The following is a 144,179-nucleotide window of genomic DNA, read 5'->3' on the forward strand; positions in this document are numbered from 1 at the left end:
GTCTAGGTAGGAGATGACAAGTGTACACTAGAATTTTAGTTGACTCAGGGATGAGAAAGGAGGGAATATTTGAAGTGTTCTTGACTTGATGTGTGGCCTGAAGGACATGGCAGAATCAAATGTTGTCCCAAGGCAGCAGACCTGGAAGACTGGAGAGCGCATGGTGCTGTTAACTGTAATAGATAGGTTTGGTAGGGCGCTGTTTTTTCTATGTTGAGTTTTAAAAACTCAACATGTTGAATTTTTTTTTTTTAACACCTCAATCTACATTTTACTAAGCATTCTGTATTAAGAATGCTATTATTTTCCCTTATAACCATGTTATAAGGGAAAATAATACAGGGAATACACTTTAATGGGGTCCGGGGTTGCTTTCATCCCTATCATCTCCTAGCAACCATGTGTGAAAATCGCACCGCATCCGCACTTGCTTGCGATTTTCACGCATACCCATTCATTTATATGGGGCCTGCGTTGTGTGAAAAACTCATAATATAGAACCTTCTGAGGTTTTCACTCAACGCACAAATGATTGAAGTGAATGGGTCCAGATTCAGTGCGGGTGCAATGCGTTCACCTGCACCCGCGTGGAATTCTCGCCCGTGTGAAAGGGGCCTAAGAGGAGATCCAGGTCTCTTATGCTGAGCACTTACCTTCCCAGTCCCCTCCGATCCAGCAGGAGAAGGCCAGGTCTCTGATGCTAAGCACTTATCTTCCCAGTCCCCTCCGATCCATCAGGAGAGGGCCAGGTCTCTGATGCGGAGCACTTACCTTTCCAGCCCCCTCCAATCCCCCAGGAGAGGGCCAGGTCTCTGATGCAGAGCACTTATCTTCCCAGTCCCCTCTGATCCACAAGGAGAGGGCCAGGTCTCTGATGCAGAGCACTTACCTTTCCAGCCCCCTCCAATCCCCCAGGAGAGGGACAGGTCTCTGATGCTGAGCACTTACCTTCCCAGCCCCCTCCGATACACCAGGAGAGGGCCAGGTCTCTGATGCTGAGCACTTACCTTCCCAGCCCCCTCTGATCCACCAGGAGAGGGCCAGGTCTCTGATGCGGAGCACTTATCTTCCCAGCCCCCTCCGATCCACCAGGAGAGGGCCAGGTCTCTGATGCTGAGCACTTACCTTCCCAGTCCCCTCCGATCCACCAGGAGAGGGCCAGATCTCTGATGCTTAGCACTTACCTTCCCAGTCCCCTCCGATCCACCAGCAGAGGGCCAGGTCTCTGATGCAGAGCACTTACCTTCCCAGCTTCTCCAGTTCACCACCACTGTTCCTTACTTTTTCCTGGGCTGGAGCCAATCACTGATTAGAACCAACATATACCTCAGATATAACAGTATAAGATAACAAGGGGGCAGTACCCGAGGCAGAAGTTGTGCCTATGCCCCAACGCGCGTTTCGCCACCCTACTGGCTTCGTCAGTAGCCAGTATGCGTTGGGGCATAGGCACAACTTCTGCATCGGGTACTTCTCTCAACATGGGTAATTGACAATGTTCCTCACAGTATTATTGTTTTATTTACATGCAATGGTTGTGTGGTTTGTGGGTTCCCCACTGGGCCATGACATATGACCTTATAATTGGATACCCTTCTCACAGGCCACTGGTTTTCCCAAACCACCTGCATGCAGTTTTACCTTTACTGTATGTTCACTCATATATCCACCGTGGTTACTTTGTTGTTGTATATTGTATCAGTGTCTATTGCAGCCAGCAGCTGTGGTCACTAGTAGCCCTTGTATACACACTCTGATATGCGGACCCATTGACACACTATTGTGTCATCTTTGACTGGACACGGCTCCGGCCTGTTATTGGTCCCCATTCATTGTGTGTATATACTAGTTGTATTATCAACCTTCATTCCTTTTTTTGCACAGTGTTAGTTTAAGGCCTCATGCACACGACCGTTGTGTGCACCCGTGGCCGTTGTTCCGTTGAAAACTCGGAAAATGCACCGTTTGTCATCCACCTCCGTGATCCGTGTATCCTGTCCGTCAAAAAAATAGGACATGTCCTATTTTTTTGACGGACAACGGTTCACGGACCCATTCAAGTCAATGGGTCCGTGAAAAAACACGGATGCACACAAGATTGGCATCCGTGGGGACGCTTCAAGTTAGAATATACTTCGAACTGTGTACATGACTGCTGCCTGGCAGCCCCTGATCTCTTACAGGGGGCTATGATACGCACAATTAACCCCTTCAGGTGCGGCACCTGAGGGGTTAATTGTGCTGATCACAGCCCCCTGTAAGAGATCGGGTGCTGCCAGGCAGCAGTCATGTACACAGTTCGTAGTATATTCTAACTTGAAGCGTCCCCATCACCATGGGAACGCCTCTGTGTTAGAATATACTGTCGGATTTGAGTTTTCACGATGTAACTCAAATCCTATGGTATATTCTAACATAGAGGCGTTCCCATGGTGATGGGGACGCTTCAAGTTAAAATATACCATCCGATTGGAGAAAACTCCGATCCGATGGTATAATAGGGACTCCTGACTTTACATTGAAAGTCAATGGGGGACGGATCCGTTTGCAATTGCACCATATTGTGTCAACGTCAAACGGATCCGTCCCCATTGACTTGCATTGTAAGTCAGGACGGATCCGTTTGCCTCCGCACGGCCAGGCGGACACCAAAACGACTTTTTCCTTCATGTCCGTGGATCCTCCAAAAATCAAGGAAGACCCACGGAAGGAAAAACGGACACGGATCACGGAACTACGGAACCTGTTTTTGTGGACCGCGGGAGGCCTAAATCATCCCCACTGTGTATCTTGGGGGCTATATATGCATGTTGGGCTATATATGCATGTTTTACCCAGGGATATTTATACCATCATTAAATTGAGCTGAGTACCTGTGCGATTCCCTCTATCAGATGTATCAGGAGTGAGGAGATTAGCTACCTCCTCCTCCTCTTCTTTTGTTTTCACCTTGTCTATGAATTTTTGTATTAATAAAGATATATTTCATATTACATGTTATATTTTGGTATCATTTATGGGGGCTATTGGGGTGGTCTGGTTAGGCGTTGCCAATCACTGATTGCCTGCAGTAGTTTACCAGACACCACTGCTGCAGTCAAAACAATACATCACTAGCTGCAGGGGGGAGCGGAGGTGCTGTATTGGAGGGGGCTTGGAAGGTAAGTGTGCTTATTTACTTGACAGGTCCCTGACAGTTTACAGAAATAAGAATTCGTTTGGACAACCCACTCCCAATAAGGCCTCATGCACACGACTGTGCCGTTTTTTGTGGTCCGCAAACCGCGGATCCGCAAAAGCCGGAAGGCGCCCGTGTTGCCTTCCGCAATTTGCGGAACGGAACGGGGCGCCGGCAATATAAATGCCTATTCTTGTCCGCAAAGCACGGACAAGAATAGGACATGTTATATTTTTTTAGCGGGGCCGCAGAACGGAGCCACGGAAGCGCACACGGAGTGCGGCGCCATTGAAATGAATGGGTCCAAAATGGCGGCTCGGATGCGGACCCAAACAACGGTCGTGTGCATGAGGCCTAAAAGCCACACTACAGATGTGTTCATGAAACAACCAGAAGGATAAAATAAAGGTATTATAACACATAATAATAAGACATACAAGGGGCGCTCCCTAAAATGAATAAAAGACAATTTAATAAAAAAAAATTCAGTGAAAACCACAAAAATACTGTTTAGTTTTACGTTTTTAAGAAAAATGTCATTTACAGCTGTAGGTAACGTCTCACTAATGTCGCGCAACAATTTTTATAATGATAGTCTATGGTGTCGCACTGCGACATGCTGCAACTGTCGTGTCGCAGTTGCAGCATGTCGCAGTGCGACACCATAGACTATCATTATAAAAAATGTTGGAGTGTAGTTGTGCCCTATGTTTCGCGCGACACATATCCTCATGTAGACCTACCCTCAGACGCTCCTCTGTGAGGGCTGTACCTAGGCTAGGGCTACACGGCGACATGTCGCGCAACGATTTTTATAATAAGGCTAGGTCTACACGACGACATTTGTCGCGCAACATTTTGTTGCACCAATGTCGCGCGACAATTTTTATAATGGCAGTCAATGGTGTCGCACTGCAACATGCTGCGACTGCGACGCAACAGTCGCAGAAAATCCATCGAGATGGATTTTTCTGCGACTGTTGCATCGCAGTCGCAGCATGTCGCATGTTGCAGTGCGACACCATTGACTGCCATTATAAAAATTGTCGCGCGACATTGGTGCAACAAAATGTTGCGCGACAAATGTTGCGCCCTAATTGCCGTGTGACAAATGTCGTCGTGTAGACCTAGCCTTATAGTCTATGGTGTAGCGCTGCGACACTACAGTAGCAAAAAATCTATCCAAGATGTGGCAGTGCCACACCAATGACTATCATTATAAAAATTGTCGCGCGACAGGCGACACATGTCGTCGCCCTTGCCTCACAATCCACTCCACTCCACTCCACACCGGTGTTCTGCCAGCCCCGCCCCCTTGCCTACTAGCCGCGCACTCAATAGAAAGGAAACGGCAGAGGGGCGTCACGTGACCGCTCGACACCACGTGACTCCTACGTCACCACTACCAGGTGCAGCTCCATTCTAGACGCGGCCGAGCACCGAGTGAGGGAGCGAGTAGACAGTTCGCGGCGTCGTGGGACACGGCTCACGTGAGTGCCCTCCCCTGCCACTGCCCCCGAGAGAAGCTGGCTGGTGCCCTCAGCCCCCACAGTGGCCGGCATGTCCCCGGCGCACATTTCACCCAGTAACCGCGGTGTGTGCTTGTGTGAGGGCGCTGCTGGTAAGGAAGTGTGTGCTCCTTAGTCACCGGGTGACTCTCCCTACCACTCCTTGGCGGGGGCTGACAGTGCACCTTGTCATTGGGAGTACCCTGTAACCAGGGTGCTGTTCATTGGGAGGAGGAGGGCGATGTCTGTAATCTCCTAAGTATCCCCGTGATGCGTCACATGGTGAAAGTTGTCATTTTGTCCCATCCTGAACTGTCCTGCATGGACACCATCATGTCACCGTCCATTGCTTGCACTCATACAGCACTGTATTATACAGGTCGCCGGTGGGATTAAGACCCCCCCCCCCCCCCCATTATATTAGTCATTATGAGATCTATTAAAAAAAAAAATCTGAATTTGTACCGTGTGCATCAGTGTCCAGCACTGTGCTCTCCAATGGTGGTAGAACTACAACTCCCAGCAGGTGGCTGTCAGGAAGTTGTAGTTTTAGAGCCACAGGTTGTTTTGATACAATCCCACCAATGCGAAAAGTAATATTTCTGAGCATTTGGCGCATTTTCAGGCAGCACTGGCAGTGAGAACTCGACCTACAGCAAAGGCCTGCCTCAATGTCTATAGGAGTGAAGGTTTGTATGTTTGTTCTCCATAGGCTCCTTCCTACGTGTCTTGATGGATCCCAACCAAACTGGGTACATATTCTCTAAATGATCCAATTTATACCGGGGGGCTGTCACGTCCATCCAACATGGCTCTGGAGGCTTATGAAGTAATGTGCTGAGGCACCGCTTCTCACTCTGCCTCCCTGTCATCCCATAGCAGCCAATCGCAGCACAGCTTTCATTTTACTACAGCGCTTCTTACTAGACTTTTCTGGTCAGGGGCCACATTGTCAGACTGAACCAATCCTAAGGGCCAAATATAAAATTTAAAGGGATATTATTAATTTAAATACTGTATAGCATACTGTACATACCATAAATGTCTGGTTACATTTTTTCATCTAATGGGAGAATACATGAAAAATACCTATGAGCAGCCGCAAGACATACCTGCCCTTTAACAGATGGTTGGGAGCCGCACAGAATGGTATTGAGGGCCACGTGGCCCCCGGGCCGCAGGGTGTGTACCTCTGCTGTAGACATATGTTTACCAACCTGTGGCTTATTAGCAAACTGTGGCTTTGTTGCAAAACGACAACTCCGATTATACCCTGATGGCTGCAGGAAGTTTTAGTTTTGCAACAGCTGGAGAGCCATAGGTCTACAGTATTTATAATCCCATAGCGCCCCCTACACAGTATTTATAATCCCATAGCGCCCCCTACACAGTATTTATAATCCCATAGCGCCCCCTACACAGTATTTATAATCCCATAGCACCCCCTACACAGTATTTATAATCCCATAGCGCCCCCTACACAGTATTTATAATCCCATAGCGCCCCCTACACAGTATTTATAATCCCATAGCGCCCCCTACACAGTATTTATAATCCCATAGCGCCCCCTACACAGTATTTATAATCCCATAGCGCCCCCTACACAGTATTTATAATCCCATAGCGCCCCCTACACAGTATTTATAATCCCATAGCGCCCCCTACACAGTATTTATAATCCCATAGCGCCCCCTACACAGTATTTATAATCCCATAGCGCCCCCTACACAGTATTTATAATCCCATAGCGCCCCCTACACAGTATTTATAATCCCATAGCGCCCCCTACACAGTATTTGTAATCCCATAGCGCCCTCCCCTACACAGTATTTATAATCCCATGGCGCCCTCCCCTACACAGTGCTCTATATGCAGTATTTAAACCTCATTGTGACCCCCCCCTGCTCAGTAGTTGTGTTTCCTGTTAATAAAAAAAAAAAATATATATATATATATATAACACTCACCTAGCCCTTTTTTCCCTATGAACGAGGTAGATTCTGCGCTCCCAGCAGACGTGATTCGGTGACACATTGTGCCCGCTGGACTATAAAGGAGGGGCACAGAGGCAAATTCCCCAACCTGCACGATTCTATACACAATGAGAAATTCCCTGAGAAGACATTAGGGAGCATTCACACGACCGTGTTGGTTTTGCGGTCCGCCAATCACGGATCCGTGTGTTCCGTATGTCCTCAGTTATCTTTCCGTTCTGTAAGTCCGTATAATACAGATGTGGTGCTTCCGTGTGTCATCCGTTTTTCACGGTCCGCAAAAAACTGAAATGGGGTTTCCTAGAATGTTTTCAGTCCAGGGGTCCGCAAAAATTGGATGACATACGGATGCATTTCCGTGTGCTATCCGTTTTTTACGGACCCCTGACTTTCTATGGGGGCCACGGACCGCAATTTGAGGCCAAGTATAGGACATGTTCTAAAATAAAAGCAACGGACACACGGAACGGACAGCACACGGATGACCATGAAAGGCATTCCGCAATTTCTGCGGACCCATAGAAATGAATGGGTCAGTGCATTGTCCGCAAAAATTGCGGAACGGGCGCGGAAGAAAAACACGGTCGTGTGAATGCTCCCTTACAGTGAGAGGACGGTTAGATTTGTCTGCCACTGTTCCATGGCTCTGAATGTGGTATGTGAAAACCCGTGCTGACCAACAAGAAGACTGTGATGTGCATGTAGCACAGTTCTCCAACCCTTTGGCGCGGTGTGAAATACCAAGTTATTAAATGGCTATCGCTTTTAGAATAGTAACTTATGTGGAAGTTAATACTAATTCCCTTATTTTATTTTTTTTATAGGTCGGGAAGATGGTACGTGAAGAAACCATTACTGTTCCTGAAAGGATCTGTTAAACGGTAGATCGTCATTTTACCTGAGAAAAATAATTGTCCCTCATACAGAATGGCAGCAGGCCCACCGCAAAGTGGGGGAGCCGTAGGCCCATCGGGACCCCCTACAGTGACAAGCCAGTGGAATCCGGCATCTCTTGCGGTGGCTGTATGGGAATGGCAAGATGAACTTGGTAAATGGAGACCATACAGCAGTAAAGTAAGCAACTATATTGAGCAATGTATGCAGTCTTACCAGCAGCAGAAAAATGCCCGCGCTCTTGGGAACAGCAATAGTATCGCACTAGGACAAGCTGATCCAAAGCTGGCGGCGTACATTATCGATATCGCAACCCTTGCACAGTTTCGCCAAGACACAGGTGAGGTTCTGCGTTATATGGTTTTTGGTAAACGGTTGAGAATTTGATTGAATTGCTTGTCGGGAGATCCTTGAATATTTTTTTTTTTTTTTCTTTTTATCTTTTGTTTGATTCACGATGCATTACGTGTAAAATGTGTGGTCTCCTCACTAGAAAATGCATTTATATTAGGCAAGTAAGATTAGCTAGAGAGCATACAGTAATTCAGCCTGTTGAACTCTACAGAGGTGTAGTCTGGGCCTCAAAACCAGGCTCACTGTGTGCCCAGCACCGAGCTCCCAGGGCAAATCATACCCAGGCATGGCCAACCTGCGGCTCTCCAGCTGTTGTAAAACTGCAACTCCCACCATGCCCTTCTGTAGGCTGATAGCTATAGGCAGTCTGGGCATGCTGGGAGTTGTAGTTTTGCGACAGCTGGAGAGCCTCAGGTTGGCCATCCCTGCCCTAGACTCATTCATAGCAGGAACCATTTAATTTCGGCCCTTGAACTACGGTCGTGGAAGTGGTTTAGGCCGTACTCGTATCATGCTTATGGCTTCATTTTAATGTATGTGCCATACAATGTCATATATCACCCATAGGGTTCTAGTGTAAAAAATATATATGCTATTCCATACAGTTTTTTTAATTTTTTTTTTTTTTTTTTTGCAGTATTCTGATGTATACCAGCCAGATAGACATGTTTAGCTTTATATATTAGGAGCTTTCCAGTGTATGGTCCAGACAGGCCTCAAGTGATGTGGATATGGTTTTAATGGTACATGAGGGCATCTTGTAAGTATTTTAATGTAAAGGCATCTGCCCAGATGCCACATTCTCTTAAAAGGCATGTTCATGTACATGTCAAATTTGTTGCAGATTTTTTATTTTTTTGTGGATTTGCAGTGCAGCAACAGAAGTACATGTCACAGGAAGTCTATACGCATACCACAGGGAAATTCTGCATGGATTAAAGGGAACCTGTCACCTTTACTATGGCAGCATGGTGTAGTAATTTCTGAGGAATATCAGAGCTGTGATGGCAGTTCATATTTTTAGTGTACTGACCTGCTGAACCCAGGAAGCAGATGAGTCCAATGAGGCTCACTGGCCACACACACTTCCCCGTCTTTGGACAATAAGGACTCATGCACACGGCCGTAGCTGTTTTTGCGGTGTGCAAATTGCAGTTCTGCAAAACACGGATACCTGCTGTGCCTTCCGCATTTTACGGAGCCTCCTTGCCTCTACAGAACAGTCCTATCCTTGTTTGTAATGAGGACAAGGATAGGACGTTCTATATTTTTACTGGGCCATGGAACGGATGTGGACAGTACACAGTGTGCTGTCTGCATCTTTTGCGGCCCCATTGAAGTGAATGGGTCCGCATTCGACCCACAAAAATTGCTGATTGGATGCAGACAAAATACCTTTGTGTGCACGAGTCCTGACAGGTTTCTTTCCTGTAGTGCATAGAAAAGAAACCTATCATTCGGAGGTGGGAGGGCAGGGAGCCTTATCGGACTAAGGGTCCATTCACACGTCTGCAAAATGGGTCCGCATCCGGTCTGCAATTTTGCGAAACGGGTGCAGACCCATTAATTTTCAATGGGGCCGCAAAAGATGCGGACAGCACAGTGTGCTGTCCACATCCGCACTTCCGTTCCGCAGCCCCGCAAAAAAAATAGAGCATGTCCTATACTTGTCCGCATCCACGGACAAGAAAAGGCATTTCTATTATACTGTTGGCCATGTGCGTTTAGCAAAATGCGGAACGCACATGGCCAGTGTCTGTGTTTTGTGGATCTGCAATTTGCGGACGTGTGAATGGACCCTTAAAGTACTAACTGCCATCACAGCATTGACAGGCAGCTGAACTCAGCGGGTCCATCACTACACTGTGCTCCTGTAGTACAGATGACAGGTTCTCTTTAAAGGGCATGTCGCAGATTTTCAAGTATATAGGATGCCCTGCTTCTTGCAGACTTGTCTAGATTTGCAGCTGATTTCACCCATTTGGATGGTTTTACATGCAGTAGTTTTTTTTTTCAAAAAGATTGTTTTGATGTTTTTTGAACCAAAGTCAGAAGTGGATTCAGAAGGAATGGGCAATAAAGAAGGAATTATACTTCCCCTTTCCTGTTGGATCCACTTCTGGCTTTGGCTCAAAAAACACATAAAAAACACAGGCGCAAACAACTCCACTAAAAGCGCAGAAGACCAGTAAAAATCTAGGTGTCCCCCACCCTTAGGCCTCATGCACGCGACCGTTGTTCTGGTCCGCATCCGAGCCGGGTGCGGACCCATTCACTTCACTGGGGACACAAAATATGCGAACAGCACCCTGTGTGCTGTCCGCATCCATTGCTCTGTTCCGTAGTCCCGGAAAAAAAAAAATAACATGTCCTATTCTTGTCTGTTTTGCGCACAATAATATGCATTTCTACAATGGGCTGCATGTCCCGTTCTGCAAATTGCGGAAGGCACACGGGCAGCTTCTGTGTTTTGCGGACCCGCAATTTGCAGACTGCAAAAAACGGAACGGTTGTGTACATGAGGCCTTATAATGCATTTTGCCTCAGATTACTTGTAGGTTTATCCACGGCAAATCTGCCCTGTGAGAACGTGGCCTAAATGATCTGAAAAGAGCTCTTTATTATGCTGCACTGAGCGAACAAAAAGGAGGAAGGAGCAGTGCTGTAATGTTTGTATACCGCTTGTGATGTTATTTCTTTATGACTAGAGAATGAAGAGAGGTGTAAGCTGCATCACATCTTCCTTATAGGGGCTTATGTAATGTTTCATGGATATTGACTGCTGCGACCAACACAAGCAATCCTGAGGGTGGGGGTCCCGTGCTCTCTGTAAGCATAGCAATGGTTATAATCTATAGGATAGGTAACACCCAAGTATGCATGCTACAGCAGTTTGTGTATAGCCCTAACCTGAGTTAAAAGAACATATCCGGTTATCAGTCTTAAAGGATAACTGTCATATTGTCATCAAAAAAATCTATTTTAGCATATGTTACTGCTGCAGCAGCATTATGCATAAAGCAATCTTTAGTTTCTTCACTTTACCACTGTTTTCCTTGAGTTTTCCTTTTAGTTATGGCTGTTTTGAATCCTACATTATGAGGATCTTCTCAAGATGGCTCCTCTGCCAGTTCTCTGAGGCCAAAACTGCATTCCCTCAGGTCACATACAAACTTGATGTAGTCAGCGGCTTCCTGCCAGCCAATCAGATTGGATTACTGAGAGACACGCCTCCTCACTCTGAAGACTAATGCAGGCATGCAGTGTGAAGGACCGCCCCTCTGTCTTCCTAGCCGGAGACAGATGAGCCATAGCAATGGTCTTTTAAGGGAGCAGTGGAAAGGGACAGAGGACGTTAACCACCTCAGCTCCGCTAGCTTAAACCCCCTTAATGACCAGACCACTTTTTACAATTCTGCACTACACTACTTTCACGGTTTATTGCTCGGTCCTACAACTTACCACCCAAATTAATTTTACCTCCTTTTCTTCTGACTAATAGAGCTTTCATTTGGTGGTATTTCATTGCTGCTGACATTTTTACTTTTTTTGTTATTAATCGAAATTGACCGAAATTTTTGCAAAAAAATGAAATTTTTCACTTTCTGTTGTAAAATTTTTCAAACAAAACTACATTTCTATATAAATTTTTCTCTAAATGTATTGTTCTACATGTGTTTGATAAAAAAAATGCAATAAGTGTATATTTATTGGTTTGGGTAAAAGTTATAGCGATAACAAACTATGGTACAAAAATGTGAATTTCCGCATTTTGAAGCAACTCTGACTTTGTGAGCACCTGTCATGTTTCCTGAGGTTCTACAATGCCCAGACAGTAGAAACACCCCAAAAATGACCCCATTTCAGAGAGTAGACACCCTAAGGTATTTGCTGATGGGCATAGTGAGTTCATGGAAGTTTTTATTTTTTGTCACAAGTTAGCGAAAAATAATTATTTATTTTATTTTTTTTCTTACAAAGTCTCATATTCCACTAACTTGTGACAAATTTTTTTTTTTTACATGAACTCACCATACCCCTCCCGGAATACCTTGGGGTGTCTTCTTTCTAAAATGGGGTCACTTGTGGGGTATTTATACTGCCCTGGCATTTTAGGGGACCTAAAGCGTGAGAAGTAGTTTGGAATCCAAATGCGTAAAAAATACCCTGTGAAATCGTAAAGATACTCTTTGGAATTTGGGCCCCTTTGCGCACCTAGGCTGCAAAAAAGTGTCACACATGTGGTATCGCCGTACTCAGGAGAAGTTGGGCAATGTGTTTTGGGGTGTCTTTTTACATATACCCATGCTGGGTGAGATAAATATCTCTGTAAAAGACAACTTTCCCCTTTTTTTTTTATTAATACAAAGTTGTTAGGGCCCCTAAAATGCCAGGGCAGTATAAATACCCCACAAGTGACCCCATTTTGTAAAGAAGACACCCCAAGGTATTCCGTGAGGGGCATGGCTAGTTCCTAGAATATAATTTTTTTGGCACAAGTTAGCGGAAAATTATTTTATTTTTTTCTCACAAAGTCTCCCTTTCCGCTAACTTGTGACAAAAAGTTCAATCTTTCATGGACTCAATATGCCCCTCAGCGAATACCTTGGGGTGTCTACTTTCCGAAATGGGGTCATTTGTGGGGTGTGTTTACTGTTCTGGCATTTTGGGCGGGGCTAAATTGTGAGCAACCCTGTAAAGCCTAAAGGTACTCGTTGGACTTTCGGCCCCTTTACGCACCTAGACTGCAAAAAAGTGTCACACGTTGTATCGCCATACTCAGGAGAAGTAGGGCAATGTGTTTTGGGGTGTATTTTTACATATACCCATGCTGGGTGAGAGAAATATCTCTGTAAATTGACAACTTTGTATAAAAAATATTTAAAAGTTGTCATTTACAGAGATATTTCTCACATACAGTATGGTTATATGTAAAAATACACCCCAAAACACATTGCCCTACTTCTCCTGAGTACGGTGATACCACATGTGTGACACTTTTTTGCAGCCTAGGTGCGCAAAGGGGCCCAAATTCCAATGAGAATCTTTACGATTTCACAGGGCATTTTTTACGCATTTGGATTCCAAACTACTTCTCACGCTTTAGGGCCCCTAAAATGCCAGGGCAGTATGAATACCCCACAAGTGACCCCATTTTGGAAAGAAGACACCCCAAGGTATTCCGTGAGCGGCATGGCGAGTTCCTAGAATATTTATTTTTATTTTTTTTGGCACAAGTTAGCGGAAAATGTTATTTTTTTTTTTCTTACAAAGTCTCATATTCCACTAACTCATATTCCCTCACGTAATACCTTGGGGTGTCTTCTTTCCAAAATGGGGTCACATGTGGGGTATTTATACTGCCCTGGCATATTAGGGGCTCTAAAGCGTGAGAAGAAGTCTGGAATATAAATGTCTAAAAAAATTTACGCATTTGGATTCCGTGAGGGGTATGGTGAGTTCATGTGAGATTTTATTTTTTGTCACAAGTTAGTGGAATATGAGACTTTGTAAGAAAAAACAAAAAAATATTAATAAATTTCCGCTAACTTGTGCCAAAAAAAAAAAAAAAAACTTCTATGAACTCGCCATGCCCCTCAAAAGTGATCTTTATATAGCGCCGCAGCGATTTTACGGTGTTTTTGCAGTGATCATAAAAAAAATTATTTCTGTCACTGCGGTGGGGCGGACTGAACGCAAGTGTGCACACAAGATCAGGCCTGATCGGGCGAACACTGCGTTTTTTGTAGAGCCTATAGAACATGTCCTATTCTTGTCCGCAATTGCGGACATGAAAAGGCATTTTCTATATAGTTCTGGCAATGTGCGGATCCGTGCCGGTGTCCGTGTTTTGCGGATCCGCGGTGTCCGTGTTTGCGGATCCGCAAAACACATACGGATGTCTGAATAGAGCCTTACAGGGGGGTAATCAATGACAGGGGGGTGATCAGGGAGTCTATATGGGGTGATCACCCCCCTGTCATTGATCACCCCCCTATAAGGCTCCATTCAGACGTCCGTATGTGTTTTGCGGATCTGCAAAACACATACGGACGTCTGAATGGAGCCTGACGGGGGTGATCAGGGAGTCTAATATGGGGTGATCAGGGGTTAATAAGTGATGGGGGGGGGGGGGGGGGGGGGGGGGGGGGGAGGTGTAGTAGTGTTTGGTGCTACTTACAGAGCTGCCTGTGTCCTCTGGTGGTCGATCGATCCAAGCAAAAGGGACCACCAGAGGACCAGGTAGCAGGTATATTAGACGCTGTTAACAAAACAGCGTCTAATATACCTTTTTGGGGTTAAAAAAAAATTGCATCTACAGCCTGCCAGCGTTTGATCGCCGCTGGCAGGCTGGAGATCCACTCGTTTACCTCCCGATCCTGTGTACGCGTGTTGACAGGAAATCTCGCGACTCGCGAGATGACGCGCCAATGCGTATAGGAGGAATAACCCGGCCTCCCGCAGGACGCATCCCTGCGTGAGGTGGTTAAAGAGGACGTTTTGACATAGGCTAATTATAGTATTACCTTGTAAGCCCCCCCCCCCCGATGATTTGGCGCGCTGTATTATATTGAGCAGTAAACTCGCAACGGGGAGGAGACGCAGTCTTCTGCTGCGGGCCTCTCCTTCTCCCTGGCTGTGAGTGCGATCCAATCAGAGCCGACCGCTCACGGCCAGGGAGGAGACGGCTGCAGCAGAAGACTGCGTCTGCTCTCTGTTGTGAGTTTACTGCTCAATATAATAGTGCGCCTAAATCATCGGCGGAAGGGGGGGGGGCACAGCATACGAACGGGGTGCTTTTGAAAAAAATAACACACCCATGGCATCAGTGGTGGGCCGTCCTACAAGGTAATACCATAATTAGCCTATGTCAAAACTGATGAAAGGTCCTCTTTAATAAAAGCTGTTCTTATAAGGCAATTACAGATCTTTTGACAGTCATTGACAGACTAACTCAGGTATACATGCCTAGCTCTAATAAACTAGCAAATAAAAGAAATATGACAGTTATCCTTGAAGTTCTTGCAAAGTCGTGAAACAGTTTTGCTGACCTCATGAGGTAAAGAGAATTTTCACATGAAGAAACTTCCCTGCAGGAAATAAGACTACATAAATCTTTAAAGCAGAAGTATCTAGCGAGTGGTGAATGCCTAAGATCAGTGGATTTCCAAGATTTTGTGTAGTGAAATGTTGCAGTACCTTAGCAAGAGGCCAATTGGAGCTAAATGGGGCTGTCCGTGAATGAGGGGCGAGCAACTCTTCAGTAGGGAAACCCATAAATGTGGTCACTCTTGGACTTCTACCAGGGCTGTGGAGTCGGTAAGCCGGAGTTCTAACTCAAACTCCTGCATTTTATCCAACCCTTCATAAATGTATTGTAATAAAATAGTAACATCTGCCTTTTTCTGACCATTTTGTAAGTGATCAGGCTACTTAGATGGAACTTAAAGGGGTTCTCCGGCTTTTTTCTATTGATGACCTATCCTCTGGGTAGGTCATAAATATCAGATTGGCCGATTCGCTGAGCAGCTGTGTGGGGAGACTGCGTGCGCAGTGTGCTTTGCCATAGACAGCAGCGGTGAACAGGAAGAGATAAGGGAGACCGCACGTACGCACTTCGCGTACCGTCTCTCCCCCCCCCCCCCCCCCCCCCAAATCTGATATTGATGACCTATCCCGAGGATAGGAATGCTATTCCATGCATCCACTACTCTCTCAGTAAAGTAATACTTCCTGATATTACTTTTAAACCTTTGCCCCTCTAATTTAAAACTATGTCCTCTTGTGGTAGTTTTTCTTCTTTTAAATATGCTCTCTTCCTTTACCGAGTTGATTCCCTTTATGTATTTAAAAGTTTCTATCATATCCCCTCTGTCTCTTCTTTCTTCCAAGCTATACATGTTAAGGTCCTTTAACCTTTCCTGGTAAGTTTTATCCTGCAATCCATGTACTAGTTTAGTAATAATTTTAAGAAATCTAAGAATGTGTCCTCCAGAAAAAGTAAAAAAAAACAAAAAAAAAAAACTATATATGAGTGTCCTGGAAATGCACAGAATCATGTGCAAGTCTAAATGAGAGTAATAGAAACCTGTAAAAAGTTCAGCTGCTATATTCGGTGTCCTAAAAAAGGAGCCTCCGCTATGGAAAGACTCATACTTACCTGCAGCTCCGTTCCTGTACACTGGCTCCTGTGTGTCCATCTTCCTCTCCGCCATGGGCATGATCGTCTGCTGTGCTGCATCCAATGTCTGGACTCGTAGCCACAAAAGACACATCACCACTGATGCCAGTTATTGGCTGCAGCAGAGTAGATTGACTGTGTCGGGGATGAATTAAATAAGCTGTGGACCGGAAGATGGGGACACTGGAAACGGCAGCAGAACCAGAATGGCGGGGTGTAGGAAAGTAGGATTCTTTCCATAGAGGAAGCAAGCTGTGAGCACATGTGAAAAGTTACTTCTACTCAGACAGCCCTTTTAGGGTCCATTCACACGTCCGCACTTTGAGTCAGGATTCGTTCCGCAATTATGTGGAACGGTTGCGGACCCATTAATTTTCAATGCGGACGGAAAAGATGCGGACAGCACACAGTGTGCTGTCCGCGTCCGCATTTCCGGTTCGCGGCTCTGCCAAAAAATAGAACCTGTCCTATTAGGCATAGTTAGTAGTAAGTAGTACAGCGCTGGATTTAAGAGGATTTAAATACTTTAACAATACCCACAAGTTAGATATGATTATACTACAGTGAGCGGGGCCCGGTGTAGTAGAATACAGTGACTGCATCGGGCCCCGCTGCCATTACAGAACCAGATGCCAGCCCCCATTCACTACACAGGGACATAAGATGCTATATATATGTGTCATCCACAGATGCCCCCATAACAGTGCCATCCACAGACCACCATTAGTTCAAAACCCACCAAAAGCAAACATTTTGGTTAAAAAAAAGTTTTTTCTTATTTTCTATTTTCTTATGGGCCGGTGCGTCTTATAGGGCGAAATATACGGTAAATAATTTTTTTAAAAAAAAATCTAGAAAACCCAACAATATTTGAATTTGTTTAAACACATCTAAAACAAAGCAAACTTTCAAATTGTCTTTATTATTTCCAGCTCGTATGGAGATTCAGATGTTGTCATGGTAACAGACTGCACACTATCTCTGTGTAGTCTGAACCTAAAGTCACTTTGGCATCCATCTCCTGCTTCTTGTTAACTTGCTGAATGTACTGTATGTTTGAACACATGGAGGGGCATATGACTAAAGGATCAGACTACAGGGCTTGTTTGTTGTCTGTTACCATGGAGACACAGATCTGCATAGGAGCTGTAGAGGCAGCAGTAAATGGTGTAGACTGGCATGTCTCAGCATGCTAACTATTTCCTGGTGCCAGATACCATTATGTTAATATGAATATATTCTGACATGCTGCTGTAGTTTATAGACCTTTCCTTTCAGCTTTTCATCATGATTCAAGCACTGTCTGTGAATTCCCCTAAACAAGCTGTGAGCTGGTCACTATGCTGGTTTCCTGCGAGGCAGTGAAGCGATATGGAACAAGTGTGGTATAGATCATTTCATTCTGTAGAGAAGACTTCATGTGCACTAACCTATTTTCATTTCTATTAGAAAGGTAACAAACACGTTTTGAAAGGTTGTAAACTATTAGTGTTGACAATAGGTGAATGTTTGTGTTGACAATAGTTGGCAGCATATCAAGGCACATTTATATTAAACGGTTAGTGCAGGCATACTATCCCACCTGATCTGACAGGGTGTGGATAGACGCCACTGCTGGGAGGGATAACTTCCGCAGCAACCAACCGATGCCCAACGAATATCGTGTACTGGTCTTATTAATTTGAATAGGACTCGTACATAGTGCTCACTGGATGGCAAACTGTTTCCTCTGTCCTGCTCCAGTGGTGGATGAAATGGAAGAATATGCCCAAACCCTTTTAACGTTTTTCCTTTTTTTTTTTTTTTTTTTTTTCTTCTGCCTGTAGCCATAACTTATTTACTTTTCTATTTTTCCGTTTACAGTCCTATGAGGGCTTGTTTTTTGCTGGCCAAGGTGTACTTTCTAATGGCAGCGTTTACTATTACATACAATGTAGTGTAAAGCTGGGGAAAAAATCCAAATCAGTTAGAATTGGGGGGAAAAACATATTTTTTTATTTATTTATATACTAACGTCATCGTATTTCTATTTAGCAATAGGTTTTAATGCATTGCTGAATAAAACATTTAGTATATTACAATTGTAGTGCTGCCACCTGCAGGCCTACATTGTAATAGGCATTGGAGCCTCCAGTAGGCTCTGTCCTATCATTACCAAGGAACAGCTTCCCTGATCTTGGCAATGGGGAAACTTTTCCAGGTGCAGCAGCGCAGCTCTCTGATTTCCACCACTCATATGATGTGTACAGCGCTCGTTGTCAAGTGGTTAAAGGGAAACTATCCATATTTTTATATACAGCAGCATATTCCACAGTGCTTTACAGACATTATCATCACTCACTGTCCCCAGTGGAGCAGTTTAAGTTTCCTATCTGTATGTCTTCAGAGTGTGAGGGGGAAACCCATGAAAACACAGATGTTGTCCCTGATTGCAAGACTCTGTAAGGCACCATTGCTAACCACTGAGCCACCATGCTGCCCAATGATGAAATGTATCCCATTGTTACTTATTAGGGAATACTTGGAGCTCCTAAACAAGTAATTCCAGCTACTACTTCTGTTTTTGCAGTGCAGCCCATATAAGTTTGGTTAGCTGCCTACCCGTGTGAAAAATCACTAGATCTATTTGCAGCATTTGGAGCCGCTACCATCTGAAGTCAGGTTTCACGCAGTATAGAGCCAAAGAGACTGGTGGTACACAGGCTGCCAGCACCTTCACCCCTTGCACTGTTCAAACTCTTGTTCTGCTGACAGCTATCTGATTTCCCCATAAACATGCATGCTCAGATTGCATGTTTATTTCAGTAGGGAATATGCTGCTGCCCGGCACCTCCAGCGTATATCTCATGGAAACAAGTAATTGGAAATGTTGAAATCCAGCATGTTCCAGATGTCAAGGAACGGTCAGGCTGCCCTCATACTGATTGTAATAGGAGCTGGTAGCATAGACATGTAAGTACTGACAGGGAAAAGTTTTATGCCTAAACTCATGCAGGTTTTATAAATGTTATCTATGCCTGTAACTATGCTCCTGGTGTGAGGAGTTGGAGTCCTTGTACAGAGCTGTAGGCTGCAGTTCAGTAAGCTAAGGAAATATATCATAATGGTCCATTAACAAACGGGCCTGCATATACAGTGCCTTGCAAAAGTATTCACTCCCCTTGACGCTTTTGTATTTTGTTACATTGCAGCCTTAAGTTCAATGATTTGTTAATCTGAATTTTATGTGATGGATCAGAACACAATAGTTTAAGTTGGTGAAGTGAAATAAGAAAAATATATAAATAAAGCTGTTTAGAAATAGAAAACAGAAAATTAGCATGTGCGTATGTATTCCCCCCTCTTTGTTAGGAAGCCCATAAAAAGCTCTGGTGCAACCAATTATCTTCAGAAGTCACATAATTAGTGAAATGACATCCACCTCTATGCAAACTAAGTGTCACATCATCTGTCATTACATATACACACCTTTTTTTAAAGGTCCCAGAGGCTGCAACACCTAAGCAAGAGGCATCACTAACCAAACACTGCCATGAAGACCAAGGAACTCTCCAAACAAGTAAGGGACAATGTTGTGGAGAAGTACAAGTCAGGGTTAGGGTATAAAAAAAAATATTCAAATCTTTGATGATCCCCAGGAGCACCATCAAATCTATCATAACCAAATGGAAAGAACATAGCACTACAGCAAACCTGCCAAGAGACGGCCGTCCACCAAAACTCACGGACCGGGCAAGGAGGGCATTAATCAGAGAGGCAGCACAGAGACCTAAAGTAACCCTGGAGGAGCTGCAGAGTTCACAGCAGAGACTGGAGTATCTGTACATAGGACGACAAAAAGGTGTACGCTCCATAGAGTTGGGCTTTATGGCAGAGTGGCCAGAAGAAAGCCATAACTTTCAGCTAAAAACAAAAAGGCACGTTGTGAGTTTGTGAAAAGGCGTGTGGGGGACTCCCAAAATGTAAGGAGGAAGGTGCTCTGGTCTGATGAGACTAAAATTTTGAACTTATCAGCCTTCAAAGAAAATGCTATATATGGCACAAACCCAACACATCACATCACCCAAAGAACACAGTGAAACACGGTGGTGGCAGCATCATGCTGTGGGGATAGGACTGGGAAACTGGTCAGAGTTGAGGGAAAGATGAATGGTGCTAAATACAGGGATATTCTGGAGCAAAACCTGCACCACTCTGTGATTTTAGGCTAGGACGGAGGTTCACCTTCCAGCAGGACAATGACCCCAAACACACTGCTAAAGAAACACTTGACTCATTTATGGGGAAACATGTAACGGTGTTGGAATGGCCCAGTCAAAGCCCAGATCTCAATCCAATAGAAAATCTGTGGTCAGACTTAAAGATTTAAAGACTTTTTCTGTTATTTTGTCCTATTGTGTTTTCTTCACAATAAAAAAAACAAAAAAAACATCTTCAAAGTTGTGGGCATATTCTGTAAATTAAATGATGCAAATCTTCAAACAATCCATGTTAATTCCAGGTTGTGAGGCACCAAAATACGAAAAAAGTCGGGGGGGGGGGGGGGGGGGGGGGGTGAATACTTTGCAAGGCACTGTATGTACTAGAACAGAGCTACCCTTCTTATAGCTTTGAAGTCAGGTGTCCACTGTTTTCAATGTGAAATCACTGGGATCTCCTAAGTGATTCGGATGCTGAAGACATGATAGAGTGCGGGTTATATTGAGACATGCTCTGTAAGTGCTTGTGGAGATACTGGAGCAGACTTTTTTTCTGCTGCCAGTCAAGTGTATATAAATATAGGAATTTTTGTCAGTGTCATCACGGATGGGTGTGTAGTACCTGTTTTTGTTATTCCTTGACATGATTATCATTTCTTGGAATGTGATCACTTAGCAAGGCGTTGTTCATTTCCATTCCCAAGGGACATTCTACTTGGTTCTTCCTCACTTAAAAGGAAATATCACACGTATGCACTCAGACATTGCAATCTTGTTCACTTGGGAAGAAGAAAAAAGATGGTTTGCATATAATTGTCACCTAAAGATTAAGCTTATATAGAGCACTTTTATTCTAACTCTATTTTTATTATAATAAGTTTGTTAAAAGGGGGTTGTCAGAGATTGATTAACTCCGGCAGCTGCAGTGAATATCATAAAATAAGTCCTACTCGCCACTTCCAGCGTATGAGAGCGGTCCTGTAGTGCTGACATCATCGTCTTTGAGGCTGCAGCAGTGATGTTCCGTACACCCCAGGTCCTTGTGCAGCAAATCACTGGCCTCAGCAGTGACATCACGCATAATGCTGAGGTGATTGCTGTAGCCAGGAAAACAAACACCTGCAGGGAGGACTGGAGTGCCATGCTGGAAGTGGCAGGGGAGGAAAGGGGTGAGCATGACTTTCTCCTTTGCATGCTGTATCTGTTATTCTCAGTTGTCTCTGAGCTGGTGGGTAGAAACTAGCGGCAATAATGTCTGTCTATAGACTACGCTTGGCGTCAGCAGACTCTGCTCAATCACTCACAAGCACCATCTGGGACATTATATAGTACTGAGGAAAGTAGGTTTAGAAAGGTGTGTGGGGAAGGGGGGGGTTTGCATAGGGGGCTGCAGCCAACAATTGGCGAACAATGAATTTTTCTCTAATAGGATAACAAAGTTCCTTATTTGCCTATTCTATTCAGTTACTACCAAGTGCTTTCATGCACTTCCTACCCCATCCTGTAGTCCTAGGAGAATCCGAGCATACACTACATAGCATAGTTGATATCTTTGGATCACCTCATACAATCTGTTGCTGTTTTACTGCACAGTTCTCTTGACTATTAATATTATTATTCTAAAATGTGAATAAAATCATAAATATAAAAACTCACTTTGAGCAGGTGTGTGCCCATACATTTGACTGGTAATGAAGCTGGGCGTCAGTGGCTGATCCTCTTGAAAGCAGACCTCCAATGCACATATCCTGTGAGCATTTTATGTATTGACTGCGGTTAATATTAATCCCCTACACTTGTTTAACCTTTTTTGCCTACCACCGATCGACTTTTTAGATGTCGCAGCATTCGGCGCAGGCGCAGTAAGTGAAGCCGTCGGCTGGCGAGCATCCTTCACTCACTGCACCTGCGCGGAATACTGAATAGGACTGCGTAGGCGCGAGATTTCCATGGCAGACGGGGCGGGCAAGAGGAGACCAGCGCTGGCTGCCCCTGTCAATCTAGTGTAGCAGGGTGTGGCCAGAGGTGGGAGAACGGAGCCTCATTTGCATATTAAGTTTGTTTTTGTTTTTCTCAATAATGGCGGCAGGCATTGAGATGGCACTAATATAGTTATGTTCAGATGACATTAGTACATCACTAATGTCAGCCAGGTTAATACCCATCTTCCTGCTGACAAACCCTTTGAGAAGAGTGAATGTTGTCGTGATGACTGCTTGTGACTTCACATCTGGACGTTGAGCCTTCAGCAGCCACTAATCTCTGACAGCGTCTGATTAAATGATCTAATGTATTGTGGAGAACTAATCCTGGCGTGCAGTGAACGAGGTACCGACTGCTGCTTGTGCATCTTTACAGAGCTGAAATCAGACCAAGCATGTCTGTGCTTCCTTCCTGTCTAAAGAAGATATGGTAGATTTATTTCCGCACTGCGTTCTGTCGTGGTTTACGGTGTGTATATATATATTGGTCAGTAATTTCGATCGTGTGATATTTCTATGTAGCTTACAAAGAACCTGTGCATGGAGGTAGACCTCCCTGAAAAGCAGTTCATATAGAGACCATCCAAGTGGTTCTCAGGAAACCATTGTACACGATACAATAAAATATGAGGTCGTATTTCTATGATCTAGTGTGTGGTATGCAGCATGTGTCTGACAAAGCTGAGGGTTTGTTGGAGATATGTCTCGGTCGCTATCGTAATAATGGCATTGTTTCTGGACAAAGCAGCCTTAGGTTTCTCTGCTTTTGTGCTGATAGGATCCTGAGCGCTAAATAATCAGCTTCTGTATGCTGCGGCACCATATTACAGCTATCTGAATGTGACCTTAAAACCAGATCACTGTGCAGCAGAGCAGCCATTGAACTGAGTGGGGTCACAGTGTGACGTGAAGTTACTACAACTCCAGAATTGCTGCCACCCCATTAGCTTCAATGGCTGTATTGCTCCACAGCGATCTTTGGTCGTATGATCGTGTTGCAGCCAAGATACCCGCTAACAGCGGGTCCGCAGTATATGGGCACTGGCCATGTGCACTCTGTGGTGTAGATGCGCTCCCACTGACTTGAATGGGGCCACAAATATGAAATGTCCTATCTTTTGTGGAACAGAGGCACAGATCAGAAGCCCATGGAAGCAATACAAATTGCTAGGCATGTATACCTGAGTTAGTCTGTCAATGATGGTCAAAAGATCTGTAATTACCTTATAATAACAGCTTTTATTAATGTCCTCTGTCCCTTTCCACTGCTCCCTTAAAAGATCGTTACTATGGTTCGTCTGTCTCCAGCTAAGCAGACAGGAAGACTAAGGGGCGGTCCTTCACACTGCATACCTGCATTAGGCTTCAGAGCGAGGAGGCGTGTCTCTCAGTAATCCAATCTGATTGGCTGCAGGGAGCTGCTGGCTACAGCAAGTGTGTATGTGAAGTGAGGGAAAGCAGTTTTGGCCTCAGAACTGGCAGAGGAGGCATCTTGAAAAGGTCCTCATATTGTAAATGTTTAAACAGCCGTAACTAAGGGAAAAACTCAAGGAAAATAAGTGGTATGTGTAGAAACTAAAGATTGCTTTTATGCATAATGCTGCTGCAGCAGTAAGGTGCTAAAATCGATTTTTTGATGAAAACATGAGTTGCCCTTTAAAAAAATAAAATAAAAGCCATGCATGTGGTGTGGTGTTTTTTTTTTTTTTTTTTTTAAATACAGGTAAAAACACCAGAGCAAATTTGTGTGTGAAGGAAGCCTTAACCACCTCCGGAACGCCTAACGCAGATTCGCGTTCCGGAGGTGGCAGCCCTGCGCACAGTCACGCATATATGCGTCATCTCGCGAGACGCGAGATTTCCTGTGAACCCGCGCACACAGGATCGTAAGGTAAGCGAGTGGATCTCCAGCCTGCCAGCGGCGATCGTTCGCTGGCAGGCTGGAGATGTGATTTTTTTAACCCCTAACAGGTATATTAGACGCTGTTTTGATAACAGCGTCTAATATACCTGCTACCTGGTCCTCTGGTGGTCCCCTTTGTTTGGATCGACCACCAGAGGACACAGGTAGCTCAGCAATATGTAGCACCAAGCACCACACTACACTACACCCCCCCCCTGTCACTTATTAACCCCTTATTTGCCCCTGATCGCCCCTGATCACCCCATATAGACTCCCTGATCACCCCCCTGTCATTGATTACCCCCCCTGTCATTGATCACCCCCCTGTAAAGCTCCATTCAGATGTCCGCATGATTTTTACGGATCCACTGATAGACTGATCGGATCCGTAAAAATCATACGGACGTCTGAATGGAGCCTTACTGGGGAGTGATCAATGACTGTGGTGGTCACCCCATATAGACTCCCTGATCACTCCCCTGTCATTGATCACCCCCCTGTCATTGATCACCCCCCTGTCAGGCTCCATTCAGACATTTTTTTGGCCCAAGTTAGCGGAATTTTTTTTTTTTTCTTACAAACTCTCATATTCCACTAACTTGTGTCAAAAAATAAAATCTCACATGAACTCACCATACCCCTCACGGAATCCAAATGCGTAAAAATGTTTAGACATTTATATTCCAGACTTCTTCTCACGCTTTAGGGCCCCTAGAATGCCAGGGCAGTATAAATACCCCACATGTGACCCCATTTTGGAAAGAAGACACCCCAAGGTATTCCGTGAGGGGCATATTGAGTCCATGAAAGATTGAAATTTTTGTCCCAAGTTAGCGGAAAGGGAGACTTTGTGAGAACAAAATAAAAAAAAATCAATTTCCGCTAACTTGTGCCAAATTTTTTTTTTTTTTCTATGAACTCGCCATGCCCCTCATTGAATACCTTGGGGTGTCTTCTTTCCAAAATGGGGTCACATGTGGGGTATTTATACTGCCCTGGCATTTTAGGGTCCCCAAAGCGTGAGAAGAAGTCTGGTATCCAAATGTGCAAAGGGGCCCACATTCCAAAGAGCACCTTTCGGATTTCACAGGTCATTTACCTACTTACCACACATTAGGGCCCCTGGAAAATGCCAGGGCAGTATAACTACCCCACAAGTGACCCCATTTTGGAAAGAAGACACCCCAAGGTATTCCGTGAGGGGCATGGCGAGTTCCTAGAATTTTTTATTTTTTGTCACAAGTTAGTGGAAAATGATGATTTTTTTTTTTTTTCATACAAAGTCTCATATTCCACTAACTTGTGACAAAAAATAAAAACTTCCATGAACTCACTATGCCCATCAGCGAATACCTTGGGGTGTCTTCTTTCCAAAATGGGGTCACTTGTGGGGTAGTTATACTGCCCTGGCATTCTAGGGGCCCAAATGTGTGGTAAGGAGTTTGAAATCAAATTCTGTAAAAAATGACCAGTGAAATCCGAAAGGTGCTCTTTGGAATATGGGCCCCTTTGCCCACCTAGGCTGCAAAAAAGTGTCACACATCTGGTATCTCTGTATTCAGGAGAAGTTGAGGAATGTGTTTTGGGGTGTCTTTTTACATATACCCATGCTGGGTGAGATAAATATCTTGGTCAAATGCCAACTTTGTATAAAAAAAAATGGGAAAAGTTGTCTTTTGCCAAGATATTTCTCTCACCCAGCATGGGTATATGTAAAAAGACACCCCAAAACACATTCCTCAACTTCTCCTGAATACAGAGATACCAGATGTGACACTTTTTTGCAGCCTAGGTGGGCAAAGGGGCCCACATTCCAAAGAGCACCTTTCGGATTTCACTGGTCATAATTTACAGAATTTGATTTCAAACTCCTAACCACACATTTGGGCCCCTAGAATGCCAGGGCAGTATAACTACCCCACAAGTGACCCCATTTTGGAAAGAAGAGACCCCAAGGTATTTCGTGATGGGCATAGTGAGTTCATAGAACTTTTTATTTTTTGTCACAAGTTAGTGGAATATGAGACTTTGTAAGAAAAAAATAAAATAAAAAATCATCATTTTCCGCTAACTTGTGACAAAAAATAAAAAGTTCTATGAACTCACTATGCCCATCAGCGAATAATGGGGTCATTTGTGGGGTGTTTGTACTGTCTGGCCATTGTAGAACCTCAGGAAACATGACAGGTGCTCAGAAAGTCAGAGCTGCTTCAAAAAGCGGAAATTCACATTTTTGTACCATAGTTTGTAAACGCTATAACTTTTACCCAAACCATTTTTTTTTTTTTACCCAAACATTTTTTTTTTATCAAAGACATGTAGAACAATAAATTTAGAGCAAAATTTATATATGGATCTCGTTTTTTTTGCAAAATTTTACAACTGAAAGTGAAAAATGTCATTTTAATTTAACAATTGTCATTGTTAAATTTCGATTAATAACAAAAGTAAAAATGTCAGCAGCAATGAAATACCACCAAATGAAAGCTCTATTAGTGAGAAGAAAAGGAGGTAAAATTCATTTGGGTGGTAAGTTGCATGACCGAGCAATAAACGGTGAAAGTAGGGTAGGTCAGAAGTGTAAAAAGTGGCCTGGTCTTTCAGGGTGTTTAAGCACTGGGGGCTGAGGTGGTTAAAGGGGTTTGTCAGGGACATAAATGGGTCACCAATTTTTGATCTGTGGGAGTTTGACTCCTGACACCCGCATCGATCAGTTCTTTTTGGTTAGTGCTGGGGCCTCTTGTCCATCTGTCAAATGGCCTTTGTGCAGCTCATTCCCATTCAAGTGAATAGTATTCACCTGTAATACCAAGCACATCTGCTGTACAATGTATGGTGCTGTGCTTAGTATGCTATAAAGAGGTCACAGCGTATTGTCAAGCAATGCAGCCCTTTCAAACAGCTGATTGGCAGGGGTGCCTGGAGTTAGGGTCCCCCGTGAGCTGATATTGGTGAACCAGCCCGAGGATAGGTAATAAATAATTATGTAATGGGATGGCGACAATTTTCTGGCAATTTTCTTTTGTCCCATATAATTTTTATTTTCAAATCGCAGCATGCGTTTTTTTTTTTTTTTTGGGCATTTTCACATAGACTTCTCTGTAGGAAAATCTGAACAAAAGCAGGTTAAACGCTTTGGGACTAAAGTTTTTATTTATTTTTTTAAACTAAAATCTGGTATGGATCATAAAAGAGAATGTATTAAAGGGGTTATCCCATGACTGATGTAAAAAATGAAAATCTGACATCTTATAGTACAGCACAACCTCTTCTAACAAAGCTAGAACCAGCCCTGTACCTCACATGGGTCCAGAGATCTCCCCATTCATTGCTCGACTAGATTTACAGTCCGGTCCATAAATATTGAACATGGACACAATTCTAACATTTTTGGCTCTATATACCACCACAATGGATTTGAAATGAAACAAACAAGATGTGCTTAACTGCAGACTGTCAGCTTTAACTTGAGGGTATTTACATCCAAATCAGGTGAACGGTGTAGGAATTACAACAGTTTGCATATGCGCCTCCCACTTGTTAAGGAACCAAAAGTAATAGGACAGATTAATCATAAATCAAACTTTCACTTTTTAATACTTGGTTGCAAATCCTTTGCAGTCCATTACAGCCTGAAGTCTGGAACGAATAGACATCACCAGACGCTGGGTTTCATCCCTGGTGATGCTCTGCCAGGCCTCTACTGCAGCTGTCTTCAGTTTCTGCTTGTTCTTGGGGCATTTTCCCTTCAGTTTTGCCTTTTTAGCAAGTGAAATTCATGCTCAATCGGATTCGGGTCCGGTGATTGACTTGGCCATTGCATAACATTCCACTTCTTTCCCTTTAAAAAACTCTTTGGTTGCTTTTGCAGTATGCTTTGGGTCATTGTCCATCTGCACTGTGAAGCACCGTCCAATGAGTTCTGAAGCATCTGGCTGAATATGAGCAGATAATATTGCCCGAAACACTTCAGAATTCATCCTGCTGCTTTTGTCAGCAGTCACATCATCAATAAATACAAGAGAACCAGTTCCATTGGCAGCCATACATGCCCACGCCATGACACTACCACCACCATGCTTCACTGATGAGGTGGTATGACTAGGATCATGAGCAGTTCCTTTCCTTCTCCATACTCTTCTCTTCCCATCACTCTGGTACCAAGTTGATCTTGGTCTCATCTGTCTATAGGATGTTGTTCCAGAACTGTGAAGGCTTTTTTAGATGTCGTTTGGCAAACTCTAATCTGGCCTTCCTGTTTTTGAGGCTCACCAATGGTTTAAATCTTGTGGTGAACCCTCTGTATTCACTCTGGTGAAGTCTTCTCTTGATTGTTGACTTTGACACACATACACCTACCTCCTGGAGAGTGTTCTTGATCTGGCCAACTGTTGTGAAGGGTGTTTTCTTCACCAGGGAAAGAATTCTTCTGTCATCCACCACAGTTTGTTTTCTGTGGTCTTCCAGGTTTTTTGGTGTTACTGAGCTCACCGGTGCGTTCCTTCTTTTTAAGAATGATCCAAACAGTTGTTTTGGCCACGCCTAATGTTTTTTTTAGCCTAATGATGGCTTGCTTCACTGATAGTGACAGCTCCTTGGATCTCATCTTGAGAGCTGACAAACAGATTCCAAATGCAAATAGCACAGTTTAAGGCCTCTTTCACACGGGTGTTGCGGGAAAAGGTGCGGGTACATTGCGGGAACACTAGCGATTTTTCTGCGCGAGTGCAAAACATTGTAATGCGTGATTTTTCTCACGAGAGTGCAAAACGCATGTTTGGTACCCGAACTTCACAGAAGTTCGGGCTTGGGTTAGGTGTTATTATTTTCCCTTATAACATGGTTATAAGGGAAAATAATAGCATTCTGAATACAGAATGCTTAGTAGGTGATCAATTGAGGGTTAAAAAAAAAATAATGAACTCCCCTTCTCCTCTTGTTCGTGTAGTTCCCGGTCTCTTCTTTACTTCTTTAATGATGAGCTGTGGGCTAAAGGACCTTTTGTGACGTTGGAGCATGTGATCTGACGTCACCACAGGTCCTAGCCGGTAGTTCATCATTAAAGAAGTAAAGAAGAGACCGGGAACTACACGAACAAGAGGAGAAGGTGAGTTCTTTTTTTTTTTTACCCTCAATTGATCAACTACCAGGGTGGATAAAAATAAATGATTTTTAAAAATAAAAAATAAAAAAATAAAAAAAAATCAGATTTTTTTTGATTTTAAATCATATTTTTTTTTTTTTTATATAAAATGCTTTTTTAAGGAAAATATATTACCATCCAAAGGTTATTCCATCATGAAATAAAGATTAGTTTTTTAATTATGTAGAATAAGGCTGTACGTAGACTCCCATATTGTTGAATGGATTAGGCAGTGGCTGAGGGACAGACAACAGAGGGTTGTAGTCAATGGAGTATATTCAGACCATGGTCTTGTTACCAGTGGGGTACCTCAGGGATCGGTTCTGGGACCCATATTGTTTAATATCTTTATCAGCAAAATTGCAGAAGGCCTCGATGGTAAGGTGTGTCTTTTTTTCTGATGACACAAAGATTTGTAACAGGGTTGATGTTCCTGGAGGGATACACCAAATGGAAAAGGATTTAGGAAAACTAGAGGAATGGTCAAAAATCTGGCAACTAAACTTTAATGTTGATAAGTGCAAGATAATGCACCTGGGGCGTAAAAAACCCAAGAGCAGAATATAAAATCAGTGATACAATCCGAACCTCAGTATCTGAGGAAAGGGATTTAGGGGTCATTATTTCAGAAGACTTAAAGGTAGGCAGACAATGTCATAGAGCAGCAGGAAATGCTAGCAGAATGCTTGGGTGTATAGGGAGAGGCATTACTAGTAGAAAGAGGGAGGTGCTCATGTCGCTCTACAAAGCACTAGTGAGACCTCATTTGGAGTATTGTGCTCAGTACTGGAGACCATATCTCCAGAAGGATATTGATACTTTGGAGAGAGTTCAGAGAAGAGCTACTAAACTGGTACATGGATTGCAGGATAAAACTTACCAGGAAAGATTAAAGGACCTTAACATGTATAGCTTGGAAGAAAGACGAGACAGAGGGGATATGATAGAAACTTTTAAATACATAAAGGGAATCAACAAGGTAAAAGAGGAGAGAATATTTAAAAGAAGAAAAACTGCTACAAGAGGACATAGTTTTAAATTAGAGGGGCAAAGGTTTAAAAGTAATATCAGTAAGTATTACTTTACTGAGAGAGTAGTGGATGCATGGAATAGCCTTCCTGCAGAAGTGGTAGCTGCAAATACAGTGAAGGAGTTTAAGCATGCATGGGATAGGCATAAGGCCATCCTTCATATAAGATAGGGCCAGGGGCTATTCATAGTACTCAGTATATTGGGCAGACTAGATGGGCCGAATGGTTCTTATCTGCCGACACATTCCATGTTTCTATATGTGTAATTTTTTTGGTAAATAAATTCCATTAATCCATTCACAATGTCATGCTCTTCCAGAGGTTTTTGTAAGATTATTGGGCAGTTTCTCTGCCTACAAGATATCACAGATGCTTGGTTTACTTTTGCAGTTCTCAAAACTGAATTTGACTCAGCAGAGATCACATGCCTCTTCTTCACAGCAAAAATGTTATAACATGAACAGAGTTGAGAAAAATACCTTAATCCTAACTTCTACAAACCTATGAATGCAGAATCAACCTAATCAAACTAATATGAAAAGTTGTTTAAATCTTCATCTACTTGCATATTATAAGTTATACCAGCAAGAATTAGTCTTTATGTAGAAAACTATGATTTAAATCAAATCCACCCTGTCACCTACTAAGCATTCTGTATTCAGAATGCTATTTATTTCCCTTATAACCATGTTATAAGGGAAAATAATACAGTGAATAGACTGTCACCTAGCAACCATGCGTGAAAATCGCACCGCATCTGCACTTGCTTGCGATTTTCACGCAACCCCATTCACTAAGAATATAGAGCATGCTGCGATTTTCACACAACGCACAAGTGATGTGTGAAAATCACCGCTCATCTGAACAGCCCCATAGAAATGAATTGGTCGGTATTCAGTGCGGGTGCAATGCGTTCATTGTAATTGGGATAATGAGGGGATAACACACCTGGCCATGGAACAGCTGAGAAGCCAGTTGTCCCATTACTTTTGGTCCATTAACAAGTGGGAGGCACATATGCAAACTTGTAATTCCTACACCGTTCACCTGATTTGGATGTAAATACCCTCAAGTTAAAGCTGACAGTCTGCAGTTAAAGCACATCTTGTTCATTTCATTTCAAATCCATTGTGGTGGTGTATAGAGCCAAAAATGTTGTTGTGTCGCTATCCCAATATTTATGGACCTGACTGTATATAAAGCTGACAGCTCAAGGGGTGTGTGTTTTCTGCTGCTGCTCAGGGGCCGTGTCTCAGCTCTCCCTATCACAGCTCAGGAGGCAGTTGAAGGATGAAACTGAGCATGTGCGGCCTTCTCATTGAGCAGGTCAAAGAAATAAGGAAAAAACAAACAGCAGGTCGCGCTATACAGATACATTTTATTGAATAAATCAGTGGCTATGCTAATTAATTACAAGATTACAAAAGTATTCAGATCCAAGGTGCTGGTTTAAAAACTGTAGCATATTTTACGTGGGACAACCACTTTAAAGGGACACTGACAGGCCGTTAGAGCATATAAAGTCACATATATTCTTCTTTTGGTCTTAATATGATAAATTAAACTATACCATTATCACCCCTCACTGCCTTTCCGTTACTTATAAAAAGTGTTTTTATCAAAATGCTAATTACCTTACTTTGCGCCCAAGGGGCTGTCCCTCATTCAGTGCTGTGCCCAGCCGTGCCCCAACTGCCGTCTCCTAGTGCCGCCCAGCTCATTAGTATTCACTGCACTGGGCGGCTTTTTTTTCTCCCGACGCGGCGAAATCCTGCGCATGCCCAGTACTATCTTCTACTGGAGCTAGAGGGTGCCGGGGACCTTATCCGGCGAAGGCACTGAGCGACAAGATGAGGCTGATGCCAGGAAGATAGTACTGGGCATGCGCGGGATTTCGCCGCGTCGGGAGAAAATAAAGCCGCCTAGTGCAGTGAATACTAATGAGCTGGGCGGCACTAGGAGACGGCAGTTAGGGCACGGCTGGGCACAGCACTGAATGAGGGACAGCCCCTTGGGCGCAAAGTAAGGTAATTAGCATTTTGATAAAAACACTTTTTATAAGTAACGGAAAGGCAGTGAGGGGTGATAATGGTATAGTTTAATTTATCATATTAAGACCAAAAGAAGAATATATGTGACTTTATATGCTCTAATGGCCTGTCAGTGTCCCTTTAAAAACAGATACTACTACTGCTACTACAATTTTTTTAAAACTGCATAAAAAACAGAATGAGGCTGTTCCCTGAATTTGGAAGTACCCTCAGGGTATATGTACACTGAAATTTCACCCCATTTGGAATTTTTTTCGCTGCTTCCCACTACATCAAATGCAATATTAACCCCTTAAGGACTCTGCTATTTTTCACCTTAACCACTTGAGGACCGGGCTCATTTTCACCTTAAGGACCAGGCCATTTTTTGCTAATCTGACATGTCACTTTATGTGGTGATAACTTTAAAACGCTTTTAAAGTTGCACCCCTAGAGTAGAAACTCCAAAAAAGTGTCCCCATTTTGGAAACTACGGGATAAGGTGGCAGTTTTGTTGGTACTATTTTAGCGTGCATATGATTTTTTGGTTGTATCTATATTCCACTTTTTTTTTGGTGAAGCAAGGAAACAAGAAATGGCTGTTTTGGCACCGTTTTTATTTTTTGTAATTTACAACATTCATCTGATAGGTTAGTGGCGGGCATACGCCTTTTTGATCACTTGGTGTTCTACTTTTAGTGATTTAAGGTGACAAAAAAATGGTTTATTTAGCACAGTTTTAATTTTTTTATTTTTACAGTGTTCATCTGAGGGGTTAGGTCATGTAATATCTTTATAGATACGGACGCAGCGATACCGAATGTCTACTTTTCTTTCCATACTTTTTAAAACCTTTTTTTTCCTTTATTCGGGGGAAAATGCCGTGTGTTTGAATTTTTTATTTTTTATTTTCGTGTTACTCTATTAAAAAAAAAATAATAATAATAATAATCCGGCAGCTTTCACACTTGCCTTTAGGCCTAAAATATTAAGATTTCCTTTTCCTTTCTTTTGAGAGCAGCTACATGGGCCATAGACACAATGGGCAGGAGGAAATCCTATAGACTTTTGTAGGTATGCCCTGTGACATGTGCAGAGTTCAGGAGGGAGCCGATAAGCTGTTATATCACCTATTTTGAATGGCGGATCCTTTATCGCTATAGAGGTGTTAATTGTCATTGTAATTCTGCCTGTGGTGATAACTATAATAACTACTGAAAAGTTTCTTGTACCATGCAGGCAATCATCATAACCGATGAGACCTAGTGGCCAGTGTAAAAGTTGCAGTATGAGATACATTTAAATAAATAGAGACAAGGGGGAAACTCATCTAAAATTCAACACAAAAAAATTCAACACAAAAATGTGATTTATACATTAGGTAATTTTTTTTTTTTTTTTTTTTTTTTTTACCGACATTCCCTTTAAGTCTCTACAAATAGAAGTGTAAATGTCATGCCATATGGCTGTGACTGCTCAAATTATTGATAACTTAAATGGCTACTAAACCTATAATCTTAAAGAGGCACTGAGGTTTCACAAATCTTTTTAAGTGTCATAGCAACATATCAAAAGTTTTGATTAGTGGGGATCTGATTGCTGAGACCCCCACCATCAGTAGAACGAGAATAGAGAATCGCTTCCACACCACGATCTCTCTCCTCGCTGGTGGAGACTGAAGTGAGGCAGACACCTAAACTTTATAATGAGTCAATTTTGCTTCCCTTTCCTGCAGCGAGTGTGTATGCTATGCGAGAGCTTCTCTGTCCTCGTTCTAGTGATCAGTAGGGGTCTCTGCACTCGGACCCACAATCAAAACTTCTGATATGTTGCTCTGACATATCAAAAGTTTTGTGAAGACTCAGTGACACTTTAAAGGGAATGTGTCATAAATCAGAAAATGAACTGTTTAAATTTTGAACGTATTATTTTTTTTCTCATTCTATCTGTATTAAAAAAAAAAAAAAATGGTGCAGTTTTCGCACTAACATAAAGTGTTGAATAACAGCTGCTAACATCATTCACATGATGTGAATATTTCTGCAGATATGCGAGAAAGTAGTGCTGCAGAGATCAAGATTTCATTTGGATGTCTTGAGAGTAATCCAATTGAAGAACATTACCGTCGGGCTCAACTACACATGAATGCACAATGCGAGTGTTGTTCGTGTTTTGAAGAGTGTTTCCACTGATGCTTTTCAAATGTTTTGGGATGGGAAGCTCAGTATTTAAATGCTAGTTTCTTATCTAGAATATAAAAATTATTGCTCTGTGCTGTTTCATTTACTTGCAGACTTTACATTCATTTCAATATGGGGCATAGGAGGAGACTTGAACCACACCATCACTTTACTTCCTGCTGAGAGAGAAAAAAAAATAACTTTTAACATCTTACCCAGACAGTGAGTTAAAAGTGGTCTGAAGAGAGAATTTAGGCTATGGCTACACGGCAACATGTCTCGCACAACATTTATTGTATGATAGTGTACAGTGTCGTGCTGTGACATGCTGCAAGTTGGATTTTTGTACTACTGTTGCGTCGCAGCGCGACACCATAGACTATCATTGCAGTAGATATCGCGCAACATTGGTGTGACACATGTAGCCCTAGCCTTATTGCCTAATAAAGTCCTGTGATCACAGCAGCATCTGCACTGTTTTAAGCAGCATGGAAAAGGAATATATGAATAGGTTAGGGATAGTAGGCTTGTAGAGCTAGTAGTCGTCATGCCTGGTCTCTGTAAGATGACAGCCAGTGATAAATTAGGAAGGAGAGTCCTGCGGCACACCCTGCTCAGCTTTCAAAGGAATGACTGTACAAAGACAATGTGGATCGAAGCACAAACTATAGGTAAAATGAGAATTAGGGCAGTCAAATCAGCTAGTCTGCTTGTGCTCTGTTTCTACCTGCTGGTACATTTGTGGGAACAATTGTTGCTAAGTATAATTGAAAAATGAACGTAGAAACGTATTCCATAAATTTGCTGACAAAATCAGTTCAAATTTGAGCTTCACATTAAGTAGGAACAGCCAAAATAGTCTGGTTCCTGGATTAATCTGTCTCCTGACCTACATTATTTTGTTCACCACTGGTATAAGTAGTTAGGGAAATATATGAACCTAATCACCCCCCCCCCCCCCCCTTCCCCTTCCTTTTCCAGCTGTCAGGATCCTTTTGTACAGCTGCTTAGCTTGTTAAAAATATTACATCCTGTTATTCTCATCATCTTCCTGGGAAGCGTCTACTGTCTGTCTAGCATTATTATATGCATGGCTATGGAGCGTAAACTACTTGATGCACGTGTAAACAGTGTTTTAAATAGTTACGTGAAGTAAATAAACCATATTTTACGACTTATTGTAGAAAAGTGAACTTTCAATTGTCTTTCAGCAGTTTGTTTAGATGAGTCTTGCTCTGTTAGCCATCTGTGTGCAGCTGTTGCCAACAGCCAGACTATGTAACTGAAGGCTCATAGAGACTCATCACTGTCACTAGTAAAGACTGATTCTGAGACCAGATACTTTCCTAGAGCAGATGCTGAACTCGAGATTAAATAGCCTCTTTTGAAAGTTTAAGGGGTTGTCCAGGTTCAGAGCTGAACCTGGACATATTCCCTTCTTCACCCAGGCAGCACTCTGAGTGAAGCATTTCATGCTCCGATGCTCTCCCTTGCCCTGTGCTGGATTGCGCAGGGCATGGGCTGTTTTGTTTATATTTTTACACTGCTAGGTGGGGGCATCCGCCTAGCAGTGTTCCCTCTAGCTGTTTTACAGGCTAGGGCAGTGCTAAACCCGCCCATTGACCTCACCGGGAACACTGCTAGACGGAAGCATCCCGGTAAGTTTCCGGATCTAAAGAAAAATCCCTTGCCTTGCAGTGAATGGCATAGCGGGGGAAAAAAAAATGGCCAATTTGTCTTTTTTATTTTTTTTAATTATTTTTTTCATTTCACCTCCAGAAAACCAAATTGGATAAATTTGAGCCAAATAAAATTAAAACTGCAGATTGACCCACAAAAAATGAGCCCTCACACAGCTCCGTAAACATAACTATAAAAAAGTTGAGTCAGAATATGGTGATGAAAAGAAGAAAAATTAATTTGGCCAAAGTATTTTTACCGTATTAAAATACAAGAAAAGCTATATAAATTTGGTTATCGCGGTAATCCTACTGACCTGGAGAATGAAGAGCACAGGTCACTTACTGCATGCTGAATGCCATAAAAACAAATCTACTTTTTCATGCGTTGGATGTGGACCCATTTATTTCAATGAATGCGCGATGACTGCTGTTTTGGATTTCCGTCCTGCTAAAAAAAAAAGTCTGTTTTGCAGACAAGAATAGGCATTTTGACAGTGGAGCCCATGGAAATTGTGGGATGCACAAGGCCTGTTCTGTATTTTGGGGATCCGCTGCTTCCAAACTGTAAATTGCATATAAACGTGTGCATGAGGCCTTAGTCATACACTGTAGATTGAGGCTGTGTTGCAGTTCTGCTGCTGCCGCCTAAGGGTTCATGCACACTAACGTGTGCCAGCTGGGCCCGTGCTGTGGACCGCAAATTGCAGCCTGCGATACATGAGCACCGACCGTGGCTGCTGTATGCGAACACAGGACTGATTCACTTGAATAGGATCTGCGTTCCGCACCGCAAAAAAGTAGTGCATGCAGTACATTTTTGCAGTGCAGAGTAGGGTTGCACCGGGTATCGAATTATCGATACCCAATCGATACTTTTGTACCAGTATCGATTCGATACCCGGATTTGCCTTTTACCGATACTAGACTGCGCTGCGCTGCTCTTAGCGTGTGCCATGTTGCCTCAGCAGAACAGTGGAGAAGATAAGTCTCTCCCTCTGCTGCCAGTAATGAGGGGAGGAGGGGACCCTGTGGCCACTGCCACTAATGATTATTATACTGGGGGTGTTGGAGGGAGGGGGCGCACTGCGCCACCTATGAAGATAACTCGCCCATTAATACAATTACAGGAAGCAGGTGCCGGCTGCAGAATCACATAGCCAGCACCCGACCTCTGACAGGGAGCTGCGATCAGCGGCTGCCATGGTAATTTCCCTGCTGCTGTGTGCACAAAGCCCAGGGAAGCAGGGAGAGTGTTAAGTCCTATTCACCTGAGGGGTTAACTGCCGCTGATCGCAGATCCCTGTCATAGAGGTCGGGTGCCGGCTATGTGATTCTGCAGCCGGCACCCACCTCCTGTATCTTTATTAATGGGTGAGTAATCTTCATTGGTGGCGCAGCGCGCCCCCCTAGTATTATAAATCATTAGTGACCGTGGCCACAGGGTCCCCTCCTCATTGGTGGCAGTGGCAGCTTCTGATCGAAGCCCCAGCAGTGTAATCCTGGGGCTCTGATCGGTTACCATGGTAAACTCCCTGCTGCTGTGTGCACAGAGCAGCAGGTAGACTGTGAGGTCATATTCACCCTAATAGAGCTCTGTGTATAGGTGAATAGGACAAGATCCCAGGTTCTAGCCCCTAAGGGTGAAATAGTTATTAAATAAAAAGTAAAAAACAAAATATTAAGTATAAATCACTCCTTTTTTTTCTAATTTTACTTTTAAAATATCTAAACAATAAATAAACATATCACATCGCCACATCCAAAAAGTCCAAACTATTAAAATATAAAAAAAATCTGGTATGGCGTAAAAAAATAAATAACTGTGCGGTTTACCTTTTTTTTTTTTTTTGGTCACCTGGTACCCCAACAAAATAGGATAGGACTGTTCGATTATGGGCCGGACACTCCATAAAATGTGGAATGCACGCTTGTTTTTATATCGAGTATCGCAATACTTTTTTATGGTATCGAAATAGAATCAAAATTTTATCGTGACAACCCTAGTACAGAGGCACGGACATAAAACCCTCTGTCCGCATGGGTCCGCATCAGTGATGCAGTGCACAAATGGACGGTGCCTGTATATTGCGGACTCGCTGTTTTGGGTCGCAATATCTGCACCGGCCGACAACAGTTGTGTGCATGAGCCTGGAGGATAAGTGCTATCTAGGAAAAAATCTGAAGAGACTTTACCTAGCACTGCGGCTCTTTGTTCTGTGGATGTCTCAGATACAACTTGACTTCAAATATCAATTTGATATTTCTGGAATACTCTAACAATATGCCATAAACTTCTGTGATGTCAAAACCCCTTTAAGTGTCCTTATATGCTTTATTATTGTTTCATGTTCCATTTCTTCTACACAGCGAGCAGCAATGGTCTGCTCCCAGATGACATTTAAGTGAGGAAACAGCATGGGAATTATGAAAATTATAGATCAGCTAGGACTAGACCAACGGCGCTTTTTAGATTTGAAATAGAACACTAAATCCTGACGATGCGTCTTGCAGACGGAACACGAGGCATGTATGAGCTCTCCACTGAAGACAAGAAACCCCAATAACCCACCAGTACTAACAAGTAGCCATTACCTTGTAGGTGCCTAAGATCCAGTTTTCTTGCCCCTGATCATCCTAGGAGTGAGCAGTCCATTTAGCAAATTTGAATGTACTGTATTCCTATAAAAAGCAAGGGTCTACCTCCCTTTTTTTTTTTTTATCCATTCTGCCCTTTGTTCAAAAGTTGAACACCCCCTTAAATTCCCCTGTCTGGCCACCATCATAGACATTAATGCATATTTGGGCAGTTTAGAATTGAAAGCATACATTAGATTTTTATTTTTATCCGCTCTCATCTTAGTGGTAAAGTTATTTATTTTTTTTCTTCTTTTGAGTGCATTTTCTAAGGAAAAACTTTTTTCCCATGCCAGGCTGTTACGTAAATAGGTGTCTGTTTGAAGGATGAGCCTTGGGAATAGTAAGCAGCATGCCTCAGCTGTTTCACTGAAGGAGCTGAGTAAGCTTGGATATTAACTGGCATGAACCATTGCACTAACAGCAATGATGGGAAATTCTGCATCACATCTGCACTTCTGAAGTAATGAGTCTTGGAAAAGTTGCCAAGAAAACTGGCTGTGTGCATCTTTGTTTAAATTTTACATTTGGGATTGTTAATTAGTTTCAGGCATCAAGAAAACGGGTTCCTCATGTAACAGCACATCATAAGGCAATTCAGGTCACATCCTTTGGAAAAGTTGTCCACGAAACTTTGAGGGCATGCTGTCGTTTTAATATAAAGCAGCAGAACCACATAGCATTACAACTTATGATGATGCCGTGCACTCCTACAAGTCCAGAACGGAGGATCACACTCACACATGGAGCATGACTCCCACATTGGACTCGCTAGTGTGATACAGCCCTAATAAGTTACCCCCTATCCTGTGGATAACTTAATCTAACCGGAATACCCCTTTAATTCTACACCAATCTACTCGATCAAGAGCAGTTGGAGTCTACCTATCGTATGCTAGTGGCCTAGGTGCAGCCTTCACCAGCACTTCTCCGTGTTCACAATGCAATTTGAGCCTGCTCTTTTTTGATACACAAGAAGAGAAGTTGATTTCCTTTTTTTTTGTCCTCTTTGAACTCCACGTTACACTTGTGCGCTGGAACCTTTTATGCTGTAAAGTAGGCCAGAATCAGCACCCTATCTGATAGTTCTTTCATGGAGAAATCGACATTTGCTTACTGATACCAGTTTGTGTTTCACACCCTACAGACATAGTCTATGTAACTCTATGGGGTTTCCAGAATTACCGCCCAAAAGAAGGAGGAGGAAACACTCTGTTTCTATGTGACCATGTGACTATAATAGCACTTCTACGAGGGCTAATTTGCTTGATGGTATCTGACAGTTACATACTTCCAGTCCTAGAAACTGGAACTATATAAGTGACTGAGAGACTGTACACCACTACTGCATTTGGGATCTCAGTCAAGTTTTTTTTAAATTTTAACTTTTACCATAACTTCACTCGACTCTTAATAGCCCATAGGCATTGCTCTGCTTCTTTGAACTGGAGCTGGCTTTGGTTGCTTTCCAGGGTTCATGTAGCCTTCACGCAATTGTTCCTTATTTCTTTGTGCCTACAATATCTTTGTACTAATCATGGTGTACACATAAGGCTTAGTAGTGGGAAATATCAGAGAGGCATGAACTGAGTATGAGGTAAGGGATGGAGGGAATTGTGTGCGTACTTAAAAGCACCTTATATTACTGAGCAGCAAATAGCCTCCCAAACAGCTACTTATGGTGGCAAATTCTGTACTTGGTTATAGACCAAGAACTGTGAAGCCCTCCAAGGCTTGACAAAGGCTCCACTGAGATGAGCTGAAATGTTGCATTGGGTGTAATAAAGGATCCACTTTCCTTCACTAAGACCGGGGTGCTGCCTTGTTTCATTTTACATTAGTCTGTGGAATCTTTTCCCAATTTCCATTTGGTGTGTAATATGCTCATGAGAGAACTTGCATTTACAGTACCCCAAAGTTTATTTTATAGGATCATGCCTAGTCGCAATGCCTTCAGTCATTTCCTTGGAAGATATCAGCTTGCAAAATATAGCACATTGGAAACTACACTCATACATTGGCACAGAATGATTGCAAATGTCTATTTAAGAAATGGGGATTTTCAAGGAGATAGAAATGAGGCTGTGGCGCTGATAGTATTACAAAGCTGATTAAAATGTGAGTAAAAGGACAGCGGCTAATCTGGTGGGAAACTGATCTGTCCTCACAGTACCAGTCAGTGGAAGGTGGATGGGAATGCTCTTGAAACTCAGGTAATTAAAATGACTGTTTGGTTTCTGTAGCACGATGGCACCCATTTAGTAATTCTGTCCAATGGTTAGATTGTCTAAACCTACATCAGACAGTCAGTGGTCCACACTTCATGATAGATTTGGTGCATCTTGTTAGAGGTTAAGCACTTTACGCTTGCCTTCTCTTCGTTTAGGCTTACTTTAAACCATGTATTAGGTTACAGTGATACATTGAACACTTAATTATGATTTCAAAAAATTATTTAGCGTCAAGCTTTCTGCACTCTGTAGTATCCAAAGGATGGGTCATCAGTATAGGTCTCTGAAAACCCCTTTAAGCTGTTTGAACCCACTCTTAAACCTGGGGACTGAACAAAGAAAATTGGTGTCCCAGTGTGCATCTTTAATAAGTATTATAATCAGGGACAAACTGACTGGGCATTATGACCGTGTATGGCGGCCTATGCCTAGCCCCTAGTGAGTTAAAGGAGTCTTTAAAGGGGTTGTCTAGCCTAGTAGCTCACAATCCCAGTGGTCCTAACGTGCACATTAAAAAAAATCAATCTACAGTCCCACTGTGCTTGTGCCGCTGCCCCATTCCCTGGCACTTCTGGTCCCTGCATGACCAGTAAGTAGATTGACACCATTCTCTGCGGTCGCATCTGCTTGAATGGCACATCACACTTTGGACAGGGTTTAAACCTCAGATGACATGCATCATCAATCCATTGGAACCTCCACCTTCCTCATTAGACAACTGCATTGAGATGTTCAAATGGAGTCAAGCATGTGTGGTGCCACTGAATTCAATATCTATGGGACTGATGGAGAAAAGAGTACAATGCTCGGTTGTTTGTCAGCTCCATAGATGCTGAATGGAACAGAAAGGAACATGTTAGAATGTCACCCAGAAACTTGGACTTGTATACAGGATGATCTTGCGAAGCTTCACATAAACAAATAATTATAAATAAATCTAGGTTCTAAGCATCGGACATTAAATATCCCTAAAATGTTCTTTTCTTTTTTTCTTCCCCCCCCCCCCCCCTTTTAGGAACCATGCGGTATGTAAGAAAAAGCCTTTATTCACTAAACTCTGCACCAGCCAAGGGAATTTGTTGGGAGTGGTTGAATGACGATGGCCGTTGGACAGCTTATGAAACACAAATTTGTATGTTTCTAGAGGAAAACTTTAGCAATGGCAATCCAACCGTAGATCTTGGAATATTTGGACTCTGCTATCATGTTGACTTTCTCACACTCATTCAGACAAATCAAGTGACTGGTTTTCGACGGCAAGTCCAGAGACGTCTCGATACACCTTATCCAGTAACTACAAAGGTGGGACCCGCACATAAATCTTCTGCCTGTGCTTGCCACCAGTGTCTTGCAAGTAGCGGTGCAGGACCTATTCCCGTTCGGTATAGACACTCAATGATTAACTTGTCTGCTTCCTCTAATTACCCAAACGCCAGTCGGACATCAAACAGTAGTACTAGTTACCTACCTTATCCAAAACCAACAATAACTAGTGCAAAATCTGCACCAAAGCTCAACAACACTTGGTTACCCCCATCAACATCAATGCAATTTCCTGGTCCCTCTTCTGCCAACGGAATGCAATTTCCTGGTCCCTCTTCTGCCAACAGAATGCAATTTCCTGGTCCCTCTTCTGCCAACGGAATGCAATTTCCTGGTCCCTCTTCTTCTGCCAACGGAATGCAATTTCCTGGTCCCTCTTCTGCCAACGGAATGCAATTTCATGGGCCTCCACCTCCTAATGGAATAAGGTAAACACTCCATTGAAAAATGCTACTGTATATCTGTGAGCCTGACACTTCTAGTGGCCAATCTGACTTTTCTAGCATGTTTTGTAGACTCTAACAGAAAGTAGTGTGCACCAAGAAGGCCTCTGTGGCAAATTTTTAAGCATATTAACTTCTGGGATTTGTCTAGCCTCCCTAAAGGAAGACTAGCTCTAAATTGTCATACTTTTTTTTTAAAAAAAATATTTTTTTTTTCCCAAAAGAACCTTAACCGTTTTGTCATAGAATGATATTTAAAGCCCGAGCAATCTTCAGGAGATGCTGGAGCAAAGTGCATTTACCCACGCCAACTAAGCAAGCAGTGTTTGGGAATAACTGCCTGCTTGTCAGAGGAGGTGAGAGCTGCATTCATGTGGTGCAATCTCTCATCTCCATACAGAATCATTGTTTCTGTTTACACAGCACGTTTTTCTGCCCACAAAAATGTTTTTTGTCAGTATAAAAGATGAATTTACCTAAAAGGGGTTGGCCACTATAATTTTTATAATGAGCTCAGCCCAGGCTCTGCGTGCAACCAGTTCGTCCGTGGCTGTACGCGACATGGAGGAGCTTTAGAGAGAGCTCGTCCATGGCTTTATTCTAACTGCACATGCGCTGCTTTTCCTAATAAGAGCAGCGCATGCCCAGTCTTCCCCTGCCACTGGTGCGTTCCCTGCTCCGACTGTCTCTACAACCGGCTTATTCCTGTCAGAGTTCGGAGCGGTAAGAAATAAGAGCGCGTAGGGGATCAGATGCACTCTTACTTTTCTTCCCGCTCTGAACTATGACGGGAATAAGCCGGTTGTAGAGACAGTCTGAGCAGGGAACGCACCAGTGGCAGGGGCAGACTGGGCATGCGCTGCTCTTAAGAAAAGCAGCGCATGTGCAGTTAGAATAAAGCCATTGACGAGCTTTCTCTAAAGCTCCTCCATGTCGCCTACAGCCATGGACTAACTGGTTGCACGCAGAGCCTGGGCTGAGGGGGCGGGGCTCATTATAAAAACATTATAATTACATTATAATTTTGGATTTTTTTAAATAAAGTGTGTGTGTGTGTGTGTGTGTGTGTATGTGTGTATATATATATATATATATATATATATATATATATATATATATATATTTTTATAACCCTACCTCCCACTATATAGTGGAAAGTACTTGTATAGTGGCCAACCCCTTTAATAACTGATTATCAGGAATGAGATTTAGCTCACTGCCAATAATAGTCCTGTGTAAAGGTACCTTTAAATAGGCTGTCTAGACATCCATTGCATTTATCTCCGTGTTTCAGGTTGGGTAATAAATGTGGTGCATTCCAACTATTGGTTGGCCTACTTTGCAAGAGAATTTTATGACAGGATTGTGGTGCAATTTTGTCATGATATAGGCCACACCCTCTTGGCAAGTTGGGTGTTGTAATTTGGAACATCTAATTTAGAAAAATCCACAACAGTTTGCAGCAAAATTTGGTGTAGTTTATGGTAAGATCTAGGTGTACTGACATTAGTAAATGTAGGCCATTGTGTTTGTGAACTGTAGTTTTAGGCTAGATTTATAATTTTTTTTATTTTTTTATTCTGATGGATCAGTAGAACGAAAAACAAAACTGATGTGAACATACCTTTTAATAATGAAATCTGCTACTTCAATTTTTGTTCTGTTTTTGTGGTTCTCTTCTGAACTCTCTAGTCTGTGTGGAGGAGACCTTACAAGTTAAGATTTTAAACAAATGGAAGTACAGGCAAGACTTTATTCTTTTGTCTTTAGTAACATTCAGTTTTTGTTTCAATTTTGGACTTCTAGCATGCCGTCCCTTCCTGTACAGGTTGCGAAGAACAGTTCCTTGAAGCAGGCTCTTGCAGGTAACATAATACTGTTGGTCGAAACCTAAAGGGATTGGCCATTCTCAGACATTGATGGCATATTGCAAGGATATGCCATCAAGTTCAGATGGGTGTGGGTCTCCAGAACAGAGCACACCTCGCATACACGGCACGCTTTCTACTCACTACTATGGGAATTCAGAAAACTGCTGCAGAAGCAAGCTGAGCTATTTTCAGAAGTAATCTATAGAGGTGAATGGAGAGCGCTCTGGCCACCTCTCTTTTCACCACTATGGAACTTTGGAAATAGCCGAACTTACTCATAAATCCCATAGCGGCGGATGGAGTGCAGTCACGCTTGTGCAGTGCATTCTCCTTCACTTCAGGGACCCGTTCTGGAGATGGGTGCAGTTCCCACCTTTGGGACCCACTCCTATCTGACATTGATGGCATGTGTTGGTGACATACCATCACTGTCTGAGATGGAAATGCCCCTAAAGTTTGAGTATTAAAATGTTTAGTTTGTGTGATTCAGCTCTTTACATTAGACATTTCTCTTAGGGTCCTGTTCACAAAATGATGTAGCATGTTGCATTATTCTGCCCAATTAAAAAAAGATATAAAAACACAGAAGCTTTAAAAAAAAAAAAAACACTTTGTAAGGCTACATGCACACGACCGCATGTGTTTTGCGGTTCGCCAAAAAAAAGATGACATCCGTATGCCACCCGTGTTTTTTAAATGTTTTTTTGCGGATCCATTGTAACGCCTAAAATAAACAAGAATAGGACATGTTATATTTTTTTTTGCGGGGCTGCGGATCGGACATACGGATGCGGATAGCACACTGTGCTGGTCGCGTTTTTTGCGGACCCATTGAAATGAATTGGTCCGCATCCTATCTGCAAAAAAAACTGAACGGCCACGGAAACAAAATACGCTTGTGTTCATGTAGCCTAATTCTCACTGGTGTCTGTGACATAAGGATGATAGCAGATCATAAACAAAAAAGAAGAAAGAAATGCAGTGATACCAGTGTGAGCAGAGCCTTTTCTGCTTCTAAGCGGTCTACTAGTATTTGGTTTATGTTCTTTAAAATGTTTGTATTTCTCCTTTTATTAAATGTCTGCTTGCCTAATATCTGCCTTTACTAAACTGCATTGTTGTGTCTCGGCTCATTAAAGTTTGATACATCTCTGGGTTACTTTTGAGTTGTTTTGGGGAACTGTAGAACAACTATTCTTGACCTAAGGTTATGACTGCTTTGATACCATTTATGAAAAAAGTGACCATATCTCTGCATCTTTATCAAGTAGTTGGTTCCAAAGCAACCCCAAATAGTTCTACTGTCAGTCCTGCAGCGTTAGCTTGTGGCACTGCTGGCAAAGATTATCGAGCTAGGTTTGTATCAAGAAAGCTTGACCTTCTTAGAAGTGGTATTAAGATAGGTCTGTTTCACCTTCCCTTCTACTTGTAATATATAAAACTGAGGCTACCTGCACAAGTTGCAGATATTGTACTACACTGGTTTTTCCGCATGAAAATCCACACAGAATATGCAAAGTGAATATTTGCCAAATCTCATGTACCCTTTGCGTATTTTTTGCTTACGGAAATTGACCTCTGTGGATCTTTAAAATCCACAGCATGTCAGTTGTTTCTGCACCTTAATCGTATGTAAAATACAGCGGCTCACCCCTATCACGTATGGATAGGTGCTCACCCTCCGGTCCTACCCTCAGGACCTAGAAGGAAAAATGGAATATGTACGAAATGAGGGGGCACTCACATACGGGAAACACTGGACGATTAGGTAAATGTAATTTAATATTCTAAAAACAGACCCCTAAAATATACATAAAACATATACTGTAACAACCTATAAATTACATATATGTGAATCCTAATAGCACATTGGTATAGCGTGCTGGCGTAAAATGCTGTCATGCGTGGTATCACATACGGTCCATATAGACAATCTCCCAATTCAGATATATATTCGCCAGTCTATAGATTTATAAATACACTGGCGTGCAGTTGTGAGTATAGTGAAATAAAGTCCATACAAACAATGTCTCAATTGATATGGAAGAATGACCGCACAATGTGTTCCAATAATAATAGTGGTGTGGGATATCCGGAAAATCACACCAGTGATTTAGAACACTATGTCCAATTACGATAGACCATGGGAGTCCAATATTCAAAGATCAGTTGAGCACGTTGGGATGAACTTCCCAGTTACTTACAGTGTCCAGCCGCTTATGCTGACCCAGTCTCTCCCCTCCTTACTGCTAGGCCGCAGTGTATAGTTACCCAGGTGGCAGTGCCTGGCCGGCCGTGGCGTCCCACGTGACCTGGTGATCTGGGGTTCCGGGCGGACGCTTTGGTGACGTCACTGCTGTGCGGCGGCAATTTCAAATTCGGAAGTCAATCTTTGGCGCTTACAGCTAGATATCCAATTTCTTTGGTCTTTTGCTTGAATCCACGCTCACTCTGTAATGCCAGACGCGTTTCAGGGTCTTACACCCCTTCCTCAGTGGCCCAAAGAAATTGGATATCTAGCTGTAAGCGCCAAAGATTGACTTCCGAATTTGAAATTGCCGCCGCACAGCAGTGACGTCACCAAAGCGTCCGCCCGGAACCCCAGATCACCAGGTCACGTGGGACGCCACGGCCGGCCAGGCACGGCCACCTGGGTAACTATACACTGCGGCCTAGCAGTAAGGAGGGGAGAGACCGGGTCAGCATAAGCGGCTGGACACTGTAAGTAACTGGGAAGTTCATCCCAACGTGCTCAACTGATCTTTGAATATTGGACTCCCATGGTCTATCGTAATTGGACATAGTGTTCTAAATCACTGGTGTGATTTTCCGGATATCCCACACCACTATTATTATTGGAACACATTGTGCGGTCATTCTTCCATATCAATTGAGACATTGTTTGTATGGACTTTATTTCACTATACTCACAACTGCACGCCAGTGTATTTATAAATCTATAGACTGGCGAATATATATCTGAATTGGGAGATTGTCTATATGGACCGTATGTGATACCACGCATGACAGCATTTTACGCCAGCACGCTATACCAATGTGCTATTAGGATTCACATATATGTAATTTATAGGTTGTTACAGTATATGTTTTATGTATATTTTAGGGGTCTGTTTTTAGAATATTAAATTACATTTACCTAATCGTCCAGTGTTTCCCGTATGTGAGTGCCCCCTCATTTCGTACATATTCCATGTTTCTGCACCTTGTATATCTAGTGTAGGGCTGCAGTAAACGATTATTTTAGAAATTGAGTATTCTATTGATTATTTTTTACGATTAATTGAGTACTCTAATAAGAAAAAATGAATTAGACTGTTTTCCTTTATAAAAACTCATCAGACCACCTACCATCAGTCCCCAACACCCTTCTCCCCCCCCCCCCCCCCCAAGTGCCATCAGCTCCACTATCCCCTGGTGCCATCAGCATGCCCCCCACCCTCCCTTGCGCCATTGCTTCCCCCCCCCCCCCCCCCTCCTGACACCCGGAGTGCACAGCGTCATTGGTTGCTATGACCCTGTGCACTCTGGGTGCCCGGCCTTGGTCGCATTAACTTACTTTTCCAGCAGGGGCGCCGCCGACACTCCATCGTTCTGCACCTGGCGTCACACAGCACGTCAGGTCATGGCGTGCATATGTCAGAAGGTCAGTGCAGCGCGGGAGACCATGAGTATTCCGAGCGCAGCGGGAGACCACGGAGCGGGAGTAATAGCAAGAGCTTCACTCCCGAGGATTTTTTTTTTTGTGTCGAATTACTCGATTTAGTCGAGTACTCGTTGCAGCCCTAATCTAGTGTTTTTTCCATGGACTTCAATGGGGTTGTTAACTTAAACAAAATCCGCAAGAAAAACAGCACAAATATTGCACCAAAACCGCAATAAATATTGTGGATTTATGTGGTTCTGTGCAGTTTTCATGTGGATTTTCTCCATACAAATCCACTCCGTATGCAGGTAGACTATTGGTCCTTTTACAAATATTAACCAAATGTTCCCAATAATTGCCTGATCCTGTGAGGAGGTGAAAGCTGCATTTACATGGAGGAGTGATTGGTACTGCAGTATCTCATCACCATACACCTTCATTGCTTCTGGGCAGGAAATTGCTGTTTACATGGGAAATCATCTGCGCAGAGGCAATGATTTTGGTGCCAGCTGAAAGACATGATCACCCGATAACCTGCATAAGTCAGCTAGCGGCAAGTCTGTATTTATCAAATGTACCCACAGAGTCTTGGGGGGCTTTCAGTTTGTTAAAATGTCTGTCCTGCCATAAAACAGTAGGAAACTGTAAAGTTTCCTCTCATATTTACAAGGAAGTAGATCTGAGACCAAACCCAACAAGCTTCACATGTCAGGGAACCTGAACTTCTAATTCAGAAAGCTATGAATATCCCACCAGTCTCCCTGTATAATGGGGCATAACCACACCATATGAAATAAAAAAAACTTGCGCACACAGGGCTCGAGTCGACACATCCAGAATAATCTAAACAGTGTGGGGTAGATAGACCCTATGTAACCACTTAGTCTGTGTAAGCTGGTCCTTGACAGTAATTGCTGTGGACCTCCACATAGATATTACTTCCCTCGTCTGCCATATCCCCTTTCCAATTAGTGAAGGACTTTGCCATCGTGGAGTCCTGCTCTGCCAAGATGAAAATATAAGACTGGTTTGTGAAGATTTAACCCTTTGTGCTACAGTGTCTACTGCGCCACACTCCAGATTTACGGTCCCTCTCCCACATGCGTGCAAGGTAAATTCCGACCTCAGACTAGCATCTGAGCGAAAGAGTCCCCTATCATAGTCGAGCAAGATACTTCACCCCATGACGTGGTCAAAATTCAAAATCAGACAAGTATTCCAACTTCCCTTTGTAGCTGCTATATTGATTGAAGGTATTTTTAATTTTTCCATCTATACTGAGATCCATAACTGTTATATTTCTGTCGACGAATTGGTTCTTGTTTGAGAGCCGAGTTTTCTTAAAAACATTGTGGTACATATAAATTACTGTTTCACTTTTACTATATTTTTTTATGGAGGGAGGAGGTTCCGCCATTGTTTTTTACGGGAGGTTTATGTACAACCCTAATTCCCAAAAAGTTGGGACAGGGAAGTGAGAAGACTAATTGCTGGAGATTTGGCAGAGGAACGTTGCCCCTTTCGTGTCTGATGTAGGATTTTAGCTAGTGATTGAAGTGGGCTTTGGATACTACATGCAAAATCGCTTCGTTCATAACTTCGGATTAATACTGTGCAGAGATCCATCTCCATACAGTATTAAAATGTATGGGCTCCAATGAGCTGAAGTTAGTTATTCGCAAAGTCACGTCAGACTTTGTTGAATAACTTTGGTAGTTGAAGTTCAAAACCACTTTAAAACTTTGAACCGAACTCTGCTTCAGTTTTGAGGTACCGGAGTTTGGTTCCAAGTTTTATTGTGATAGATGCGGTATGTGATTTATCATTGTCTTGCTGAAATATGCAAGGCCTTTCCTGAAGCAGACATCTGGATGGAAACATGTTCTAAAACCTGTTTATACTGTTCAGCAGTGATAGGCCTCATGCACACGGCAGTTGTGCAGCAGTTCCGTGCATTGGGGACCGCAATTGCGGTCCCCAATGCACGGGCAACATCCGTGCAGCAGGCCGGACCCATTAAACTTGAATGGGTCTGTGGTCTGTCCGCACCGCAAAAAAACATTTCATGTCATATTTATTTGCGGTGCAGAACAATGGAAAGAAACACCACAGAAGCACTCCGTAGTGCTTCCGGTGTTCCGTTCCATGACTTCGTTCCACATCTCCGGAATTGCGGACCCATTCAAGTGAATGTATCCCCATCCGTGGTGCCGCGGATTGCCGACCCTCCGTTTGCGGGGGGCAACGGTGGCCCAACGACCGTGTGCATGAGGCCATAGTCCTTTTTTGGATGTATAAACTACCCACACTATAGGCACTAATGCAACCCTATACCATCAGAGATGCATGCTTTTGAACCATAGACTGGTAACAAGCTGGATGGTCCCTCCAACTTTTCATTTGGCCTCAGTCTATTTTAAATGAGTTTTTGCCCAGCGCTGTTTCTGGATCGTTTTGACATATGTCTTCTTCTTTGCATGATACAGCTTTAACTTGCATTTGTGGATTGCACGACTAACTCTGTTCAGACGGTGGTTTCTGGAAGCCTTCCTGAGCCCATGAGGTGATTTCCAGTACAGATTCATGGCTGTTTTTAATTCAGTGCTGCCTGAGGGCCTATAGATGACAAGCATCCAATATTGGCTGTTAGCCTTGTCCCTTTCACGCATGCATTTCTCTGATTCTTTTCAGATTATTTACTGTATATGGTGGGATATTCAAAGCACTCGCAATTTTACATTAAGGAACCTTTTTCTGTAATTGTTCCACAATTTTAGATGCATTGGTGAGCCTCTGCCCATCTTTGCTTCTGAGAAACTCTACTTCTCGACCACCACTTGCATTTCCAGACCATTGTTGCTCCAGTTTGGTCCCAACTTTGAGATGCGTTGCTGCCATCAAGTTCTAAATTAGTTAATTTTTTTCATGAGATGGGAAAATGTCTCACTGAAAATATGGGTCTGTGAGACTTGGAAATCATTGCATTAAAGAGGACCTTTCACTAGTTTAAAAACTATCAGTGGGCAGAGCGGCGCCCAGGGGTCCCCCTGCACTTACTAGTATGTCTGGGGAGTCCCAGGCTATGAGCTGTGCGCTACGATTGGCCAGTGCTGCAGCAAGGGACAACCCTAATACAAAAACTCCGCCCAGTACAATAGAGGGAGTGCAGACACCGGAGCCTATACCGGGCGAACCGAGCGGCGCCCAGACATACTAGTAAGTGCAGGGGGACCCCTGGGCGCCGCTCTGCCCACTGATAGTTTTTAAACTAGTGAAAGGTCTTCTTTAAGTTCTTATTTATATCTTACAAAGCATCCCAACCTTTTTGGAATTGGGGTTGTATTATTTTATATATCCTGGTAGTATGAATTAACACCTTATTATACACTGTGACAGCTGCATGTTAGGCCTTTTCTTTCAGATCTGACACTACAGAGTTACTGCAACAAACTTTCTCTGTGATTACCATTAGGGATGAGCGAATTTCATATTTTGAGTTCGTTTGGGGTATGAGCTGAATTGCATTATGGATTCCGTTACCACAGAGCATAACGCAATTCCATAACGGAATGCCTTTAGAGCAGGGCTTGACAAATTTCTTTGGAATCTAGGACCCAGCTAACAAAGTTAGGAGCCAGGCGGAGCCGCGTCATAAAGCCCCCATAGTGCTCCCCCTTCCACTTCTCCATAGAACCCCCCAATAATGCATGCCAGTACATGGGGCCCCCAGTAGATGCCCCCATAGTGCTCCTCCCCCTCTTCTCCATAATGCCCCCCATAATATGCCAGTATATAGGGTCCCCATAGTGCCCCCCATAATGTGCCAGTATATAGGGCCCCCATAGTGCTTCCCTTCTTCTCCATAGTGCCCCCCCATATTATGCCAGTATATAGGGCCCCATAGTGCTTCCCCTCTTCTCTATAGTGCCCGCCCCCCCATATTGTGCCAGTATATAGGGCCCCATAGTGCTTCCCCTCTTCTCCATAGTGCCCGCTCCCCATATTGTGCCAGTATATAGGGCCCCACCCCCCCCTTCTTGCCACAGTATACTATAAATAATAAAAACAATAAACTCATATACTTGCCTTATGCTGCTGTCAGTGATGCAATAAAGGCCTCTTCAGGCCTGTGTCCCGCACTGTACGTCTCAGGCGACGCGATGACATCATAGCGCTGCCTGCACCGGCCTCTGATAGGCTACAGGCACTATGCCTGTAGCCTATCAGAGGAACGGGCAAGGGAGACTCCTCTCCCCTGCTCCTCCGCACCATTCATCTGTATCTCTGTCCTGAGGACGGTGATACAGATGAATTTGGAGATGAGCGCTTCCACAAGGGAGGCGTTTATCTCCACTCCTGCTGCCTCTGGATAGAACGGGCCCCCCTCTGGCGCTCCGCACACATCACCCGTGCACCTTTTGAAAACGGGCTGACAAATACCCAAGCGCCAGGACCAAATTCCTGATCGCCATGGCGACCCGGCGCCTGGGATTTGTCGATCCCTGCTTTAGAGGTATTCAGTTATTCATTCCATCATAATAGAAGTCTATGGCCTGCATAACTGATCCGTCCTGTTTGTTATGCAAGAGAGGACTCCTCTGCATAACCGAAATGGGACGGATCCGTTATGCAGGCCATAGACTTCTATTATGACTGAATGAATAACGGAATGCCTCTAAAGGCATTCCGTTATGGAATTGCGTTATGCTCTGTGGTAACGGAATCCATAATGCAATTCAGCTTATACCACAACACTAACTCTGAGTTCAAAATATGAAATTCGCTCATCCCTAATTACCATGAATGGTTCCTTCCTGGTGATCACGTCATCAGCACCTGATTAATTCAGGAAGAAACCAGTCAAGATAATCTCAGGGAAAGCTGGTTGTTAACTGGGAGCAAAGTACAAGAGGGAGACATTTTTTCTCGCCCATATTCCTTGGGGGACACAGGAAACCATGGGTATAGCTCTGCTCCCTAGGAGGCGTGACACTAAGTGAAAGCTGTAAGCCCCTCCTCCATCAGCTATACCCTTCAGCCTGGAGAAGAGACTGCCAGTTTTTTGCTTAGTGTCCAAGGAGGCAAGACACCCCCTGCTTATGCAGGGTTGTTTTCCTATGATTTTTTATTTTTGCGTTATTTGTTGTTTTTAATTCGATTTTTTTCTACCTACAGGGACAACAGAGGCGCATTAGACCCCTCTGTTTCTCCCGGGGTTGAGTTGCGCCAGTGCCGGTAATTCCGCACTGCCGCCTCCCCCACACAAGACAAGGTGGACCAGGGCAGCCTCGCTCCCCTGCGTCCCGCCAGCTCAGGGTCGCCCGCACGCCAAGTCCCTCCCCCGGCTTCCTGCCACTGCGGTGCCAGGAGCTGAAGGGGCGACCCCCGCTGGATGGACTGAGGGCGAAGACAGCGTATGGTGAGAGTGGCTGTTCCAGCCTCCCCTTCCTCCCTCCCACCGCTGCTACATCTCCATGGCCGCTGCTACATCCCCCATGGCCACTGCTACATCGCCTCCCGCCCCCCCCGGGCATATCGGGACCGTTACCGGGCATAGTTTGGGGGGGAGTTTATCTTGCCTTACAGGGGACGGCTGGGGGCCGCTTACTTGGCGTGAACGGCGCCATTTCATGGCCGGCACTTCATCACCTTGGGGGTTAAAATCATTTTGCCGCGCGCGGCTCTGCTTCAGCTTCAGCGCGGCAGAGGGGGGGCGGAGCTTCCTACATGCGCTCCGCTACTTCCGGTTTCATCGGGCTCCACTTCTCACAGTGCTGCGTGGAATCCTCTCTGCCGTGCGATCCTGAAGCCATTCATCTCCGTGCTGCTGCCTCTCCTCCACAGCCTCCTCAGTCTGTTCCCCTTACCGCTGCCGCTTGCATCATCCGGGTCTGGTAGGACTGTTAACCCCCTCCGTGCCACAGTACTGTTGCTTGGGTGTTATCCCTGTTCCTTTTCTTTGGGGTCTCCCACTTTAAGTGCAACATCTTTTTTCCACCATGTCAGACCCTTCTGCAGCCGCCAAGCCTTGGTACCATGCCTGTACTGCTTGTAGGGAACCCTTTCCCCGGGGGCAGTCTGATCCGCACTGTACTGCATGCCGAGCTCCACCGCAGCCTCAGTTGCCCGCTGTGTCGCTCCCTGCTTCCTCTGACCCGTCTGACTGGGCTAGATCCCTGTCCCAGGCCGTGGAAAGCCTCACTCATGTCGTGGGCCGCCTAATAGACAGGCCACCTACCCCGCAGGACGCCACTCTGACTGTCGCGCCCTCCGGGTCCACTGCTTCTGCCGCTGCAGCGGGTTCACTCTCTCCTAGTGACCCCTCCCGAGCTAGGCACTCTCAGAAGCGTATTAGAGTAGAGCGAGCCTCCTCCTCTGAGGCCTCACTCTCCCCGCCACGCGTGCGCACCCAGACGGGCCTCTCCTCTCCAAGGGATTCGCTCTCTGAAGGTGAATTGGCGGTTTCAGATTTGGAAATGGACTCGGCCCTGCCGTCCAAGCTAGCCTCTGCGATGGGTCAACTCATCTCTGATATTCGTGACACCTTTTAAGGTGCAGGATGATCCCCCTAGCTCTGACGCAGCTAGCGTCTCCTTTATCAGACCCAGGCAGGCCTCAAAAGTCTTTCCAATCCACTCTGATTTCTCCTCCGTGGTGTCTAAGGCTTGGGCTCGCCCGGACGCCCGTTTTGTCAACCCCAAGAAGCTGGACATTTGCTATCCTTTTCCAGCCGATGTCGTGGCCACCTGGTCTTCCCCACCCAAGGTGGACCCCCCTGTGGCCCGGCTGTCAAAGAACACGGCCATCCCTGTTCCCGACGGATCCTCTCTTCAGTCAGCGGAGGACCGTCGCATGGAGACCCTTTCCAAGGGCATTTTTGCTGCCTCCGGTTCTGCTCTCAGACCGGTTTTTGCCTCTGCTTGGGCAGGGAAAGCAATCTCTGCTTGGGGTGCGCAGCTGGAACAGGAGTTGGACTCGGACGTCCCCATCCAGGACCTACGTTCCTTGGCCCAGCTTATTATTCGGGCTGGGAATTTTGTTTGTGAGGCCTCCCTTGATGCGGGAGCCCTTATTGCACGCTCCTCCGCCCTGGCAGTTGCCGTCAGGAGGGAGCTCTGGCTGAAGGTTTGGAAAGCGGACGCTGCCTCCAAACGTTCCCTGGCGGGGCTACAGTTTGCGGGTTCCCGCCTTTTCGGGGTCCGCTTAGACGAACTTATTTCGGAGGCCACGGGTGGTAAAAGCACCCATCTTCCTCAACCCCAAGCCAGGGGCGCCCCCCGCGGACGCCCTGGTGCGTCTCGTTTTCGGTCCTCCCGCAGGGCCTCTGGGGCTCCCACCACAGCTGCCGCTTCGGCTCCTCCCCAGGATAAGCGTAGGAAGCCGTTTTTTCGGGCGCAGCCCTCCTGGCGCAAGCCGCAGGCTGCCCGCACACCCGCAGCAAAACAGTCCTCTGCCTGAAGGCGCGCCCCCACCCACCCGGGTGGGGGGCCGGCTCCTCCTTTTCAGGGACGTCTGGATGGCTCACGTCTCCGACGCCTGGGCCCTCGAAATTGTGTCCTCCGGATACAAAATCGAATTTGCATCCTTCCCTCCAGATCGGTTCTTTCGCTCCCGCCTGCCGCGGGACCCGAAAAGCGCGGCTGCGTTCTCCGCGGCCGTTCAAGCCTTACTGGACAGGGGGGTGATTACCCCCGTTCCTCTAGAGGAAAGGTTCCAAGGGTTCTACTCGAACCTCTTTGTAGTTCCCAAGAAGGGAGGTTCGGTGCGGCCCATTTTGGACCTCAAAAAGCTCAACCGTTTTCTCCTCCTTCGACGGTTTCGGATGGAGTCCCTCCGTTCCGCGGTAGCTTCCCTGGAGCAGGGAGATTTCATGTCTTCCATCGATATACAGGATGCCTACCTCCATGTTCCGGTAGCCCGGTGTCACCATCGCTTCCTCCGATTCGCCGTGGGGGACCTCCACTTCCAATTTGTCGCCCTTCCCTTTGGGCTGGCAACAGCCCCCCGGGTGTTCACCAAGGTCCTGGCCCCGGTTTTGGCCTTACTCCGTTCCAGGGGTGTTTTTCTGCTACCGTACTTGGACGATATCCTCATCAAGGCTCCGTCCCTTTCTCAAGCGGTTGCCAGCGTGGATCTCACTCTAGAGACTCTGGCGAGGTTCGGTTGGGTCATCAACTTCCCCAAGTCCTCCCTTCCCCCCTCCAGACAACTAGTCTTCCTGGGAATGCTTTTAGACACGGGAGCGGCGGAGGTACGTCTTCCCTCGGAAAAACGTCTGATCCTCCGTGGGGCGGTTCGGGGTCTCCTTCTCCACCGTCAACCGTCCTTCCGCTTCTGCATGCGGGTCTTGGGGCAAATGGTTGCCTGCTTCGAGGCGATCCCATTTGCGCAGTTTCACTCCCGCCCTCTCCAACGGGCGATCCTCTCCTCCTGGGACAAATCGCCGGAGTCTCTGGATCATCCCTTCCATCTATCGCCTCCGGTGCGGTCATCTCTCCGCTGGTGGTTACAGTCCCCTCTTCTGGGCAGGTCTTTTCTGCCACTCAACTGGTTGGTGGTTACAACCGATGCCAGTCTCTTGGGCTGGGGAGGCGTCTTTCCTCCCCGATCCGTCCAGGGCATTTGGTCTCCATCGGAGTCCAAACTCTCGATCAATGTCCTGGAGCTGAGAGCGGCCCTTCTGTCTCTACGACACTGGACTCATCTGCTGAAGGGTCATCCAGTTCGTGTACAATCGGACAACGCCACGGCTGTGGCGTACATAAACCACCAGGGGGGCACTCGCAGCGCTGCAGCAATGCGGGAGGTCACCAGCATTCTCCGTTGGGCGGAAGCCCACGTCCCGGCCCTATCTGCAATTTTTATTCCAGGGGTGGACAATTGGGCGGCGGACTTCCTCAGTCGCACCACCGTCGACCCCGGCGAGTGGTCTCTTCACCCGGAGGTATTCGAGGCCATTTGCCTTCGTTGGGGCATACCGGATGTGGACCTCATGGCCTCAAAATTCAATCACAAGGTCCCCGCCTATCTGTCCAGGGCCAGGGATCCGGGAGCTTGCGGAGCCGACGCCCTCGTTCTTCCTTGGCGAGGCTTCGCGCGCCCATACATATTCCCTCCCATCCCTCTCCTGCCCAAGGTCCTTCGGAAGATCGCGGCGGAAGGCGTCTCGGTGATTCTGGTCGCTCCGGACTGGCCCCGCCGGTCTTGGTATGCTGACCTCATGCTGCTCCTGGCAGACGCGCCCTGGCCACTGCCCGCCAGGGAAGATCTTCTCTCTCAGGGACCGATCTTCCACCCGCGTTTAGGGTCCCTACGTTTGACGGCGTGGTTGTTGAGACCACCGTCCTGACACGTAGGGGTTTTTCTGCGGACGTCTGCACCATGATCCGCGCCCGTAAGCCGTCCTCTTCTAGGATCTATTATAGGACCTGGAGGACCTTTTTGGGGTTCTGTGCCGATCTGGGGATTCCTCCGCTCCGCTTTTCTCTCCCCACCGTTTTGTCCTTCCTGCAGAGCGGACTGGCCCAAGGTCTAGGCCTTAGTTCTTTGAAGGGTCAGGTGTCTGCGCTGTCCATTTTGTTTCAGCGCCCACTGGCCCCCCTTGGTCCTGTCAAGACCTTCCTTCAGGGCGTGGCTCACGCGGTTCCCCCGTACCGCCCTCCGGTACCGCCCTGGGACCTGAACCTGGTTCTCTCAGCGCTCCAGGCTTCTCCTTTCGAGCCTCTGCGGACGGTTTCCTTGCGACTTCTGTCCTGCAAGGTTATTTTCCTTGTAGCCGTCACCTCTCTTCGGAGGGTGTCCGAATTGGCTGCACTCTCCTGTCTGGAACCTTTCCTAGTGTTCCACCAGGACAAGGTGGTTCTTCGTCCGGTCCCTTCCTTCCTTCCTAAGGTGGTCTCCGCCTTTCATCTGAACGAGGACATCGTTCTCCCCTCTTTGTGTCCTTCCCCTTCCCACCCGCGGGAGAGGAAGCTTCATCGCCTGGACGTTGTCAGGGCGCTCAAGATTTACCTGGAAGTAACCAGCTCTTTCAGGCATACTGACTCGCTCTTTGTGGTCCCGGAAGGGTCACGCAGAGGGATGGCGGCATCCAAAGTTGCTATCGCCCGTTTTGTCAAGATGGCTGTTACTGAGGCTTATCTCGCCAAGGGCAAGGTTCCGCCCCTTGGTGTTACTGCTCACTCCACTAGAGCGGTCGGGGCTTCCTGGGCTCAGAGGAATCGGGCTTCTACGGAGCAGATTTGCAAGGCGGCCACTTGGTCCTCCTTGCACACCTTCACCAAGTTCTACAGGGTGCATACTCACGCGTCGGCTGACGCTGCTTTAGGCCGTCTGGTGTTGCAGGCGGCAGTTGATTGATGCCTCTGGTGTTGGTCTAGTTTGTTCTGGTCCCTCCCTTCTGGGACTGCTCTGGAACGTCCCATGGTTTCCTGTGTCCCCCAAGGAATATGGGCGAGAAAAGGAGACTTTTGTATTACTTACCAGTAAAGTCTCTTTCTCGCTCTTCCTTGGGGGACACAGCACCCGCCCTTCATTTGGGTTACAGTTGTGGTTCCGGCTTGGTTGCCCCCGTTGGGGCTTGACAGTTCTTTTTTCCGGTTGGTGGTTATCTTTCACTACTTGGACACGCAACTGGCAGTCTCTTCTCCAGGCTGAAGGGTATAGCTGATGGAGGAGGGGCTTACAGCTTTCACTTAGTGTCACGCCTCCTAGGGAGCAGAGCTATACCCATGGTTTCCTGTGTCCCCCAAGGAAGAGCGAGAAAGAGACTTTACTGGTAAGTAATACAAAAGTCTCCTTTTTCCAGTGGTGGTTTGGGTGCTATCCTCCTTCCCTGCTTCAGAGGGATATCTACATAATGTATAAGTAAATAAAAGCCTATGATCTGGGTTTTAGGTGCCGATGTTAGAACGATCTCCTGTACCCATCGATCCTGCACCATGGGAATGTCTGATCTATGACACTAATAGCTTCTGATCTAGGTGCTGTTTTTAGTTCCTGAACCTTTTTAGGTTCCAATGTGTGCACCTGGACTAGAGGCTGCTACTTACGGCTGTCTCTGGTCACCCCCCTGAAGCAGGAAAGTCTTTTCATGGGTATGCTAGGTGGAGGCTTCCGCTTAGCAGTGAGCCCGGTGAGGTCACCAGCACTAATGGGCAGTCTCTAGTGCTGCCCTAGCCTGTAAGATATAGACCGCCCATTAGTGCTGGTGACGTCAATGGGAACACTGCTAGGCAGAAGCCTCCGCCTAGCAGTGTGACCAGGGCTGTTGTAACCAACATCAGCCCTTGCCCTGCGCGATGCACCGCAGGGCAAGGGGGAGCTTCGGAGCATGAAATGCTTCACTCAGAGGGGCTGCCTGGGTGAAGAAGGGAATATGTCCAGGTTCAGCTCTGAACCCGGACAACCACTTTGTTTCTCTAAAGAATGGTTCTTGCCAGATTCTGCTAAGTTAAAATAGTGTACTTCATGTTTGTTAAACTCTAAATGTATCTCTGCTCTAAAATAGTCTTGACTGTTGAAATCCATCAGAGCCCAGCTTTTATTTTCTAAACTGCGCTGAAATGTAGGCTCTGGTAGCTATAGCTTACAGGGCTAATGTTCCACTGAGTCAGGTGTGATACATGAGGCTCTTTGTATCTCCTGAATGCCATCCAGTACCTGCACAGGGAATGCACTGTTTTACCATGAATAGGACTATAATAGTCAGACATTGGTTCCTGTAATAATATTTCCGGTGTTGCTGTGACATTTATAGTTTTTATCTGCTTCAGACAAGAATGCAGGCAGACCGCGCATATTTCTTCCAGCTCTTCCCGGCCTAGATTGCAGCCATGTGAGTGGGATTTGAAGCTTGGCTACACCTTCGCCTCTAATCCTCGTGTCACATGCTGCTGATCTAGGCTGTGACTAGGAATAGTGCAGTCATGTTCAAATGTGAAAATGAATCACAATGTGATTTTACATGATTAGATCAGACTGTAATAAGGTCAAAATCCCATTGGTAGTACTCCTCTAGATGGTGCCTCATGCTCTGTGCTCCCTGTATATATTGCCTCTGGGGAGTGCCGTGGCTCCCTGAAACAGCTGATTGGCAGGGATGCCTGGACTCTGATCCCCACTAATGTGATAATGTATGGCTTATCTCCTGGATAACCCCTTTAACTTTCAGACAACCTTTTGGATGGATTTCTTTTGCCATTGCTACCTATGGGCAGATCACATACAGTTTTATAGCGGTTAAAGACGACCTTTCATGGGTCTGAACATTTTAAGATGACTATCTGTATATGTAGAGCGGCGCCCAGGGATCTCACTGCACTTACTATTAGAAAAAAAAAACTCCCAGACTGTTAGCTCTGCGCTGTCCGATCGGACAGCGCTACAGCCAGGGAGAAGGAACGCCCAGGCAGAAACGGGGCAGACTCCTCCCTGGTGTTCCGATAGTAGCAATTACCATACAGCGCGGGAGAAGGTAAAGGGGCCACAGCGGGCGAACTGAGCGGCGCCCAGGGATAATAAGTGCAGTGAGATCCCTGGGTGCCGCTTTACATATACAGATAGTTATCTTACAATGTTCGGACCCGTGACAGGTCCTCTTTAACTAAAAGCTTTCTTTGTCTTATTGCAGCTGTTTGAGTTAACCCCTGCTTATTCTTCAGAAAGCTACTAAGATCTTGCCTGCTTTATGTTAATGCCATGCTTACGCATTTCATTGTATCTAACCTATCTGCATATAGCTAACTCCAAGCTCACATCTGCAACTGAGGCTATCAGTAGGATCTGAAAAATCCTTGAAAAAATTGTGCAGCAGGTTTTTTTTCTGTAGGCGGGACTTAAAACTTGCTGAACTTTTCTAACAGAAAAACTAAACTCTACAAAGAAAACTAAGTTGTGTGGGTTTAAAGAACCTACTTGTAGACTGTAATCCACCTTTTATATAGTAAGTATGATAATTCTTGGACTTATTAAAACATTTCAATTTTAAATTGGTTTTCCTGCTATTCCACGTCATTTCCATCCCAGGGTCGCATGAATACTGTATTAGCAAGTTACATATTAGTTTTAGCATGTGTTTTTTAAAAGCATTTTTTTTCTTTATTTTTCTTTATTATTATTTATTTTCTTTTGCATTTTTGTTCTGTGAGGTTTCATGCATAATTTTTCTTTAGTTTTTTTTATTTGTATTATATTATTTTTGTTTCCTACCCTCCCCATTGTTTCCTTTTTGCATGTGAATTTTCATGTATACCTAGGCATGACGGCTATTCTGATGTCTTCGGCTGGGCTCCCCGTACGTCTTACTTCTGCATCCGCACCCGCCAACCCACACGTGGCCAGTAAACGTGATAAAAACTCAGTTAGGAGATTGAGGAAAATGCCAAAGAAAGGTAGTTTATCATCCCTTTCACACCCCTTTTTTCCTTTTCTATCTTTTTTTATTTTAGGCTACTTTCACCGCAGTTTTGCTTTCAGTTTGTGAGATCCGTTCAGGGCTCTCACAAGCGGTCCAAAGCGGATCAGTTTTGCCCTAATGCATTCTGAATGGTTAAGGATCCGTTCAGAATGCATCAGTTTGCCTCCAGAGCGGAACGGAGGCAGACACCAAAGCGCTGCTTGCAGAGTTTTGGTCTCCGCCTGACGATGCAGAGGCAAATGGATCCGTCCTGACGCACAATGTAAGTCAATGGGGACGGATCCGTTTTCACTGATGCAATATGGCACAATAGAAAACAAATCCGTCCCCCTTTGACTTTCAATGGTGTTCAAGACGGATCAGTTTTGGCAATATTAAAGATAATGCAAACGGATCCGTTCTGAACGGATGCATGCGGTTGTATTATCTGTGCTGATCCGTCTGTGCAGATCCATGATGGATCCGCACCAAATGAGTGTGAAAGTAGCCTTAGTTGTTTTAATGTTAATACTGCACTACCTCAAAAATTATCCTTTTCTAGCTCACGGTATTGTCATCTCGCATACCTTTTTTAAGCTTAGAAAAGATCTTTAAAGGGTTTCTGTCACTCCAATTTTCGCTATTAAACAGGCTGACATTATAGATGTGAAAATGTCGCCTGAATTTAACTCTGCATTTCTTTTAAGTATGCCCTTGTTTTCGTGTAATTTTAACTTTTTATTATATGCAAATGAGCCTCTAGGAGCAGGGGAGGGGCGTTGCACCTGCTCCTAGAGGCTCCGTTCACCCACCTCATTTCCACGCCCTTCTGTCTTGATTGACAGGGCCAGGCCAGCGTTGGTTCTCCTGCTGGTGCCGTCCCATTCAGTATTCGGCGCAGACGCGGCCAGCAGGAGAACCAACGCTGCCCTGGCCCTGTCAATCAAGACAGAAGGGCGTGGAAATGAGGTGGGCGAACGGAGCCTCTAGGAGCAGGTGCAACGCCCCTCCCCTGCTCCTAGAGTCTCATTTGCATATAATAAAAAGTTAAAATTACATGAAAACGGGGGCATACTTAAAAGAAATGCAGAGTTAAATTCAGGCGACATTTTCACATCCATGTCCGCCTGTTTAATAGCGAAAATTGGGGTGACAGAAACCCTTTAAGCTCTGTTCAAGCTAATGAAGAGCATTTTCTCAGCGTTCATTTAAATGCTTTGCTGCCTTTTTTTTATTCTTCCTCTTTTTTATTTTAAGCATATTTTTTAAGAACTTTTGGTAATGTTTTAAATTTTCAATGTCAATATCTACTTATTTAAAGAAAAAAAAAACTTAAATCCTTCAGTTTCCACACTGGTCACTAGGCCTTATAACCGGCAACACATCTTGGTTTGTACGGATGATTATCATTACAGGCAGAATTACGAGCACAGCTAATAAAAAATAATAAAAAAAATCACTTGTGTGTTGCGTGAAAATAGCAGCATGTTCTATATTCTGCAATTTTCACGCAACGCTGGCCCCATGGAAGTGAATGGGGCTGCGTGAAAATCGCATTGCATCCGCAAGCAAGTGCGGATGCGATGTGTTTTTCACTGATGGTTGCTAAGAGATGTTTGTAAACCTTCAGTTTATCACGCACGTGCAAAACGCATTAAATCGCATTGCACCCACGCGATAAAAACTGTATGTGATCGCAGACAAAACTGAATAAACTTGCTTGCGAAATTGCGCATTTCCTTATCATCCACCATGACGGCTACCATAGAGGGATTGACCCTTGTCCTCTATAGGGGCAGGAACACAGTTTAAAAGGCCACCACCCACTCTCACCCCCCTCAGTGTTTCCTGTCCCTATGGAGCACCTACACAGAGCACCTCCGGTGGGAGGTATCGCTTTAAGAAGAAATTGTTCGGTACCTGTATCATTCCTATCTCCCTCTGCCCTCCTGCAGTACATTCCAACACTGGGCTGAGGTGTAGCACTTGAGGGAACTCGTCCCTGTTATCGGGGGCCTGCTTTCCCTCTATGACCCGGGATCTCCTTTCCCTCCGGTGAGGAAGCAGACCGCCATAAGTGCGGCACGCCGGCATCCTTACCTGCCGCAGGTCCGGCGCTGTGGCATTTCCGGGTGGGGGCGGAGCTAGGCAGCAGTGGAGAGCGCGCACATATGAATGACGTCAGTCGGCGCATGTAAGAGCGGAATATTTGAATGATTCCTGCCTCCACTGTGAGTCCTATTCAGCTCCAGGAGTCATGTCTGCTCCAGATACCCCAGCAAGCCACATGGAATCGGCGGACCCTCCCTCGGCCACTCCAACAGTGAGTTACCCTGTGGGGGATAAGAAACAAATTGTTTCTTTCGGTGTGCCTTATGCTTGTCTAATGCATAGTTGCTCCTCTCTTTTATAGGGGGCAAAAGCTAAGATCAAGGCCAGAAACGCAAGTTGTGCTAAAAGGCTACAGGAAGGCTATCCTAAAAAACTCTGTCAGCCTTGTATTAATGATCTGGTAAAAGAGGAACAGCCGCCTATCCTCATGGAGGTTAAGTCCATGATACAGAGCGAAATTAAGTCCTCCTTGGCCTCGCTTAAGTCTGTTTCCTTACCTCCGCCCAAAAAACCCAGAATATCTATTCCATCCTCCTCTGACGATGAGGACATGGACTTGGGTGCCTCCGACTCCAGACAGTTTGATCACGACGACAACTTGTCTGGGGCGAAATTGTGGAGGATGCAAGGAAATTTTACTTTTCTTCTTAAGACATTGGCGATCTATTGGGAGCCGTACGGGCTACTATGGGCATCGAGGATGTCCAAAAGCCCAAATTGGTTCAGGACGAAATGTTTGGGGGACTTAGAACAAAGAAATCTAAAGTCTTTCCTGTAAATGAAAACATAAGGGACATGATACTAGACGAATGGAGTGATCCTGAAAAGAGACTGGGGGTCTCTAGAGAATTTAAACAAAGATTGTTGTTTGACCCGGCCTAAACAAAAATCTTTAATGAGACACCAAAAATCGACATTCAGGTCGCAAAGGTGGTAAAGACTTCCCTCCCATTTGAGGACTCCTCACAATTATCTGACCCTATGGAGAGGAAAGCTGATTCTCTGCTACGGAAATGCTGGGAGACTTCCATGCTGGGTATTAAGACCAACATAGCTGCGACATCAGTTGCCAGAACTATGTACATCTGGCTTAATGAGCTTGAAAATCACTTAAAAAAAAACAAGACTCCCAGGGAAGAAATCCTAGGTTCCATCCCCCTTCTTAGATCCGCCACGGCCTTTTTAGCTAACTCCTCTGCAGAATCCATCAGATTCGCAGCGAAGGACTCGGCTCTATCAAACGCTGCGAGAAGGGCGCTATGGGTTAAGTCCTGGGGGGGTGACTGAGCATCAAAAGCCAAACTGCTCTATTGCCTTCTCTGGAGAGTATGTGTTTGTGCCTGTTCTCGACACAATCTTTGAAAAGGCAGCGGACACAAAAAAGGGGTTCCCAAAAGAGAAAAAGAAAGAGAAAAAAACTTTTCGTCCCTACTCTTCCCAGTCAAAATCCTATAGAGGTAAAGGGAAGACGGGACGATGGAGTTATCCGAAAGGAGGCAAAGGCAGGGGTTTCCTCCTCAATCCCCAAAATAAACAGTCCGATAAGCCAGCGTCAGGGGAAGATTGAGGAATTTTCTATCGCCATGGCAGAAGGTGACCAAAAAATCCCTGGGCCCTAAATATAATCCAAAGCGTATACTGCATAGAATTTTCCTCAAAACCCCCTAAAAGATTTCAGGTGACATCCCACAACCCAAGTGTGTTACAAAAGATTTGGCAGGGAGTCTCAGACTTAAAAATTTCCGGCGTCATAACAGAGGTCCCCAAGCCAGAAAGGGGAAGGGGGTTTTACTCAAGACTATTCCTGGTCCAAAAACCTGACTGATCCTCTCGTACCATCATAAATCTCAAAGAATTAAACAAGCGCATAACCTACTGAAAATTCTAAATGGAGTCGATTGCGTCCATAATTCCCCTAATCAAAAAAGGGGCATACATGACTTCCATCGACCTCAAGGACGCATACTATCATGTCCCCATACATCAAAAATCGCAAAACTACCTCAGGTTCGCGCTAATAGATCAGAAAGGCATAATAAATCATTTTCAATTCACAGCGTTGCCCTTCGGCATTTCTTCTGCCCCAAGGGTTTTTACGAAAATTATAATAGAAATTATAGCATATTTCAGACTAAAGGGTCTAAAAATTTTTCCTTATTTAGACGACTTCCTCATTGTAGGAGAGTCTTCACTGATAACATCCAGATTGACCGACTTTGTCATACAAGAGATGTCAAAACTGGGCTGGTTAATAAACACTAAAAAGTCTTGTTTAATACCAGACACGAAAATAACATTTCTGGGAGTATTGCTAGACTCAGGTTCCCAGTCATCATCCCTCCCACTAGAAAAGCTAGAGGCTTTCAGGGAAAGGATACAAAAATTCCAGGCTCAGAAAAATTGCTCCATAAGAAAAGCCATGAGCATACTGGGGTCAATGACATCATGCATTACGACCGTAGCTTGGGCCCAAGCACACTCCAGAACGACACAAACCTGGATACTGCGGAATTGGGACGGAGACCAATCCTCCTTAGACGGAAAACTTTCTATTCCTCACCATGTAAAACTAGACCTAAATTGGTGGCAAGAAAGAAAGAAAGAACCTATTAAATTGTGTAACCTGGGAGACAGTCCCAGAGGTCCAAATCATAACGGACGCAAGAGGCCAGGGATGGGGTGCGAAAGTGGACTCTTCAAACTGGCAAGGCAAATGGTCAGACGAAGTAAAAACCAGATCGTCAAACTACAAAGAGTTGAGAGCCGTGTGGGAAACCATAAAAGTATCTCACAACTTACTACTCAAAAAACATCTGAAAGTATTTTCAGACAATACAACAACGGTAGCCTACCTATAAAACACCAGGGGGGCACGAAATCTCCAGGTCTAAAGAAGCTTGCAGAACAAATCTTCTGATGGGCAGAAGAAAATGTTCTTTCCATTACAGCCGTCCATTTGAAAGGCTCAGAAAATATAGGAGCAGACTACCTCAGCAGGAAGACTCTAGACCCCGGGGAGTGGTCTCTGTGCCAGGAAATTTTTCTGAAGATCTGCAAGAAATGGGGAACCCCCCAAATAGACCTGTTCGTGTCAAAACAAAATGCAAAAGTAAATTGTTTCTGCTCTCTAAATCCCAGAGACCATCCTTGGGCAATGGACCCTTTCTCCGTCAAGTGGACGTGGGATCTAGCGTACGCTTTTTCTCCCTGGGCTCTAATTCCCAGAGTCTTGCAAAAAATATCGAGGGATCCCGTAGCAGTAATACTGGTAGTCCCATATTGGCTCAAGAGAAGCTGGTTCTCCATCCTAACTGAGCTGGCCATGGAGGATCCATGGGAAATTCCATCACAAGCGAACCTTTTATCTCAAGGGCCAATCATGCATCAGAACCCCAGCCTGTTCAGACCATCGGCATGGATCCTGAGGGCGAAATGTTAAAAAGCAAGGGCCTTCAGGAAAGGTTATCAATACTCTAAAATCTAGCCGTAAAAGTCACCACAGCTATTTATCTTAAAATATGGAAGAAATACTGCTTCTGGCTAGGGGATGCCTCTCCCAATAAATCTCCCCCTTGCATTCCGAAAATTTTAGATTTTCTCCAAAGGGGCCTGGACATGGGACTTAAACAGAGTACGTTAAAAGTACAAATTTCCGCATTGGGAGCTTTCTATGACTCTGACCTATCCAGCCACCGATGGATTAGGAGGTTCATACGAGCAGCGTCCAGAATAAGACCGTCCCTTACTCCGTGGGTACCATAATGGGACTTAAATGTAGTATTGAGAGGTCTGACGAAGCCCCCATTCACGCCTTTGTCAGACATCTCTATCAAACACCTGTCGTACAAGACAGCATTTCTAATCGCCATTACATCGGTCAGACGCTTGGGGGAAATCCAGGCCCTATCCTGCCGAGAACCCTACCTTTCGGTATTTCTAGACAGAATAGTGCTTAAAGAGGACCTTTCATCAGTATAATTTTAATTAACTAATAACCCTACCTAATAGTGCGGCTTCCACTGATGTTCCCCCTTTTTTTTTTTTTTCGATTTGAAATCGACCACCGAATGTTGAAATAATAGCCCCGTTTGTTCTGGTGCAGCGCCTGTCACTCAAGCGCTTTTTTGTATGGGGCGTTGCTAAACTTTTTTCTTTGCTATGGGCCTTGGCTGAGAGCACAGCCAATCAGAGCGCTCCTCTCTCAGCCAGGCAGATCAGATAGAAAGATCAGCGAAAGATCAGATAGACCGGCCGAGGGACGCGACGGGTGTGGAAGCAGCGGTACGAGCGGCAGGGTAAGTATCATAATCATCCCCTAGACATCGCTGCAACAGGATGTTATGAAGCTAAAGTTCTCGCGAGAACTTTAGCTCCTTCTGCCTGGCTGAGAGAGGAGCGCTCTGATTGGCTGCGCTCTGATTGGCTGCGCTCTCAGCCAAGGCCCATAGCAAAGAAAAAAGTTTTGCAACGCCCCATACAAAAAAGCGCTTGAGTGACAGGCGCTGCACCAGAACAAACGGGGCTATTATTTCAACATTCGGTGGTCGATTTAAAAAAAAAAAAAAAAGGGGGAGCATCAGTGGAAGCCGCACTATTAGGTAGGGTTATTAGTTTATTAAAATTATACTGATGAAAGGTCCTCTTTAAATTAGATCCGGCTTTCCTTCCCAAGGTGGTGTCAAACTTCCACAGAGACAAGGAAATCATTCTGCCATCCTTCCCTACAGATGTTCTTAGCCCAGATGAGACACCATTCCATCTCCTGGACGTATGAGAGGCCATTATCCTGTATCTGACAGTCATCAAAGATTTTAGGAAAGATGGTAACCACCTAGTTCAGTTTGCAGGACAAAGGGAAAAAAAGTTTCCAAGGCCTCTACCGGGCACTGGATTAAATCTACTATCTCATGCTGTTACTCCATGGTAGGTCTGTCTAGCCCGACCAACATTAGAGCCCATTCCACCAAGGCAATGGCATCCTCTTGGGCACAGAAGGCTGGCGTCTCCCTAGATACCATCTGCAAAGCTGCTACCTGGTCAAGTATAAACACGTTCATAAAACACTATTGTGTTAATGTTTCAGCTGGTGCAGACCTGTCCTTTGGTAAAAAAAAAAATCTGCAAGCTGCTATTACCCCCTCCCCCCTCCCAACCAAGTAATCTGGTCGTTCTCTGTGGTAGCCGTCATGGTGGATGATAAGAAAAACTGTAATTGGACTTACCGGTAATTTGGTTTCCTTGAATCCACCATGATTGCTCAGATATTCCCACCCTGTATATATTTAAGATCTGAGTATGACGGAACAGTCAGGTTTTTGCTCGCTCAAAAAAAAAAGATAGACCGATCGACAGACCGACATCTCTATCTATCGGTCTATACTTATTGAGATGAGCTTTATTTTATAGACACTTAGGTTGCACCCACTTTGGTAATTTGTAAACACTGAGGGTGAGAGTGGGTGGTGGCCTTTTAAACTGTGTTCCTGCCCCTATAGAGGACAAGGGTCAATCTCTCTGGTAGCCGTCATTGTGGATTCAAGGAAACAAAATTACCGGTAAGTCTAATTACGTTTTTTTCACTGAGCGCATCCACAACGCATCCGGACCTAATCTGCTCACTCTAGTCTGCAAGGGGCCTTACCTGGTGTCCAAACGAGCAGCTCATCCTGGCTCAGAGTGCAGTATAGTACATATGCAATATGAGTGTTTTACCGGTGAAATGCCAGATCAACCATGTCTGAGGCATTTTATGGTTAATCTGGTTTCAAGTTACAGTGGCATAGGAAAGACTTCTATATGTTTAAAATATTGTAGTCTGATGTCATTGTACCTTGAAGGAATACTGCACTACAATAAAAGGGTCAAGGCACTGTGGTGTGCACCCCTGCCCCTTTTTTCTCTAGATCGGAGTTCCACAATTATACATTGATGATCTTTAGTTCTGAAATACTTTGACTGTGTCTGCTCTCCTGTGCCAAACATGTATCCTGTTTCACTACAGATCCATTTAGGTATATAGACATTATTATTTATTCCAGAATGCTGTACAAGTGATAAAGGTTTATATGCATACTATAATAAATAAATAAAAAACTGCAATAAACATGAACAAACTGACTGGTAAAGAAGAAGAGGGAACACTACACTTGAAGGGATTAAAATCAACAAGGAGGCAATGGTGGAAGCTGCTAAGATGGTGGTATTGAAGTGGCAGCTGGTTACTGTAGACTATAGGCTATCTAGAAGCATTAGTTTTTCTGGTTGCTTTTAAAAGCTTGGCTATTCTGATGGAATAGTGTGCCAGATTTTGGGGGATGCACAAGAGAAATTTTTAAGATTTTATGAGGAGCAGATGTGGAGGGGATGGGTTGTAGACAACCTTGTTTTGTTGACTCTGGATTGAAGAAAGAATGGATACAAGAAATGTTTTTGAATCTGCAGAAGGTGCTAAGGGCTAGGATGTGCAGGGACATGGCCGAATCAAATGTTATCCCAACGCAGTGGACTTACGGGACTGGGAAAAGTATGGAGCCTTTAAAGGCAATGAGCTGTACCTGCACTGAACCTGCAGAAGTTTCTGAACAACGTTAGTAGAGAAGACTATACAATTTCAAGTGCCTTTTTGGATCAAAATATGCAATACTCTGAAATTTAGTAAAAAACCAAAGTTGCCAACTTGTGTTGAGTACTGAAATATAATACTCAAAATATTCATATCCTATATTCTTTGTTAGCTGGAGGCCAAGTGCTAAAGCTAGGTATAGGACCCACATCGAACAGAGCTTGCAAGTGCCTTTTGAAATGTGGAGATGAAAACCATCCTGAAGTCCAAAATAGGCCATGTCATTAAAGGGTTATTCCCATTTTGGACATTGGGGACATATTGCTAGGAGGGTGATGTCAGTGAGACTTCTGAAAAACCCATAACTTTATTATATTTCCGTTCCTATAGCCGTAAGAGCTTTTTTCAGGATGGATTATATTTTTTAATGTTTTGTTACTTAGAAAAATGTGGGTGACTGTGTGGAAAAAGCACTGCAATTCCTCTATTTTTGGGAGGGTTTCATTGTGTTCACTGTGTGCTCTAACTTCAGAATTTTATTGTGCAGGTCACTATGATTATGCCACTACCAAATTAGTATAGGTTTTTGTTTTTCTACTTTTGCTAAAAAAAAAAAATAATCTTTTTTTTTTAATGAAAACTTAATTTGTTTTTGTGTTGCCACATTCAAAGATCATAGCATTTTTATTTTTCCGTTGATGGAGCAGCATGACACGACTAACAATTTTATGTTGAGTTTTTTTCATTATTTTACTTAACAAAAGGTGTTTGTAAGCAAAAAAAGTTTTTTTTTTTTTCTTTTTTCGATGTCCCACTAAGGCACTTAAACATGCAATAGTCTGATCCTTTGTGTATTTTTGTATTGCAGTGTATCATATCAGTTACTGCTGTAAAAAAAAAAAAAAAAAAACACACAATATAATGCCTATTCGTGCCATGCCCTTGGCATCTGTACATGGCAGCCCTGGGTTCCTTTGTTGAAATCTCAACACCCTGAGATTGCATCGTGGGGGACGCAAATGAGTACATAGAGGGTGGAGGCTCCCTCTCTCAAATCACTTGGATCTAAAGGTTTAAACTGCCAGGATCAGTGTTATCTACGGTGCCAGCTGTAGAAGATGTGGTAGTGTTTTATTTTAACAATAATTTTTTTTTGCTGATTTCTCCTGTAACCATGGCTTACATATAAGCACTTGTTACAGGTGGAATACAGCCTCCAGACTGCACTGCAGAGCTCATCTGGGAGCAAAGCAGGAAGCGACATGGCCACTTACTGATCTCTATATGCAGTGCTCATTGATGAGTAAAGCAAGGACAGTAAAAAAAAAAAAATGATTTGCCTTCTCTTTGGAGAGTCAGCTACATGATGTGCAGGGATAAAAGTGGTCGTCCTGTACGTTTATAGTCTATGGGTGGTCCAGAACTCGTTCAATAACTGCCAGTACATATTTCATCCCATGGACAAGCATAGGGACTTAGAATAAACACTTTCATGTGGGACTAAAGCTGCTATCTGTAAATAACTGGATATTTTTTTCGGTTTCTTATTCCCTGCAACTGAAGCACTAACCCATAGTGCCTGCATATATATGTGCAATCTTCCATTGTCAATCACTCAAGAAAGTCACAAATGTATAGAAGCATCCTGAATGGTTATCAACTACTTAACTTTTTATGTTTGTAATGGTGACCAGTAGCAGTGGCTCCATAGTAAACCCCTGAAAAAATTTAGGCAAGTGTGAAATAAATTCATTATAGATGACATAGCTATAAAACATCTTCGTCTACAATTGGTGTACATGGGATTTGCATAATAGTTTATCTATGTCTTAGACACTTGCCCTGAAGACTGTTTGTGCGGTCACATTACTCTTGTGTAGGGCGCCTGAATGGGTTACTTGTCGGGGATCGTAAGACCAGATCTACCATCCTGCGTCATGAGACGTTCTTGATTTGGGAGGAGTGGTTATGGACAATGGGCTCATTCTGAGCTCAGATTAGCTGTACTGCCATGTTGCAGAATACGTTTTCTAATGCATCTACTTGTTCCTTCTGGAACATTTTCTGACACAAATAACCCTGACCTTTTTATGTGCTTATTCTGGAGATTGTGATTGCAATTAATAGACTACTTCAGGACGCTGGATAACATGGTATAGCTGGGGTACTTGTATCTTAAAGCTTCAACAAAAATTACACCTTGATGTTAAAAATATTTATAACATCTAGGAAAAGCACGAAGGCGGACATTTATTAAGACTGGCCTTTTCTATACTGGTCTCGAGTGCCCCTGTGCGGCTGGAGGAAGCGCCATAGTTTACTCTACATAGTTTGGCGCAACAGACTTGACTACGCCAGCATAGATTGAAGCTATTTTCCATGCCAAAAACTCATGTGATAAATGAGCTGGGGCTGCCGTCCCGCCCGCTTCCCCACCCACGAAACGCCCCCTTTTTTTGCCACTTTGGAAAAGTGTCGTGAGTGGGGGAAAAGTTGCAAGTTTTAGCGCACTTAAGCCATGCGCTAAGACTTGCAACACCTTAAGCTTCGTTCACATCAGCGTTCAGCCTTTCCGTTCTTCTACTCCGTTATAGGGGCAGGAAAAACGGAAAGGACAGATTCGGCACATAACTGAGCCGAACGAAGCCTACGGACCCCATAGACTATAATGGGGTCTGTTAGGTTTCCGCCCAGAGGAAGATTTTTGAAGCAAGATTTTTGAATCCTGCATGCAGTACTTTTTGTCTCCGCTCCAAAATAATCTTCTGAGCGTAAACCTAACGGACCTCATTATAGTCTATGGGGTCCATAGGCTCCGTTCAGCTCAGTTATGTGCCGAATCCGTCCTTTCCGTTTTTCCTGCCCCTATAAACGGAGTAGGAGAACGGAAAGGCTGAACGTTGATGTGAATGAAGCCTTACTTCACTTTTGGCATGATACATGTCCTCCTTAAGCCTCATGCACCGTGTTCCGCGGCCGAGAGCGGTCCGTGGTAACACGGCCTGGATTCCTGTTGAGAGCAGGAGCGCACGGCGTCATTGGTTGCTATGACGCCGTGCGCGTCATGCTGCCGCTGCACTACAGTAATGCACTATACGAGTATATTACTGTAGTGCAGCGGCGGCATGAAGCGCACAGCGTCATAGCAACCAATGACGCCGTGCACTCCTGCTCTCAACAGGAATCCAGGCCGTGTTACCACGGACCGCTCTCGGCCGTGTGCATGAGACCTTAGTGTGTAAGTTTAGAGCTCCACGTATGCTTTTGGTAATTTTACTACTACAAAGAGCTCTCATTTAAGATGACTAAATAGGAGATTGCAGCCTGATACTTAGTGCAACTTTCTTTCACACAATTGTATTTTTGTCCTTGTGCTTTCTGTGTGCGCAGTTGATTGCACATGGATAGCGCACGGACCCATAGAAGTGAGTGCTGTTCATACCACCATTTTTCAACATGTACTTGAGGGTCTGTGCCAAGAAGCTTAGGGCAAGTCCTGTACTGGGCTTAGTTTTACGGAACGCAGAACAATTAAAGAGACAATTAAAGAATTATTTTTTTTTTTTTGCATGTCTACTTACTCAGTGTCCTACACGGAGATGTGGATATTTTCCATGTTAAAGGTGTCCATAGCCTTTCAGATATGGAAATGAAGAGGTTTTCTTGATAGGACAGTCTTTTTTTTCATGTGCCTTTTTTAAAGGGGTTATCCAGTGATGAAAAAGATTTTATGTAAAGCAGGGATGGCTAACCTGCGGCTCTCCAGCTGTTGTAAAATTACAATTCCCACCATAGTTGTAGACCGTCTGGCATGCTGGGAGTTGTAGTTTTGCAATAGCTGGAGAGCCGCAGTTTGGCTATCCCTAATGTAAAGGCTCAGGAAATAGAAATGATACTGGATTTGCCTATCGCCACTGCTCCCTTTCCAGTGCCTACTGGATCTCTTCTTACTGATCATTATTTCCTGATCCCCACTCAACACAAAGTAAATCCCCTCTAAGCCACTCACTGACTGCACTTTTGACCCACCACAGCCCCTCTTTATACACTCATTGAAGGCTTTTGTCCTTCAAAACATCATAGTGAGGTGTATTCCACTGTCACCAGATCCAGTATGAGTTAATTTTGTTTTAGTTTTTTTGTGATATAGCGATATATTTGTGATATAGCGAGAGAGATATATATCTATATCTATATCTATCTCTCATCTCTCGCTGGTCAAAAAAATAAAGGGAACACAAAAATAACACTTCCTAGATCTGAATTAATTAAATATTCTTCTGAAATACTTCGTTCTTTACATAGTTGAATGTGCTGACAACAAAATCACACAAAAATTAAAAAATGGAAATCAAATTTTTCAACCCATGGAGGTCTGGTATGGAGTCACACTCAAAATTAAAGAGGAAAAACACACTACAGGCTGATCCAACTTTTGATGTAATGTCCTTAAAACAAGTCAAAATGAGGCTCAGTAGTGTGTGTGGCCTCCACGTGCCAGTATGACCTCCCTACAACGCCTGTGCATGCTCCTGATGAGGTGGCGGACGGTCTCCTGAGGGATTTCCTCCCAGACCTGGACTAAAGCATCTGCCAACTCCTGGACAGTCTGTGGTGCAACGTGACGGTGGATAAAGCGAGACATGATGTCCCAGATGTGCTCAATTGGATTCAGTTCTGGGGAACGGGCGGGCCAGTCCATATCATCAATACCTTTTGTATTGCAGGAACTGCTGACACACTCCAGCCACATGAGGTCTAGCATTGTCTTGCATTAGGAGGAACCCAGGGCCAACCGCACCAGCATATGGTCTCACAAGGGGTCTGAGGATCTCATCTCGGTACCTAATGGCAGTCAGGCTACCTCTGGCGAGCACATGGAGGGCTGTGTGCCACCCCACACCATTACTGACCCAATGCCAAACCGGTCATGCTGGAAAATGTTGCAGGCAGCAGAACGTTCTCCACGGCGTCTCCAGACTCTGTCACGTCTGTCACATGTGCTCAGTGTGAACCTGCTTTCATCTGTGAAGAGCACAGGGCGCCCGTGGCAAATTTGCCAATCTTGGTGTTCTCTGGCAAATGCCAAACGTCCTGCACGGTGTTGGGCTGTAAGCACAACCCCCACCTGTGGACGTCTGGCCCTCATATCACCCTCATGGAGTCTGTTTCTGACCGTTTGAGCAGACACATGCACATTTGTGGCCTGCTGGAGGTCATTTTGCAGGGCTCTGGCAGTGCTCCTCCTGTTCCTCCTTGCACAAAGGCGGAGGTAGCGGTCCTGCTGCTGGGTTGTTGCCCTCCTACGGCCTCCTCCACGTCTCCTGATGTACTGGCCTGTCTCCTGGTAGCGCCTCCATGCTCTGGACACTACGCTGACAGACACAGCAAACCTTCTTGCCACAGCTCGCATTGATGTGCCATCCTGGATAAGCTGCACTACCTGAGCCACTTGTGTGGGTTGTAGACTCCGTCTCATGCTACCACTAGAGTGAAAGCACAGCCAGCATTCAAAAGTGACCAAAACATCAGCCAGGAAGCATAGGAACTGAAGTGGTCTGTGGTCACCACCTGCAGAACCACTCCTCCTTTATTGGGGGTGTCTTGCTAATTGCCTATAATTTCCACCTGTTGTCTATTCCATTTGCACAACAGCATGTGAAATTGATTGTCACTCAGTGTTGCTTCCTAAGTGGACAGTTTGATTTCACAGAAGTGTGATTGACTTGGAGTTACATTGTGTTGTTTAAGTGTATATATCTCAATATATAATTGTTTTGTGTATTTATGCTGATTTTTATATTTTATTTTTTTACTGGTCTATCAGATTCTGGGGTCTCTGGAGTGAATTTAGTATAGATATTTATTGCCACCAGATACCACTTTTATACTTCTTGGTAGGTCTATGCTCGCTTCCCTGTGGACAGTGGGCTATCCCTAGACTACTCCTGGTTTTACGCAGCCAGATACCATACTCTTGTCTATGGGATTCCTCCTTTATCTGCTGGGACTACTGTATCCAGGGAGCCATGTTCTAATGTTATAGCATGGCTCCCCACACACATCCAGGTGCGTTTAAAAAAATAAAAATCTAAAAAAGAATTTCCTTTGGGCAAACACACCCTATATTCCCTTTGCCCAGTCATATGGTTAACAGATAACATTATCAGCTGTGTCTTGCCCTCCAGCCAATATATTTGGTGACCAGAGCTTGGATGGGCCCAGTGTCTCATTTCCAGTCTCATCAATCAAATGCAAGATGGAGCCTAACAATCCCATAATCCTCCACTTGCTTTGGAATTTGAGGCCATAAACCAGGAGGAGTTTATCAGCTGACCAACACACTCCAATTCGGCTATTAACTCTATAAATTCCTGTAAGAAACACAATTACTTGATTTTCCTATTACATGACGTAAAGTCATGATTTTATGAAGGACACGGAGGCGAGTATTGCATTAACTCTCTCTTTACTTCTACCATAGCAGCAAAGAAAAAAAACATTGAGGGTACAGAAACCATGGTAACAACCCCTCCCCTCAATCCCAGTGTATATAAGGTCTGTTCCCACTGGGATCCTCCTCTCTTTGTGTGCTGCCAGGAGTTCCAACTGGAAGAGAAATAACCTTCTGGAAACTTGACCGGATCGACTGGAGAACTTCGTCCGAGACCTCCTCAACTGGAAGCAGAAACACGGAAAACCGGAACTAGAGGCAAAGAATTCTGGAGCATGTTCTCAAAGACCTGACATCTTCAACCTATGAAGAAAAACAATTGATAAGGAAGCCTTGAGAAATCATGTGGGACAAGTATCATACATATAGCACTGTTACAGGTTAACAGGACACAAAATAGCTGAGAAGTTCAACCGACAATCAAGAAGGGCAACAAGGGTGGGGCAATACTCTCCTCCGTGTCCTTCATAAAATCATGACTTTACATCATGTAATAGGAAAATCATGTAATTTTATATCATGACATGGAGGCTCATATTTCAAGTTTAAAGAAGAGCCACCACTGAGAAAAAAAGCTTGAGACTGTGGCCGAAAATAGAATTCACTGAAGGTGGAGACCCTGGCCTGGACCAATCTGCTAGCTTCATGACTTCTTCCAAGCGCGCACCAGAGACAGTCATGGACGTGGCCGCTGCGCTCCGAACCGAGTGTGCAGTAAAAATGGAAGTATCAACCCCCGAGAGGGATAAGATCCACTTGACCCAGCGTGAGAGTGTAACGCTGGCGACTGGGGAGAAAGGTCTGCGGAAGGAGATGAACAGATGAGGATGAGCCGAAGAGCGTAATCCAAGCGTGCGCGATTCATACTCTCGTAAGCAAGCCACAGGACACCGCTGCGGTGAAGAGGGAAAGAATGGATAGGACACAGAATGGATGTTAGTTTTCGTACGTCGGGAGATATTAAACATAACTCCCTCTGGCGTAAACGCACGGGCGTCATGGTCCAAAGCCAGCACATCCGACACTCTTTTGCAAGAGATCAGGCAAAACAAAGTGACCAGTTTCGCAGACAACTGTCGTAATGACAACTGTTCGTTAGACGGCCAAGCAATTAAAAAGTTTAAAACCGTAGACACATCCCAGGTCGCCGAGAAATGCGGTCTCGGTGGCCGGGAAAGACGAGAACCTCGGAGCAGTCTACAGACTAGAGGGTGCTGCCCCGCCGGGCATCCATCAAAACCACTATGTTGAGACGAGATCGCGGACCTGTAAAGGTTGATAGTACGGTACGCTTTACCTTCTTCAAACAAAAATGACAGAAAAAGCAACATGACATTTACAGGTGCCTCAACGGGATCCAGATCCCGAGTGAAGCACCAACGAGCCCAGGAATCCCAAGCCGCTCGATAGGCTCGTCTAGTTCCGGGAGCCCATGCACTCTCCAGTAAGAATCTAGCCGTGTCCGAAACGCCCGTGACGTCCCAGGGACCCACGACACCCTGCATGCGAGGAGTTGAAGAACCCCTACTTGAAGCAACGGGTGCAGCTGACCGGCTGGTCCTTTGAGTAAGTGAGGGTGAGCGGGCTAGAGGAGCGGCTCGTCGACGAGCAATTCTAACAGGTGGGGGAACCGCGATTGGGTTCTCCAAAAAGGCAGAATCAGGACCAGATTGGCGCCGAATCTGGAGCAGAACTCTCGGGATGAGTGTGAACGGCGGGAACGCGTACACGAGGGACCCTGACCACTGTTGGAAGAACAGTCTGGCCGCCAGCTGAAAAACCTGGGATGTGCGTTCAAACGTGCCGCAAAGAGGTCGATCGAGAAAGGGCCTCATCGAGATGAAACGGTAGTGAAGACTGTCACGTCCAGTCGCTGGAGTCTGTCATGAAACGCGAACTCCAGTCCGCCTGAGTATTGTGGAGGCCCAGAAGGTACTCCGCGACCACCATGATGTTCCTAGACAAGCAATGCTCCCAGAAATCTCTCGCTAAGTGTGTCAGTACTGATTGCCGCCCATGCAATTCACGTATCGGACCGCCGACACATTGTCCATACGGAGCCTGATACAGGCTCTGACTGTCGTTGGCGAAACTCTGGATCGCTAAAGAGCCCGCCAGGAGCTCCAGAGCGTTTGATGTGGAGTCGCGACTCGTCCAGAGACCAGGGCCCTCCGGTGGAGATGCCGTTGCAATGGCCCCCCAGCCATGAAGACTGGCATCTGACTCTATAATGAGATCCGGCTGGGGCCCGAAGATCGCCCTGCCATTCCACACCGAGAGATTGTGGATCCACCACATCAATTCCTGTTTGGTTTCCTCGTCTAGAGCGAGGGTGTCGGCATAAGTCTCCCCCGCTCGTAGATGCGCAATTTTGAGGCATTGTAACGCCCCGTAATGAAGAAGAGCCAGAAAAATCGCCTAGATAGACGATGCCAAAAGACATATTATCCGTGCCAGGTGTTTCAGGGATACCTGCGGCAGCGTCAGGGAGTGTCTTAACTCCTTGCGAATAGCTCGCACCTTCGCCTGGGGGAGACTGAGTGTCAAAGCAATGGAGTCTATGGTGAACCCCAGAAACTCCATGGACGTGGAGGGAATCGGACACTATTTTTCCCAATTGATAATGAAACCCAGGTTGGCGATGAGTGCCATGGACATTTCTAAGTGTTCCTGGAGGACAGAAGGACTGTGAGCCATGAACAGAATATCGTCCAGGTAGATAATTAATCGCACTTCCCGGCTGCGAAGCCAAGCCACTACTGGACGCATCAGCTTGGTGAAGCACCAAGGAGCGGAGGAGAGTCCGAAGGGGAGGCACGTGAAACGCCACACCTGGTCGTTCCAGAAAAAACGTAGAAGATCTCTGGAGCAGGGAGCTACGGGGACCGTAAGGTAAGCATCTTTGAGGTCCAGTTTGGCCATCCAATCTCCAGCGAGAAGCATATCCCGTAGAAGGTAGATTCCCTCCATCTTAAAATGGCGGTACTGAACAAACTCGTTTAGAGATCTGAGGTTGATCACGGCCGCATTTGGCCTCCCTTCTTCTGCACTAAGAAGATGTTGCTGACAACTCCCATGTGTCCCGTGGGGGCTAGTTCTATCGCCCCTTTGTGAAATAATTCAGTCAGTTCCCTGTGAACGAGTGATTGTGCTGGGCCGGACAACACCATGGGGTGAGGAGACAGGCCGATCGGGTTGGCTACGAGATCTATCTCGAAACCTCTGACCGTGGACAGTATCCATGGGTCGGGGTGATACCTGCCTAAGCATGCGAAAATAAACTGAGTCTGCCCCCGATGCAAAGGACAGAAAAAAGTAGAGGGTTGGCACTTACCATATGGACATCTGGTACTTGGATTTCCACTGAACCATTTGGATCGACTTGGTCTGCCCCGGGATGGAAAGAAGGCGGACTGGTGGCGTTGATCCTGGAGAGATGCCCGGTATGCGTAGGAGCCTCTACCCGAAACTCGCCTATACCCGAGCCTTTCTATGGCGACCGAGGTGTTCACGTTTCCGGCTATACTGATAGCCCTCTGTATCGATCCCCTGAGTTCTTCAGTGTCTACTCGCTTGCCGTCGGCCTTGGCCATGTCAAAAATATTTGCAAGGGGGCCAGTTATGTCCAGGAGCTTGTCCTGACATGCCCTCAGCGCAGAATCTAAACCCTTGTGAGGGTTAAAACCAGTTTTGGCCAAAAATTGTACCATCTTGGGATCCACTACTGGTGTGTCGCATATCTTATGCAGGATAAGTGGCCGTGGGCATTCAGCCCGCAACTTGCTACGGGCCTCTTTATTAAGAGGCTTACGTATCATTGCCTCCATATAATGTGCCACATGTGTGGCCGGGAGCCACTCTGAGGACCGGCGATGGTGTAGTGAGTCCGGATCAAATAGCGGTTCCCCTGCCGGATCCATAAGGGAAACAACACAACCTGACGCTGCATCCGGGTAGGCACCAGTAGGCGGCCGACTCAGGGAAGGGTCAGCTTGGGGAGACGGATCCACCTCAATATCGGCCAAATCCTCCTCTGAATCATGTCGAGAATGCAATTGCGCCTCCTCCTCGGAATCACTCTGGCTTGGGCTGTGACCGCGCCGACTTCCATGACCACGCGCGTTCTGCCTGGCGTGGACAGGCTCTTTTACGCGAACCAAGCGCGTTTTCCATTGATGGAGCAGAGCCATCAGTCATGTGATTTCTGGAGGCAGATGGAGGTGGCAATTGTAAACCCTGGTGTGCAGCATGAGGCTGGGCTACCAGGACCTGGGAAATGGAGTGTGTGAGAACGGAGGACATAGAGCCCATAGCCGTCATAATAGCATTTAAAATTGACTGTTGTAATGCCAATGCCTGAGCCTCTGTAGCAGAGGGCTCCAACAGTCTCCTGGGGGATGGAGAAACCTGGCTTCTGGGAGCAGGGGCTGGTAAGGGCAGTGTAGTGGGTGGGGATGGCTGAGACATGATGCAACAAGAATCTGGAGGTAAGTCACCTCAGACAAACGGACCCTGATACAGACAAGCAAAAAAGAAGACCGGAGCCAACCTGGCAACAGAGCAGGAGGACAATGGCAGGGCCGGAAGAGGTTGTGGGCGGTAGACGAGGCTAGACGCGTGAAGACCGGGGCGTGTACACAATGCAACAGATGCAATAGAGAAGCCGGCAAGCCAAACGGAACCTGCCTCCCCCTCCCCCCTTACCCCGAGAACCCGTGAGATCTCGGACGCAAGAAGACAGCGGTAAGAAGAGAAGCCGGGGACCAAGATGGCGCCTGCGGAAAGAAACCTGAGGTAAGATGGCGCCCGTAAGGCCAGTGGCCAGTAAGTAAGCTAGACGTCCGGCCGGTAAACGCAGGAGGGGCTACAAGTCCGGCGCAGGGGGAGACAGAACAACTGAGTGCCACTAAAGATGGCGCTGATAAACTCGCAATGCCGCCAGAAGAAAAAAGGGGGGGAAAAACAACCTAATACCGATAAGTATATACAGCGAACAGTAGACCACAAAATAATCTATACTTAAAACCTGAGTACATACGATGCCCCAGCCAACTTCCCCCGGCCCAAAAAAGGAGGGGGGGGATGCTGAAGGGCAACAATATCCCCACAGAAACAGGCTGAAAAGGGAAAAAGCATAGAACATTAACTTTCTCTGTACAAAGAAAGAGGAGGATCCCAGTGGGAACAGACCTTATATACACTGGGATTGAGGGAGGGGTCGTTACCATGGTTTCTGTACCCTCAATGTTGTTTCTTTTCTTTGCTGCTATGGTAGAAGTAAAGAGAGTGTTAATGCAATATGAGCCTCCGTGTCCTGAGAAATGAAATGTTATGTATTTTTCACACCTTCCCGCTTCAAGATGAGGACTCTGTTAGTCCTTGTGGTTTGGCTACCAGGTTCACAGGCCTAAAGGGTTCTAGAATCATAGTTTTCTTGCTGAAGTTGTACCTTTTGCAAGGACAGGCTCCATATCAGCAGCTCTGCGTAGTCACACCAAGGAGTAAAGGTCAGTCTCTTCCATAAGATTATGCTGCAACTTCTTCTTCAGGACCCAAACCAAAGCTAGACCTTATTTTTCTATAGTGGAATATGCTTCTTCCCTGTGAGTTTCTTACTTGGGTACACAATTGGAAGTTCATACCCATTTTGATCAGTTTGACTGAGCCCAGCCCAGATCCCATATAAAGATGCATCAGTCTGTACTGTAAAACATTTTTGTAGTCTGGAGCAGCTAACACAGGGCCTTCAGAGCTTTCTTTAACATCTAAAATGCTTTCTCACAGGCGTATGACCATGAGACATTGCAGGGAAGCTTGCTTTGTTTCAGATCTGACAAAGTTTTCGCTATGGAGCTGTAATTGGGTACAAACTTGTGGCAATAACCAGCTGTCCATAGAAATGGACTTTAGTTTGCCAACTACCACACAATACCCTAAGTACCAAACCTTCGCCAGTCCTATTTGACATTTGCTAGGCTTGATGGTAAGACCTGCTTTTTTGAGCCGGTCTTGCACTTTAGTCAAAATGTATGAGGTTTTCTTCCAAAAACTGACTGAAGATGGCAATATCATAAAGATATGCCCTGGCAAAATCCTCAATCCCCACTAAGAGCTAATTGACCAATCTCTGGAAAGTGGCAGGTGCATTCTTCATCCCAAACTGCATTACAACAAACTCAAATAATCCAAATGTAGTGAATGCCTGCCTTTCCTGCGCTTTAGGTGTAAGTATGTTGGTATCTGCCAGTACCCTTTGCTCAAATCCAGAGTAGTCTGGTACTTTGCCCCTGCCAGATGATCTTGCAGCTCATTCATACTGAAAATAGATTAGGGATCTACTTTGGTATGGTCATTTAGTTGTTGGTAGTCTACACAGAAACATGTATAGTCATCTTTCTTTGGCACTAATCCTACTGGGGAGGCCCACTAACTGTCATTCCCAGATTATTCCTAATTTTAACATGTCCTCAGTTTCCCTCTCCTTGACGTTCTGCACCTCAGGGGACATCCGATAGCTAAATAGTTTTAGGGATGGTTGGTCGCCATTGTCCACATGGTGTTTTGCCAAATGGGTTCTGCCTGGCTTGCTTGTAAACACAGGCCTAAAGGGTTATACTGACATTCTCAACTCCTTTTCAGTATCTGCCAGATGATCTCCTCTTATGGCCTGTTCTCCACATTTTCCCATTGGCTCTGTCAAAAGACACACACAATTGTGGTTATTCAAGCACCTGACAACCTTATATGGCCCAGTCCGCATAGCTTGGAGCTTGTTCAAGTAGGCATCAGGGCAAGTAACTTTTGCCCCTTAGCAAATTCTCTATCCTTCGCTCTGCCATCATAATGGGCTTGGACGTGCCTGAGCTCCTTGGAAGGTTAGTCTCCACAAACTCCATTAGCTCTTTAAAGGGCATCTGTCAGCGGATTTGTACCACTGGAACTGGCTGACCTGTTGCGTGTATGTTTGGCAGCCGAAAGGCGCTTGTGTTGGTCGCATTTTCATATGTGCCTGCATTGCTGAGAAAAATGTTTTAATATATGCAAATGAGCCTCTAAGAGCAACAGGGGCTTTTTTGTTGCACTTTCTTGCAACGGCCGCGCCCCCGCACCACATTTTCACTGCCTGGCCCTATCAATCAAAGTGGATATGGTGCGGCAGTTGCAGAGATGGGGGAGCCTCCAGGTGTAACGGCAACACCACCATTATTCCTAGAGGCTAATTTGCATATATTAAAACGTAATTTTTCTTAGCAGTGTGGGCGTTTAAGGCTCTTTTCACACGAGCGAATTTTCCGTGTGGGTGCAATGCGTGACGTGAACGCATAGTACCCACACTGAATCCTGACCCATTCATTTCAATGGGTCTGTGTACATGAGCATTTATTTATTTTTTTCACCCATGAGTTCTTCGTTGCGTAAAAAACGCAGCATGTTCTATATTCTGCGTTTTTCACGCAGCCCTGGCCCCATAGAAGTAATTGCATCCGGAAGCAAGTGTGGATTCAATGCGTTTTTGACTGATGGTTGCTAGGAGATGTTATTTGTAAACCTTCATTTTTTTATTTTTTTTTATCATGCGCGTGAAAAAAGCATCAAAGCGCATTGCACCCGCGCGGAAAAAACTGAATGCGATTGCAGACCAAACTGATTGAACTGGCTTGCAAAATGGTGCAAGTTTCACTGAATGCACCTAATCAGTCACGCCTCATGTGAAAGGGGCCTAAGCGTTACTCAAACTTTTAGTACATACTCAGCAACAGGCACTTCATAGGTGTCAAATTTTCCCTCCCAGTCTGCACAGACCTTTTAAAGGGGTTGTCTCATCATGGACAATGGGAACGGAGCCCCGCAAGGTGGTGGCTGGAGGACTCCAGTCCGCGCATGACTGGCCACTCCTCCCATTCACTTCTATGGGCTCGGCAGAAATAGCCGGGCCAGCGCTTGGCTATTTTTGCTGGCCCCATAGAAAACAAGTGGAGGGCGGCGGCAGCTGCGCATGAGCAGTGTGCCCTCCTTCACCTTCGGGGCTCCATTTTCTATCTAGGTGCGGGTCCTAGCAGTGGGACCCACACCTATAAGACAATGGGGGCATATCCTAGCGATATACCACCATTGTCTGATGAGACAACCCCTTTAAGCCTGTATTACACTGCCCAATTTTTATTAAAAAAAAAAAATGTGCAGATAACTGGCAGTGTAATACTGCTGCCAATTGCCCAATGATCATTTGCAGGTAGCAAATTGTGGTGTCTAGTAACGATCTGCTGCAGGCAATCCACTATACAGCATGGGGATGAGTGATCGCATAGGCCCCTTTCACGCAAACTAGTTTGCCAGTGCAATGCATGACGTGAACACATAGCACCCACACTGAATCCTGACCCATTCATTTCAATGGGTCTGTGCACAAGGTTTTTTTTATTTTTTATTTTTTCACTCATTTCTGCATTGTGTGAGAATTGAAGCATGTTCTATATTCTGCGTTTTTCACGCAGCTCTGGCCCCATAGAAGTGAATGGGGCTTCAATAAAAAAACTCATTGCATCTGGATGTAATCCAAATGCAGTCTGGATGCAATGTGTTTTTCACTGATCGTTGCTAGATCTTGTCTGAATTTTCATGGATTTTTTTTCACGCACGTGAAAAATGCATCAAAACTGATTGCACCTGCGCAGGAAAACTGAAACGCTGAATGCAGTTGCAGACAAAACTGACTGAACTTGCTTTCAAAATGGTGCTTGATTACCAACTCTTTGGCAGGAGTCACAAGAGCGACAGTAGTGGCCTACCTCCTGCAAAATCTTTGGCCAGAAAACGTTCTGGGACAGACTGTGACATGGGGGGGGGGGGGGGGGGGTAGCATTTCTGAAGTTGCTCTAGAAGTATTAAGCCACACCAGTCCTCAGCAGTTTTAATCAACAACCCTCTGGCAACTTATTTGGATGAACATCCTTTGGTACAGTCCAGTTACACATTCAGTTTGACGTTGTATGCAGTGTTAATCCTGTAAGTCTCTGGGGATCACAGAATGGTGGTTTACCCCTTTCAGAGCCAGGCGATTTTTTTTCAGTTTTTTTAATTTAATTTTTTTACTTCCAGTCTTCCCTAAGCCATAACTTTATTTTTCAATTCACAGGCGGCAAATCATAATGAGGTGGTTATTATGGGGGACTTCAACTACCCAGATAAACTGGGAAACTGAAACTTGTATATCTTATAAAGGAAACAGGTTCTTGGCAATAACCATTACCTCTCCCAACTGGTTCAGGACCAGACTAGCCATACTGGACTTAGTATTAACCAATAGGCTTGACAGAACAAGAGACGTGCAGGTTGGCGGACACCTGGGAAATAGTGACCATAAAGTAATAACCTTCCAATTATCATTCAAAAGAGCGTTTCTACAGGGAGGAACAAAAATACTAAACTTCAAAAAAGCAAAATTTAGCTAACTAAGAGAGGCCATAGGCCTAACTAACTGGGACAAAGTCCTCAAATAAAAATACAACCACAAAATGGGATATCTTTAAAAGCATCCTAAAATCTCATTGTGAGAGGTACATATTGTATGGGAATAAAGGTTAAGGAACAAAAAGAAACCAATGTAGATAAATAGAACTGTAAAGGCAATAAATGACAAAAAGCATATAAATCACTAAAACAGGAGGGTAGCACGGAAGCACTGAAAAACTATAAGGAAAAAAATAGAACATGTAAAAAACAAATAAAAGCGGCCAAACTAGAGACCGAGAGATTACGGTAATTGCCAAAGAGAGTAAAACTAACCCCAAAATGTTCTTCAATTATGTAAATGTTAAGTATAAATCTGAAGGTGTCGGCCCTTTAAAGAGTAATTGGGGGGGGGGGGGGGAGTCGCAGAGGGCAACGAGGAGAAAGCAAAGCTGTTAAATATTTTTTTTTTCTCTCTCCAATGTATTCACTGAGGAAAATAAACTGTCAGATAAAATGCTGAATGTAAAAGTAAATTCCCCATTAAAAATGTCCTGTCTGACCCACGAAGAAGTACAACAGTGACTTAAAAAGATTATAATAGACAAATCGCCAGGACCAGGTGGGGCAAACTCTCTCATATCCTAAGGGAATTAAGTAATGTCATAGCCAGACCCTTATTTCTGATATTTGCAGACTATACTGACAGGGAATGTCCCACAGGATTGGTGCATAGCAAATGTGGTGCCAATATTCAAAAAGTGTCCAAAAATAGAGCCTGGAAACTATAGGCCGGTAAGTTTAACATCTGTTGTGGGTAAACTGTTTGAAGGTTTTCTGAGAGATGCTATCTTAGAGCATCTCAACGGAAATAAGCAAATAACGCCATATCAGCATGGCTTTGTGAGGGATCGGTCATGCCAAACTAATTTAATCAGTTTCTATGAGGAGGTAAGTTCTAGACTTGACAGCGGCGAATCAATGGATGTCGTATATCTGGACTTCTCCAAAGCATTTGACACTGTACCACATAAAAGGTTAGTATATAAAATGAGAATGCTCGGACTGGGAGAAAACGTCTATGTGGGTAAGTAACTGGTTCAATGATAGACAACAGAGGGTGGTTATTAACGGTACACACTCAGATTGGATCACTGTCACTAGTGGGGTACCTCAGGGCTCAGTATTGGGCCCTATTCTCCAATATATTAATGATCTTGTAGAAGGCTTGCATAGTAAAATATAAATTTTCGCAGATGACACTAAACTGTGTAAAGTAATTAACACTGAAGAGGGCAGTATACTACTACAGAGGGATCTGGGTAGATTGGAGTCTTCGGCAGATAAGTGGCAGATGAGGTTTAACACTGACGAATGTAAAGTTATACACATGGGAAGGAATAATGCAAGTCACCCGTACATACTAAATGGTAAAACACTTGGTAACACCGACATGGAAAAGGATCTAGGAATTTTAATAAACAGCAAACTAAGCTGCAAACACCAGTGTCAGGCAGCTGCAGCCAAGGCCAATAAGATAATAGGCTGCTTCAAAAGGGGCATAGATGCCCATGATGAGAACATAGTCCTACCACTTTACAAATCACTAGTCAGACCACACATGGAGTACTGTGTACAGTTCTGGGCTCCTGTGAACAAGGCAGACATAGCAGAGCTGGAGAGGGTCCAGAGGAGGGCAACTAAAGTAATAACTGGAATGGGGCAACTACAGTACCCTGAAAGATTATCAAAATTAGGGTTATTTACTTTAGAAAAAAGACTGAGGGGAGATCTAATTACTATGTATAAATATATCAGGGGTCAGTACAGAGATCTATCCCATCATCCATTTATACCCAGGACTGTGACTATGACGAGGGGACATACTCTGCGTCTGGAGGAAAGAAGGTTTGTACACATACATAGAAGAGGATTCTTTACGGTAGGATCAGTGAGACTATGGAACACTCTGCCTGAGGAGGTGGTGATGGTGAGTACAATAAAGGAATGCAAGAGGGGCCTGGATGTTTTTCTGGAGTGTAATATTACAGGCTATAGCTACTACAGAGGGGTCGTTGATCCAGGGAGTTATTGGAGTCGGGAAGGAATTTTTTTATTCCCCTAAAGTGGGGAAAATTGGCTTCAACCTCACAGGGTTTTTTTTTTTTTTTTGCCTTCCTCTGGATCAACTTGCAGGATAACCGGCCGAATTGGATGGACAAATTTCTTTTTTCGGCCTTATTTACTATGTTACATATCCATATGAGAGCTTGTTTTTTGTGTGCCAAGTTATACTTTCTAATGGCACAATTTATGATTGCATACAATGTAGTGGGAAGCAAGGAAAAACAGAATTCCGCCACAGTTTTATGGGTTTTGTTTTTACAGCGTTTCCTATGCAGTAAAACTGACCTGTTCATTTTATCCTCTAGGTCAGTACTATTACAACAATACCACATATGTATATAGATTTATTTTATTTTTTTGGCGGGGTCGTTTTTAATACCGGAAAAATAAACTTTGGAAAGAAACCTTTTTTTCTTTGCATTGCCATATTCTGACCTCTTTCCATTTCGCAGTCTAAGTGATGCAATGTCCATCTGAATGTAGGATCATGAACATATGACGTGGACTCAGGAACAGGTGCATCCAAATGAAATGGTGCTGCATGCTTTTCTCGTTCACGTGTTCACATTCACCAGTATAATGGAAACCCAACATTGGCCCCCTCAAGGGACGCAGTCACTGGGATCCCCCGACAGAGAGGACCTAAGCACAATTAGTGGTGAAAAAGTGTGACCAAAGATAAAATAAGTAAATTAATTCAAAGTAAATTAAAATAGATGTCATCAGGCATGCTTTGAGAGAGAGAAAATGGCAAAAATGACTTTATTGTGTGCAGTAATTTTGCCCAGGCGACCAGGTTCGCAAAAAAGTCCTCATGTCTGCACTCCATCCAAGCCATGAGTTTAAGTCTGCAAAATTGGTCAACTCTCTATCCAACCACTCCTAATATGAAGGGGGGAGGAAGAGCTACACCACTATTACGTTATTAACAGCTTGTCTGCCAAGATGAGAAAAGTAGCCAGTGCTGTTTTGCGTGGACAGAATGAGGGGAGTCTTCCCAGAGTAGGACCAGATTTGGAGTTATAGTAAAAAGATTGCAGCACACAGTTTTACTTGTTGCTATTAAATTTTAATTTTTCATCACATGATCAAAGTTCCAGTGCAAATTTCACAGCTTTATTTATCGAAGAAAATGACCAGACGTTTCGGCCTGTCACGGCCTTCTTCAGTGGTCTTAAATCTTAGGTGCTGTGTTTCAGGGGTATTGCGCATCCAGCTGCAATCTTTTTACTATTGTAGTGTGACCGAACAAGTCCTTGCAGGCACCAGTGAACCAAAACGGAGTGCGGTACTCCAAAACTCAACACAGATTTGGAGTTAGTGATAGAGGTTTAGGACACACCAATTTAATTATATCCCCTATTTTATCCCAAAAGAGTCAGATTTGAACACAAAACCACCAAATGTGTGATATAGTTCTATAGTTCGGGGCTGCATTGCATCTCCAACAGAGGTCCCTATCAGTCACACACTTCATGTATAGGGTGGTGGGAAGGGGTTAAGTGTTCCGTTTCCGCGGTCCTGCAAATAATGTATATCTACGTTTATATAGTGCTGGCCCTGGCAAAATGCTGAACACACATGGCCGGTATCTGTGTTTTGCAGATCCACAATTTGCCGACTGAAAAACACTTATGGCGGTCTGAATGAGCCCTTGGAGCATCTACACAACTATGTGTGCCCGAGTATTTGGTTATAAGTATCCATTGCAGTACCAGAAAGTTTACCACCTAAAATGGCTGCCCATTTATCCTACGGTAGCAGATTAACTTCTCCCACTCTCTCAAAAGCTTCCAGGTAACTGCCAATATTTCCATCTTCCTTAAGGGCTCTTTCACACTTGCGTTCTTGTCTTCCGGCATAGAGTTCCGTCGTCGGGGCTCTATGCCGGAAGAATCCTGATCAGGATTATCCTAATGCATTCTGAATGGAGAGAAATCCGTTCAGGATGCATCAGGATGTCTTCAGTTCCGGAACGGAACGTTTTTTGGCCGGAGAAAATACCGCAGCATGCTGCGCTTTTTGCTCCGGCCAAAAATCCGGAACACTTGCCGCAAGGCCGGATCCGGAATTAATGCCCATTGAAAGGCATTGATCCGGATCCGGCCTTAAGCTAAACGTCGTTTCGGCGCATTGCCGGAGCCGACATTTAGCTTTTTCAGAGTGGTTACCATGGCTGCCGGGACGCTAAAGTCCTGGCAGCAATGGTAAAGTGTAGCGGGGAGCGGGGGAGCAGTATACTTACCGTCCGTGCGGTTCCCCGGGCGCTTCAGAGTGACGTCAGGGCGCCCCAAGCGCATGGATCATGTGATCACATGGATCACGTCATCCATGCGCATGGGGCGCTCTGACGTCACTCTGGAGCGCCCCGGGAGCCGCACGGACTGTAAGTATACTGCTCCCCCGCTCCCCGCTCCTACTATGGCAACCAGGACTTTAATAGCGTCCTGGGTGCCATAGTAACACTGAACGCATTTGGAAGACGGTTCCGTCTTCAAATGCTTTCAGTACACTTGCGTTTTTCCGGATCCGGCGTGTAATTCCGGCAAGTGGAGTACACGCCGGATCCGGACAACGCAAGTGTGAAAGAGGCCTAAATTGTGGAAACCTTTCAGCCCGAACCTTTGTTTTGGGGTGAGCATTAGAAGCCGGAAATGAACTATTGAATCTGGTTCTGCTAGCTGGTCTCAGGCTTAGCTCCAGTACTTAAGGACCTCCTCTACACTGGCATGTGGCCCATCTAGCTGCCTAGTTTTGTCTTGCAGCCTTGGAAGCAAACTGATGGATGGCAGTTCACTTGAGGCTGCAGGCATTCTTGTTTCATTGTCCAGACAGTGTCTCAGCTCCATTGCTCTCAGAACTCCTCCTTTACTTCACCTTTTTTAAGGAAGTTACTGGTTAAGCCTCCCCTCCTTTTGATCATCATCATCGTGCAGAATATCTGCCAGAGTAGCTTTTGTAGCTCCAGAGCCCACATTTGGTCCTCTCTACTGACAAAGATTGTAGCCCACTTAGTCTGTACCTACTGTAGTCAGCCATTCCCTTGAACATACTCCTATCACTACTACAAATCAAACTAAAGCAGGAGAGGACCCACCACTTTAACACACTTTGCAGCTGTGTGCCCAGGTTCCACACATACAACAAAATACCCCCCCAAAAAATAAGTTTTCTGGACCTACATAGTGAAGAACTTGCATAATGGCTGCTTTACTGTGTCTGATAATCCCAACACTACTGCCAGAAAGGAAACGGAGAAAAGGTGGTCATAGCATCTGAAGTGCCATAGAGCTGGGAGTACTTTGACATTTGGACATTTGTGGACATTTGCCTATTTCCCCTATGCAGAGTTAAAACTTCTTACTTTATTTCACTCTAGGGGTGCATCAGGGGGTCTTCAAATGTGACATGGCAACTCAAAATTATCCCAGTGAAATCTGCTTTCCAAAAACCATATGGCGTTCCTTTCCTTCTGCGCTCTGCTGTGTGCCCATACAGCAGTTTACAACCACATATGGGGTATTTCTGTAAACTATAGAATCGGGGTAATAAATATTGTTTTGTCTGTTAACCCTTGCTTTGTTGGTAAACAAAATGGATTAAAATGGAAAATCTGCCCAAAAAAGGGAAATTCTGAAATTTCATCTCAATTTTCCTTTAATTCTTGTGGAACACCTGAAGGGTTAACAAAGTTTGTAAAACCAGTTGTGAATACCTTGAGAGGTGGTAGTTTCTAAAATGGGGCCATTTATGGGTGGTTTCTATTATGTAAGCCCCGCAAAGTGACTTCAGACCTGAACTGGTCCTTAAAAATTTAAGTTTTCTTAAAAATTGAGATTTGCTTCTAAGCTTAGAAGTAACATCCCAAAAAAAGAAAATGTCATTTACAAAATGACCATACATGAAATAGACATATGGGAAATGTAAAGTAATAACTGTTTTAGGAGGTATCGCTATCTGTTTTAAAAGCAGAGAAATTGAAACTGGTGAATCTTTTTTAAAATTTTTGTAAATTTTGGTATTTTTTTATTTTTTTTATAAATGGAGTTGAGCGGACACCTGGATGTTTGAGTTCGGCTGAACTTCACAAAAAAGTTTGAGTTCGGACCCGAACTTGACCCACGAACCCCATTGAAATCAATGGGGGCCTGAACTTTTGAGCACTAAAATGGCTGTAAAAATGTCATGGAAAGGGCTAGAGGGCTGCAAATGGCATCAAGATGTGGTTAAGAGCATGGCAAGTGCTCTGCAAACAAATGTGGATAGGGAAATGACTTTAAATAACATAAAATATGTAAAAATATAATAATAATCTTGATCTAGAAGGAAGAGTTCCATATGGAATAGGAGGTTGAGGAGGAGGCGGTGGTGGTGGAGGTGGAAGTGGAGGAGGTGGTGGTAGCCTACGCTGCTTTTTGGTTTTAAATTTAAATTTTTTTAAATTGGGGTACACCCCAAAACATTGGGAAATATAACCTGTGATAACCCCCTCCAGTCGTGCTAAACACTCGTTCAGACAATACACTGGCTGCAGGGCAGGCCAGCACCTTCAAGGCGTAAAGGGCACGCTCAGGCCATGTGCCCAATTTGGAGACCCAGAAGTTGCAGGGGGCAGAACCATCAGTCAGTTCTTGTAGGCGTATGCAAACATACTTCCCCACCATGTCGCACGTCCCCGTAATGTTCACGATCCAATTGGATATCTGCTCTATCAACTTTCGATGTTCTTTTCTGCGCTTACCATGTTGATCACGGTTAGCGGCGAATCAGGGTTCCACCCTGGAGAGGGAGCATGAGAAAGTGAGACCACATCCAAGGGAGATCAATGGATGAAATTTAATTGTGATCGAGCGGAAATGTGGGAGAAGCTATTAAAACTGAAAAATTGAAGGAAAGGAGGGGGCGCGCGGCAATTACCCACTCCTGACTCTGAGGTAGTGACGATAAATAACAATACAGGACTCTTAAGATGCCCTGTTACTTGAATGATTAAAAATTACAGGGAATGTCACTGCGGTATTTTGGATTTGGAAACGTTAGCCAGGAGAGGCCCTGCTGCCGCTTTGTTGACTCTAGATAACTTCTGCCTGATCGCACGTCCCTGTGACGTCCATGATCCATTTGGATATCTTCTCTATCAACTTTCGATGTTCTTTTCTGAGCCTACCATGTAGGCGAACCTGTCTACTAGGTAGAGCAGGGGTCTATCACAGCCAAAAATTGTTGAATGTCACCCAAAAATGTAACAGACAAATTTAGGGAAATTACATAAATAAAATACCTACAAATAAAGGTGGAGGTCCATATGGAGTAGGAGTTTGAGGAGGCGGTGGATGTAGCGGTGTAGGTGGAAGCAGCAGTGGAGGAGGACGAGGTAGCCAACTGGTTTTAATTTTTTTTTAATGATTTATATATTTTTTTTATTAGGGTACACTCCAAAAAAGTGTGAAATATCCAAAATACAAGAATGAGCAGTTGCGCTGTAGTATAACAATGGCTGGTTAAGGCCGGTATACATGTCTACTCTGCACAAGGTACGGACAAGTCCTGTGGGATCCATGCCTTTTTAATTTTAATGAACGTCAGCTTGTCCACATTGGCTGTGGACAGGCGGCTGCGCTTGTCTGTGATGATGCCCCCTGCCGTGCTAAACACACGTTCAGATAATACACTGGCTGCAGGGCAGGCCAGCACCTCCAAGGTGTAAAGGGCAAGCTCGGGCCATGTGCCCAATTTGGAGACCCAGAAGTTGAAGGGGGCAGACCCGTCATTCAGTACGTGTAGGTGTGTGCACATATACTGCTCCACCATGTTGGTGAAATGCTGTCTCCTGCTAAGACTTCCATATCAGCTGGTGGTGCTGGTTGTTGTGGCGTGCTGACAAAGCTTTTCCACATTTCGGCCATGCTAACCCTGCCTTCTGAGGTGCTGGCGGTGCCCCAGCTGTGTTGGTGACCTCTTCCTCCTCCTCTGCCTTCGCCTTGTGCTTTTACTGTGTCTACTGTGTCTACCAGCGTGCGCTTGTACTCGCGCTTCTTAAGATCACTCTCCATTGAGGCAATTAAGGATAGTACATTGTCCTTGTAACAGGGATCCAGCAGCGTGGCCACCCAGTAATCGGCACAAGTTAGAATGTGGGCAACTCTGCGATAGTTGCGGAGACTGCAGCATGTAATCGCTCATGTGTGCCAGGCTTCCCAGAGGCAACGAAAAGCTGTCCTCTGTGGGAGGTGTATAGTCTGTGTCCTTTGTATTCCCCCCAGCCACGCACCAGTGATGGCCATGAGCTGGTCTGGGTTCCACCCTGCTGTGAACATGGTTCCTCCTCCTCTTCCTCCACCTCGTCATCCTCCAGAACTGTGCCCTGGCTGGACAATTGTGTACCTGGCGTTTGTGGGTGCAGGAACCCACCCTCGGAGCCACTTGTGAATGACTGGCCGGAAACCCTACAAAATGATCCCTCTTCCTCCTCCTGTGCCACATCCTCTTTCATCATCGCCAGTAGTGTTTTTTCAAGGAGGCATTGTGGAGATGCTTGGTGACCCAGATAATGATGTTGCTGGCAGATCCTCTGTTTGCGCGGTGACAGGTGGCACTGTCACTCCAGAGGTGGATGAAGAGGCCGAGACTGCAGGAGGAGCCAGAGACCTTTCTTGGTTTTTGAGGTGTCTACTCCACTGCAGCTCGTGCTTTGCACTTAGATGCCTGGTCATGCAGGTTGTGCTCAGGTTGAGAACGTTTATGCCTCGCTTCAGGCTCTGATTGCACAGCGTGCAAATCACTCATGTCTTGTAGTCAGCACATTGTCTGAAGAACTGCCACGCCAGGGAACTCCTTGGAGCTGGCTTTGGTATGCTCGGTCCCTTGCTGCGGTGGGCAGTAGCTGCCGTACTGTCTAGAGGACGGCCGCTCCGCTTTTGCACAATGCTCCCTCTTCTGCTGTGCTAGTGGCTCTGTGCGACCACCACCTCTCCCTCCCAACTACACAGGTCACTCGCATGACCTTGAATTCCATGTGGGGTCGAGGACCTCATCGTCCACCCACTCTTCACCCCTGCCCTTCTTGTCAGTCTGCAAACTTTCGAAACCCCCAGCAGTTGGCACCTGTGTTTCGCCGTCATCCGAGACGTGCTGCGGTGGTTCTCCCATGTACGTGTCTTGAAAAATAAGTGGTTGGGCATCGGTGCACTCAATCTCTTCCACTTCCGGGGCAGGGCTAGGTGAATGGCCCTGGGAAACCCTGCTAACAGTCATCACAAAGCAGAAGAGACTGCTGCCTGACTTGGGGCTCAGACTGCTTGGCTGATATGCAAGGGGGTGAGGTGAAAGACTGATGGACATCGGCTGCAGGTGCCAACTCTGATCTTTCAGCAGGAGACTGGGTGGGAGACAATGTGAAGCAACTGGAGGCACTGTCAGCAACCCAATCTATTATCGCCTGTACTTGTTCTGGCCTCACCATTCATAGAGCCGCATTATGCCCGACCAAATACCGCTGAAGGTTCTGTCGCCTACTCATATCTGAGGAAGGTGTTTCACTTGTGCGTGTACCTGGCACAGATCGACAACGTCCTCTCCCTGCAACAGGATCTCCACCAGCAGCACCACGACTGGGGCCACGTCCCTTATTTGTCGCTCTCCTCATATTTCTCAAATTTAGGATCTTGCCCTAAATGGGTGTTTTTTTTTCAATAGCCGAATAGAACCACAGTATCTAAAGGGTGTATTTCACAATGAAATATGCAGCAAAGGCTACAAAATTAAGTTTTTTGCCCAAAATGGGTGTTGTTGTTTTTTTTTTTTACTAACCGAATGACAGCTGTATATAACACTTGAATTTCAGGCGTGCAGATGCAGCAAGGGCTGTAAAATTGTGTATTTTAAAAGCCAGAAAATTATAGCTGTATTTCTAGCTTAAATTGCACACCGACTAATGCTGCAAAGGCACCAGATGTAGAATATTGCAAGAAAAGGGTGTTTTTAAAAAAAAAACAGATTATTGCAGTATTTCAAGCTTTGATTTGAATGTCACAAAAGCACATATGCAGTGCTGGTGCACTGAGCTTGCATAAAATGGCCGCCGCCGCCCACTTAACGAAAAGACGGATAGAAGTTATTTTTCTCTAACTGGGCTCAGGGCAGGGTAAAAAAATTGTGCACTGCACCCACACAACTAAATCTATGTAGATCGCTGAGTTCAATTGGAGTTCTGATTAGGGATGTCCCGATACCAGTATCGGTATCGGGACCGATACCGGGCATTTGCACGAGTACATGTACTCGTGCAAATGTCCCCGATACCACTGCCGATACCTGTGCGCCGCTTCTATGTGTCTGTGTCAGTCCGCAGCCCCTGCACCTCTCACAGCTAACAGCTTCAGAGGGCAGCAGCAGGCACTGTGTAATAGGAGCCGACAGTGGAAGCTAGCTCCGCCCCGCCCCTCCCCGCCCTCCAACCAATCAGAGACTCACAGCACAGGGAGCGTAGTGCAGGGACTCAATCGTCTGACAGTTTATTAGTTATAAGAATCCAATGAGTCACAGACAGTGTCATCGAGTCCCCGCCAGGCTTCCTGCTCTGCGGCTCCCTGTAAGTCCGTCCGGGGGAAGGTGGGGGCATTATTAGCATAGCATGTAGTGGGGCTGGGTGTGTACAGGGTGCATGTAGCAGAGCAGGAAGTCTGGCAGGGACTCAGTGACACAGTCTCTGACTCATTAGATTCTTTTAACTAATAAACTCTCAGACGATTCTCTGAGTCCCTGCAATAACTATACATTGTAATTACATCAGTCTGCTCCACTGCATTCACTGCAGCAGAGCTGTGTTTGCCAGGAGCGAGTCCCTCTAAAGGTGATAGTGTCTGTCTTCTATGGCCCTGGTCCCTCCCTTCCTGCCTGCAAGCTGCACATTGATCTCTAAAAGCAGGCATTAGGGCAAGAAGAAATATACATTACTGTATGATGGCCACAAGACTATTATACTGAGCAGGGGGGGCTTCAAAAATTGTTTTCCTGACTCCTTACAGTAGCGTCTCCTTGTGGCCGTCCCATACAGTATAACGTCTCCTTGTGGCCGTCCCATACAGTGTAACGTCTCCTGGTGGTCGCTCCCCATACAGTATAACGTCTCCTTGTGGCTGCCCCCATACAGTATAACGTCTCCTTGTGGCCGCCCCATACAGTGTAACGTCTCCTTGTGGCCGCCCCATACAGTATAACGTCTCCTTGTGGCCGTCCCATACAGTGTAACGTCTCCTTGTGGCCGTCCCATACAGTGTAACGTCTCCTTGTGGCCGTCCCATACAGTGTAACGTCTCCTTGTGGCCGTCCCATACAGTGTAACGTCTCCTTGTGGCTGCCCCCATACAGTATAATGTCTCCTTGTGGCCGCCCTATACAGTGTAACGTCTCCTTGTGGCCCCCATACAGTATAATAGTGGCTGCCCCCATACAGTATAATAGTGGCTGCCCCCATACAGTATAACATCTCCCTGCGGCTGCCCCCATACAGTATAACGTCTCCCTGCGGCTGCCCCCATACAGTATAACGTCTCCTTGTAGCTGCCCCCATACAGTATAACATCTCCTTGTGGCTGCCCCCATACAGTATAACGTCTTCTTGTGGCTGCCCCATACAGTATAACGTCTCCTTGTGGCCGCCCCCATACATTGTCTCCTTGTGGCCGCCCCCATACAGTATAATGTCTCCTTGTAGCTGCCCCCATACAGTATAACGTCTCCTTGTGGCTGCCCCCCATACAGTATAGCGTCTCCTTGTGGCTGCCCCCATACAGTATAACGTCTCCTTGTGGCTGCCCCCCATACAGTATAGCGTCTCCTTGTGGCTGCCCCCATACAGTATAACGTCTCCTTGTGGCTGCCCCCCATACATTGTCTCCTTGTGGCCGCCCCCATACAGTATAATGTCTCCTTGTAGCTGCCCCCATACAGTATAACGTCTCCTTGTGGCTGCCCCCCATACAGTATAGCGTCTCCTTGTGGCTGCCCCCATACAGTATAACGTCTCCTTGTGGCTGCCCCCCATACAGTATAGCGTCTCCTTGTGGCTGCCCCCATACAGTATAACGTCTCTTTGTGGCTGCCCCATACAGTATAACGTCTCTTTGTGGCTGCCCCCATACAGTATAACATCTCTTTGTGGCTGCCCCATACAGTATGTCTCCTTGGAATGTTATAGTTCTGTTTTTGGGCCTTTTGGTTGGTCAGTGGTCAGAAAATACATGTGTGTGTATTTTATTGTTAAAATTAGTATCAGTAATTGGTATCGGTGAATACTTAAATAAAAGTATCGGTACTCGTACTCAGTCTTAAAAAAATGGTATCGGGACATCCCTAGTTCTGATTAAAGATTCTGTCCTATTCTTTCTCTCACAGCAGCAGCATCCTCTCCCTACACTAAGCACAGCAGAGTGACGTGCAGCGCTACGTGACTCCATCTTATATAGAGGCTGGGTCACATGCTGCACTGACCAATCACAGCCATGCCATTAGTAGGCATGGCTGTGATGGCTTCTAAGGGCACACAGTTAAACGCTTGTTGATGGGCTGCAGAGAAGCCATTCAAAAAGCACTAAAATCACCGAACCTGAACTTTTACAGAAATGTTTGGGTCCGGGGTCCAAAAATCCTAAAGTATGGTACGAACCCGAACGTTACTGTTCGGGTTCGCTCAACCCTATTTATAAATAAAATGAAATATTATGACTCCAATGTACTACTGTCATGAAGTACAATATGTGACGAGAAAATAGTCTCAGAATGGCTTGGATAAGTAAAATCGTTTTAAAGTTATCACCACATAAAGTGACACGTCAGATTTGCAATAAATGGCCTGGTCCTTAAAGGGAACCTGTCACCGGGATTTGGGGTATAGAGCTGAGAACATGGGCTGCTAGATCGCTGCTAGCACATCCGCAATACCCAGCCCCCATAGCTCTGTGTGCTTTTATTGTGTAAAAAAAGATTTGATACATATGCAAATTAACCTGAGATGAGTCCAGCGTGAAGGAACCCCGCATCCTCCGAATCTCCTCCTTGCTCTCCGACGTCACAAAGCTAGAGCGCCATAATCTTGAGATGCGCGAGCTAGCGCATGCGCAGTGTCGGCATAGTGTGTTATCCCTGTGCTGGCATCAGCCTCAGGGAACGAACTGTGCATGCGCTAGCTCGCGCATCGTGAGATTACGGCGCTCTAGCTTTGTGACGCCAGGGAGCAAGGAGAAGATTCGGAGGATGCGGGGCGGTGCTGGGCTCCTTCACGCTGGACTCATCTCAGGGACAGAACTCATCTCAGGTTAATTTGCATATGTATCAAATCAGTTTTTTTACACAATAAAAGCACACAGAGCTATGGGGACTGGGTATTGCGGATGGGCTAGCGGCGATCTAGCAGCCCATGTCCTCAGCTCTATACACAAAATCCTGGTGACAGGTTCCCTTTAAGATGAAAAATGGCAGGGTCCTGAAGGGGTTAAAGAAGACCATGTTTTGGACACAAAATCCCAGGTTTGTTTACCACCAAAAAGCAGACAGCCTGACCTTTTTGAATGTCTGGTTTTAGCTTTGTTGTTATGTCTGGAAACTAGTTTTTGTCTGGAAAACCTGCTGTGTCATTGCCATTGAGCATCATTGAAGCTTTGTGCTGAGTTTCTCCACTCCATTCCTCCCACTAGAAGGTTCTAGTCTAACAAAAACTGTATATAAGGAAAGCAGTCAGAGCCCCTAGGGTGCTGCAGTTAGGGAACAGTGCTTGGAGGGGAGACTCATGCCAGCCTGCGTGAGTGACTAGAAGAAGACGCTGAGATGGGGTTGCTGAACCACAGACCATGGGTCACTAGCCCTGTGACCAAGGAGCCACCCGGACTACTGAGCTACAGACTGTGGGCCCTTGACTAGGATGCCAGCCTTCTGAGACAGAGGGACAGCTAGCTCAGGCCTTTCCTCAGCATCAAACTTTTCTTCTGCTAGGGAGGAGACTCTGCCAGACTACTGAGTGATCAGAAGACGCTGAGACGGGGATATGCTGCCACAGACCCTGGATCTCCAGCCTTGGACCAGGGTACCAGCTTTCTGAAGAGAAAGAGGGACAGCTGAGCTATCTCAGGCCTTTCCTCCGCATCAAACCCTTCTTCTGCCAGGGAGAAGACTGGAGAAGCCAGCCCAATACCTCACCTGTATTTTGTACCTGAATTCCTCCAATAAAGAAGCACTCTGGTTTACTGTAGACCTTGACTCTCTGGACTTATTTCCCATTGGGGTGTACCATGCCTTACCATCCCTTCCAGAGAGCAGCAACACGTGGTGACACCTTGACTGTGTCCAGGAGACCTAGCGTGGCGTTGGGGCCACCCCAAACCTGGCCACTGCACATGCTACACCAGACATCACTCTTTCATTCACTCCTTGGCTAGGGCTATGCTCGCTTCCCTATAGGTTGATACTGTGGGCTATCCCCGGAAAATCCCAGGCTATACACAGCTGGATACAGTACTCTAGTCTGGTCTATTCCACCTTTATCTGCTGGGACTCCTACCTGTGCTGGTATTTCCACCCACTGTGCAGCAACTGCAGAAGGTACCACACTCAGGTATTCTGCAGCTGAGCCAATACACTGCTGTACACACAGTAGACTGCAATTCTAAATATAACTGGGTTCCTTCAACTGGACAACACGGCAGGTATTAATTTAATATGATTTAACAACAATGCATATACCGTATATACTCGAGTATAAGCCGACCAGAGTATAAGCCGAGGCCCCTAATTTTACCCCAAAAAAATGGGAAAAATTGACTCGAGTATAAGACTAGGGTGGGAAATGCAGCTATAATGCAGTGTATGTGTATATAATGCACACACTGTACATTATATACACACATCTGCAAGAGGGTGACTCAGATTGATGGGAGTCTGACTCTGACTCCCTGTATTTAATGCAGTGTGTGCATTATATACACACACACACTCTGCATTAAATACAGGGAGCCATCCACAGATCTCCCCCCTAAACAGTGCCATGATGGCACGATTTAGGGGAGGGTGGGATCTGTGGATGGCACTGTTTAGGGGGGAGATCTGTGGATGGCACTGTAGGGGGATCTGTGGATGGCACTGCCATCCACAGATCCCCCTACAGTGCCATCCACAGGTCCCCCTCCCCGACTCTCACAGCAGTATATTTATAAACTAATCAGTACTTTAACTTTAATCATTGCTCATTGCTGAGCTCTTTACTCAGATTATTTGGATATCGATTCTTACTTTGTCTTAGCTCCGGTAACAGCAGGCAGTGCGGGCGGCGCTCACTCACTGACGTCACGCGCCTGCTCCTCTCACTAGGTGGCGCAGGCGCGTGGCGTCAGTGAGTGAGCGTCGCCCCCCCCTGACTTAGGGGCCCGGTCGCAATTGCGACCGCTGCGACCCCTATAGCTACGCCACTGTTGGTCTGTATTATGGCAATGTAAGTTGCCAAAAAACAGACCTAGACTCGAGTATAAGACGAGGGGGCTTTTTGAGCACAAAAATATGTGCCAAAAAACTTGTCTTATACTCGAGTATATACGGTAAGTAAAAGTTACAGAAATAACAATACGAAGGTAAGTCAAATAAATAGGATTACATAAAATGTGTATGGTTCGGGTATTACTACCAGTAGAGCTTGGCATTTGGTTCTTGTAGTGCTTTATCCAGGGAGCTATGTTCTAATGTCATAGCATGGCTCCACACTTCCATGGCCCCTGGGCAAACCCTATATTTATTCTGTACATTCAGATGGTTAACAGATTGTCAGATGTGGCCTGCCCTCCAGCCAATCCATTGGGTGATCGCAGCTTAGATCATTTGAGGCTCATTTTCCATCTCTTCAACCAAAGACAATCCCATAATCATCAAGGAGTTTGCCCAGTCTCGGAGAAGGCATATAAGGCCATACACAAGCAGGAGGTCATCAGCTGGCCACTACTGACACTACAATTTGGCCATTAACTCTTTGAAAGAATGAGCATGAATATAAGAAACATTACAAATGTCACATGTAACATGGTTAGCTCCACCGAAATAGAAAAGATTTTAGTGCAACATTTTGGCATTAGTTTTGCCTATTCTTGAATTTTTTTCTGTTTGTTGCCTTGCATACAGTTGTAATCGAATTATGTTCATAACAGGAATTCCTTGTGGCCCAGAACAAGTTGTGAAGAAATACATGGAAAACATCCAGAAACCACCAGAAGAGGTAAAAGTAGCTATAGTGAAGGCTTTTTGTTGTAAAAAGCCATTTTGCTAAGAGATTCCACCAATGTCTAATTGGAGGATGTCTACTGTGACTCCTCACTGCATGCTAAAGCAAAGCAGCAGCAGTGCTAGATAAGCCCTGTGCCACTTCATCTCCTGGAGACTTTTGAACTGCTGCTGGCACTTTGTTCTAGTGATAATCAGTTGGACAAACCGCGGCCCGCCAGTATGACATCCCATTGGTATTCAACCTTTAGGACATTTATAACCTATACCAGTGATGGCGAACCTATGGCACGGGTGCCAGAGGCGGCACTCAGAGCCCTCTCTGTGGGCACCCGCACTCTGGAAAAAGTCTATGGTGTCCAATATGCCTTAGATTGTTCCTGACATTCATCAGCGCAGGGCGCACTATGAACAGCACAGGCAGCGCACTGAATGTAGGCAGGATATTATAGCTAAATGATAAAGTACATAGAGGATATACTATATTGGACTGAAGAATTCAGGTTAAATTGCTTTGTTGGCACTTTGCAATAAATAAGTGGGTTTTGGGTTGCAGTTTGGGCACTCGGTCTCTAAAAGGTTCACCATCACTGACCTATACTCTGCATAGGGAATGTCTTTTTAATGTAAAAATCTGCTTATGTAAAGTGTTTTTATTCCATTTATTTTAAGGACTGTATTATATGCATGGAAACGCTGACTTCTGCGTCTGGGTACAGTGAGTCTTCACAATGCAAAAACATCAAGGATACTGCTGTAGGGAAACTGAAGAAGTGTGGCCACGTTTTCCATCAGCTTTGTATGTTAGAAATGTATAACAGCGGGAACAAGGTAATAAATCCTTTCATGGTCCTTTTTAGGTGCCACCTAGCCCTTGTTTTCTGTTCTTTGCATTACTGATGAACTCGTATTAACTAGGCTTCCTTTAAAAACTGTTAATGGAGTACATATATTAGGGTCTTGTGCACTTGTCACCACCCATTCTCACACATTTAAAGGGGTTCTCCGGGAATTAAGATAATGAAATTCCTAAATATTACTTTATAATATATATATTCCCAAATACCTTTCATGATTTATAATGGATCATGTTGTCTAGGGAGCAATCAGGGGAAACAAAATGGCCACTGTCCTGTTAGTACACACAATCTGTCCTAATCACACAGCAGAAAGTTACTTCACATCACTGAGCTAAAGAGCTGCTCCATCTCTGCTCTACCTTTCAGGGGTTATGATTCTGAAAACAGATAAGATCTTCAGCTGAATCTCTTTAGGAATGGAGTTCATGAGGAGACATGAAGTACAGACTGGGCTGTGGTAATGGAGACTGCATACAAATGCTGCTGGTCATTATCCACACCCTCCCCTCTGTACGTCATGTCTCCTGATGAACCCCATTCTTATAGAGATTAAGCTGAAGATCTTATCAGCTGTATACTGACAAACAGAGCAGAGAGGAGGATGAGGCAGCTCTTTAGCTCAGTGTTGTGAAGTAACTTGTCCTGCTGTGTAATTAGGACAGATTTTGTGTGTACTAATAGGACGGCGGCCATTTTATTTCTCCCAATTGCTCCCTAGACCAAAAAGAGCTATATATAATATATATATATATATATATATATATATATATATATATATATATATATATATATATATATATATAAAATTTGGGAATATATTTATCATAAATTAAGTACTTTCATTTTTTTAATTCTCGGAGAACACCTTGAGGCTCCATTGACACATCCGTAGCGGATCCATTGATCCGCAAAACACTGACACGGCAATGTGCGTTCCGCATTTTGCGGACCGCAAATCGCCAGCACTAATAGAATATGCCTATTCTTGTAGCAACCTTCTTTTTTTTTGGAACGGAAATGCGGACCCGGAACGAAATTGCGGACGTTTGAATGGGGCCTTAAGCTCTGTGTTTGTAGAATTTTAAGTGGCAATGCTGCAAGACACAGATGCCAAAAATATTTTCCCTTCGCTATCCACATCTGAGTAGGGTTGTTGCGGGTATCGAAATTTCGATACCCAATCGATACTTTTGTCCCGGTATCGATACGATACCGGGATTTCCGTTTTTTCGATACTGGGCTGCGCTTCTGCGCAGTCTAGTATCTCTGAACATGAGCGCGCTGCTATCGGCGCGCTCATGTTCTCTCCCAGCAGCACGGGGAGAAGGAAGCTGTCCTCCCTCCACCTGTGCTGCTGCCGCTGCCACCAATGAGAAGAGAGGGGCGGAGGAGGGGCGGCAATGAGAAGAGAGGGGCGGAGGAGGGGCGGCAATGAGAAGAGAGGGGGTGGAGGAGGGGCGGCAATGAGAAGAGAGGGGCGGAGGAGGGGCGGGCGCACTGCGCCACCAATGATAGGATTACTATCGGAGCGATGGGAGGAGACATCAGCTTCACTAGTGGGCGTTCCTTTTCCCTGCGCTGCGATTGGACAGCGCTACAGCCAGGGAGAAGGAACGCCCACTAGTGAAGCTGATGTCTCCTCCCATCGCTCCGATAGTAATCAGCAGCATGTGGAGCAGGAGAGGAGACAGTAATGGGGCACTGCGGGCGAACGGAGCGGCGCCCAGGACTAAATGGTGAGTGCTGAGACATCGCTGGGCGCCGCTCTGTGTGGCCTAATAGTGAAAGTCTGGACTCATATACAGTAGTCAGTCTTTAACACATACAGGAGGCGGGTGCCGGCAGCAGAATCGCATTGCCGGCACCCTGCCCCTGACAGGGAGCTGCGATCAGCGGCAGTTAACTGCCGCTGATCTGCTAGTACCCGCCTCCTGTATAAAGGGGTAAAATCATTGGTGGTGCAGTGTGCCCCCCCCCCCCCTCAATCCCCCCATCCCATTAAAATCATTGGTGGCACAGTGCGCCGGCCCCTCTCAACCCTCCAGTATTAAAATCATTGGTGGCAGTGGCCACAGGGACCTCTCCACTCCCCCTCATTGGTGGTGCAGTGGCAGCTTCTGATCGGAGCCCCAGCTGTGTAAGCCTGGGGCTCCGATCGGTTACCATGGCAGCCAAGAGGCTACAGAAGCCCTGGTTGCCATGGTAACATCCCTGATGCTGTGTGCACAAAGCACAGAGCAGCAGGGACAGTGTGGAGTCCTATTCACCCTGATAGAGATCTATCAGGGTGAATAGGAAAAGGGATGAAAGATCCCAGGTTCTAGCCCCTAAGGGGGGAAATAGTTATTAACCACCTCAGCCCCCAGTGCTTAAACACCCTGAAAGACCAGGCCACTTTTTACACTTCTGACCTACACTACTTTCACCATTTATTGCTCGGTCATGCAACTTACCACCCAAATGAATTTTACCTCCTTTTCTTATCACTAATAGAGCTTTCATTTGGTGGTATTTCATTGCTGCTGACATTTTTACTTTTTTTGTTATTAATCGAAATTTAACGATTTTTTTGCAAAAAAATGACATTTTTCACTTTCAGTTGTAAAATTTTGCAAAAAAAACGACATCCATATAGAAATTTTGCTCTAAATTTATAGTTCTACATGTCTTTGATAAAAAAAAAAATGTTTGGGTAGAAAAAAAATGGTTTGGGTAAAAGTTATAGCGTTTACAAACTATGGTACAAAAATGTGAATTTCCGCTTTTTGCAGCAGCTCTGACTTTCTGAGCACCTGTCATGTTTCCTGAGGTTCTACAATGCCCAGACAGTACAAACACCCCACAAATGACCCCATTTCTGAAAGTACACACCCTAAGGTATTCGCTGATGGGCATAGTGAGTTCATAGAACTTTTTATTTTTTGTCACAAGTTAGCGGAAAATGATGATTTTTTTTTTTTTTTTTTTTTTTCTTACAAAGTCTCATATTCCACTAACTTGTGACAAAAAATAAAAAGTTCTATGAACTCACTATGCCCATCAGCGAATACCTTGGGGTCTCTTCTTTCCAAAATGGGGTCACTTGTGGGGTAGTTATACTGCCCTGGCATTCTAGGGGCCCAAATGTGTGGTAAGGAGTTTGAAATCAAATTCAGTAAAAAATGACAAGTGAAATCCGAAAGGTGCTCTTTGGAATATGGGCCCCTTTGCCCACCTAGGCTGCAAAAAAGTGTCACACATCTGGTATCCCCGTACTCAGGAGAAGTTGAGGAATGTGTTTTGGGGTGTCTTTTTACATATACCCATGCTGGGTGAGATAAATATCTTGGTCAAATGACAACTTTGTATAAAAAAATGGGAAAAGTTGTCGTTTGCCAAGATATTTCTCTCACCCAGCATGGGTATATATAAAATGACACCCCAAAACACATTCCCCACCTTCTCCTGAGTACGGAGATACCAGATGTGTGACACTTTTTTGCAGCCTAGGTGGGCAAAGGGGCCCATATTCCAAAGAGCACCTTTCGGATTTCACTTGTCATTTTTTACAGAATTTGATTTCAAACTCCTTACCACACATTTGGGCCCCTAGAATGCCAGGGCAGTATAACTACCCCACAAGTGACCCCATTTTGGAAAGAAGAGACCCCAAGGTATTCGCTGATGGGCATAGTGAGTTCATGGAAGTTTTTATTTTTTGTCACAAGTTAGTGGAATATGAGACTTTGTATAAAAAAAAAAAAAAAAAAAAAAATCAGCATTTTCCACTAACTTGTGACAAAAAATAAAAAATTCTAGGAACTCGCCATGCCCCTCACGGAATACCTTGGGGTGTCTTCTTTCCAAAATGGGGTCACTTGTGTGGTAGTTATACTGCCCTGGCATTTTCCAGGGGCCCTAATGTGTGTTAGGTAGGTAAATGACCTGTGAAATCCTAAAGGTGCTCTTTGGAATATGGGCCCCTTTGCCCACCTAGGCTGCAAAAAAGTGTCACACATGTGGTATCGCCGTATTCAGGAGAAGTTGGGGAATGTGTTTTGGGGTGTCATTTTACATATACCCTTGCTGGGTGAGAGAAATATCTTGGCAAAAGACAACTTTTCCCATTTTTTTATACAAAGTTGGCATTTGACCAAGATATTTCTCTCACCCAGCATGGGTATATGTAAAATGACACCCCAAAACACATTCCCCAACTTCTCCTGAGTACGGCGATACCACATGTGTGACACTTTTTTGCAGCCTAGATGCGCAAAGGGGCCCACATTCATTTTATGAGGGCATTTTTAGACATTTGGATACCAGACTTCTTCTCACGCTTTGGGGCCCCTAGAATGCCAGGGCAGTATAAATACCCCACATGTGACCCCATTTTGGAAAGAAGACACCCCAAGGTATTCAATGAGGGGCATGGCGAGTTCATAGAAATTTTTTTTTTTTGGCACAAGTTAGCGGAAATTGATATTTTTTATTTTTTTCTCACAAAGTCTCCCGTTCCGCTAACTTGGGACAAAAATTTCAATCTTTCATGGACTCAATATGCCCCTCACGGAATACCTGGGGGTGTCTTCTTTCCGAAATGGGGTCACATGTGGCGTATTTATACTGCCCTGGCATTCTAGGGGCCCTAAAGCGTGAGAAGAAGTCTGGAATATACATGTCTAAAAAATTTTACGCATTTGGATTCCGTGAGGGGTATGGTGAGTTCATGTGAGATTTTATTTTTTGACACAAGTTAGTGGAATATGAGACTTTGTAAGAAAAATAAATAAAAATTCCGCTAACTTGGGCCAAAAAAATGTCTGAATGGAGCCTTACAGAGGGGTGATCAATGACAGGGGGGTGATCAATGACAGGGGGGGGTGATCAATGACAGGGGGTTGATCAATGACAGGGGGGTGATCAATGACAGGGGGGGGTGATCAATGACAGGGGGTTGATCAATGACAGGGGGGTGATCAGGGAGTCTATATGCGTTTTGCGGATCCGATCCATCTATCAGTGCATCCGTAAAAATCATGCGGACATCTGAATGGAGCTTTACAGGGGGGTAATCAATGACAGGGGGGTGATCAGGGAGTCTATATGGGGTGATCACCACAGTCATTGATCATGCCCCTGTAAGGCTTCATTCAGACGTCCGGATGCGTTTTGCGGATCCGATCCATCTATCAGTGGATCCGTAAAAATCATGCGGACGTCTGAATGGAGCTTTACAGGGGGGTGATCAATGACAGGGGTGTAATCAATGACAGGGGGGTGATCAGGGAGTCTATATGGGGTGATCACCACAGTCATTGATCACGCCCCTGTAAGGCTTCATTCAGACGTCCGGATGCGTTTTGCGGATCCGATCCATCTATCAGTGCATCCGTAAAAATCATGCGGACATCTGAATGGAGCTTTACAGGGGGGTGATCAATGACAGGGGGGTGATCAGGGAGTCTATATGGGGTGATCACCACAGTCATTGATCACGCCCCTGTAAGGCTTCATTCAGACGTCCGGATGCGTTTTGCGGATCCGATCCATCTATCAGTGCATCCGTAAAAATCATGCGGACATCTGAATGGAGCTTTACAGGGGGGTGATCAATGACAGGGGTGTAATCAATGACAGGGGGGTGATCAGGGAGTCTATATGGGGTGATCACCACAGTCATTGATCACGCCCCTGTAAGGCTTCATTCAGACGTCCGGATGCGTTTTGCGGATCCGATCCATCTATCAGTGCATCCGTAAAAATCATGCGGACATCTGAATGGAGCTTTACAGGGGGGTGATCAATGACAGGGGGGTGATCAATGACAGGGGGGTGATCAATGACAGGGGGGTGATCAGGGAGTCTATATGGGGTGATAACCACAGTCATTGATCATGCCCCTGTAAGGCTTCATTCAGACGTCCGGATGCATTTTGCGGATCCGATCTATCTATCAGTGCATCCGTAAAAATCATGCGGACATCTGAATGGAGCTTTACAGGGGGGTAATCAATGACAGGGGGGTGATCAGGGAGTCTATATGGGGTGATCACCACAGTCATTGATCACGCCCCTGTAAGGCTTCATTCAGACGTCCGGATGCGTTTTGCGGATCCGATCCATCTATCAGTGCATCCGTAAAAATCATGCGGACATCTGAATGGAGCTTTACAGGGGGGTGATCAATGACAGGGGTGTAATCAATGACAGGGGGGTGATCAGGGAGTCTATATGGGGTGATCACCACAGTCATTGATCACGCCCCTGTAAGGCTTCATTCAGACGTCCGGATGCGTTTTGCGGATCCGATCCATCTATCAGTGCATCCGTAAAAATCATGCGGACATCTGAATGGAGCTTTACAGGGGGGTAATCAATGACAGGGGGGTAATCAATGACAGGGGGGTGATCAGGGAGTCTATATGGGGTGATCACCACAGTCATTGATCACGCCCCTGTAAGGCTTCATTCAGACGCCCGTATGCGTTTTGCAGATCCGATCCATCCATCAGTGGATCCGTAAAAATCATGCGGACATTTGAATGGAGCTTTACAGGGGGTTGATCAATGACAGGGGTGTAATCAATGACAGGGGGGTGATCAGGGAGTCTATATGGGGTGATCAGGGGCTAATAAGGGGTTAATAAGTGACGGGGGGGGGGGTGTAGTGTAGTGTAGTGGTGCTTGGTGGGACTTTACTGAGCTACCTGTGTCCTCTGGTGGTCGATCCAAACAAAGGGGACCACCAGAGGACCAGGTAGCAGGTATATTAGACGCTGTTATCAAAACAGCGTCTAATATACCTGTTAGGGGTTAAAAAAAACACATCTCCAGCCTGCCAGCGAACGATCGCCGCTGGCAGGCTGGAGATCAACTCTCTTACCTTCCGTTCCTGTGAGCGCGCGCGCCTGTGTGCGCGCGTTCACAGGAAATCTCGCGTCTCGCGAGAGGACGCACCGGCGCGTCCACCCAGAAGAGCAGGGCCGCCGCAAAGACGCAATCCTGCGTACGGCGGTCCTGAGGTGGTTAAATAAAAAGTTAAAAAAAAAAAAACACTAAAATATGAAGTATAAATCACCCCCCTTTTCCCAATTTCACATATAAAATATATAAATAAACATATTACATCGCCACGTCAGAAAAGTCCAAACTATTAAAATATTAAAAAAAAATCTAGGTGGTGAATGCCGGAACAGAAAAAATAAAATAAAAACTGCGCGATTCGCCATTTTTAAAAATATGGAATGCACGTGGCTTTTTTTGTTTATTTTTTTCGCGTGGTATCGAATGGTATCGAGTATCGCAATACTTTTTCATGGTATCGAAACCGAATCAAAAATTTGGTATCGCAACAACTCTACATCTGAGTTCCTTATAATGAAGCTAGATTGCTAATTTGTTAGCACTGACATCTTGATGTACTTGGATAATGACCAAGGCACAGAACACGGAAATTGTTTGCTCTCAATGTGGCAAGGACTGCGTGAATAAATAATCTGTTTTGTGATGTTTGAAAAAAATGGCAACAAAAACGGTTTGTTACATTTCTCCACCAACAGCTGTAGTGTGGCTGTATTCTTTATGCCTGGACTGGAAGAATGACAGTATAGTACCAAGACTACGCAAAAAGAAAAAAACACCTGGAAAACTTAGGGGGTCATTTACTAATCTTAAATACGCCTAAATTGGGCATATTTTAGGCACAGATGGTGGCGCAACTATGTCCAATCTCAGAGTAGGGTTGTTTCGGGTATCGAACGTTCGATACCCAATCAATACTTTTGTCCCGGTTTCGATACGATACTGGGATTTGCCTTTTATCGATAATAGGCCGTGCTACTGCACAGCCTAGTATCAGAGAACATGGATCGCGCTGCTCTCAGCGCGGCCACGTTCCCTCAGCAGCACGGGGAGAAGGATGCAGTCTCTCCCTTCCTCCTGTGCTGCTGCCACCAATGGGAACAAAGAGGAGGGCAGGACGCACTGCTCCACCAATGATAACTAACGTTTAATACATTGCAAATACAGAAACACTTTGCCGGCAACCGACCTCTGATAGGGTGTTGCAATCCGTGGCAATTAACCCCTCAGGTGCCGCACCTGAGGGTTTAACTGCCGCTGATCGCAGCTCCCTGTCAGAGGTCGGGTGCCAGCAATGTGTTTCTGCTGCCGGCTGTATTTGTATTAAACGTTAACCATCATTGTTGGCTGCTGTGCATGGGAGATCTGATGCCCCATCCAGTCCAAGACATTCTTGATGGGGGGTATAGCATGGTCAGATTTGCTGCTGGATACTATGAAGAGCATGTTATGTAGTGTGTGTGCAATGTTGGTAGGCGTTATATTGGAAAACCATGTCTGCACACAATGGAGCTCACAATCTAGGGCTACTTTCACACCTGCGTTTGGGGCTCCGCTTGTGAGCTCCGTTTGAAGGGTCTCACAAGCGGCCCCGAACGCATCCGTACTGCCCTAATGCATTCTGAGTGGATGCGGATCTGCTCAGAATGCATCAGTCTGGCAGCGTTCAGCCTCCGCTCCGCTCAGCAAGCGGACACCTGAACGCTGCTTGCAGCGTTCGGGTGTCCGTCTGGCCGTGCGGAGGCAAACGTATCCGTCAAGACTTACAATGTAAGTTAATGGGGGCGGATCCGTTTGAAGTTGACACAGTATGGCTCAATTTTCAAACGGATCCGTCCTCATTGACTTTCAATGTAAAGTCTGGACGGATCCGTCTGAACTACTTTCACACTTCAAATTTTTTTTAAACTGTAATGCAGACAGATCCGTTCTGAACAGATCCAAACGTCTGCATTATAGGAGCGGATCAGTCTGTGCAGACATCAGACGGACTCGTTCTTAACGCAAGTGTGAAAGTAGCCTTAAGTTCCCTATCAGTATGTCTTTGAACGGAGCCACTGTGCTGTCCGACCGAGCTAAGATTGACAAAGTATAAACTGCTAAGGGTAGTGGTCCATGATCACACAACCAAGGTGGTGCACCCTTTATTTTAGGTTCTACAGCAGGGCCACATTAGTACTGGGTGGCATCTCCCTTTACTGCAATACAGGCAGGCATTGTGGCATGGTAATGATCAAGCAACTCAACTATGCACAAAACATAGCAACTTTAAGACCATGTTTTTAAATTCATATTGCTTTCTTCATACACCTATGTTTTTATATCCATTTATAGCATTATTCAGTTCTTTTCATTTTTCTTTTGGATAAAGCGGTCTATATCTGGACATTGTACTTTCATAAAAATCTTTTCTGACTGAAAGTCTGACTCGAGACCTAAAACACAAAAGACCACCTAAAAATAAAAGGAAGTTCAGAGTTCATACATGTCATGTCTTTGTCTACATTTACGGATCATCACATCATCCCCAGAACTGAGGAGGCCAAAAATATCTGTGATCCAGATGCCAGTAAACATCAATCATGAGATTCCGCCAGCCCTGCTTATTTGCAATAGAAAAAGAATGTGCTTTGTGTGTGACCCCTCTTCACTTGGAGCACATACCTCCAATGTAAAAAAACATCTTCCACTGCATACTATACAGTTTTGTGCACTATTTTTTATTTTATTTTTTATTTTACAGGATGGAAGTTTGCAATGTCCAGCTTGCAAGACAATATATGGTGAAAAGACTGGAACCCAGCCAAAAGGAAAAATGGACATTTTTCTGATCCCTCAGTCTTTGCCTAGTAATCAAGATTGTGGCACAATCCACCTTGTGTATACCATTAATCCTGGAATACAGGTAGTAGTTGCTTTGTAGTGGCACCCACCTTTTAGTGTTCACTTGCATGTAGGTATCATTGATGTTGTACACATAGTTGAGAATGTATCATTGTACTTGTATGTGAGGTTATTTTTCAGATCAGAGTTGCTATGTATCCCTGCGCCAAATTTATGAAAATGGCTCCAAGTAATATTAAACTTGGCGCATGTGCAATGTAGTTGCACCCATTTCTGTGAAGGTATGCCTGGCGGATGCCTAGAATGACTTTTTTTGTGTGAGACAAATCCTGAACAAATTTTCTTTCCACATCTAAGTGGCGCTGAAAGGAGCAGGGCGGAAAGTCGCCAGATTTTTGCTCAACCAACCCCCAAAAAGAAAAATACAAATGTGATAGCACTCTACATCCAGCAATTTGCCTCCATGCTGGATGAGGCATTGGTGTACATTTTGGCCAAAGCATAGTAAGCCACTCACCACGTCAAGGTCGCCTCTAATTGAGTGGTCCCTAACACTAGTTCCTACCTGTTTATGGGCCACGACAGCCCCCGAAAAGTTTCAGAGCCCCTATTTGCAACTATGTAAAACCAGAATTCTAGAGTGCAGGGCTTTATAAATTCCCCTCACATTCTTCCGCTTATTGATACTACAGACATTTGGTCCATTTTAAGTCTATGCATGGTGTAACGCTACTCGGGCAAGGGGACAGTTTGTTTATTATCACTGTAATAATCAATATGGTTGTCTCATGAAGACAGCTGCTCAGGACCCCTCTACGAGAAAGATGTGAATGCTGTTCGAGATCTCTCTTTATTAAACATTCACTAACTGGTGCTAACTAAATGGGTAACCACAGCTTGACACAAAACTGGGACAGGACCCTCTCTTTCACTCCTCCTTTTATTTTTGAGTTTTAGTCATGAAAAGTGTCAAGACTGACTCCAAAGTTCTCCAACTAATAGATCTAAAAGCGTGTGAAAATAGGAGAGACTATCAGATCTGTCAGTTTTTAGGATCCATTTTTCTTGCGAGAAGTAAGTCTTTCTATTAGTGGAGCAGGCCCCCTGACACTTAGACCTTATTGGGTTTCCTTTAATTTTGAAACAAACTTCCATATAAAACTCAATCCTTTTGTTTGGAAATTGTCTAATGATTTAGCAGTTGAAAAGTTAACTAATATTTCTTGGTCAATGTGCTGCTGATCATTGTGCAAAATGCCACCATGGTATTGAGCTTTTGGCAATAAATATTGAAGCAGTTGTGGTCATAATCTGGTTGCTAAAATATGCCTACATTATGACCTTGTGAATTATCCTTAATCTGGAAGTTGATTTACTACTTGAGCATCCTATACTGTAAGACATAATGGTTCAGAAATTTGGATAGCCAAAAATATATTCCATTTTAGTCCAACCCCTTTATGTGACCAGAAATGTTATGAGGAACATGACAAAAAGTTCCAGGTGTTGACTTGGTCTTCAAATTCCACTGTTCTCAGTCCTATGTAAAAATAAGTCTGATCTATGGAGGCCCCACCATGCAGCCTAAATGACTTAGAGGTTGGTCACTAGAGATGAGCGGATTTCCGCTTATGAAATTCATTCATACTTTGTTTGGTGGTAAAAGGTGAATTGCGTTATGGATTCCATTTCCACGGACCATAACGCAATTCTATGACAGAATGCATAACGGAATGCCTTTAGAGGCATTCCGTTATCCATTCCGTCATAATAGAAGTCTATGGGCTGCATAACGGATCCGTCCCATTTCCGTTATGCAGGGGAGGACTCCCCTGCATAACTGAAACGGAACGGATCCGTTTTGCAGCCCATAGACTTCTATTATGACAGAGAATTGCGTTATGGATTCAGTTACCACGGACCATAACGCAATTCACCTTTTTACCCCCAAACGAAGTGTGAACGAATTTCAAAATTTTAAATTCGCTCATCTCTATTGGTCACCTTAAGAAAATGTATCAAAAATACTGTAAATGGGATCATAAATTGCCTGCATGGTGTACCCATTCGGAACATGGTGCTGGTTCAGGGGTAAGCAACCAAACATGTCTATCACTGCCCTCCATTGAATAACACTGCACATGTGCTATTTTCTAATGCCATGTGCAGTATTATTTATTAGGGGCCACTGATGGATGGGTCTGGTCACATGCACCTCAATCGACACACGTTCCAGGCAGGAACACCTCATGATTGGTGAACAAACTACACTGAACAAGGTGGTAGGGGTTCACATATGTAGATATTGACACTGATTTTCCTTATAACGTTATAAATGTAAGTGACTTACAGTACAGTGCAGTTTACAGCCCCTTTGGGAAAATCGTAGAAAGGTGGTCAACCCCCTTAAAGGATCAGCTGTTAGTGTCATGGTGTCAGGTTTTTTAGAGACCATGCCTCCATTGGCTATGACCAAACCAGAAAGGGAAATGTAGCAGCACAACAGTTGGATCCTTCAGTGGTGCTGTCAGGTGCCAGTCCGTAGCACCCCGTCACAGCAAATACAAAAAAGATGTACTACGGCACTCTCATGTCTTCAGCATTCCAATATTTAATCGCCAAATCACAGCGACGTTTCGACCAGTGTGGTCTTTTTCAAGCAGTGTATATAATGATCAAGGTGCAACATGTATACCCTCCAATTCTAATCACATGATGCTGTGGAGCTCCTCCCCCAACATTAGTAAAGAACATCATCTCAACTCATAGTGAACTCTCATAAAATCTTATATAAATTTACAATCACCATATGTATGTAACAGTACATAAGGCCGAAAAAAGACATTTGTCCATCCAGTTCGGCCTGTTATCCTGCAAGTTGAGCCAGAGGAAAAAAAAAACTGTGAGGTAGAAGCCAATTTTCCCCACTTTAGGGGAATAAAAAATTCCTTCCCGACTCCAATCAGGCAATCAGAATAACTCCCTGGATCAACGACCCCTCTCTAGTAGCTATAGCCTGTAATATTATTACACTCCAGAAATACATCCAGGCCCCTCTTGAATTCCTTTATTGTACTCACCATCACCACCTCCTCAGGCAGAGAGTTCCATAGTCTCACTGCTCTTACCGTAAAGAATCCTTTTCTATGTTTGTGTACAAACCTTCTTTCCTCCAGACGCAGAGGATGTCCCCTCGTCATAGTCACAGTCCTGGGGATAAATAGATGATGGGATAGATCTCTGTACTGCCCCCTGATATATTTATACATAGTTATTAGATCTCCCCTCAGTCGTCTTTTTTTCTAAAGTGAATAACCCTAATTTTGATCTTTCAGGGTACTGTAGTTGCCCTTCATCTCCAGCTCTGCTATGTCTGCCTTGTTTACAGGAGCCCAGAACTGTACACAGTACTCCATGTGTGGTCTGACTAGCGATTTGTAAAGTGGTAGGACTATGTTCTTATCACGGGCATCTATGCCCCTTTTGATGCAACCCATTATCTTATTGGCCTTGGCAGCAGCTCCCTGACACTGGTTTTTGCAGCTTAGTTTGCTGTTTATTAAAATTCCTAGATCCTTTTCCATGTCGGTGTTACCGAGTGGTTTATCATTTAGTATGTACGGGTGACTTGCATTATTCCTTCCCATGTGTATAACTTTACATTTGTCAGTGTTAAACCTCATCTGCCACTCATCTGCCCAAGCCTGCAATCTATCCAGATCCATCTGTAGCAGTATACTGTCCTCTTCAGTGTAAATTACTTTACACAGTTTAGTGTCATCTGCGAAAATTGATACTTTACTATGCAAGCCTTCTACAAGATCATTAATTAATATATTGAAGAGAATAGGGCCCAATACTGACCACTGAGGTACCCCACTAGTGACAGTGACCCAATCTGAGTATGTACCGTTAATAACCACCCTCTGTTTTCTATCATTGAGCCAGTTACTTACCCACATACAGACGTTTTCTCCCAGTCCGAGCATTCTCATTTTATATACTAACCTTTTATGTGGTACAGTGTCAAATGCTTTGGAGAAGTCCAGATATACGACATCCATTGATTCGCCGCTGTCAAGTCTAGAACTTACCTCCTCATAGAAACTGATTAAATTAGTTTGGCATGACCGATCCCTCACGAAGCCATGCTGATATGGCGTTATTTGCTTATTTCCGTTGAGATGCTCTAAGGCCTCTTTCACACTTGCGTTGTTGGGATCCGGCATGCACTTCCGTTGCCGGAGGTGCCTGCCGGATCCGGAAAAACGCAAGTGTACTGAAAGCATTTGAAGACGGAGCCGTCTTCCAAATGCTTTCAGTGTTACTATGGCACCCAGGACGCTATTAAAGTCCTGGTTGCCATAGTAGGAGCGGGGGAGTGGTATACTTACAGTCCGTGCGGCGCCCCGGGCGCTCCAGAATGACGTCAGAGCGCCCCATACGCATGGATGACGTGATCCATGCGATCACGTGATCCATGCGCTTGGGGCACCCTGACGTCACTCTGGAGCGCCCGGGGAGCCGCACGGACGGTAAGTACACTGCTCCCCCGCTCCCCACTACACTTTACCATGGCTGCCAGGACTTTAGCGTCCCAGCAGCCATGGTAACCATTCAGAAAAAGCTAAATGTCGGCTCCGGCAATGCGCCGAAACGACGTTTAGCTTAAGGCCGGATCCAGATCAATGCTTTCCAATGGGCATTAATTCCGGATCCGGCCTTGCGGCAAGTGTTCCGGATTTTTGGCCGGAGCAAAAAGCGCAGCATGCTGCGGTATTTTCTCCGGCCAACAAACGTTCCGTACCGGAACTGAAGACATCCTGATGCATCCTGAACGGATTTCTCTCCATTCAGAATGCATTAGGATAATCCTGATCAGGATTCTTCCGGCATAGAGCCCCGACGACGGAACTCTATGCCGGAAGACAATAACGCAAGTGTGAAAGAGCCCTAAGATGGCATCTCTCAGAAAACCTTCAAACAGTTTACCCACAACAGATGTTAAACTTACCGGCCTATAGTGTGCTTATATTAATTAGGAAATCTGGTTGGCATGATTCTCCTCCTGTGGTTCTGATGATCTCTGTGCTCCCACAGCGAGCGCGCGCACTTTGGCATGCCTTCAGATCCAGTACGCACGCGCCAGTGTGTATACCGCGTCTCTATAGAAACTATGCGCCTGCATTCAGGGAATTCCGTTTGTTTCTGCGCATGCTTTGCCTATCGCTTAATCTGCAGCAATACCATCAATCACTTCCTATTTATACAGCTTAAAATCCATCTTTGTCATGGTGCTAGGCTCAAAAACAGACCGGATCCAAGTGGTAGAACTATTCCAAAACCATTTTATATAGAAAATTGTTCTATTTCCAAAGCTGTGCCTCCGTTGGCTTTGACAGCACAAGGGGATCTACATCTACACTGTATTGGCAGGTCGTTTCAATTTTATGGGTGACCAGTGTGTCTGTACACATTTTCATAATGTTTTTTTTTTTTTTTTGTGCAGGGACCTGAACATCCTAACCCAGGAAAGCAGTTTACGGCAAGGGGCTTCCCTCGTCATTGCTATCTCCCAGACAGTCCCAAAGGGAGACTGGTAAGCTCTATACAATTTCTGAGTTGTCCTGATTTGTATATTGTTTGCTTTCCAAAGACATTACAGATAATTTGCTTTAAAACTAGGATTCGCTTTGCAAATGACTATATTGCATACAATAATAAATATGTTCCCACTTATTGTTATGATGAGATTGGCTACATATTAACAGCATTATATAAAAATAAAAATTGTTTCACATCGCCATCTAATGGGCAGTTCTAAATATTGCTGGAAAGGAACCTAGCAAAACATGAAAGTAATTTATCTTTAAACAGCACCAGTTTTTTCCCACAATGCTTTGCATTTGGGCATATACAAGAAGAACTTCTGACAGTATGTATGTTTTTATTTTCCACCAGGTATTGGCGCTTTTAAAATTGGCCTGGGCTAGACGCCTGATTTTTACTATTGGGGTTTCCAGCACAACAGGTGAATCGGACACTGTAGTATGGAATGAAATCCATCACAAGACAGAAATGAACTCAAACATATCAGGACATGGTTACCCTGACCCAAACTACCTAGACAATGTCATTGCAGAACTTGCTGCTCAAGGGGTCACAGAAGACTGCTTAAATATGTAAATGACTCGCTGGCTGCCTTCAGTTGTGGGAGGTTTTTCTGTTCATGTATATGATGCCTTAAAGATTTGGTTTAAGTTAGCATTATATTTTTGGTAAAGCAATACGTATCTAAAAGAGGTTTACAAAAATGCTGGGGAAACCATGTCTCGCTTTGTACAAGACTGGCCTGTGAAGTCAAAGTGCCAACCCTGCTGGACAGGGACCAGCCAGTATAAATGTTCCGCCATGTCTTTTCCCTGCCTATGTGTAACATTATTCAGTAGTCATTACATATACGAAAATCAGAAGCAAATTCAAATGCAATATTAGCATGGTTTTGTTTTGATGTTTCTACATGGTACTTGGCAGATTTGATATAATTCAGTCTTGGATGGGTAAGAGAGAGCTGGATTATAAACCCCCCTCAGAGCCGGAGCTGAAGATTAGCTTGTGATGCCATTGGCTTGCTACTCTTTTTAAGTCACTGAAATGGAAATGATATTTAGTTATTTTATATTAAAAGTCTATGTAAATCAAACTGCAAAAAATGTATGCATATTGTTGGTGAATTACAGTGAAACCCCTACAACAGACCACCCACATGGAGGACCACGTTTCAATGCAGTTTTCGGTGGTCGTCTCAAAGGATTTTCACTGTATATCAGTCTAACAGCAGCACATAAGAAGCAACTTGTTTCTTTACCAACAGCATTTTTTAATGAAAAAATATATACTTATGTATTACGTAATAAAATTTTTATGTTAAACACAATTTTCTTAAGTCTTGATAATACATTGTTACTAGTCTCTTTTTGGGTCAGACTCCAGTTTGTGTAAAGGTACAATTTCTTATCTGCCCTTTAAAATACCCAGCTTCTTAAATCTGACTGTTTCATGGGTTAAAGGGAATGAGTGATCACAAAATGACCTATTGTTTAAATCATGTTATTACGTTTAACATATTTAAAAAAAAAAATTGTGGTGACTTTTTAATTTTCCATGTCGATATTTTTATATTTATAAAAAACTAAATATAAAATCCTGCAGTTTTCCCACCGGCCTCTAAGCCTATTAATAAGTTCCGCCACTTGGTCTGTACAGATCACTTTACTGCAGTTATCTGCTCATCTATACACAGAGATGATATAATTACAGACTGGATTAGAATGAAAGATAAGACAGGGTCCACCATTCACAATAGGTGATTGTCAGAGCTTATCTCTTCTTTCCCTTTACAATGACCTCTGCACAGGACACAGCATGCCTAGAAATATCTCCCATAGAAGTCAATGAGGTCCCCTCCTGGCCCTTGTGTCTATGGCCCATGGGGCTGCCATAAAGCAATTTTTTAATGCTTTGTAAATGCTGTTAAGAAAAGCACAGGCAAGATGGCCGCCCCCATAATCATGTTCAGGAAACATAATAAATCTGCAGAAAATAAAATAAGATTAGAAAAAAAAAAATGTTTTAACTGGCAGAAAACATTTTTGGTGACACATTTCCTTTAAACATGTAGGAGTCGTAAAAAGTAGTTAATCAATTCTGTACATATCTCCACCCTGATCTTGGCTTATCCTTAGGATAGGTCATCAATACCTGATCCAGACACACTGTCCCTTCTCTGTACAGCACAGCGCATTTGAAGCAATAGAAATAACAAAAATAGTAGTAAAGCTCACCAAACCATGTATCACAGAAAACACCCCTGGCCGCGGCACACATGATATGTGGCTTTTATTGAAAAACATAAAAAATTCATAAAAAGTGCCCAGCAAACCTATGCGTTTCGTAGGTCTGCTGGACCCTTTTTATGTATTTTTAATGTTTTAGCAGACTGATTTCCCTTGCTCTTTTTCTGCTCATCTGATGCAATGTCTCACTTCAGTTACCACATCTGATCCTGCATTAGCCACTCGGCATCCAAGAGATCTGCAGAGAGCCGTTCCGTTTTCTCTAAGTTTTTAGGTGGGGAAACCATGCTGCTTCCTCCTCCCAGTGTTCACTTTGTTAATTGGTAGGAGGCTTCCAATGGATGTAATCAAGACACCTCCTTCTTCTCACACACTTGTGCAGCCAGAGTGTCTCTTTTGCTGATTGGTGAAGCAGCTGTCAACTAATAAGCTTTCTTAGATTTCTGTATTGTGCCATTCCTCTGTTATTCCTCTTGGAATTGTGTAAATAAGTTAACATCTGGGCGTTCCCATTACCCTTCTCAAAGTCGTGTGCCCAAACAGTCACACTCTGTCAACCCTCACTAACACGTCCCCAACTGGTAACACCCAGTTGTCAGTTTATTTGTAAATTTCTAGGAGGAATAACAAAGAAATGACACAACATAAAGTTATAAGAAAAGTTGCTCCAGAACTGTTTCATGGTGTGTACAATATTTACTGAATCAGATAGGTCAGGCATACGGAGAGGCACTTCTAAAGTGCTTATACTTCTGGTCATAAATTACTCTGCTTACCTTTCAGTAAGGAACATCATGCTTTTATGTCTTTGCAAAAAAAATAACTTAAAGGGATTCGGTCACCTCTTTTTACCCTATAGAGATGCGGACATGCACGGCTTGATTGCCTCTAGCATGTCCGCAATATACCTGTCCCATATCTGAGTGCTTTTATTGAGTGTAAATTATTTTTTATATATATGTAAATCAGCCTGGTAAGGAGCCCAAGTGGCTGTACTAACCGTTCTGGAGCCCAGCCACGTCCCCCTGTGAAGGAGCCCAGCACCGCTTGTATCCACGAATCTCCTCTTTGCTCACAAAGTCAGATCGCCGTAATCTCGCGGTGTGCGCAGTTCCTTCCCTAAGGCTGATGCCAGCACAGGTATGGAACACTATGGCGGCACTGCACATGCGCGAGCTTGCGCATCGCGAGATAACGGCGATCTGACTTTGTGAGCAAAGAGGGGATTGCTGGTTACAGGCGGTGCTGGGCTGCTTCACAGGGGGGCGTGGCTGGGCTCCAGAACGGTTTACATATATATAAAATCATTTTTTACACTCCATAAAACCACTCAGAGATATGGGACAAGTATATTGCGGACATGCTAGCGGCGATCTAGCCGTGCATGTCAGCATCTCTATAGGGTAAAAAGAGGTGACAGAAATCCTTTAATGTAGCAATCAGAAATGTACGTTCCAAGCAAAATTGTGTGCCATATTATAGGATTGTGGGGCCTTATACACCAAGCTGGTCTCTATATTATGGAGCTATTCTTCTAGTGGAGGATACTGCTGTAATATAGAATCCACTGGACCATGCTCCAATTTTTTTCTGTGATTCATACAAAAATAGTTTATTATACAATGAATAAGCTTTTCTTTGAACCCGGAAAGCTCTTTTAGTTGCTAACCATGGAAAGGAGTGGGAATTGGGTGCATTGAGAGCAATGGTGATGCCCTCATTGCACCAAAGGCCTAATTTGCATATTAAGAAAAAATATCTCTCTGGAACGGAGACTCTGATCAACAAAAGAAAGCAGTGTTTTAATCGGGTGAATCACAGCTATGTTACTAAGCAAATGGCTTGATAGGGAGGTCACTGGTGACAGATTCCCTTCAAAGGAAACATCTGCGTTAAGGCCAAAAGGGCATAGCACTTGGTAAAACACCAGAACACCTTGATATGGTATTTGGGTCACAGCTCACAGAACTGCTCTGTGATCTGGGGTTGTCATGAAACATATATTTTACTTTTTCAAACCAGCACCTGGATCTGAATACTTTTCTATTTGTATGTAATTTGTATGTAATTAAAAATGTATAGCCAGTGTGCAATTCAATAAGATGTATCTGTTTAGTGCCACCTGCGGTTTGTTCTTTTACTTATTTTTTTTGTCTGGCTCACTGAGCTGGTCAAAGCTGCTCAGTTTAAATTTTTCAACTGCCACCAACCATATGTTCTGCTAGAAGCTGTGGCAGTTACAGGGACAGGGATGCAGCAGAAAGGACACACCCCCTGAGCTGCTAGGCTGAAGATAATGTAGCAGAGCAATTGGAACAGTGAATGTGGAGTTCTCTTGACCCAGGGATGGTTCTAGCTTCATTAGAAATGTGTTGTCATGTACTATATGATGATTGGAGCCGAACTCTGCTTCTGTTCCGAGGTACCAGTTGGAACCGAAGCAGAGTTCAGCTCAAAGTGTTAAAGTGGTTTTCCACTTTAAAAAACAACTACTCAAGTTATTCAACAAAGTCTTGCACGATTTTGTAAATAATTAACTTTGGCTCATTGGAGCCCGTACATTTTAATGCTGTACAGAGACGGATCTCCGTACAGCATTAATCCAAAGTTTTGAGCAAAGCGATTTTGGGTGTAGCATCCGAAGCTTGCTTTGTTAATCACTAATCTGGATGGACCTGCCAGAAAAGTAACAGAAATAATGAATCCTTGACCTTTTAAAATGAGCTGGTAAATCCTATATCACTGCAGTTTTTATCTTGCCTGTGTCATAAATGAATTAAATATTTATAAAAATATGCATGAAAGCGGTGATCCAGAATTAGAAACAAAAGGCTCTGCTTTTTGTAGGAACAGTGCTGCTCTTGGCCATTGGCTTTTTGTCTGGTATTGAAATTGGACAGGCTTGAGCGGTTTCTGGAAAGATATCCTTTTTTTTTTTTTCTACACTTGGACTAATCCTATAAAAATGTACAAATATAAACCGTTGATTAAAAACCCAATGTTAGAGAAATTGGATTGCTTTCTGTAGATACCATGTTCTTCAGTAACGCACTCATTGACAGGAGATCTCCACGGTTTTACCAACTTCGCCACTGATGTAAAGAAGTGTGACTACATGGTGCCTATAATTTCTTCTTTTAACAGTATCTGCTTATGAATGCCGTATTTCTCCTTATTCTACTTGCCGTGTATTGTATTCTTTTCACGTATACAGGTAGATGTTGAACAGAACTATTGCTGGAAAAGCATTGTTAAGACATTTCCTATAAGATATGGACAAGTTGTACTTTAGATACAGCAGAAATAATCTGGTGGTAAACAATACTTCTCTAGAGGACTGTACCTGAAGGTCAGCAGTAGAGATGAGCGAATTTTGTGTTATGAAATTCGTTCACGCTTTGTTTGGTGGTAAAAGCAGAATTGCATTATGGATTCCGTTACCACGGACTATAATGCAATTCTATGACTGAATGCATAACTGAATGCCTTTCGAGGCATTCCGTTATTCATTCTGTCATAGAATTGCGTTGTGGTCCGTAGTAACTGAATCCATAATGCAATTCTGCTTTTACCACCAAACGAAGCGTAAACGAATTTCATAACACAAAATTCGCTCATCTGTAGTCAGCATCACAAATGATAAAATCAGAATTGTGAACTTTCAAGGAGATGTCTATCATAACAGGAATGGCAGGACTTTGAAAAGGTGAGTTGTGCTATTCTGTATACCCTTTCTGCTTGTCTTAATTTTTCAATTTAAAGGGGTTTTCCCGCCTAATAAAAAAACTATATATATATATATATATATATATATATATATATATATATATATATATATATATATATACACACAGTCGTGGCCGAAAGTTTTGAGAATTACATAAATATTGGAAATTGGAAAAGTTGCTGCTTAAGTTTTTATAATAGCAATTCACATATATTCCAGAATGTTATGAAGAGTGATCAGATGAATTGCATAGTCCTTCTTTGCCATGAAAATTAACTTAATCCCAAAAAAAATTCCACTGCATTTCATTACTGTCATTAAAGGACCTGCTGAGATCATTTCAGTAATCGTCTTGTTAACTCAGCTGACAATGTTGACGAGCACAAGGCTGGAGATCATTATGTCAGGCTGATTGGGTTAAAATTTGACATGTTAAAAGGAGGGTGATGCTTAAAATCATTGTTCTTCCATTGTTAACCATGGTGACCTGCAAAGAAACGCATGCAGCCATAATTGCGTTGCATAAAAATGGCTTCACAGGCAAGGATATTGTGGCTACTAAGATTGCACCTCAATCAACAATTTATAGGATCATCAAGAACTTCAAGGAAAGAGGTTCAATTCTTGTTAAGAAGGCTTTAGGGCATCCAAGAAAGTCCAGCAAGCGCCAGGATTGTCTCCTAAAGAGGATTCAGCTGCGGGATCGGAGTGCCACCAGTGCAGAGCTTGCTCAGGAATGGCAGCAGGCAGGTGTGAGCGCATCTGCACGCACAGTGAGGCGAAGACTTTTGGAAGATGGCCTGGTGTCAAGAAGGGCAGCAAAGAAGCCACTTTTCTCCAAAAAAAACATCAGGGACAGATTGATCTTCGGCAGAAAGTTTGGTGAATGGACTGCTGAGGACTGGGGCAAAATCATATTCTCCGATGAAGCCTCTTTCCGATTGTTTGGGGCATCTGGAAAAAGGCTTGTCCGGAGAAGAAAAGGTGAGCGCTACCATCAGTTCTGTGTCATGCCAACAGTAAAGCATCCTGAGACCATTCATGTGTGGGGTTGCTTCTCATCCAAGGGAGTGGGCTCACTCACAATTTTGCCCCAAAACACAGCCATGAATAAAGAATGGTACCAAAACACCCTCCAACAGCAACTTCTTCCAACAATCCAACAACAGTTTGGTGAAGAACAATGCATTTTCCAGCACGATGGAGCACCGTGCCATAAGGCAAAAGTGATAACTAAGTGGCTCGGGGACCAAAATGTTGACATTTTGGGTCCATGGCCTGGAAACTCCCCAGATCTTAATCCTATTAAGAACTTGTGGTCAATCCTCAAGAGGTGGGTGGACAAACAAAAACCCACAAACTCCAAGAAGTGATTATGAAAGAATGGGTTGTTATCAGTCAGGAATTGGCCCAGAAGTTGATTGAGAGCATGCCCTGTCGAATTGCAGAGGTCTTGAAAAAGAAGGGCCAACACTGCAAATACTGACTCTTTGCATAAATGTCATGTAATTGTCGATAAAAGCCTTTGAAACGTATGAAGTGCGTGTAATTATATTTCACTACATCACAGAAACAACTGAAACAAAGATCTAAAAGCAGTTTAGCAGCAAACTTTGTGAGAACTAATATTTGTGTCATTCTCAAAACCTTTGGCCACGACTGTGTGTGTGTATATATATATATATATATATATATATATATATATATATATTTTTTTATGATCAAGAGCCTGCTTCAGCCAAATCAACAGCCTCAGCGGTCACATGTGCAAGAACAGCACATCTCTAGCGGCAGTGTGTACAATAGTTGGGAAGGAACCAACCAGTTACTTTTCAGCCCATGTTGTTCTGCATTTCATATGCTCTTAGGCACAGTATATTAGTATATTTTTAGGGCTTCTTCAAGTTGTAAATCTAACCCTGACATCAAATGTTGGATAATCCAAAGAAGCTTTTTCCTTCCTTCGCTTCCAAAAAAAAAAAAATCTAGAAAGAGGGGGCACAGAGGAGGACAAAATAGAGATCTCCTGTCAGGCCAACAGAACACCTCAAACATCATCTCCAAATAAAACCAGACAGGAATAGATACTTATCTAATCATATATTGGACTCCATTGAAAAAAAGGTCCTAGAAAATTCCTTTCGATTTGCCCTATAGACAGAGCTAATGAATTTGAGCCCTTTGTTGACCTCAATCGTAACAGCAAACTAACTCTGAAAAGACACTTTCACATCATGGCACAAGGGGGGCAGAACCTCCATCCAAACCAAACATTGGTGCATAATATATTGGTATGGGAGTGAACTTCAAAATGAGATTATGGTACTTGTCATTCTAACTCACCATAAAGTAACTACTTTATTTAGAAATGTTTTATACACTGATATCTACTGAATTTAATAACCTTAAAGTATAACTGTCGTATTTTTTTTTTTAAGTATTGGATTGTGGTGATTAATATCTCCTTGGTGGCCCTATTTCAACTCTTCACTGTGTATTCAATTACCCCTTAATTCCACATTTTTGTTCCCTGTACTGCCTACTTTTACCTGTGCTTAAAATAGGGTTGCTAGGCATGGTCCGTCTATCTGTTGGAGGATGCAGAAGCCGGCTGCGTGCAAGGTCACATTACTGACAGCCAGGGACTGTAAGTAAATTATTAAAGAGGACCTTTCACTAGAATAAAACATCTAAACTAACTATACAGACATGGAGAGCGGCGCCCAGGGATCCCCCTGCACTTACTGTTATCCCCGGGCGCCGCTCCGTTCTCCCGTTATAGCCTCCGGTATCTTCATAGTTAGGCTCCACCCAGGGGAACCTGTTGGCGTCTCCTTCTCCCATGCTGTAGCGCTAGCCAATCGCAGCGCTCAGCTCTTAGCCTGAGAGGCTTTTTTTTCTCAGGCTATGAGCTGAGTGCTGCAATTGGCCAGCGCTACAGCATGGGAGAACGAGACCCCGGCAGGTTCCCCTGGGTGGAGCCTAACTATGAAGATACCAGAGGCTATAACGGGAGAACGGAGCGGCACCCGGGGATAACAGTAAGTGCAGGGGGATCCCTGGGCGCCGCTCTACATGTCTGTATAATTAGTTTAGATGTTTTATTCTAGTGAAAGGTCCTCCCCAGCAGCTGATAACAGTGCCTGGGCTGTGTGCACTTCTCCCTGTCCCTGCGCTTGGCAGACGCTCCCTCACTCAGCAGAGCTGGAGAATGCAGAGTTGGAGCAGCGCACACCAGGGAAGGGAGATCTGCCATCTGCTCAGTGTATAAATGAAAGCAACATGTGGTAAGAGGACCGCTTTGTGCTGCAGGAGATTAACCCTTTAGGGGGAGGGCTCTGGTTACTGACACTTTTGGGGGGCTATTGTTACTGGCTAGTGAGGGCAGGCGGGATTAGCCTCAGGGTGAGGGCAGTGGCGGCCATCTTAACTGAATAGTAAAATTGCAGTTTTATGCAGACTGGTTGCTAAGGGCTGAATCTTATTAAATATGGGGTAAGTCAGTCTAATAGTAACTGATTCTGGAATATCATGTTATTAGTAACTACATATATGAAAATTTTATTTGGGGTCTAAATGTGACAGTTATACTTTAAAGAAGTTAGCCACCCTATGCATAAAAAAATAAAGGGTCCCAGATAATAACTAAAGCCACGAGGTATCATGAGAGATATACTGTGTACATATAATTTTTCTAATGTGTTCAGCACAGCATGCTCCCATTGATGAGGCTGTGTGGGCGGAGCAGCTTCAAAGTGAAAATCCCAGCATGCATCACAGCAAGCATCTTCAAAGGAGTGATCACATGACATCCCTGGCCAAACAAAACAAATACATTTTTTTCTGTCACCATTTTCTGAAAGCTATACTTTTTTTTTTTTTTTTGCCAATCATCTTGTGCACGGGGTCATTTTTTGCAGGAAGAGTTGATGTTTTTATCGGTACTATTTTTGGTAACATGATTTTTGGATTATTCAAGACCACTCTTTATGGGTCAAGGTGACAAAAAAAATTGGCTGGCCAATCGCAACGCTCAGCTCATAGCCTGAGAGTTTTTATTTTTTTCTCAGGCTATGAGCTGCGATTGGCCAGCACTCCAGCCTGGAAGAAGGAGACGCCGGCAGGCTTCTCCCAGTTAAGCCGAAAATCTAAAGATACTGGAGTCTATACCGGGAGAACGGAGCGGCGCACAGGGATAATAGTAAGTGCAGGGAGATCCCTGGGCGCCGCTCTCCATGTCTGTATGCTTAGTTTACATTTTTTATTGTAGTGAAAGGTCCTCTTTAAGGCACAGTCTACCAGGGCAGTTGCTACTTCCTGGGCGGAAAGATCCTCTGTTCCCATAGAGGATATTTGCACAGCGGCTACCTGGTCTTCTCCTTCAACCTTTTTCAAACCCTATCTGTTTGGTTTGAACTCCTCTCCTTCGGTGTCGTCCTTTGGGAAAAAGGTGCTTCTTTCTACTCTCCCACCCTGATTTTTCCTCTAGTAAATCTCTCGTGGTGCTGTCATGGGCTCTGGAAAATCAAAGTACCGGTAAGTAATCATCAATTTCTGAAAGACATATATTTTTTTCTATTTTTATGCCGATCGTCTTGATTTTTGTGGGATGACTTGTAGTATTCATTAGTATCTTTTTTTTATCGGTGCTTGTTACGTCCTTTTTTTTTGGCTACTAAGCAGAAATTAGCAATTCTGGCTTTTTATTTATTTTTTGCTTCTTGCGTTCACAGTAGGGGATAATTTACATGATATTTGTGTAGTGCAGGTTGTTAGACACGTTGATAACAAATATGTGGGGGAGATTGTATCTTTTAAAAAAAAAATTCCCATTGAAAAGCATTTTTCAATAGGACGTTTAAAAAAAAAAAAAAAAATTTATTGGAATTTTTTTAATTTAACTTTTTTTAACCACTTAATAATCCCACAAGGGAACTATAGCAGGCATTCTTTTGATCGCTTCTAGAATACAATGCACTATTCCTGTAGTGCATTGCATTTTAATTATTGACACTAACCAGAGAGGCGCACAGGTTTTGAAGGGGGGGGTTGGGTGTTGGCAGTAGAAAATAAAAAAAATATCTTTACTCATGTGCAGTGCTACTCATTTATTACTGCATTGTTACACATTCCCTTTAACATGTGCTGATTACAATACACTCCTAGGAGATGCAAGTGCTTGAATGTCAAATGAGATGAGCTGCTGCCCACCCATAGAAAAATACAAGACAAGTGCTCTATGTAATGAGTACAAAGAGACAAAAAATTAAACTGGAAAGCACTTTCTTTTAGGGATATATTTAAGTTAATGGTAACTCCCACGTATTTATTTATTTTTAATTTGTGAGATAATTTAAATGAGGTATACCTGTACATATATTGAAAAAGCATGGCAATGGGCACAAAATTTGCCCAAGTATTGCCAGTCTGTGGGCCTTTTCGAGAAGCAATTTACATACAAAAAAAAAACCTTTATTATACAAATGTGTCACGAAATGATTCATAGCTGACACATCCCTCATTTGACAGGGGACCAGCACGAAAATGTTAGCCTACTTGAATACCATTTACAACGATAACTGGGTATTAAAGTGCAATTGTCGTTTTTGTTTTTTGTAATGTGTAGGGGCAGTGATACTGCATGAAAGTGTGATTGACCCCACAACACTCCTCGGACCTGCAGCGGAACATTTTTGCGGACCGGTGACTAAATGCCTTTCTTTTTTACTGTAATATACATACAGTATATTGCTGCCCTCACTGCCTCTCTCAAAAAAAAATATATATATATATGTATACTGTATATTGCTGCATATATACACTGCTCAAAAAAAATAAAGGGAGCACTTAAACAACACAATGTAACTCCAAGTCAATCACACTTCTGTGAAATCAAACTGTCCACTTAGGAAGCAACACTGAGTGACAATCAATTTCACATGCTGTTGTGCAAATGGGATAGACAACAGATGGAAATTATAGGCAATTAGCAAGACACCCCCAATAAAGGAGTGGTTCTGCAGGTGGTGACCACAGACCGCTTCTCAGTTCCTATGCTTCCTGGCTGATGTTTTGGTCACTTTTGAATGCTGGCAGTGCTTTTACTCTAGTGCTAGTATGAGACTGAGTCTACAACCTACACAAGTGGCTCAGGTAGTGCAGCTTATCCAGGATGGCACATCAATGTGAGCTGTGGCAAGAAGGTTTGCTGTGTCTGTCAGCGTAGTGTCCAGAGCATGGAGGCGCTACCAGGAGACGTGGAGGAGGCCAACACCCAGCAGAAGGACCGCTACCTCCGCCTTTGTTCAAGGAGGAACAGGAGGAGCACTGCCAGAGCCCTGCAAAATGACCTCCAGCAAGCCACAAATGTGCATGTGTCTGCTCAATCGGTCAGAAACAGACTCCGTGAGGGTGATATGAGGGCCCGACGTCCACAGGTGGGGGTTGTGCTTACAGCCCAACACCGTGCAGGACGTTTGGCATTTGCCAGAGAACACCAATATTGGCAAATTCGCCACTGGCGCCCTGTGCTCTTCACAGATGAAAGCAGGTTCACACTGAGCACATGTGACAGAGTCTTGAGACACCGTGGAGAACGTTCTGCTGCCTGCAACATCCTCCAGCATGACCGGTTTGGCATTGGGTCAGTAATGGTGTGGGGTGGCATTTCTTTGGAGGGCCGCACAGCCCTCCATGTGCTCGCCAGAGGTAGCCTGACTGCCATTAGGTACCGAGATGAGATCCTCAGACCCCTTGTGAGACCATATGCTGGTGCGGTTGGCCCTGGGTTCCTCCTAATGCAAGACAATGGAGATCCCTCAGGAGACCGTCCGCCATCTCATCAGGAGCATGCACAGGCGTTGTAGGGAGGTCATACAGGCACGTGGAGGCCACACACACTACTGAGCCTCATTTTGACTTGTTTTAAGGACATTACATCAAAGTTGGATCAGCCTGTAGTGTGTTTTTCCACTTTAATTTTGAGGGTGACTCCAAATCCAGACCTCCATGGGTTGAAAAATTTGATTTCCATTTTTTTATTTTTGTGTGATTTTGTTGTCAGCACATTCAACTATGTAATGAACAAAGTATTTCAGAAGAATATTTTATTAACTCAGATCTAGGATGTGTTATTTTTGTGTTCCCTTTATTTTTTTGAGCAGTGTGTGTGTGTGTGTGTATATATATGTATGTGTGTGTGTGTGTGTGTGTGTATATATATATATATATATATATATATATATACACACACACACACATGTATATTTATATACAAACATAATAACAGCAGCACAAGTCAAGATGATGTGGGTGCAATCCCTCTATGCTGTAGGTTCTTGAGCCAGTATACCAAAAAGTAAAGATGAGGCAACTCTCTAATATCAGGTGAAGAAAAATGTGGACTACCTTATTCATCCCAACCGCAACGTTCCAGCCCAACAATGAGGCCTTTCTCGATCATTGAGACGTGTACACGTAAAGTATATATATTGACCACACATAATTAATCAATATCAAAGTTCAATCAAGAGAAATACATGATTTAAAAATAATAAAAATGTGTCTCCTTTTGTAAACATAATTTTGCATAAATTTCATGATATCCACTATAATATATATATATATATATATATATATATATATATGCCAGAAATAGGACAGCACTCCCAAGACTTGAAAAAACTGTGTCTTTATTCACCCATGTGAAGCAGTAGCGACGTTTCAGCTCACAACTGAGCCTTTCTCAAGCAAAGAAATACAAGCTTGTACCTTCCTTAACCACCTCCGGACCGCCTAACGCAGGATCGCGTTCCGGAGGTGGCAGCGCTGCGCACAGTCACGCATATATGTGTCATCTCGCGAGACTTCCTGTGAACGCGCGCACACAGGAACGGAAGGTAAGAGTTGATCTCCAGCCTGCCAGCGGCGATCGTTCGCTGGCAGGCTGGAGATGTGTTTTTTTTAACCCCTAACAGGTATATTAGACGCTGTTTTGATAACAGCGTCTAATATACCTGCTACCTGGTCCTCTGGTGGTCCCCTTTGTTTGGATCGACCACCAGAGGACACAGGTAGCGCAGTAAGGTAGCACCAAGCACCACTACACTACACTACACCCCCCCCCCCGTCACTTATTAACCCCTTATTAGCCCTTGATCACCCCATATAGACTCCCTGATCACCCTCCTGTCATTGATTACCCGCCTGTAAAGCTCCATTCAGACGTCCGCATGATTTTTACGGATCCACTGATAGATGGATCGGATCCGCAAAACGCATCCGGACGTCTGAATGAAGCCTTACAGGGGCATGATCAATGACTGTGGTTATCACCCCATATAGACTCCCTGATCACCCCCCTGTCATTGATTACCCCCCCTGTAAAGCTCCATTCAGATGTCCGCATGATTTTTTCGGATGCACTGATAGATGGATCGGATCCGCAAAACGCATCCGGACGTCTGAATGAAGCCTTACAGGGGCATGATCAATGACTGTGGTTATCACCCCATATAGACTCCCTGATCACCCCCCTGTCATTGATTACCCCCCTGTAAAGCTCCATTCAGATGTCCGCATGATTTTTACGGATGCACTGATAGATGGATCGGATCCGCAAAACGCATACGGACGTCTGAATGAAGCCTTACAGGGGCGTGATCAATGACTGTGGTTATCACCCCATATAGACTCCCTGATCACCCCCCTGTCATTGATTACACCCCTGTCATTGATCAACCCCCTGTAAAGCTCCATTCAGATGTCCGCATGATTTTTACGGATCCACTGATAGATGGATCGGATCCGCAAAACGCATCCGGACGTCTGAATGAAGCCTTACAGGGGCGTGATCAATGACTGTGGTTATCACCCCATATAGACTCCCTGATCACCCCCCTGTCATTGATTACACCCCTGTCATTGATCAACCCCCTGTAAAGCTCCATTCAGATGTTTGCATGATTTTTACGGATCCACTGATAGATGGATCGGATCCGCAAAACGCATACGGACGTCTGAATGAAGCCTTACAGGGGCGTGATCAATGACTGTGGTTATCACCCCATATAGACTCCCTGATCACCCCCCTGTCATTGATTACACCCCTGTCATTGATCAACCCCCTGTAAAGCTCCATTCAGATGTCCGCATGATTTTTACGGATCCACTGATAGATGGATCGGATCCGCAAAACACATACAGGCGTCTCCCTGGAGCCTTCCAGGGGGGGTGATCAATGACTGTGGTGATCACCCCATATAGACTCCCTGATCACCCCCCTGTCATTGATCACCCCCCTGTCATTGATCACCCTCTGTAAGGCTCCATTCAGACATTTCTTTGGCCCAAGTTAGCGGAATTATTTATTTTTTTTCTTACAAAGTCTCATATTCCACTAACTTGTGTCAAAAAATAAAATCTCACATGAACTCACCATACCCCTCACGGAATCCAAATAAATTTTTTAGACATTTATATTCCAGACTTCTTCTCACGCTTTAGGGCCCCTAGAATGCCAGGGCAGTATAAATACCCCACATGTGACCCCATTTCGGAAAGAAGACACCCCAAGGTATTCCGTGAGGGGCATATTGAGTCCATGAAAGATTGAAATTTTTGTCCCAAGTTAGCGGAACGGGAGACTTTGTGAGAAAAAAATTAAAAATATCAATTTCCGCTAACTTGTGCCAAAAAAAAAAATTTCTATGAACTCGCCATGCCCCTCATTGAATACCTTGGGGTGTCTTCTTTCCAAAATGGGGTCACATGTGGGGTATTTATACTGCCCTGGCATTCTAGGGGCCCCAAAGCGTGAGAAGAAGTCTGGTATCCAAATGTCTAAAAATGTCCTCCTAAAAGGAATTTGGGCACCTTTGCGCATCTAGGCTGCAAAAAAGTGTCACACATCTGGTATCGCCGTACTCAGGAGAAGTTGGGGAATGTGTTTTGGGGTGTCATTTTACATATACCCATGCTGGGTGAGAGAAATATCTTGGTCAAATGCCAACTTTGTATAAAAAAATGGGAAAAGTTGTCTTTTGCCAAGATATTTCTCTCACCCAGCAAGGGTATATGTAAAATGACACCGCATGATTTTTACGGATGCACTGATAGATGGATCGGATCCGCAAAACGCATACGGACGTCTGAATGAAGCCTTACAGGGGCGTGATCAATGACTGTGGTTTAGAGCAAAATTTATATATGGATCTCGTTTTTTTTTGCAAAATTTTACAACTGAAAGTGAAAAATGTCATTTTTTTGCAAAACAATCGTTAAATTTCGATTAATAACAAAAAAAGTAAAAATGTCAGCAGCAATGAAATACCACCAAATGAAAGCTCTATTAGTGAGAAGAAAAGGAGGTAAAATTCATTTGGGTGGTAAGTTGCATGACCGAGCAATAAACGGTGAAAGTAGTGTAGTGCAGAAGTGTAAAAAGTGGCCTGGTCTTTCAGGGTGTTTAAGCACTGGGGGCTGAGGTGGTTAAATAGCACTCAAATAATTAGGTGGCCAATGAACATACAGATCAAAAACATGTGAAGACCATTTACCTAATTGAGTCATGTGAGCAATTACATATGCAAAATATCCTAACACTTGATACATAAGATTGCACATATTTGTGTTACACTATCAAATGTAAAGTGTTTGGATGTATTTACCAAAGTGAGTATGTACGCAACCACAGTGGATTTAATCGATGTGAAATTCATAAATAATATATAAATCATTAAAATCATCAACCACGTAGACTGAGAGAAAAGGGCGTTTGACTATGTCCGACAATACTGCGCGTATTTATATATATATATATATATATATATATACACACACACACAAATAGTGCTATTTCCTACTAGTGCAGGTCAATCAACCAATTAATGTGTCAGGTGCTGATCATAAAAACTATCACACACCTGTTAGGGTGTGTGTAAACACTTAAGGATCATCTGAACGGGAGGAGTGTATGTGGTAAATAATTGAATGTTGGCGTCCACTTTGCATCAATGCATTGCATCATGTGAGCGTGCACTGTACCACAGAAAGGACATAACAGAAGTGGCACTGAACACATGCACGACGCGCTGCACCGTCGCGGTGTCAAAATAGTGTCAGTGATTCAGGACGTTGACTGACGCCAGCGCAAATGCCAGTACAATATAGAGCAAAATATTTAAAAAAAATGTAACATTACAAATTTGAATACAAAGATAGATGTAAAGCACATAATGGTGATGACTATGGATCCGCTAAGCAAGCTTCACGTAAGTGCGATGTGTGTGAAACTTAAATACAAAATTTCACCATGACACAATTCGGTCCATACTGCAAAAAGGACTTTCCCACATATAACTGCAGTGCTGAATATATTTATATTTTTCTACTGATATATGTCAATAAAGTTTTTTCAAGATATAAGTGCAGGAATAAATGGCGAATGTATATTTTCTTTTTCTAATAATATATGTCAATAAAGGATTTTCTACATGTAAGTGCACCGGCCAATGTATATATTTTTTCTACTGCAATATGCCAGTAAAGGCTATACCAAATATAACTGCAACAGTTAAGTGAGAATATACACTGCTCAAAAAACACTTAAACAACACAATGTAACTCCAAGTCAATCACACTTCTGTGAAATCAAACTGTCCACTTAGGAAGCAACACTGAGTGACAATCAATTTCACATGCTGTTGTGCAAATGGGATAGACAACAGGTGGAAATTATAGGCAATTAGCAAGACACCCCCAATAAAGGAGTGGTTCTGCAGGTGGTGACCACAGACCGCTTCTCAGTTCCTATGCTTCCTGGCTGATGTTTTGGTCACTTTTGAATGCTGGCGGTGCTTTCACTCTAGTGCTAGCATGAGACGGAGTCTACAACCCACACAAGTGGCTCAGGTAGTGCAGCTTATCCAGGATGGCACATCAATGCGAGCTGTGGCAAGAAGGTTTGCTGTGTCAGCGTAGTGTCCAGAGCATGGAGGCGCTACCAGGAGACAGGCCCAGTACATCAGGAGACGTGGAGGAGGCCGTAGGAGGGCAACAACCCAGCAGCAGGACCGCTACCTCCGCCTTTGTGCAAGGAGGAGCACTGCCAGAGCCCTGCAAAATTACCTCCAGCAAGCCACAAATGTGCATGTGTCTGCTCAAACGGTCAGAAACAGACTCCATGAGGGTGATATGAGGGCCCGACGTCCACAGGTGGGGGTTGTGCTTACAGCCCAACACCGTGCAGGACGTTTGGCATTTTCCAGAGAACACCAATATTGGCAAATTCGCCACTGGCGCCCTGTGCTCTTCACAGATGAAAGCAGGTTCACACTGAGCACATGTGACAGACATGGCAGAGTCTTGAGATGCCGTGGAGAACGTTCTGCTGCCTGCAACATCCTCCAGCATGACCGGTTTGGCATTGGGTCAGTAATGGTGTGGGGTGGCATTTCAAGAATATTTAATTAATTCAGATCTAGGATGTGTTATTTTTGTGTTCCCTTTATTTTTTTGAGCAGTGTATTTTTCTTTTTTTACTGAAATATGCCCCTATACGCTTTTAACAGAAATAACTGATCCCTAACCTAACTAATATCTATTTTTTGTTGGACTGAAATAGGCCACTATACGCTTTTACCATAAAAAGAGTGAAGTGCGTGTATATTTTCTTGTCGTACGGAAATACGCCCCCACCTAAAATAACTGCAACAGTGCAGTACGTATATATATTTCTTGTTGTACTGAAATATGCCCCTATACGCTTTCACCAGAAATAACTGCAACAGTGCAGTGCATATATATTTATCTTTTTTTTTATGAAATATGCCCCTATATGCTTTCACCAGAAATAACTGCAGAAGTGAAATGCGTATATATTTTTCTTGTCGTACTGAATAAGATACTAAGATATAAGCCTTAGGGCTTTTCAACATAACACTTGCAGCCCAATAACAAAAAGCTGGAATGACAGAGCTGTCTAATGAATATTTGGTTCCCCAAATAATCGTTCCCTGCACTTGTAAATCACTTTCCTATCAATGTCCCTTGCGGCTTCTGTCTCTACCTGCACTAAAATGCTTTGAAATGATTCCTCCGTATCCTTTCCCTGCACTTATGAATAGTTTTTTCTGTCTTTTTTTTTTCTTTTCCCCCCACAATGAGGTTTTTCCAATTGCTGTTCCTAGTGCTTTCACATGTCTGTCCCTGCACTCTGATTTCTGGAAAATGGCAGAATCTAAAATGGCTGCCGCATTTATAGGGCTGTGACATCACAGGGCTGGCTGCTGGTTGGCTGCATGCAGGCATGTCCATCTGGATGATCCCACCTTCCCAGAGATCCATGCCTCATGTCCTCAGTCCTCACACGTGTAGCCGCCATTTTAGGAAAATTGCAGTTTGTTACCACGAAGAGCGAGGAAATTCGCATTCGTTGCTAATCAAATTTTTCCTGAAATTCTAAACTAATTCCACTTCGTCAGCTTCGATTCGCTCATCTCTAATTATAAACATACTCTACATATTGTGGCAAAAATGCACGATAGAGGTATGGTGGGGGGGGGGGGGGGGTTTCTCACCTGGTTGTTTAGTTTAGCTGGGTGTGATAACTGGAATCCAGTAATGGTGCTGCTTCAGCAAGGCATAGCTTGCTGGAGATCATTTTGTTTAAAGTTGTATGGGCTGGATTTCTTTGGACTGGGAGACAGGTTGGTAGTGGGAGTCTCTCAGTCCACACCCATCCAGCACAAGTATTCCCTTTAACCTGAGGTGATCACAGGTGAGGCCTGCTGTAATCGAGGAAGGATACAATAACCCTCAGTGTAGGAGTCTGAGAGAGAGAGAGAATTTGCAAACGGAAGCCTGCAGAGGTTCTGTGTGGTTTCAGCCAGGAGGGCTGAGGGGCCATGAGGTTGTGTGAAAGCCTGAAGTTTGGGGGGCCCAGCAACGCCTGCGGAAAGAGGGTTGGAGTCGGGAGGACTGCTGGACCATAATCCCCCAAAGGTACTGATGTGGTCACAGCCTGGAGACTGCTGGACCGTTTGGCTGAGGAAAGTCGGATCTAATTTAGTGTGTGAACTGCGCTCTATAGGTAAGGTAGAGACAACTTATGTATTCGGTAGTGCCTAGATGGGCAGGTGTTTATTTTGCGATGTTTGTGTTTGTGCTGGTGCTGAAGTGCCGCAATAGAGCACCATTTGGACTTTAACCCCATTATCAGAGGAGAAGTCTGTGATTGCGATCCCCTGTGAGAGTGATCTCTTACAATATACAGTATCTCACAAAAGTGAGTACACCCCTCACATTTTTGTAAATAATTTATTATATCTTTTCATGGGACAACACTAAAGATATGACATTTTGATACAATGTAAAGTAGTCAGTGTACAGCTCATATAACAGTATAAATTTGGTGTGCCTTCAAAATAACTCAACACACAGCCATTATTGTCTAAACCACTGGCAACAAAAGTGAGTACACCCTAAGTGAAAATGTGCAAATTTTGCCCAAAGTGTCAATATTTTGTGTGGCCACCATTATTTTCCAGCACTGCCTTAACTCTCTTGGGCATAGAGTTCACTAGAACTTCACAGGTTACCATTGGAATCCTCTTCCACTCTTCCATGACAACATCACAGAGCTGGTGGATATTATGCCTAGTTTCCACTGAGAGGATCGGTTCCGGTCGGCACAGTTTGGAAGATTTTTAATGGTCCGGTCTATTTAGGTAAGGGTTTCCACTGCAACTCGGGCTGCCGGGTCCATACGTGGTTTTTGCGTAGCGTGACGTCACACTAGTGCGACAACAAACGCGACACTACAAGCAACAAAGATGTATCTTTGTACACCTTTTCATTTCTCACTGATCCATCAAGCTCACTCTGAATAGGGCCATCCCCAAGAATAGTTAAAAAAGTGGATAGTTCCTGAGACTTCCACAGCTTGCTGTTGTTTGCAGGCATCCTTCTCCTATTATCTGTAGTAATGGCCGCGTGGTGTTTATGTTGCGCTTACATTTGACGTTATTCAGGCCGCCAATCAGGAGAATGTATTGTGTGACGCAAGTAGCTCCGCCCTAACTGAACCGTTCCATTTTTCTATGGCCCTATATCTGGAGCAGGACCCTGAATGGTGCGGTACGGTTCGCTTGTATGGATCGCTTTCATAGTGGAAACACCCAAAATAGCGAACCGTACCGACCCGAACCGATCCGCTCAGTGGAAACGAGGCATTAGAGACCTTGCGTTCCTCCACCTTCCGTTTGTGGGATGCCCCACAGATTATCAATAGGGTTTAGGTCTGGCAACATGCTTGGCCAGTACAGCACCTTTACCCTCAGTTTCTTTAGCAAGGCAGTGGTCGTCTTGGGGTGTAGACAAGACACAGTTTTCTTTGTACTCCTCACCTGGTTGCCACCATACACACTTGACACCAAATAAGTTTACCTTGGTCTCATCAGACTACAGGGCATGGTTCCAGTAATCCATGTCCTTAGTCTGCTTGTCTTCAGCAAACTGTGGGCTTTCTTGTGCAGCATCTTTAGAAGAGACTTCCTTCTGGGATGACCGCTATGCAGACCAATTTGATGCATTGTGCAGCGTATGGTCTGAGCACTGACAGGCTGACCCCCCACCCCTTTACCTCTGGCAGAACTCCTATGTCTATTTTGAAAAGACAACCTGTGGATAAGATGCTGAGCACGTGCACTCAACTTCTTTGGTTGCCCATGGTGAGGCCTGTTCTGAGTGGAACCTGTCTTGTTAAACTACTGTATGGTCTTGACCACCGTGTTTCAGCTTAGTTTCAGGGTGTTGGCAATCTTCTTATAGCCTAGGCTATCTTTAGAGCAACACTTTTTTTTTCAGATCCTCAGAGAGTTCTTTGCCATGAGGTGCCATGTTGAACTTCTAATGACCAGTGTGAGAGCAAAACACAAAATTTAACACACTTGCTCTCCATTCACAATTTGGCTATTTTCACTTAGGGGTGTACTCACTTTTGTTGCCAGTGGTTTAGAATGGCTGTGTTGAGTTATTTTGAGGGCACACCAAATTTACACTGTTATATAAGCTGTATACTGACTACTTTACATTGTGTCAAAGTGTCAGATCTTCAGGGTTGTCCTATGAAAAGATATAAGAAGTTATTTACAAAATTGTAAGGGATGTACTTTTGTGAGATACTGTATAGACACACATGTAGACATCACACATCATTTGCAAATTAGTTGTAAAAATGAACAGTATATATTATACACGTGTATAAACATACATACAATATACACAAATGTATACATCACACACAATTTGCAAAAAAAAATATATACCATGGATATTGCCACATTCAAAAACGCCCATACTATTAAAATATATTCCCCATACGGTAAATGGCAAAATGGAAAAAAAAAAACTTTAAAATGGCCGATTCCCTATTTTTGGTCACTTCCTTTCTTATAAAAGAAGTTAAGTAAAAAGTGATCAAAAAGTTGTACACACCCCAGAATGGTATCAATGAAAAGTACAGATTGCCCCGCAAAAAATGACAGCTCTGCACACATGACTACAAAAAAAATTATAGGGGTTAGAATATGACGACAAAAAAAAACATTTTTTTAAGTTTAAACGTTTTTTATTTTATTAGCATCAAAACACAAGAAAAACTATACATATAAGGTATCGCCGGATTCATACTGACCTGTAGAATGAAAGTAAGTGGTCAGTTTTATCCCACATCAAACGTAATAAATAAAAAACCTGTAAAACTGTGCCACAATTTCTTTTTTTTTTTTTTTCAATTCGACCCCATTTGGAATATTAATTAGTGGTGCTGGAAGGTACAACTTTTCCTGCAAAAAACAATCTCTAATACAGTTATGTGATCAGAAAAATAAAAAAGTTATGGCTCTGGGAAAGCAGTGAGCGCAAAACGAAAATGCCAAAACTAAAGGGGTTAATAATTCAGTTCAAACCAGCTCTATTCAACCTGTCAAGATAACATATCATTTTATCGCATGGCATGCTTTGATGCCTTTTGATGGTTCATATCTGATGAGAGTCTTCTGGGACCTTAGTGTCATTTTATCCATAGCTTCTGCCTACCAGCACATGCAAAGAAATGTACCACTGAGTGGTGAAAAAAATTAAAAAATCTTGATAGTGATCCAGGGGAGTAGCTAAAGGCTCATGGGCGCTGGTGCAAGAGTTCAGCTTGGGCTCCCCCCACCCCCCTTCACACAGCGCTGGTGCACCTAGGACCTCCAGTCATACTGTTAAAGGGGTTGTCTTCTTTTTACTACTGATGACCTATCTTTAGGATAGGTCATCAATATCAGATCAACCGGGGTCCTCTGGCACCCCCGACGATCAGCTGTTTGAAGAGGGAGGCAACGCTCGTATGAGAGCTGCTTTCTCTGTTCTGTTCACCTGCTCGCCGCAGCATTTGCAGTGATGAGCAGGTAAGCAGAGCAGAGAAGGCAGCGCTCATACAAAAAATTTAAAAAAACGGACAACCCCTTTAAAGACATAATTGGAAAACATTACATACAGTGCTACAGAACATACAGGGTAATACAGCCCCACATATGTACCTCTTACATCCAGTGACTTCTCTTATCTGATGTAGATATTCTTTCCTCTTCTTCTCCTGTCAGACCAGACTGCCATGGTGACTTCTTTCGGCCGTGCCTCTTCTCTGCAGAGTTTAACAAACAGACATCTTACTTTCCTACTTTTCCATCCGCCTCAACTTCTCAACACCGCATCCTGCCACCCCAATACTGTGCCCACTGTGCTCCCCAATACTTTCCTGCAGAAACAGTCCCCCTGAAAATACTGGTACCACACAGACAGTGCGTCAGTACAAAAACACCCCTTTATATTGTGCGCTAGTACAAAAAAATCCCCCCTTCCTTTCAGATCAGACCCCCATATAAAACCTTAAATGAGATCTCGCCCATTTCAGACCAAACCCCCTTTAGACCTCATATAAGACCCTAGTTTTAGACCTCCATGTAAGACCCGACCCAATATCAGACCTCAGATAAGACCCCCATTAGACCTCAAGACCCCCATATCAGACTTCCAGACCCCCATATCAGACCTCCAGACTCCCACTAGACCGCCAGACCCCCATATCTGACCCCCATTAGACCTCCAGACCCTCAATCAGACCTCCAGACCCCAAATCAGATGCCCAATCAGACCCCCATTAGACCTCCAGACCCCCCCAGTGGGACCTCTCCAGACCCCCCCAGTGGGACCTCTCCAGACCCCCCCAGTGGGACCTCTCCAGACCCCCCCAGTGGGACCTCTCCAGACCCCCATTAGACCTCTCCAGAGCCCCAGTGAGACCTCTCTAGACCTCCATATCAGACCTGAGATCAGACTGTAAAATAATAAAGTAACTTACCTCTCCTGCCGCCATTCTCCTTGTCCTGGTTGTCTTCTCTTCTCAGGGCCCGCGCTGCAGTCACCTGACCTCCTGCAGCATCAGGTCAGAGTGCGCTCTGTACGTCCTGACTCTGCAGGCAGCCAGGACACAGCAGCGCGGGCCCTGAGAAGAGCAAGCAGGAGGAGGGGTAAGTACTGGGCAGCGCTCACACCGCTTTACTCCGCCTCCTCCTGCAGACTACTGAGCGCTTTCATTATGGAAGCGCTCGCTAGGATTCACTTTATAAGATGCACTGCATCTTAAAAAGCGAGAAGTATAGCACCACTGGCTTAGGGGCCCGGTCGCAACCGTGACCGCTGCGACCCCTATAGTTACGCCAGTGTAGTGATCACTTATTCATGTGCCAAGAGCCTAAGGTACCACTGAATGAAGAAAGAATAAAATTGAAATTCCATGGTTAAAAATGCATGAAAAGTATCAGGACTATGTAATAATCCTAAAGAATTAACATATGAGTCTGCAGTGGTTTACAAATTGGGGAACAAACAGTGAAAAATGAGCAAAGAGACAAAAGGAAAGGAGTTACTGCCCATAAAAGAATGCTAAAAAAAATGGCCATTGAGGAGTTAAAAATGATTTTAAAAAAACTCACCTCATCCACTTGATCTCGCAGCCGGTATCCTCTTCTTTCTGCAGGACCTGGAAAAGGACCTGCGGTGACTTTATTCAGCAGGACCTGCGATGACGTCACCACGCTCATTAGGTCCCTTTGCAGGTCCTGAAGAATGAAGAGGATACCGGCTGCGCGATCAAGTGGATGAGGAGATTTTTTTTTATTATTTTTAACCCCTCAATGGTCATTTTATTTAGCATTCTG

General features: G+C 44.5%; 1 protein-coding gene across 6 annotated transcripts; it reads left to right on the forward strand.

Moving 5' to 3' along the window:
* Positions 1-4,560: 4,560 nt before the first annotated feature.
* DTX2 (deltex E3 ubiquitin ligase 2) lies at positions 4,561-120,262 on the forward strand. Of its 6 annotated transcripts, none has more exons than XM_040424729.1 (11): positions 4,561-4,668; positions 7,506-7,915; positions 42,142-42,725; positions 42,756-42,877; positions 44,699-44,757; positions 61,684-61,818; positions 102,709-102,779; positions 103,457-103,615; positions 113,231-113,392; positions 118,841-118,930; positions 119,293-120,262. In XM_040424729.1, the coding sequence occupies exons 2-11, from the start codon at positions 7,609-7,611 to the stop codon at positions 119,515-119,517; spliced, it is 1,914 nt and encodes a 637-aa protein (XP_040280663.1). In that variant the 5' UTR covers positions 4,561-4,668; positions 7,506-7,608; the 3' UTR covers positions 119,518-120,262. The 6 variants fall into 6 exon arrangements, with proteins under 6 accessions (XP_040280663.1, XP_040280664.1, XP_040280661.1 ...); XM_040424730.1 differs by having other exon boundaries at positions 42,142-42,692; XM_040424727.1 differs by having other exon boundaries at positions 42,142-42,877.
* Positions 120,263-144,179: the final 23,917 nt, after the last annotated feature.

Source organism: Bufo bufo, chromosome 3, assembly GCF_905171765.1.
Source record: "Bufo bufo chromosome 3, aBufBuf1.1, whole genome shotgun sequence".
NCBI classification, from domain to species: Eukaryota; Metazoa; Chordata; class Amphibia; order Anura; family Bufonidae; genus Bufo; species Bufo bufo.

What these genes read in the sequence shown, in the direction of transcription:
- DTX2 (XM_040424727.1), top strand. Translation starts at nt 7,609, where the DNA reads ATGGCAGCAGGCCCACCGCAAAGTGGGGGAGCCGTAGGCCCATCGGGA. An exon ending in ACAGTTTCGCCAAGACACAG is followed by an intron (nt 7,916 to 42,141) that starts GTGAGGTTCTGC and finishes CCCCCCTTTTAG; the next exon opens with GAACCATGCGGTATGTAAGA. An exon ending in ACAGTCCCAAAGGGAGACTG is followed by an intron (nt 118,931 to 119,292) that starts GTAAGCTCTATA and finishes ATTTTCCACCAG; the next exon opens with GTATTGGCGCTTTTAAAATT.